The sequence below is a fragment of the Panthera pardus genome, unplaced genomic scaffold, assembly GCF_024362965.1.
Source record: "Panthera pardus isolate Hobbes unplaced genomic scaffold, ASM2436296v1 HiC_scaffold_17, whole genome shotgun sequence".
Taxonomy (NCBI): domain Eukaryota; kingdom Metazoa; phylum Chordata; class Mammalia; order Carnivora; family Felidae; genus Panthera; species Panthera pardus.
In genome coordinates this window covers 15,840,984-15,985,162 of record NW_026526732.1, presented here as the reverse complement: position 1 = coordinate 15,985,162, position 144,179 = coordinate 15,840,984, and the positions used below count along the sequence as shown (strand labels likewise).

The following is a 144,179-nucleotide window of genomic DNA, read 5'->3' as shown; positions in this document are numbered from 1 at the left end:
TAGCTTAGTGTGACTAGACTTTGTCCGACGGGATGAACGCAGACATGACAAACGCAACTCCTGGTGGGGATTCGTAAGGGAAAAGAACAATGCCATACTTCATCCCCTCCGCTCTCCTGCCTGTTGCCACCTTGGCGAACTCCTGGAATCGTGAGGCGGGATCAAGAGCTGAAGTCACTCCCGGCAGACTACAATATGAAGGGAGCCCCGAGCTCTGACTCTGTGGCACAGCCTGGGCTCTAGACCGCCATTCTTTTATGCGAAAGAGAAATGAATGTCTGTTTAATTTAAGCCATTGCTATTTTGGGGTTTTGTCGTTGCAGGCAAATTTAATCTTAGCTCTCAGAAGGGCACAGCCCTCTTACCCCTTCTTTCCCCCCAAACCCTACTGTGCGACTTTCACTTAACCTCTCCCAAGGTGCCTGGAGGAACCCAATGAGATAAACCAGCGAGAGAACCAGAGAAAGCACGTAGAGATTTTAGTTGGCCCGTTGTAATGCAGTATGGTGGGGGGGGGTGGGGGTGCCCGGGAGGGTCTGAGGGGTGAAGAAAAGAAAAGAGAAATATAAACAAGGCTAGTCAACTCACAGACTTTAAATTCCTTGAAAATTCAGAGAAGAGAGAGTCTGTGTGCTGGAGGAAATGATTAAAGAGTGATGAAGGAGGTGAAGTAGGAGGTGGGCCTTAAGGAATGAATTCAATTTAGTCTGTAAATTGGGATTCTCCCTTTTTTTTTTTTGTTTATTTTAATTCCGGTTAGTTAACATACAGGGTTATATTAGTTTCAGGTGTACAATACAATGATTCAACCCTCCATACATCACCTTGTGCTTATCACAAGTGCCCTCCTTAATCCCCATCATCTGTTCACCCCTCCCCCTCCCTCTCCCCCTCCCCTCTGGGAACCATCAGTTTGTTCCCTATAATTAAGAGTCTGTTTCTTGATTTCTCTCTCTCTCTCTCTCTCTTATTTTTTTCCCCTTTGCTCATTTGTTTTGTTCCTTAAATGCCACATATGAATGAAATCATCGAGTATTTGTCTTTCACTGATTAATTTCACTTAGCCTTATACTCCCTAGCTCCATCCATGTCACTGCAAATGGCAAGATTTCATTCCTTTTTATGGCTGAATTATATATATATATATATATATATATATATATATATATATATATATATAACATCACTTCTCTCTCCATTCATCAATCAATGGACATTTGGGCTGCTGCCTAGTTTGGCTGCTGTAAATAATCCCGCTATAAACACACGGGTGCATGTATCCCTTTGAATACATGGGATACATTGAACCCACTGGGAATACAATGGGTTCTTGCATTCTTTGGGTAAATACCCAGTAGTTCGACTGCTGGATCATAAGGTAGTAAAAAGTCAGTCAAGGAACTCACCAAAAAAAAAAAAAAAAAAAAAAAAGGCTATAAAACATAATAACATACATCTAAGACGTGAGAAGGAGAAGGATAAAGAGGGGGTTCAAACTTAAACGGCTGTCAACCTTATATGGACTGCTACATGCAGAAGAGGTTATATACAAAATTATTGGTAACCACATTTCAAAACCATTAATAAATATGCAAAGAATAAAGAGGTAGAAATCCAAATATATCACTAAAGAAAATCAGCGACACCAGAAAGAAAGACAAGAAAGGTTCAGAGAAGATCTTGAGAAACATTCACAAAACAAGTAATAAAATGGCAATAAATACATACCTATCAATAGTTGCTTGGAAGGTAAATGGGACTAAATGCTCCAGTTAAAAAACACAGGATGACAGAATAGATAAAAAGCAAGACCCATCTATATGCTGCCTGTAAGAGACCCATTTTATTTTATTTTTTTAATTTTTTTTAACGTTTTATTTATTTTTGAGACAGAGAGAGACAGAGCATGAACGGGGGAGGGGCAGAGAGAGAGGGAGACACAGAATCGGAAGCAGGTTCCAGGTTCTGAGCCATCAGCCCAGAGCCCGACGCTGGGCTCGAACTCACGGACGGTGAGATCGTGACCTGAGCTGAAGTCGGACACTTAACCGACTGAGCCACCCAGGTGCCCCAAGAGACCCATTTTAGACCTAAAGACACCTGCAGATTGAGAGTGAAAGCATCTATCAAGCAAATGGTTGTCAAAAGAAAGCCAGAGTAGCAATACTTGCAGTCGTGACTCTTTTTTTTTTTTAATGTTTATTTTTAAGAGAGAGAGGGACAGAGTGCAAACAGGGGAGGAGCAGAGAGAAAGGGGGACACAGAATCCCAAGCAGGGATTGAACCCATGAACCGTGAGATCATGACCCGAGCCGAAGTCGGACGCTTAACCAACTGAGTCACCGAGGCGCCCCTAGTCGTGACTCTTTCAGCTACAAGTTATAAAAACTCAATCTAACCCTGCTTTAAAAAAAAAAAAAAAAAAAAAAAAAAAAAAGTGGGCAGGGAGGCATTAGTGGTTGGATCATGTAATTAAGAAGGTAAGGATTAAGCTCGGGGAGGGCTGGACTGAGACCAAATGATGTCATTAGGATGTGGTCTCAGTGCTGTTTTCTGAATTCACTGCATTTCCAGAAGGCAAGTAGTCGCATCTGGCAGCTGTGGATTGACAAGCTGTCAGCCAAGCAGCTCAGATGGAGAATATCTCCTTCCTTAGGGCTGCACAGAAGTCCCGGATCTACCTGACTCCTTGTTGACTCAGCTTCTGCAGACTTCGGGGGGGTGGGGGGCGGGGAAGGGGCGGAGAGCTTATATAGCATGACTCCCTCCCAACTGCATGGATTGAGGTGGCAAGAATGTTGGCTGCTTAAAGCAAAAGCAAGATGCTGTTGGCGGTAGAAAGGAAACGGATGCTGGGAAGAATATGGTTCGGATGTCAGGGCACAGAAGGGGCAAAGCAAAGACACAAAGTCTGGAATGAGTGGGACAGAATAGGCTGGATGCGAGAGAAAATTCGTATCAGCAAGACATGTGCTGGCGGGGGCCCCTTCTTCTTCACTGTATCAGTTTGCTAGGGCTGTCATAATAACGTCGATGGAACAACAGAAATTTATTTTCTCACCGTTCTGGAGGCTAGAAATCCAAGATTAAGGTGCTGGCAACATTGGCTTCCTCTACAGTCTCTCTCCTTAGCCGGCCATGTTCCTGCTGCCTTTTCACATGCCGGCCCTCTAGTTTACATGCATGCCCGGTGTCTTTCCTCCTTCTTCTTCTTCTTTTTTTTTTTTTTTAAGTTTATTTCTTTACTTTGAGAGAGAGAGAGAGTGAGTGTGAGCAGGGGAGGGGCAGAGAGGAAGGGCGAGACAGAGAATCCCGAGCAAGCTCTGCACGGGCAACGCAGAGCCCGATGTGGAGCTCGAACTCAAGAACCGTGGGATCGTGACCCAAAATCTCACGTTTCTCTCAAAAAAGAAAGTAGAAAGAGGGAGAGCGAGCCTCTGTGGTGTTGGTGAGTTGCCTTTGCTCTGACAATACACATAAGGTGGAAAGACCGTCACCATCTGGGGCAGTGGGATGAAAATGGAGGGGGGAAAGCCACCTATGCTTTGATGCAGAAGCCCTTAGAGCCCGAAGCATGAAATAAGATACCTTCAGAATGTATCCAAGGAGGAGGGGCAATGAGAGGAGGAGAAAGAAATGGATCCGGTTTCTTGGTCCCCAGTCAAAACTCGAGACCCTCCCCTGGCCTCATCCTATGGTGCCGATGATCTGATCACATCCTATGGTGCCGAGTTGTCTTATGTAATTGTTTAATTTCTATTTATAGTCTACCCCACTGCCTCCAGAATATAAACTCTAAGACAGAGGGACTTTCTCAGGGTCCTCGCTATGTCTTCAGCACCCAGGACATACTAGGTGCTCAGAACACGTTGTTGAATGAACACAGGAGAAAGCAAAGGATCCCAGAGACTTCTTTAGTAAAATAACGGTAACCATGCCCAAGTAATCAATAACTCTATGGAGAGTTTGGCAATTCAGAATGCTTTATTCCATGAAGATCGTGAATAATAAAACGTCAATCCTAAACATTCGTGCCGCGCCTCCCCGTTCCTCCCACAGAAACCACAATAAAAGCTCCTGCCCCAAGTTTCTCCCTCCCCTGCTGCTCTTAACCAACCCAGGAGCTTCCGCATGTGGATCCCCTGGTGTGGCATGCCCCACCCCCCACCCCCTCCTTGGGAGTTGTAACAAACTATATTTTCATTGGTGATTGTCTCCTGATCTACTGAGCTTAGGACACCTCAAATTTTCTATGAATACACAATATTTTAAAAACAACGTATCAGGAGCACCTGGGTGGCTCAGTCAGTTAAGCATCCAACTTCGCTCGGGTCATGATCTCTCAGTTTGTGAGTTCTAGCCCCGCATCGGGCTCCTCGCTGACACTGCAGAGCCTGCTTGGGACTCTCCCTCTCCCTGTCTGTCTCCCTCTCCCTCTGCCCCTGCCCCGCTCTTTCTCTCAAAATAAATACACTTTAAAAGCAACATACCTGTTCTGATACACTCAGTTGTAAATAACAGAAAAGCCAGTTGAAACAGCTTTATGCCCTAAAGGAGATGTGTTGTGGGGCACCTGGATGGCTCAGTCAAACATCCGACTCTTGACTTCAGCTCAGGTCGTGATCTCACCTGCATTGGGCTCTGTGCTGACAGGTGGAGGCTGTCTCTCCCTCCTGTGCTCTCTGCCCTTCCCCCACTTGCACACACATGCACTTGTGAACTCTCTGTCTCAAAAATAAACATTAAAAAATAATAAAGGAGCTATGTTGTAAGTTAAGCATCAGGACTGTTGGTTCATTGCAGTTTCCCATGATGTCACGGAAGGCTAAGCGTCTTCAGTCTCTCATCTGCCCTCTGCAAAGTCGGCTCGTGCCTCCACTCCCCGGCCCACAGGCTTCCTTGTCTCAAGAGAATGGAGCCGCTTCGTTGTGAAGAGCTCCAGCAAACCCCTTTGCAACATTAAGGCACGTCCCCCTCCCTGGCCAGGAGCGGGACTATGTTGATGAGCTTTGGCCACAGCCACACGTCCTTCCTTGAATCAGGAGGGCAGTCAGCCTGCAGGAAGTGTGGAAGCTGCACCGGGGAGCGCGTGGGTGAGGTGCAGACACCCAAATGCATTCCACGCAGTGAGTGAACAGGAAAAGGAAAGCGCACCGTGGAGTGGTACCATGACGTCCATGCAGTAACATGATAGTGACACGAGTATGAAAAAGAAAGAAGTGACCAAGGCAGTAAGGTCTGTTGGGGTAGGCGGTGACCGAGGAAGAAGGGATAAACGTCGCACAGCGGCTGTAGCATCACGTTTGCAGGTCAAACTCTCGATCGTTGCTGGCTTTTACTAAACTAGAAGAGGACAAGTCACTTCTCATGAGATACGATCCTGCTGTTGAGGTGGCCGTATTAATTAAAAAAAAAAAAAACTCATTACCTTTATGTTTTTCATTTCTGTCTTGCATTGGCCTGTCTCATCTTTTAAGGTTGTAACCTTGATGGGAAAAGAGGTCATATACTTTGATAGCATGGTGGTATTCAAAATGTCAAGAAGCAAAAAAAAGAAAAAAAAAAAAAAAAGCAAGGTACGTTTTAGCCTGAGAATTTTAATGCACGTTTATTGCTTTTCTTAACAGTTTCTCTCATTTCACAGCTACACATAGATACTAGTCCTCCCTGACTCCCATCCCCAGACACACACATTTAGGTCAAGGGAAGACGTGCTATCAAGCAAGAAGCACAATTCTTTATTAAAGTACCAAAGAAGGCTAAAGTAATTAGTGTCTAGTGTGGAAGGAATGAAAAAAAGCACGTAATGTACAAAGGTTGTTTGTGGTCTGCTTCTTGAAAACATGTCTGCTTGATTTGTATCTTTCTGCGGCTGGCTGCAGTGGAGGTTGGCTCCTCTCTGCCACAGACCCATTTCCAATCACCAGGCTTCTGTAGATTTATGCTCTCTTCCTGATATAACAGCAACTCCCAGAAGTGCCCTTTCAGCATAACAGCATGGAGGGATTGCTAGGCATTCTACAAGCATTGATTATATTCATTAGCAAATTTGAGATAATTGTGAGCAAAGAAGGATAATTATAAAATTCACATATCATGCTACTGACTAGCCCAACTACAATGATTTGAATATATGCGTCTTGCCTTGATTTTTGCATTTGTGGAAAGTAATATACGGTATGAAAACAGGACTAGCAAGCAACATATTATTGCTCCTTCCAACAAAAGGAGAATGAGAAAATGGATGTGAAAGCACTTTGTAAATCCTAAAGCACTATACAAATGTGAGCTACTGTTCTTGATTTCATTAGTTGTTAAGCTTTATTGAAAGGAAGAAAGATAAGAAAAGAACTGCAAAGGTGAGCTCATTTTCTTCCTTTGCTGGCATTCTAAATGCATTAGAGTTATCTATTTATTTTCTAGGTATCTGAGCATGTGCAGATGGCAAATCCTACCCTGATGAATGTTTTCACAGTTCAAAAAATGGTTTGCTTTCAACGCAGTTTTTGAAATGGGCAAAAGACTTGAACAGGCATTTCACAAAAGAGGTTATACAAATGACCAGGAAGCACATGAAAATATGTTCATGATTAATCACCAAGAAAATGCAGATTAAACCCCCATTTATTTGTTACTACCTGCCCAACAGATAGGCTAACATTGATGAGAGCTACCAATATGGAGAACCAGCAAGGATGTGGAGCAAGCGCTGCCAGAGGGGGTCTAAAGTGGTACCTTTTGAAAAACTATTGACAATATCTGCTATGGTTGAATTTATGCACCTCTTCTGTGGGAGTAAACACTCCCAGGTATATACCAGGTATACGGTAGGCAGAATAAAGACCATCCCCCTTCCCTAAAGCTGTCCACCTCCTAATTTGGGGAACCTATGACTTTCCTACCTTACATGGTTAAAGGTAAATTTCAGATGTGATTAAAGTTACAGACCTTGAGATGGGGAGAATTATCCTGAATTATCAGTGGGCTCAACCTCATCACATCAATCCTTAAAAACCCAGAACCTTTCCCAATGTGGTCAGAGATAGAAACAACAGTGAAAGGACAGCCAGAGACATGGGACAGGAGGACTGAAAACTGTCTTTGCCAATTTTGAAGATAGAGACAAGATCATAAGCCAAGGAATGCTGAATCAGCAAGAATATGGGCCCTCAGTCCTACAGAAGCAAGAAACTGAACTTGGCTAAAAACCTGAACAGGCAAGGTAGGGCCTTCTGAGAGCCTTTGCGAATTTCTGACCTACAGAGCTGAGAGATAACAAATGTGTGTTAAGTGAGGGCTGTGTGGTAATTTGTTGCAGTGGTGATAAAAAGCGAATACGACATCCAATAGAAATGTGTGTGTGTGTGTGTGTGTGTGTGTGCACCAGAAAACGTATACAGTAATGTTCACGGCAGTATTATCTGTTAAGAGCCCCAGGTGGAAATATCCCATGTGGACATTCACAGGATAGGTAAATAAAGTGGTCTGGGCATACAATGGGACTGTGGGGTGGTGAGAACAAAGGGTGGTGGCAGCCCCAATATGCCATCTGGTGGCATTTCTCACAGCATGGGCGTGGTATGCAGTGTGGTGAACACAGACTGTGTGGTTTCATCTATGTCTATAAGCTCAAAACCAGCCAGAGCTCTGTTCCACTGAGAGCAGTCAGAACAGCGATTGTCTTTGTTGGGAGAAAGAACAGGGAAAAGCTACAAGGGGGGTTCCGTCGGTCCTATATTTTGATCTGGTGTGTCCTTTTCTGCATATATGTTATACTTCAGTTGAAAAATTCACGTAAGAAGTGATTTGTCTGCTTTAATTGTGAAATGTTAAAAAATGCACTCTACAGACCACTTTGCAATGGTCATCCTTTCTTTGTCATTTGCTCTGTGGCTTTCCTCTGGTTTTCATCATGGCTTTAAAGAACATAAATTTATCCTCTGATAGTTCTAGAAGCTAGAAATCCAAAATCAGAGTGTTGTCAGAGTCATGCTTCCTCCAAAGGCTCTAAAAATAAATACTTCCTTGCCTCTTCCAGTTGCTGGTGGTTTCCGGCAACTCCTTGGCTTGTAGATACCTCACTACAGTCTCTGCCTTCAGCTTCACACGGCTGTCTTCTCACAAGGACACAAGTCATGTTGGATTAGGGCCCCACTCTACTTCAGTGTAACCTCTTCTTAATTAATTACATTTGCAATGGCCCTTCTTCCAAATAAGGTCACATTCTGAAGCACTGGGGGTTAGAACCTCAACATGTCTTTTGGGGGTGGGAGGAGCAGGACACAATTCAACCCATGTTATGGACTGAATGTTTGTGTTCCTCCAAAATTCATATGTTGAAAGAAGCCCCAATGTGATGATACAAGAATAGTACATGATTTGGTACTTGACTAAGGGAACAAATAAATACTATATGTAAGTGTTGTCGGCATTCAGCAAATGTTTGGAAAGTGTCTATTGGGTCCCAGGCTTTGTTCTGGGCATTGAAATACAACTCTAAAAAGGGAGACAAAATTCTCTATTCTATTGGGTCTCAGTGAGGAGACAGACAGTAAACAAATAAGTAAAATGTATCTTATGTTTAGACATTAACAAGCACTAAGAAGAAAAAATAAAGCATGGAAGGAAAATATAAAGTGTAGGGAGCTGAGTTAGAATCTGAGATAGTGTGGTTCTGGAAGGTCCCACTGAAGACCCTCTTGCACAAAAACCTGAAGGAAGTGAGCCTTGGGATGGCTATAGGAAGAGGAAGTACAAAGGCCCAAGTCAGAAGAAGCATGTCCAATGTATTCGAGATAGAGTGTGGGGCCAGAGGCTGCAGGATGGGCAAGGTGGGGCCAGGGACATCATCGAGGTTTCAGGGGTAACAAAATCCTGTCACACTGAGGCCACAGGAAAGACTTGGTTGTACTCTGAGTGATATGAGAGCATTAGGATCGTTCAAGTGGAGGACTTCACTCCGTCCAACCGAAGTTTCAGCATGGAGGCTTTGTTGAGAAGAGGACGAAAGGGGCCCAGGGTGGAACCAGAGACCAGTTTGGAATCTACTGCAATCATTCAAGCAAAAGATCATATAGTTTGGACTGGGTTTGCAGCTCTGGGGTGGGGAGGTGTAGTCATGTTCTGACCCTATGCAGAAAGTAGAGTGGACAGTTCTTGTGGTCAGACCAGATTCAGGATGCCAAGAGGGAAAAATGCAACAGCCCAAAGGCTGTTGATCTGAGCAATCGAAAAGACAGAGCGGTCATTAAGAGCGACAGCGACATGGGGACAGTGAAGGCAGCGGGCTTAAGGGAGAATACAAAGTACAGTTGGGGACATATGAAGCCTGAGAAGACAAGCATGAGTCTGGAGTTCAGGGAAGCAGTCCAAACTCAAGAAACCACTTGGGATTCCAGCACATGAAGGACATTGAAAGCCATAAGACTGTTGAAATCTTGTAGGAAGTGAGTGTAGATCTAAAAAAAGAAAATGAATCTGGTTTCCTGAGTTTAAGAAGCCCATGGAACATCCAGGTGGAGACTGAAAATACTAGAAGAGCAATTTAACTTAAAAAAAAAAAAAAAAAAGACATCAGCCAAAAAGCAATAGTTAAAAAATAGAAGTGGCCATTTGGAAAGGCCAATGTTTACCTGATGGTTAAAAAGCTAGGAAATGCAAATTTGGGAGGAGACCGGGAGGAGGGGAGGGGAGGGCTGGGAGGAAGGGGTGTCAAACAGCCAGGGGAGGAAAAAGTTTCAGGCAGGAAAGTAGAATGCCATAGAAAGGCAGGTGGGCAGCAAACGGAACAGGGACCACTGGATTTGCTAATTAGGTTTCTGTTGACTCTAGAAGTCAGATTGCTGTAAATGGAGGAATGAACGTGAACTGAGGAATCAGGGTAATATTACCTGAAAGGAAAATAAACTCTACCTTCTGACTGAATAATTCGCCTGAGGTTGATACATCACGGGGCCGACCTCTTTTCCCCTCCTCCTGTGTGGAGATGTCTGGGCCCTCATTTAGCGCTTCCTCTTGGAAGATCCTGGCCTCCCAGGTCTCTCTGACAGGTGCAGCACCCATGCCAATCTCTGTTCCTGAAAAGCCTTGTCCTTCATAAGTTCAAGTACCACCCACGGCTCAGATCTCAGCTCAAACACTACCTCTTCCCGGAAGCTTTCTCCAGTCTTTCCAGCCTTAAGCTATTTTTTCCTCCTCTGAATTTCTATAATATTTATCCATACATCTCCTAAAGTACACTTTGCCTTAAACCTTTATTTCTTTTATTATATTTACTGATGCTTTTCGACTTTTTGTCTCTACTAGAATAAAAGCCTCAGACAGGATCCATGGCTGATTCACCTTGATATTCCCAAGGATATCATATTTCTTCACATGTACACTAGATATTAATATTTAGTACCTGCTGGCTGTTCAATAAATATTTGTTTAGTAAATTAATAAGGGACCCAACAGGATCATATAAAATAGAGTCCAACAATCTGACACAAGGTGCATATCTTTAGATTAAATGCTCTTTGTGGATGAAAACAGCAATTTCAAAGTCAGCAGAAGCAAAGAGTTAAATGCCAAACATCTAAGCCAATCCAAAATCCAGGAAATAAGGTAAACATCAGTCAAGGGTGGAAGCACTGTCGTAAATCATGTGCTATGGGCCAAATTGCGTCCCCCTAAAACTCCTGTGTTGAAGCCCTAACCCTCAGAATGCAGCTATTGGAGATGCGGCCTTTAAAGAGGTGATTAAGTTAAGATGAGGCCATTATGTTGGGCCCTAATCCAATAAGAATCTGTCCTGAGAAGAGGAGACGAGATACACAGAGGCAACATAGTAAAAGTTGGAAAGTGTGATTTGGGAAGGCCATGTGTTCTTCGTGTAGACAAAGCCAATTGTAGTGAATAGGACTGGGGCCAAGGGCAAGGTCTAGAGATGGCAAGACTCAGGAAGATGTTAAATCGCCCAGTTGTAGTTGTGCCAATGGGCCAGCTGGATTCTTGCTCTGCTACAGCTCCATTGCTTAATAGTTGCTTGGGATCTGGGGCAAATAAATTCCAGTCTTGGCCAAGATTCCTTTAAAATTTCAGTTTTCCTTCCCTGTAACAGAGTCCTAACTCGTTCAATATCGAACAACTATATTCTTACTTGCATATCGCCTTTCAATTGTATTAACAGGTATGCATGATTTCTTAGAGAGTTGTAACTAGCAACATTTTGTGTCATTTTTATTTTGCTTGCTTTTAAAATAGTGTATTAGGGGCGCCTGGGTGGCTCAGTCGGTTGAGCGTCCGGCTTCGTCTCAGGTCATGATCTCGCAGTTTGTGAGTTCGAGCCCCGCGTCCGGCTCTGTGCTGACAGCTCAGAGCCTGGAGCCTGCTTCCGATTCTGTGTCTCCCTCTCTCACTGCCCCTCCCCCGTTCATGCTCTGTCTCTCTCTGTCTCAAAAATAAATAAACGGTAAAAAAAATTTAATTTCTGGGCATGTTTAATTTCACAGAATCTTGGGCTCCTGACTGAGACGTTGATTTCTAGTCCTCCTAGGCACAACCACACCATGGAGAAATGATTTTAAAAGAGGAAGATTTAGGAGAGCTTAATAAGTTTTTCAGGCCAGCTCTCAAGGTTCTCTTAATTTCCTATGTACTGTTAAAGAGCAACACACGTCCTGTGGTTAGAATGTTCTGGTAGTGCACCTGGGACAGGAATGACTGGAGATCACAATAGAATCTGCCGAAGTGTCCAAACAGCAAGCAAACAAAAATGAAAACGGTTAACAGCTGCATAGAATGATCCCAGGGTAGTATCCCTGACCCAAAATAAAATGCTGCCACTGGGGACAAAAATCACAGAAACTTCCAGAGGGTGCTCAGGACGTGTGTTCCAGCCGAAACCCCAGGGCTCTCTGTGGTTTGCTTTTTTCCTTGGCTTGTGGTGCTTGCAGTCGACTGCATTCCTAAGCTCAAGGGCCTTTTCAGAAGTGCACGGGCAAAGCTCTGTCAGCCCCAGGCAGCGGATGGCAGAGAAACACCCTATTACACACTGGTAGTTTGCAATGAAGGCTATCCTAATAAACAAAGAAGCAAAAGTTAGAAATCATGCCTGGTCCAACCTGCCAGAGAGGTGGGGTCATAAATGTAATAAAGAATGATATGCTGGGGCGCCTGGGTGGCTCAGTCAGTTAAGCGTCCGACTTTGGCTCAGGTCATGATCTCACAGTCTGTGGGTTCAAGCCCCATGTCGGGCTCTGTGCTGACGGCTTGGAGCCTGGAACCTGCTCTGGGTTCTGTGTCTCCTTCTCTCTCTGCCCCTCCCCTGCTCGTGCTCTGTCTCTCTCTCTCTCTCAAAAATAGAATAAACATTAAAAAAAAAAAAAGTTAAAAAAAAAAAACAAAGAATGAGATGTCATGGGGTTTCTGGCTCGTTCAGCCCATAGAGCATGAGACTCTCGATCTCAGGGTTGTGGGTTTGAGCCCCACACAGGGTGTAGAAATTACTTAAAAATAAAATCTTACCAAAAAAAAGAATGATATGTCAGGTTCGTTTTATAAACATTGGTTTAGAATTTTGTTCACAGAGCTAATTCTAGAGTTCATTACGGTTTCTTCAATACTTCTGTTTTACACTCTACGGCCCCTGTCTAATCCTCCCTGGGGAGAGGTGTCTTGATCTTTCACGAGATGAAAACACAACAGTCTATAGAGTTCCAGTCAAGATGCCAGAACATTGCCCCCCTCCACACTTTCATTTCCCTAAATGTTTGGGAATTAAAGTCATTAATCTTTTTCTTTCTTTTCGTTCTTTTAATCACAAAGGCCCTACTGGCAATGGTGATTAGCAATTTTAGCCTAAAAAAAAAAAATTTAGCACAGCTGCAAGAAAACAGACAAACAGAACAGCTGGGATAGACCTGATCTATTCTTGCTTTTCATGTAGTTGGCAAAATAAAATTCCCTCTTGGAAAAAATTCCACCACCCCCACTGCCCTCCATTTATGTTGTCTCTTCTCCCATAGCTTTCATGTCGTTTTTCTTTCCTTAATGTTGCTGTCCTTTCATTCAATGGGCATTTCCTTAATTTTTCACTCATTTAACCAATATCCATGCCATGTGCTGGTGAAATATTGTGCTAGATGCTGTAGGGCCATGTAAAGAGACATTGAACTGAAGAACTCACATCAACAAGTCTATTATCCCAGTAGAGGATGTGACTGGTGTATAAATATCACCGAAAGTAAAAGGTGTGAAGGGACAAAATAAATACAAAGTGACGTAGAAACTCTGAAGGAGAAAGATTCCTTCCAACTTGAGGGTTCAGTGAAAGTTCACTGAGGAGGTGTGTGCATAAAGGCCATTCCAGGCAGGGAACAAACAGCAAAAGCATGGAGGCATGGAAATAATTTTTATCTTTATTTATTTTTATTTTTATTTTTATTTTTTATTTATTTTTGGGACAGAGAGAGACAGAGCATGAACGGGGGAGGGGCAGAGAGAGAGGGAGACACAGAATCGGAAACAGGCTCCAGGCTCCGAGCCATCAGCCCAGAGCCTGACGCGGGGCTCGAACTCACGGACCGCGAGATCGTGACCTGGCTGAAGTCGGACGCTTAACCGACTGCGCCACCCAGGCGCCCCTGGAAATAATTTTTAAAGACACAGAGAGACTGAGTGACCCCAGCAGCAGTTCTCAAGGTGTGGTGCCAAGACCATCGGCCACTGCATTACCTGAGAACTTTCTAGACATGCCGGTCGTGGAGCCCCTTCCCAGATCTACTGAACCAAAAACTCTGTGGCGGGACTCAGCAATCTATGGTGTAACAAGCCCTCCAGGAGACTCTAATGCATATTCAAGTTTGGGAGTCACTGGATGAAGGTATGTGGCACAGGGGGTACATGGGCTGGAACATCAGCTTTCAAAGGAAGACTGGAAAAGTGGGACTACATCAAAGTTAAAAACTTGTGCATCTAAGGCCACATTTAACAGAGCAAAAAAGCCATCTACGGCATGGGAGAAGACACAGTTGGCTCTTAAACGGGTAGGAACTGCATAGGCTCACGTACGTGTGAGGTTCCTTTCGATAAATGTATTGGAAAGTTTTTGGAGATTGGGGACAATTTGAAAAAACTCGAAGACAAACCTTGTGAAATACTAAAAAAAAAAAAAATCACAAAAAATTAGAAGTTAGACATGTCATAAATGCATAAAATAATGTGGATTTTATCATTTGCTACCGTAAAGTGTACACGAATCTCTTACAAAAAGTTAAAATTTATCAGGATGTATGCACACAAGCATTTACAGACTGTACATCAGCAGTCGAGAGAAACGAAAACAAGCATAAAGATGCAGTATTAAATCATAACCGCATAGGGGCGCCTGGGTGGCTCAGTCGGTTGAGCGTCCGACTTCGGCTCGGGTCATGATCTCCCAGTCCGTGAGTTCGAGCCCCGCGTCGGGCTCTGTGCTGACTGCTCGGAGCCTGGAGCCTGTTTCAGATTCTGTGTCTCCCTCTCTCTCTGACCCTCCCCTGTTCATGCTCTGTGTCTCTCTGTCTCAAAAATAAATAAACGTTAAAAAAAAAATAAAAAAAAAAAATCATAACCGCATAACATGAACCGTAGTACATCCTAGACTATCGTTTTGTAATAATTTGGTAGCCACCGAGCTGGAGCCTTGCAAGTATCTGCTTAAAATGCAGTGTGATGCTAATCATCTCGCTGAGAGCAGTTTGTCTCTTCAGTGAATTGCATGCCGCAGTAACGAGTGATCCCTCGCGGTTCTCCCTATTAGTAGTTAAGTTTTGAGGGAGTCAAAAGTTATATGCAGGTTTTCAACTGCATGGGGAGAGTGGTGGGCCCAAGCCTAGCGTTGTTCAAAGGACGACTGTACTTGCAAACGTATATCTGATAAGAGGTTAATATCCAGAATATATAAAGGATTCCTAGGGGGCGCCTGGCTGGGTCAGTTGGTAGAGCATGTGACTCTTGATCTCCGGGTCATGAGTTCAAGCCCCATGTTGGGCAAAGAGCTTACTTTAAAAAAAAAAAAAAAAAAAAAAAAAAAAAGGATTCCGACAACTCAACAATAAAAAATCAAATAACCTAATTTTTTTTTTAATTTTTTTTTAACGTTTATTTTTGAGACAGAGAGACAGAGCATGAACGGGGGGCGGGGGGGGGGGCAGAGAGAGAGGGAGACACAGAATCGGAAGCAGGCTCCAGGCTCTGAGCCATCAGCCCAGAGCCCAATGCGGGGCTCGAACTCACCGACCGCGAGATCGTGACCTGAGCTGAAGTCGGACACCCAACCGACTGAGCCACCCAGGCACCCCTCAAATAACCTAATTTTTAAAAAAAATGGGTGAAGGGCTTGAATAGACATTTTTCCAAAGACAGTGTATACAAATAACCAAAAGTATATGAAAAGATGCTCATCATTAGAAATCATCAGAGAAATGCAAATCAAAATCACAATGAAGTATCACCTCACAACTATTCGGATGGCTACTATCCAGGAAAACAAAACAAAACAAAAACAAAAACAAAAAAACAAGTGTCGGCAAGGATGTGGAGAAATTGGAACGCTTTACGCACTGTTGGCGGGATTATAAAATGATAACAGCTGGTATGGTAAATGGTATGGAAGTTTCTCAATAAATTAAAAATAAAAGCACCATAGGCTCCAGCAATCCCACTTCTGGATATATATTCAAAAGAATTAAAAGCAGAATCTCGAAGAGATGTTTGCACACACACGTTCATAGCAGCACTATGCACAATGGCCAAGAAGTACAAGCAGCACAAGTATCCACTGATGGACAAATGGACAAACAGACCGTGGCTCACACATACAGTGAAATGTTATTCAGCCCTCAAAATGTAGGAAATCCCATCACATGCTACAACGTGGATGACCCTTGAGGATATGGTATTAAATGAAAGAAACCAGTCACACAAAAAGACAAATATGTATGATTCCGTTTATGCGGTATGCAAAGTACTCAAATTCATAGAAATAGAAAAGCAGAATAATGGTTTGCAAGGGCTGGGGGAACGGTGGGGAGAGGCGGAAGAGGTTCTTATTTGATGTGCATGGAGTTCCAGATTTGCAACGTGAAAAATTTGTGGTGGGGTGCGCGGGTGGCTCAGTCGGTTAGGTGTCCAACTTTGGCTCGGGACACGATGTCACCATTCATGAGATCGAGCCGCACATCGGGCTCTGTGCTGACAGCTCAGTGCCTGGAGCCTGCTTCGGATTCTGTGTCTCCCTCTCCCTCTGCCCCTCCCCTGCTCACACTCTGTCTGTCTCTCTCTCAAAAAAATAAAAAGTAAAACATTAAAAAAAAAAAGAAAAAGGAAAAAGAAAATTTGTTGAGCTCTGTTTTACAACAATGTGAATATACTTGATATTACTGAACTGCCCACTTAAAAATGGTCAAGATGTTAAATTTTATCTTGTGGGTTTTTTAACTTTATTTTATTTTATTTTATTTTATTTTTGTTTTCTTTTATTTTTAAGTGTTTATTTATTTATTTTGAGAGAGAGAGAGTGAGTGAGAGAGGCAGAGAGAAGGTCAGAGAGGGAGGGAGAGAGAGAATCCCAAGCGGGCTCCATAGTGTCAGCACAGAGCCTGACACAGGGCTCAAGACCAGGAACCGTGAGATCATGACCTGAGCCTAAATCATGGGTCAGATGCTCAACTGACTGAGCCACCCAGGTACCCCTTATGTTGTTGTTGTTTTTTAATCAATTTAAAAATGAAAGGAAGGCTGGGGTAAGTGAGGGCTTGGAATTTTACACTCTTTTCCTTCCTTCAGCCTAGTACGAGTCTATTCCTCCCTTGCCTTTGGTCTGGGGTTTTCCACTAAGGATAGGGCTGCTCACAAATGAAGGAAAAGGTGATGTTTCTTTCGTTCTTGATTACCCTGCATGATCAAATGAGATTACAAATTATGCTATTTCCAATAGATTTTTTAATTTGTTAGGTTAACAGGGGTACTCTTGTATTTTTTTCTTGATAAATTTTACACTTCCACTTTCTTGCTGAAAATAATTTTCTACCATATTGTGTAGTGTTATTTAATAAATGAACGGTCTTGGAAATCAAATTGATCTTTGAATCCTAAGTGAAGAAAAAATAAGGCTGTGTTATCTTGAGAAACTTTAATTCACATTTTTAAGTCTCATTTTCTTAACTAATTGGGAATAATAAGAAAAGCATTTAAATTAATGCATGTAACATAATGCCATAGAGTAGGCATTCAAGGATCCATTGTAAGTGCATTATTTTCATTGTCATTTTGTTGTAGTTTGTTTCCATATTAAGGGAAATAAAACCTGTGTATATACCCCCCTAAAACTTATATTTTTATATATTGTGTACCCATCAACAGAGGTTTCTAATTATTGCTGTTTACAGTTCTCCTTTAAATCAGACAGGAGGGAAAAAAAGTGTTACAAACAAAAAATAAAGTTATACTGTATTTTATACTTACCTGTGTCCTTTAGTTCTCCATGTGGATTCAAGAATTTCTTAAAAGACACCCTTTAGAATTACCCTAGGGAATTGAGGGGCGCCTGGGCGGCTCAGTCAGTTGAGCATCTGACCCGTGATTTAGGCTCAGGTCATGATCTTGCGGTTTGTGGTCTCGAGGCCTGTGTAGGGCTCTGTGCTGACGGCTCAGAGCCTGGAGCCTGCTTCAGATTCTGTGTCTCCTTCTCTCTCTGCCCCTTCCCTGCTCTCTCTCGCTCTCTCTCTCTCTCAAAACTAAATAAACATTAAAAAAAAAAAAAAAAGAATTACCCTAGGGAATTGAAAGGAGACATTAGAACATAGGCCAGTTTTCTCACAATCTTTATGGAGGAAAGAATACTCATTTGCTATCTGGGCTGATACTGTTTTCTCTTGCATTTGGAAACTGGGTGGGGGCTTTGTTCCCCCTGCTCTCTGCTTTCCTCAGGACCTAAAACAAGGCCCCTGGCCTCTTTCTCTGAGCCTCACTATTTTCTCTCTCAGAAAGGATGCAAATGCAGAAAACAGTGCCCCAGACAGTCCTCGTAAAGCACAACTGCAGTGCTAACATCACTTATTCAAATCTGAAAGGATTCATCCTGAAGGAAAAAGGTGAAGGTTTCCCTTAGCTTCGTGCTGGGGGAAGGACCTGGAGAATTGCTCCCTGTGAGATCACTCTCAGTCCCTCTCTTTCCTCCTGTCTCTTCTCCTCCCTCTTGTCCCTAAGATAAGGCAGGGTTGGGCCCCAGTTTGCTGATTTGGTCATCCCATAGTGTGAACCAATTCAAGACCATAGGTCCTGCTGTTATGGTAAGCAAGACTATTTTAGGGTCAAAGATAACTCTGTCTAAACCCAGCCATGCCATTCACTACTTGTCTCCCTGGAAACACCACCAAGCCTCTGTTTACTTTCCCGTAAAATGTGGGTAATAATATTCACCTTGGAAGTTTCTAAAAAGATCTAGAGTGTCTGAGTGGCTCAGTCAGTTAAGCGTACAACTCTTGGTTTCAGCTCAGGTCATGATCTCACGGTTCATGGGATCAAGCTCCACATCGGACTCTGCACTGACTGGGGATCTTGCTTGGGATTCTCTCTCTCTCTGCCTCTCCCCTGCTCATGCATGCTCACTCTCTTTCTCAAAATAAATGTTTTGGTTTTGGTTTTTTTTTTAAAAAGGAAGTTTCAGGGGCGCCTGGGTGGCTCAGTCGGCTGAGCGTCTGACTTCAGCTCAGGTCATGATCTTGCGGTTTGTGAGTTCGAGCCCCGCGTCGGGCTCTGGGCTGACAGCTCGGAGCCTGGAGCCTGCTTCGGATTCTGTGTCTGGCTCTCTCTCTGTCCCTCCCCACCTGTTCATGCTCTGTCTCTCTCTGTCTCAAAAATGAATAAAACATTAAAAAAAGAATTAAAAAAAAAAAAAAGGAAGTTTCAAAAAAAAAATTAAATGAAGTAAGGAATTTATTTGAAGTGCCCAGTATACTCCCATGCATATAGTTGGTGCTTGAGAATAATAATTATGTCTCAACATTATCCAGGAAGGGTGACTTGTATAGCCTTGTTTATAATCCTTTCCTTTATTAAATACACTTTACTCCCTGAAAGTTCTTGTATCTAATTTTTTTAATGTTTACTTATTTTTGAAGGAGAGAGAGACAGAGTGTGAGTGGGGGAGGGGCAGAGAGAGAGGGAGACACAGAATCCCAAGCAGGCTCCAGGCCCCCAGCTGTCAGCACAGAGCCTGACGCGGGGCTCGAACTCACAAACTGCAAGATCCTGACCTGAGCCGAAGTCGGACGCTCAACCGACTGAGCCACCCAGGCGCCCCTGAAAGTTCTTGTATCTAAATAAATTCCAGATTATTTTGGCCCTAGTTGAGGAAAGAAGAAGGAGAAGGAGAAGGAGAAGGAAGGAGAAGGAAGGAGAAGGAGAAGGAGAAGGAGAAGGAGAAGGAGAAGGAGAAGGAGAAGGAGAAGGAGAAGGAGAAGGAGAAGAAGAAAAAGAAAGAGAAGGAGGAGGGGGAGGAAGCAGAGGAGGGGGAAGAAGGGGAGGAAGTGGGGGGGGGAAGGAGGAGGAAAGAAGGAAGAGGAGGAAGACGAGGAAGTGGCTGTGAACTTTTGCTACCATGACACTTCCCAGCCTGTATCAAAGTTACCGTGAATCCAGATTTCTCTGGTCAGCCTGCTCAGCTCAGTCCGTCCACTCCCCCTTTGCGGATCCTTTGTTCTCTTTTGTGCTTCACTTTTGTCCATCTCTTCCTATGTGTATTAATTGGTGTATTTTTTAGGTCAGTGTGCTATTAAGGTCAAGGTCTGTGTCTCTGGGACTCGGATTCAGCTGTCAGCCCTCAGACTCTAGAACAATCCGAGACAGAGTCGAAGCTGCACATGCAGGCAGAGAGGCTGTGAGAGCAACAAAGCCTGGATTTGATGGACAAGTAGGACAGCTGGATGCGACCGAAACGGTCCTTAAACCTGTTTTCCTGAGGTAAAAACAAAAACCAACTCGGGAAGTAGGGTAGGGTCAAGACTGTTCAGGAATAACTATAAACACCAGCCTTGAGCACACATAAAACACGGGTCAGGAAATGCTGGGCCTATTTTATTATTTTTCACAAAAGAGTCCCTCAGTGTCTTTTGCTAATAGATGCTCTGCCCTAAATTCTATTCGTCTGCTCTTCCTTCTTTTGTTTATTTTTCATTATCTCCCTTGCCCGATTTGTTACACACTTCATTGTCATGTTGCTTTTTCTTGCGGGTTCCCTTGGCCTTTTGCTGAACGGTCACTCGTGTCCTCATTACAGATCTTTCAAGGTTGTTTATTTGATATAATGGAAAGAATGAAATTTGAAATCTGACTGGTCAGCCCCTGGGAGATGTACAACCTTGAACAAGGAACAATGGGCTTATTTCACAATTACCTCTCTGCGTTGTTAGAAAGACGAAAAAAAATTTGAGTATATGCAAAATTGGGACATAGTAAGAACTCAAAACAAGTATAGCTATTATCGGTGTTTTAACAGCCTCATGCATTTATGTTTTTTATTGGACATGGTAGGGTTATTTGGCTATAAACTAACATCTAGTGAGTGTGGCTTGTGCTTGGAGTTGGTTTTTCCAGAATAAGGATGAGCTGAACTGAGCCATTCCTATGACTGGACTTGATTTCCCTACGACCAATGGCTGGCATTTCTGAGGATGACGATTTACACTGTGTCTGTGGCAAAAATCAAGGTAAGTCTCTTTCAGTGTTCCTGGGCTCCATTGCCGAGCCATCTGGATACTCTAGGGTCTTACCTGACTTCACATTAGAATCGTCCAGGAGTTCTTTTCTGTTTTGTTTTCATTGGTCACAGCCAGAGACTCTGTGGTTTTAGGTCTGTGGTAAGGCTCAGTTATCTGAGTTTTTTAAAAAGCTTTTTAACCGTTCAGTTGGTTAAACGGTTCAGGTCGTGATCTCACCGTTCGTGGGTTCGAGGTCCGGCTCTGTGCTGACAGCTCAGAGTCTGGAGCCTGCTTTGGATTCTGTATCTCCCTCTCTCTCTCTGCCCCTCCCCCACTTGCACTCTGTCTCCCCCCACCTCAAAAATAAATAATAAACATTAAAAACATTTTTAAAAGCTCTCAGATGATTCTAGTTGCTGAGTCAGCTTTCCCGAGTTAGATAACTCAGCAACGCCTACTCCCACAGAGTGGCTTTTCACGCTGTCCTCCCCTCAGACTTTTCCAGCCTCATTCGTAGCTTTAGATGAACCGGTTATCTAATGCAGACTAGCATCTACTGATGCCAAAGAGCAAAACTGTTTATCCTCCTGGGTAATATTCACATTGTAAGTGGTTCCATCTGGAGGACAGTGTTTTCCATAAAGGAAAGATCTGACATCAAAGTATGTCCTCCTCCAGGAAGCCATCTCTGGCTGGCAGGCTGAGTTCAGGGTCCTTCCTGCAAACTCTGGAAATGCCATGCCTCCACTTCAGTTTGGCATTTCTGGTGATGTTAAAATGACCTGCTTACACACCTGACTCTTCAGAGCCTTCGACTGTGTGTTTCGTCTTTGTGCTTGTGGCATCCGCCCTGAGCGTGGGACACCTGGGTTCCCAGGCACTGGTCCTCTCTTGAGCCTCTGCTAAGTACCAGGTGCCTCACAGACTGTCATCCTTCCGCGAAGGCCTTCCACAGTGAGGTCATGCTCTCCTTCCTGAATTCTCTATTTTGTAGTCCCATTTGTTTTCCAAACCAGAAACCCAGGCTTCATCCCAGACTTCTTTCTGCCTCCAGCTCATATCTAACTAAGCATGCATATCTTGTCCATTTCTCCCTCCTGGAAATTTCCCTACCTGTCTCCTTTGATTCTGGCCTCATGACCCCTGTCTTAGGTTTCCTGAAGTAGATATCCAACTGGTCTCCTCCCTGGTCAGCTCCCTTCCCATTTCTTCTTCTGGCAGCTAAAAAAGCCCTTCAATTGGGGTGCCTGGGTGGCTCAGTCGGTTAGGCGGCCGACTTCGGCTCAGGTCACGATCTCACAGTCCGTGAGTTCAAGCCCCGCATCGGGCTCTGTGCTGACCGCTCAGGGCCTGAAGCCTGTTTCAGATTCTGTGTCTCCCTCTCTCTCTGACCCTCCCCTGTTCATGCTCTGTCTCTCTCTGTCTCAAAAATAAATAAACGTTAAAAAAAAAAAATTTAAAAAGCCCTTCAATAAAATGTCCTTCAATGGGGCGGGCAAGGAAATTGTGGTATGCCCATACGATGACCCGGTAACAAACAGGAAAAAGTACGGATACAAACAATACTTGGAGAAGTCTCACAGCAATTGGGCTCAATAAGAGAAGCCAGCCTCAAAAGCTTACATAACTTATGATTCCATTTATATGACATTCTCAAAAAACCCCACAAACCTGCAGTCAGGAGAACAAACCAGGAGTCGCCACTGGCTTGCGTGGGGGAAAGGTGCGACCACGAAAGGGCAGAGAATGAATTTCTGAGGGGTGTGATAGAACTGTCCTGTATCCTGATAGCTACACAGAACTGTACATGTGTTGAAATTCATGGCACTACACATACCCAAAAAGGTCAATTTGGGAGACAATAATTTAAAAATTAAAAATAAATACAGGGACGCCTGGGTGGCTCAGTTGGTTAAGCATCAGACTTTGGCTCGGGTCATGATCTTTTTATGTTTTATTGTTTTTAATATTTATTTATTTTTGAGACAGAGAGAGAGAGAGCAGGGCAGAGGCAGAGAGAGAGGGAGACACAGAATCTGAAGCAGGCTCCAGGCTCTGAGCTGTCAGCACAGAGCCCGACGCGGGGATTAAACCCACTAACGGTGAGAACATGACCTGAGCTGAGGTCCGGCACTCAACCAACTGAGCCACCCAGGCGATCCTCAGTGTTTTTTTTTTTTTAATTGATTGATTGATTGATTGATTGATTTTAGTAATCTCTACACCTCACTTGGGGCTCGAACTCACAACCCCGAGATCAAGAGTTGCACCCTCTCCCGACTGAGCCAGCTGGCTGCCCCTATACTTCCTGGGGTTTAACACAGGGCCTGGGAGTAAGGCTGTTGCAGTTGGAGGGGTAAATGAATCCACGATGTTCTAACCTCACAAACATGACCAAAAACACCTTGAAAGAGAATACAAAATGGTGTTCTAAATGATCCTGTGGTCAGTCCCTCTATGGGGTTCCAAATACAATGGCTCCCTGTGTGGAATCAGTCTAAACAGGCGGCGGGCTGACTTCCATCACATTCTGAATTCGCAAAGAGGTAGGAAGGCGGCACTGAGATGGACTGTGGCCACCTGCTGTGTTTCCAGCACTGCCCAGGTATGACCTGCGGTCCCTTGCTTCCTACCCCGATCCTGTGGAATAGGTATGAAACCCCTCTTCCAGAGGAGGAGCCCAGCTTGCAGCCTCGCCCAGCCTTCCAGAGGGAGCAAGCTCGGGAGCCAGTGTTGCCACAGTACCAGCAGCTAATGTTGATCTCTTGGGCATTGCCCCATGCGTCTTTTATCTCGTGGAATCCTGTTAACAGTGCTGTGTACATTGGGTTTTATATCCCCACTTCCCACGTGAGAAAACAGAAAACAAAGACCAAGAGGCATGTAGCAATACCTCCAAGGTCACGTGGTGGGAGAGCTGGGTTTGCCGGACCCAAGCTCTTGGCCACGGTGTGACCCTCCTTATCTCTCTGCCCGCAAGGTCTACACCACTGCATACTGACCCCCGGGGCCTGCGGCTCCCCTCTCTCATACTTACAGTTCCTCTCTTTGCCCCCTCCCCGACCAGTCCCAGAGAGACTTTATCCAAACCCGAGAGGGAGGGCCGTGGAAAATCTCACGAAGTCACATCACCCGTTTCATGACGACAACACCCAGCCCCGGTGTTACCGATGAAGAGAGAATTCCTTCTGCAAATCAAAGCACGAACAAAGTTGTTAGAGCTATAATCTACCTGAGGATAAACATTCCTGTCGGTTTCAGAACATTCTGGTTTCGAAATTATACTAATTTAAAGGAAGGATTTATTTATAGTCATTGAAACGACACCGTGAGTCCCGGCGATGGCATGCACTTGAAAGAAGTAAAGCTTTATCCGGTTTGAATTCGAGAGGCTTGCAAAACAAAAACAAAACAAAACTCCCTTACAGCTAACCAGGAGAATCGGTAAGAAAAGGAGTTCGGACTTCCTGAAACAAAACAAAAGCAGCAACAACAAAAAAACCCCACTCTGACCTCTACTTCACCTCCGGTAGGTCTTCCCGTTAATTGCAACGCTTGCAAACTTAGCAAAGCTTCTGCTGGCATGAATTAGCCACATTTCATTACACGTCCGGAGCATACACTAACAGACTGCAGAGCAAAAGGTAGAAATCAGAAATAAAGGGGGAAGGCACGGTCCTTTACTATAGGATGAAGAATCCTTGAACTTCTACTACAGATTGGGCTGGGGAAAACCGGGGCTAAGTATAGCTGCACCGCGGGGGCTCCGTCAGAGAAGCCTTCGGGGCCTGGGCGCAGGAGGTAGTTGCTTTCTGTTTGAAGCTGCTTCCTGGTGGCCGACGCTCCACTGTAATTGAGACTGAGTTCAGGTTTATTTATTTTTTTTTTTTGCCCGTCCCCTGTATCCTGTCGAAGAGATTTTCCCGGCCTGGCGCCCACCCCGCCCTCCTTTCCCAAGGAGCCCAGCTAGTCTTGCAAACTGATCACAGGCTCTCCAGAGACCGGAGCCGACGCTCTGCGCTCTCTGTGCCTCTCTGTATCGTTGGCAAATCAGCTGGCAGGCCACAGGTAGTGTTTCCAGAAGATCAGGTAAGGATGTGCCAGCTCAGCACAGTTGGGAGATACTCATCAGATAAGACACGTCTTGTTCCCATGTGCAGGTTTTTTGTTGTGGTTTTTTTTTTTTTTTCATGTGCAGCTTCATAGCCAACGTCCTTGGTTTCTCATTGGAAGTCGGCTACAAACACAAGCCCTATAAGAATATCGGCATTGGCTTCTTCAAGATTCTATTCTGGATCTTTCTGCTGTTATTGAATTACAAACCCGAAGTGTAGCTTACTCACATTTCCAGTGTTAGCCAAAGTCCTAAGAAAAGCAAGTCGGGGCAGCGCCAAATGAAGAATCTAGAAGAAAACGCTTTTCCAGAACTTGCCTAAGGAGATGTCTTATGAACGTGACTTTTTGTGTGCCGTTCCAGGTTAATATGTCCCTGGGAAAAAAATCCCTCGTTTCGGTTCTTGTTTTAGGTGACTTTCCTTTTGAGGTTACATATGCACCTCTTGAAGAAATTGTTAACAATTTATTTCAGCTTTTACAATCCTTTCTTGGGGCCCCCGGGTGGCTCAGTCGGTTAACTGTCTGACTCTTGATTTCGGCTCAAGTCATGATCTCACAGTTTGCGAGTTTGAGCCCCACCCTGGGCTCTGAGCTGACGGTGTGGAGCCTGCTTGGGATCCTCAGTCTCTCTCTCTCTCTCTCTGCCCCTCCCTTGCTTGCTTTCTCTGTCTCCCAAAATAAATGAACATTAAATCTATATATCCTTTCTTGATCAATTGAACAAAACTTAAAGTCATATTACCTAATTTTACTTTAAAACGTCAGATTCCTAACTCAGTTCTTCCCAAAGCAGAGACCAGGCAGCCCCCCTGGGAGGCCACAGAGTACTCACCATCACCCCCTCCCCCAGGAGTTCATTCTACAGACTGGGTAGCCTGCTCAAGACTCAACTAGCTACAAAGGAGATTGCAAACTCACTCCCAGATCCCAAGGACAGACTGCTGCGTTGCTTCTCAGAAACAAGGGGAGCCAGGACTCAGCCAGTTAAAGAAGAAAGTCCTGTCCCCTCGGTCTCTCTTTCTCTCCAAGGCTGAGCAGTCTCTGTTTCTCCCTGTTGTGTCTACTTCATCCTCCTCTCTATGCAAAGGCAATGATTTCATAGCTGCTGAAAATATCGTGAAAAAAGATCAAATTCCAGCGGTGCGTGCGTGACTCAGTCGGTTGAGCCTCTGAGTCCGTTTCAGCTCAGGTCACGATCTTGCAGTTGGGGAGTTCAACCCCGCATCGGGCTCTCTGCTGACGGTGCAGAGCCTGGCCTGGGATTCTCTCTCTTTCCCTCTCTCTGCCCCGCCCCACATCATTCTCCCTCTCGAAATAAATAAATAAACTTAAAAAAAATCATTAAAAAAAAAAAGGTCAAATTCCAGACACAGATGCATCATTCTAGGCCAGGACTTGGTGCTGTTCCCTGAAGCAAAGGCCAGTTCCCTGTTCCCTGAAGCAAAGGCCAGAGTGTACGGGGAGGAAGAGCTTTGGGGGCAGAATAAAAGGCACATGTGCAGAAGTATGAAGGTGGGAAAGACAAGGGCAGGTTCAAGGGTTGGTATGCTGGGGTCAGAGTTTGGCAAGATGGGGTGGAGAGCGAGGGTGGGGAAGAGAAGGCAAAAGAAGGCCGGGTCACATCTGGGAACGTCTGTGTGCCACATTAGGCATTGAGAGCTCACTCTGCGAGTGAATGGGGGGAGGTGTCAGTGAAGGGGCCCCTGAAGAATCTGGAGTGAGAAAATGACATGCCCAGATTGCATCTTAGGAAGATTACTGGAGAAATTCAGCGCTTCCAAGGACTGGAGGCAGCCAAGGGCTATTGGTCTCCCCCACCCCAAGTTCATTTCAGGTTGTATATTGAATGAAAGCAGCTTCACCAGAGTTCTAGAAGAGGCACAAACACTTAAGAGCAAGCAAGTAGGAAAGCAGTCCTATGACGTGCCCCGTGGGGACCCAGACACCCCTCAGGAAGGAAACAATCCACAAGTTCTGCAGGAGGGCAGGAGGGCAGCCGTTAGCGAGGCAACAACAGATTTCGAGACTTCTAGAATTTTTGACCTAAGGAGCCTCTCTGAAGGTGTTAGACTATAGAGTCACCCAGTTCTCACACCCACTCATCCAGGCAAAGCCGGTGAACAGCCCCTTTTATTGGCTGCCTGTCTCGTTCACCTTGTTTACCGGTTAAAAATTATCTTTAATATCTCTTATTCTGATCAATAAATCTTCTGGGCACATTAAATGAGATATTTGAAGTGCCTTCTGGGGATGACCTTCTGATTAGGGTCTTTGTTTTTTTTTCACTTTAATAAATTACGGCTGTGGCGCCTGGTCGGCTCAGTCTGTTAAGTGTCTGTCTCTTGATTGCGGCTCAGGTCATGATCTCACAATCGTAAGATCGAGCCCTGCTTTCGGCTCTGCCCCGGGCATGGGGCCTGCTTTTGGTTTTGGTTCTCTCTCTCTCTCTCTCAAAAAGAAATTAGTGCAGAATATACAAACACTACATATTAACAGTCCCCACATGGAGAAATGCTACCTAGACACACATTTCGACCATATTAAAACCATTGCAAACCATTAAGAACTTCGCAACGTTGTGCAACCAACAGCACTAGCTATTTTCAGAATTTTTTTCACCTTCCCAAACTGAAACTCTGTCCCCATTAAACTCTAACTCCCCATCCCTTCTTCCCCTAGCCTGTGGCAACCACAATTCGACTTCCTGTCTCAATGAATGTGACTATTTGAGGTACCTCATATAAGTCTGTCTTTTTTTGTCTGGCTTATTTCACCCAGCATAATGTCTTCAAGTTTCCTGTAGCAGGTATTATGAGTTTCATTCTTTTTCAGGACTGAATAATATTATAATCAGGGTCTCTTTAAGGCCAATGAAACACTCCTAGAAAGTAGATTAAAGTTAACTTGCACAAGCATACGCAGGTCCTACTGTGTATATCTGTGCTGAAGATATCAGAATAATTAACCAAGGAAGAATAAGAAGGACCCAAGGCCACCGACTGGGTGGCTCAGTCGGTTGAGTGTCCAACTTCAGCTCAGGTCATGATCTCGAGGTCCGTGAATTCGAGCCCCGCATCCGGCCCTGTGCTGACGGCTCAGAGCCTGGAGCCTGCTTCCGATTCTGTGTCTCCCTCTTTCTCTGTCCTTCCTCTGTTTGAGCTCTGTCTTTCTCTCTCAAAACAGAAAGGAAAGAAGGAAGGAAGGGAGGGAGGGAGGAAGGAAGGCAGGAAGGAAGGAAGGAAGGAAGGAAGGAAGGAAGGAAGGAAGGAAGGATCTAAATGATAAGGGTCTACAGCAGTGAAAAATGGATGGATGGAAGGGGCAGTGGCCGGAGAAAGAGTTAAAGTTGAGGAGCCTCAGAAGAAGAGATTTTCCGAGGGGCGTGGTCCCCAGTGCCAAAGTGTAGATGGGCACAAAGACAGAGGCCGACATGTGCTCTCTACTGGTGGTGACCAGTATGAGCAGATAGCAACTTGCCAGAGTAGGGGTGACAGATGCCAGATGGTAGCATGTTGAGGGATGATGGAGGGCAAGGTGAAGATCGGCGCGCTGTGGAGACTATTCTCCCGACAAACTTGATTGTGAAAGAAAGGCGTCACCGAGGGCACTGAGCTCCGGTTGTTTATTTCTACTTTTATGTATTTATTTCTTTTCCAGTGAGGCATTTTATTTGCACACATGTATTCCATCCCTAGAGAAAGAATCCCAGCATTTTCCCTCCTTGTGTATTTGCGTCTGGCTTCATGGTCCACAATGCCAGCGGAGGTCGCCAGTACAATGACACCAAACTGGCTGGATGGAGGCAGATTATTCTGCTATTCTGGTTATTTCTTATTTTATTTTGTGTTTTTAGTGTTTATTTATTTATTTTTTTAACGTTTTTTATTTATGTTTGAGACAGAGAGAGACAGAGCATGAACGGGGGAGGGGCAGAGAGACAGGGAGACACAGAATCCGAAGCAGGCCCCAGGCTCTGAGCCATCTGCCCAGAGCCTGACGCGGGGCTCGAACTCACGGACCGTAAGATCATGACCTGAGCTGAAGCCGGACGCTTAACCGACTGAGCCACCCAGGTACCCCATAAGAGACTCTTAAATACAGAGAACAAACTGAGGGTTGCTGGAGGGGTGTTGGGTGGGAGGATGGGCTAAATGGGGGATGGGTATTAAGGAGGACACTTCTTGAGAGGAGTACTGGGTGTTATATGTAAGTGATGAATCACTAAATTCTGCTCCTGAAATCATCAGCACACTATATGTTACTTAATTCAGTTTTAAATTAAAAAAAACAAAACAAAACATAAGAGATCTCCTGTTTCATTTTGTTCTGACAATAAAAAGAGAGCGCCACCTTTTATTAAAGTTCATAGTGCCCAAAATGGTCTTATTCTTGAGTCTTCGTTTGGTTAAATTAGAGCTGAAATATGATTGAAATCTCACATTTAAAAGCCAGATACATCGTAAAGCACTTCTTCCAGTGCAAAGATGGGACCCCTGAGGTTCTAAAACTTTGGCTCCTCAAATTATTAGAAGTTTGGAAATTTCCATATGGATATGACAGACCTGCTCATCTCATCTTCAAGCCAACCTATCGTGTCTTTTGCAAATATTGATTTTTGTTACCGCATCTCTCGTGCTGGGTTCCATTCGCACGGAATAGACTTCTGCTGGGGGGCCCCTGGTGACAGCACCCCTCCCACCTTTTACTTTCCTTGGTTGCTGTTCCAAATGGCTCAGGCACCTCCGGGGAAACTCCTCCAGATCCTAAGACACTTCCGCATTAAAATTCAGTATTTCAATTTACATATATTTGCATCTCCACTCTTAGGTCTGAAAATAGGTATTGTTTTAGCTTCGTCTTCTAAATTCCGGAGCCTCTCACACAGCTCCCGAGCGTCAGGAAAAGGCCATTGTACCTACAGCCCCATTTAAATTGGTTTGAATTGAGCACCTCCTGAGTTTTTATTTGCACGTGGAATTATCACAGTTGATCCTGCCTCTTGCCGTCAGGTCCTCTCTGCAGCCACATTTTTGTTGTGAAACCGCCCTGCTGCTCTGCCTGCCACGCAGTGAGCTCATTTCCTCGTCATACATCTGCCTCTGAGAGCTCCATCCAGATCTTGTCAGAAACAAAACAGTGCAGCAGCCTTACAGAGCACAGCGGTCACTAAACTGACATGACAGATACCAAGGCCTCCACTCAGGTCTAAAGACCCCTGGCTGTAAGAATCTACCTACCACCTTCTTTTATAAATTCCTGAACATTCTTGGGCTTGCAAATTCCAAGGTAGTTTCTTTGTCCTTGAAACACGAACACGGGGCCTTTTTAAATACCTTAAAACAACAGACGTTTATTATTTCACACAATTTCTGAAGATCAGGAATCCGGAAATGGCTCAGCTGAGGGGTTCTGGCTCAGGGTCTCTGGTAAGGTTGCCTTCAAAGCTGTCAGCAGGGTTGGCGTCATCCGTAGACTCATCTGGAGCTCAAGAATCCACTTCTCAGCCTACTCTCAGGGTGGGTGGGAGGCTCCAGTTCCTAGCTGGCTCTTGGCAGATGGCTTCAGTCCCTCAATACACACACCTCTGCACCGGTCGGCTTACAAGATGGCGGCCTGCTTTTCTCCGTGTACATCCAAGATGGAAGCCAAGGTCTTTTATGGCCTAATCTCCAGAGTCTATGAGGTGCCAGAAGAGCAAGGAAGCCCTGGGGGAGTGTCCCCTGCAGAACCTGTCCTCTATGCTGGGATTCCCTGGGCTGGGCATGCAGAAGGCTGGTAATATAAGACAGGGGGAGCCAGAAGTGGGTGGGTGGGGTAGGATGGGAAGGATGGGTGGGGATAAGGGACTTCAAATCGGAGCAGCAGTTTCCACAGCAAATGTTTGAACCAGAGCACTATATATATAAAGAGGCAGTGACAGGTGACAGACTGGAGGTGGGCAGCTTTAGGAAAGAAAAACTCAAACGAAGGCCAAGGCCAACATGTTTTACCGGCTCCAAACACTTTCGTGAATCCCACCTGTGGCTTGGGTGGGAGAGAAGAGATTCCCATCTAATTATCTATGCAGTTTTGAGTTTGGGGATGAAGATGATGCCCCGAAAGGAAGTTGCATTTGCAACTTGTGCTCATAGAAATTGTGTCGGTGAAGAGAAAATTATTCAATAATAAATGCAATCATTCTTCCACTCCATTGCTAGTTTCTTCCCACCAAGCCCGTCTCATGGACATCAGAGAAACCCTGGAGCCAGAGACAAACAGTGTATTGGTGCCCTGAGCCATTTCTTTTCAGGAATGGAGAAAGCTCAGTGTCCTTCACAGACTGGCAAAAAATACCTATTTTAAACAGTTCAGATCTCTAAAAAATCTTCTTACCCCTTTTCTCAGCCACCAAAATTAGGCACACTGTTATTTTGAGGAGAGGCCGAGATGGATTTTTCCCTCTGCATATCTCCAAAGTGTCTAGAAACCGTTTTATCTGAATACAATGAAATGTGGAAAATGAAAAGCTCATCGCATGTGGACATTTTTGAGGTTAAGTCTCGTTCTGCCACCACTGTCTATGTCTTACTCGGCTCAAAAATCAGCTTCTTAATCCTTTCATTTTTTTAAGTTGTTATTTATTTGAGTAATTTCCACACCCACTGTGGGGCTTGAACTCAGGCCCCTGAGATCAAGACTCACATGCTCTTCTGACTGAGCCAGCCAGGTGCCCCCTTGTAAGTCAGCTTCTAACACTGGTGGCCAATAGGTGCTAGCTGAGAGGTTTATCATTTTCAAAGCTTTTTTAAAAAATATGATTATAAATGATTAGCAATTTGTTAATCTTGGAGAATGCCTTGCAACATTGACTTGGATGTTGCAAATATTTATAGATAAGCAAATATTTGACATTTGTTATTAAAATGGGCCATGGGGCACCTGGGTGGCTTAGCCGGTTAAGGGTCCAACTTGGGCTCAGGTCATGATCCCACAGCCCCACACTGGGCTTCGTGCTGACATGAGGAAACTGCTTGGAATGCTCTCTCTCCCTCTCCCTCTCCCTCTCTGCCCCTCCCTCATTGCACTTTCTGTCTCTTAAAATAAATAAACATAAATAAATTTTAAAAAGGCCAAAGAGGACATGAATTTTTTTTTTAGTCCAGAAAATATAAACCATGCTCAATTTTGTTGAAGTTAAATTTACTCTGCAAAATTAACGGTTTTAAAAAAACATTTAATGTTTATTTATGTTTTGAGAGAGAGACAGAGCGTGAGCAGGGGAGGGGCAGAGAGAGAAGGAGACAGAGAATCCAAAGCAGTCTCCAGCTTTGAGCTGTCTGCACAGAACCTGACATGGGGCTCAAACTCATGAACTTCGAGATCACGACCTGAGCCAAAGTCGCCAAAGTCGGAAGCTTAACCGACTAAGCCACCCAGGTGTCCCCACTCTGGGAAATTAACATTTTAAAACACCTTAGTGTCCCCTCCCATTCTTTATCTGATTTCTTTTATCTTTCTTTTCTGGTATCTGACGTGATTTTGCTAGCTTCCAATTTGTGTTTTGCTAAACATTAGTGATGAGGGAAGCAGAAAAGGCATCCACCTTTGCAGAAACTCTTCTTAAGTGAAAGATGGTTCCTCTTAGCTGATTTCACTGTGACTGCTCCTCTTGCTACATTTCTTGTTTGATCTGGTTCCTCTGAGGCTCTTGAAAAGCAGGGGAACTTGGAAATGATGTTGGCCAAGATGATTACAGGTGGATCCACTCCTTCTTTACTGGCAAAATGAAACCAAGGAGTTAAAAGGGTGTATTGACACGAAGGGCAGAGTCAGGAAATCTATTGTGTCCCTATTTTACCAAGTCTGATTGTTTCAGAGTTAAAAAGCTTAGAAGCAAAACAAAATACCAACCTCTTAACACTGTTGACATCTGATTTGGTTTAGTTTTCATTTTAAAGGTTATTTCAAGCATGCTGGAAAGTTGAGGAGACTGGAAATTGAATAAAACGGGTATCTAGGATCTTAATTTTAGCCCATCTGAAAATACAGATATCTATATCTATATCTAGATATAGATATAGATATAGATATAGATATAGATATAGATATAGATTTTTTTTTTTAATTAAAACTTCCCCACCCCCACCCCCGCAGTTAAATTCCCATGTAGTTGTAAGAAATAATGCAGAGAGATCCCACATGCCCTTCACCCAGTTTCCCTCATGGTAACATCTTGCAAAACTATGGTACATATCACAGTCAGGATATTGACATTGATACACTCAAGGTACAGAGCATTCTCATCCAAGGATCTGTCTTGTTGTCTTAGCCATACACTCTCCCTCCTCCCCAACCCTTCCTTAACCCTTGACTGCCACTAAACTCTCCTCCCTTTCTATAATTTTGTCATTTTAAATATGTTATATAAGTGGAATCATACAGTATGTAACTTTTGGGGATTGGTGGTTTTCTTTCACTATTCTCTGGAGATTCATCCAGGTTATTGTATATATCAGTAGTTTCTTTTCATTGTTGAGTCAAATGTGTTCAAATCTTTTGGACATTTTCTAATTGGATTGCTTGGAGTTTTTTTTGTTTGTTTTTGTTTTTGTTTTTTTACTGCTGAATTTTGAGAATGTCTTATGTACCTAGATACTAGTCTTTATTGGATCTGTGGCTTGCAAATATTTTTCTCCCAGTCTGTAGCTTGTCTTTTCATTCTTATAACTGGGTCTTATGCAGAGCAGAAGTTTTAAATTTTGATGAACTACAATCTATCCATTTTCCTCTTATGCTGTTAGTATCAAGGCTGAGAACTCTTTGCCTAGCTCTGTACCCTAAGATTGTATCTTATTTTTTATTTTTACTTTTATTTTGAGAGAGAGAGAGCACAAGTGGGGTAGAGGGGCAGAGGGAGAGAGAGAATCCCAATTGGACTCCACGCTCAGCACAGAGCCTGATGTAGGGCTCGATCCCACAACCCTGGGATCATGAACTGATTCAAAATAAGAAGTTGGACACTCAACGAACTTAGCTACCCAGGTGCCCCATCTCTTATTTAAAAATACATACATGTATTTATTTTTATGTTTTATGTTTAAGTCCATGATCCGTTTTGAGTTAATTTTTTTTTAAGGTGTGAGACTTAGGTCAAGGTTAACTTTTTTGCCTATGGATGTCCAAATGTTCCAGCACCATTTATTGAAAAGGCTCTATTCCCTCCATTGAATTACTTTTTTAAATTGTGAAAAATCAGGTGTGCATATTAGTATGGGTTTATTGAAATTGTTATACAATTATTTTACATTTATTTTAAAAGCATTTAGCAAGTCAACTTACAGGAATGCAAAAAAAATGTTAGATCAACATATCTGCCTTTCTTCAATTTATTCTTAGTTAAGATATTTATCAGTTCACACTCTGATTATTTCCATGACTAAAGAAGGCATGTAGGTTTTGGCTGACCAAATATTTTCTATAGTGATTAAATTCTATGCTTTGAAGCAAATATTCAGTATTTCATAACCTAATGGTTTTCTGGCTAGGAATGTGATAAGCAGTATATAATTGCATAGAGATATTTTTATATTTATCTGTAACTCTATCCTGGAATAACCATCTTCTTTGGCATGATTTGAAACAGTACAGTCTTACTATAAGGTATTCCCACTATAAGACAAAATTCATTATGCCATGTGGCCCTATGCTGGACCCCTTCCAGGTGGATTGATTTCCTTGGAAGGTCCAGATTGAATACATGTAATTATAATGATTCCAGATCATAGACTTCCCTTCCCCTAATATCATTAAAAAACTGTGCTAAAAGGAAATAGCTTTTCTCCCATATCCTTGCTTAGCTGACTACTAATGCCCATCAGGAAAGGAAGCTAAGCAGCACCAAGAAAGTCAATTCAATCTAAGAGCTAGAGCAGTGGTTCTAGACCTCAGATGCACATTAGCATCACCTAGGGAGCTTTTTACAACACCAATACCCAAGTTGCACCCTAGACCAATTAAATCAGAATCTCTGAGGTTGGGATGCAGGTATCAGTATTTGTTAAAATTCCTGGGTTATTCCAGTATGCAGCTAAGTTTGAGAACTACTGTTCAATGCTAAGCTCTCTTCTCTTGTCTACTTCTTTTTTGTTGTTTCTAAGTTTATTTATTTTTGAGAGAGCCATGCGAGTGGGGGAGGAGCAGATAGAGGGTGAGAGACAGAGAGAGAGAGGGAATCCCAAGCCAGCTCCACACTGCCAAAGCAGAGCCCTATGCAGGGCTCAAACTCAGGAACCATGAAATCATGACCTGAGCAGAGACCAAGAGTCGGACGCTTAGCTGACTGAGCCACCCAAGCACCTCTCTTGTTTACTTCTTTATGAAACCTATGATTAGTATAATTTATCACTCAATACTGTGAATATAGTATACTGGGTTATCATTGAAACTGATTTAAAAAATTATTTTAAAAATGAGATACATTTAAACAATATATATATACATGTATATGTATATATATGTATATATATACTTATATACATATATAAATTTTCAGCTTTTGTCCTATCAAAGTTGAGATGACATTATAAATATAATTTTCTAAGTTATTTTAGATATCTGATAAATAAATGCAAAAATTAGTATCAATAACAGAGTGAAGTCAATATTGTTTACAATTGTCATAATTTTTGCCAAATTTTTCAATGGTCAAAATTGCTAAAAATGTCATAATTTTTACAATTTTACACACCTTGATCTGGGTTAGGCATAACAGTAGTTAAGATATACTTTTTTAAAAGTCATTTTACACTGCTGTAAAACAACATATAAGGTATGTGACTATACTTTCCAGAATATTTCCCACCTAAATTGACAAATTACTATGGATACCTCTGCTATCATATATAGATTTAGAATTATGGTAAAAAATGCATCATTCCCAACCAAACTAATAACTATTATGTAAAGATAATTGTCTTTTTAAAAAAAATCTTTCCATATTCAGATTAAAATAATGATATGAAGCAGAAAAAGCACATAAAGTGAATACAGACTTATTAAATACAGAATGGAATTGCCTTCAGCTCTGATTCAAACTCAAATGCCAGTTGGTTTATTATTCTCTGGATTTCAATGGGATATGCATGCATATATCATGCACATATGCGTAAATGTTTTCATTACAGAGAAAAAACTTAATGCATATTCATTATGGAATATTTAGGAAAGCCATATAAGCAAAAAAACATTTTTTTAATAAAAATCATCTATAACTATTGTTAAATGCAATATAATTATAGATGCATCTATACAATTATACAATACAATTATAGATGCATCTCAATATAATTACGCTGGGTAAGAAAAACCAGATGAAGAAACGTATATCTATATATAGCTATATAGTAGATGATTCCATTTCTATGAATTTCTATAAAATTCTAGAAAATGCAAACTAATTTATAGTGACAGAAAGCCAATCAGTGACTGCCTGAGAAGGCAGGGTGGGACTACAGCGGCTAAAAACAGAAGTTACAAGGGCACGGGGAAAGATTTTTGGGTCAATGATTGTGCCCATTATCTTCACTATGATGATGATTCCAAGGATGTATACATTAATCAAAACTCATCTAATTGTATACTTTATTTTTTTATTTTTTACTTAAAAATTTTTTTTTGTAATCTTTATTTATTTTTGAGAGACAGAGTACGAGTGGGAGAGGAGCAGAGAGATAGGCAGACACAGAATCCGAAACTGGCTCTAGGCTCTGAGCCATCGGCACAAAGCCTGACACGGGGCTCGAACCCATGAACAGTGAGATCATGACCTGAGCCGAAGTCAGATGCTTAACTAACTGAGCCACCCAGGCACACCTAATTGTATACTTTAAATGTGTGCAGTTCTTTCTACACCAGTTATACCTCTAAAAAACTGTCCAAAATTTCTTTCCTTTTTTTTTTTTTTTAATGTTTATTCATTTTTGAGAGACAGAGAGTTAGCAGGGAAGGGGCAGAGAGAGAGGGAGACACAGAATACCAAGCAGGCTCCAGGCTGTCGGCACAGAGCCCGACATGCGACTTGAACTCACAAACCATGAGATCATGACCTGAGCCGTAGTTGGACGCCCAACCTACTCAGCCACCCAGGAGCCCCTGTCAAAAAATTTTCTAAGTGACTGTTGGCAACTTTCAATCATGGAATCCGTTCTGTATTAGTTTTGCTTGAAATACGAATTTGCAATCACTCTGGATATTCTTTTCACTAACTCATTGTTTTTACTTAGGAAAACATCCTGTAATTTTGCACTCTGAAACAATCAGTGTTACAAATTCTCTCATAGAAAGTAAAATTCAAATAGTTTACTCATAATTTCTTCCAAAGAATTCTGAAGAGCACAACATTCAAAACAACATATCCAAATGATTATTTCATTTTTCAAAGTTTTCATTGACTTAATAGCATAAGCAGCTGCATATTTTGGAATCTGTTTCATGTAATTAATTATGCTCCCAATCAAGTTGTAATGAAGTAACACGTTGGGGTGGGGGGAGGGAAGGAAGGGGAAGTGTATTTAGTTTCATTATTGATTTTCTATCCTTTATTCTGATTTATCACAGCTATCCCTCCTATAGATACTGCATTTATAGGAGTGACAAGAAGTCATTAAAAAAAAGAAAGAAAGAAAGAGGAAAGAAAGAAAGAAAGAAAGAAAGAAAGAAAGAAAGAAAGAAAGAAAGAAAGAAAAAAAGCAGCTGACAGAGTTAAGATGAATCCCCAGGAATACAGAATCTTACCAGGACATCAAATGAGATTTAGATGGAAACTCTGTAAGATGGGATAAAATAGTCAACCTCTTCTGTGTACCTGATTTTAATAATTCTTCAGGTCAACCGTTGGTCTTGTCATTGTTAATCACATGCAAACGACAATTGAAGTATTTTTTGATGTCAAACACAGCAAACATATTGTAGACCTGAGATTAAAAATTCAGGAATTGGGGGGGAGGGGGCGCCTGGGTGACTCAGTCAGTTAAGCATCTGATCTCAGCTCAGGTCTTGATCTCAGGATTGCTAATTCAAGCCCCACGTTTGAGTTCTGCACTGGGCATGAATTAAAAAAAAAAAAAATCTATATATATCTATATATATCTATATATATATCACAAAGGGGCAGTCACCTGGCTGGCTCTGTTGGTCTTGATCTCAGGTCATAAATTCAAGCCCCCGGTTGGGTGTAGAGTATACTTAAAAAAACAATTCACAAAGGGATTCAAGTGAATAGAGGAACATAAAAATCTCTCAGTAATTTACAATGTATATTTCTAATGTCTTTTATCAGTAAGCAATGTTGACTTTTGAAACCCAAGTGTTCAGCTTTGAAAAGCCCCAAGCATTTTGCGTAGTACTTAACTCAATAAAAGTTTGTTGAATTTACTATGTTAAAATATATTTTTAAATATATTGGATACTTACAGGACCTGTGTAGACTTTGTGAAGGGATTTGATGTTATGAGGATTACAGTTACTTGGTCTGCTCTGGGGAGTAGGAACCTTCTGGATACCTTCAGATACCCTCTCCAATGTGTACCCGCGAAATCTTTCTCCATACTGAGCAAACTGTTCGCTATATCATAGTTCCAGTCATGAGTGGGTGGAGAGCAGCACAACTCTGGAAAATTAGGAGTCAAAGCTATCCTGGCTTATTGGTGACTGCATTTCAATTGCATTCATTTGCTTGTCTGGTTATATTTAGACACATTTTGAACAGAGCATGGCAACTATATCAAATTAGTTCTCTGTGAATAATTGCCTCTATTATATAAGCTTCCACGGTGGCTGGAAAATAGAAATGAAAAAAATATATATATATATACATAAAAGAAAGGATTAACTCCTCTCCATCCCAGTGCCCTTTTTGTTATTTTGGCATAATCTCAGATTTGGGTCAAGAGCCAATCTCAAATCTTGGTAAATGAAACTGATATACACAAATCTGGCTTTATAGTTAACCCAAAGCGATAGATTTCTTTAAATTTAGAAGAATAGGGGCACCTGGGTGGCTCAGTCGGTTGAGCATCTGACTTAGGCTCCGGTCATGATCTCACGGTTCATGAGTTTGAGCTCCATGTCGGGCTCTGTGCTGACAGCTCAGAGCCTGGAGCCTGCTTTGAAGTGTGTATCTCCCTCCCTCTCTGGCTCCCTTGCACTCGCACTCTGTCTTTCTCTGTCTCAAAAAAAGGTAAACACTAAAAATTTTTTAATTTAGAAGAATGGCATTTGCCTGTATGTATAATGTATGTCTACATGTGGTTGGCCTTTGAACATCATCTTTATATTGAACTTTTTCCATAGCTTCTGTATGAATATTGGATTATTTGTCATGAATAAAATGAAATTGTTAATTCTTATAGTTTTCTAGTTTATAATTTGCAAATGCAAGAGAGGAGAGTAGGAGTTGGGTTCTTTGATGATTTAGATACCTTGATGTAAGCAATTAAGTCAGAAAAAAACTAGGCTTCTTATTTAGCGAATACAGTGAAGTGATAAGAGGTAGTTTCAAGAGTGAAGAATTTCCATGTTCTTTTTTTTAAATTTTTTTTAAAGTTTATTTATTTATTTTGAGAGAGACAGAGACAGTGTGGGTAGGGGAGGGGCAGAGAGAGAGGGAGAGAGAGCAACAGAGAGAATCCCAAGCAGGCTCCATGGTACCAGCACAGAGCCCAATATGGGGTTCGAACCCACCAACTGTGAGGTCACGACCAGAGCTGAAACCGAGTCAGACGCTTAACCAACTGAGCCACCCAGGTGCCCCAAGAGTTTCTATGTTCTTTAAAAAAATTTTTTTTTAACGTTTCTTTATTTCTGAGAGACAGAGAGACAGAGAATGAGTGGGGGAGGGGCAGAGAGAGAGGGAGACAGAATCCGAAGCAGGCTCCAGACTCTGAGCTGTCAGCACAGAACCCTGCATGGGGCTCGAACCCATGAACCGTGAGATCATGACCTGAGCCGAAGTCGGACGCTTAACCAACTGAGCCACCCAGGCGCCCCAGAGTTTCCATGTTCTAAGCGAAGTTGCCTGAAGGCTTTGTAGCTAGAGAATGAATCTTTGGGGTAGAGTTAAGTGTTGGTTTTAAATTGTTATAATATTTGTAATCATTATTGCTTTTTCAAGGAGTTGTATTAACTCAGGTATAAAATGTTTCACGTTTGTGAATTCATTTAAAACATACTTGAAAATGTTTTGGTGTGTGCACCAGACACCCAGCTATGGCTTTAAATTTTATGGGTAAATCTCGTGTGACCTGTCTTTCTGGAGAAGCGAGCGTGAAGCCTACGAGTTCAGCCTGCTGTACGGGCCACGTCTCTTTGTTTTGGAGAAATCTTGAGCTGTTTTTATGAGAGTATCAGCTCTCACAGGGAAATGACTCTACCGTCAGCTGCCCCATGGGGGAGGATGTGTGGGACACCTGCGTCCTGCTGTTTGGAGGAGAGAGGGCTGCTGGCGACAAATCGGGGTAACTGACAGCCTTGGCCCGAGAAGTGGAAAACTGAGAACAGCGGCCTTCCTCGCTGTCACTGACACGAATCCAAGCAATTCTAAAGGAGTCTCCGAAACCCTAGAAAAGAAAACCTTGGCGACTTGATTTAGAAGCTCCCGTGGGAAGCACAGTAATGGGAGAGCAGTAACTCTGTGCTTGGCACCTACTAGGCACTCGATAAATATGTGTTGAAAAATAAATGAGTGGTGTACCTGACTGGCTCCGTGGGTAGAGCATGTGGTTCTCGATCTCGGGGTTGTAAGTTCGAACCCCAGGTTGGGTGTAGAAATTACTTAAAAACATAAAATCTTAAAAGAAAGAAAGAAAGAAAGAAAGAAAGAAAGAAAGAAAGAAAGAAAGAAAGAAAGAAAGGAATGCGTCAGCTTTGTAATGTTCTGAATGGCATATCTTCTGTTCTGTTGAATGTTCTTTTATTTTTAATTTTTGAATGTTTATTTTTGAGAGAGACATAGACAGAGTGTGAGCAGGGGAGGGGCGGAGAGCGAGGGACACAGAGTCCAAAGCAGGCTCCAGGCTCTGAGCTGTCAGCACGGAGTCTGAGGTGGGGCTTGAACTCATGAGCCAGGAGATCACGACCCGAGCCGAAGTCAGATGCTTAACTGGCTGAGCCACCTAGGTGCCCCTGATTGTTGTTTTTTTTGTTGTTTATTTATTTATTTTTAGGAGAGCGCAAGTGGGGCAGGAGTAGAGAGAGGAGGACAGAGGATCTGAAGAGGGTTCTGAGCTGACAGGCTGACATCAGCGAGCCCATGCGGGGCTTGAGCTCACAAACTGTGAGATCATGACCTGAGCTGAAGTTGGATGCTCAACCAACTGAGCCACCCAGGTACCCCTATTCTACTCAACATTCTAAATAACATATTCAGAAAGTTGGGACATGTCATTGCTAGGAATAATAAATAGCATAACTACTCTTCTTAACAAAAGTCAATGGAGAGTAACTCCCCAGTTCACAAGCAGGGATGGAAAAGTTGGGAAGCCAAAGGTGCTCGTGTGAATTGACAAAAGAGCCTGTTATTCTTAATACCTCCTTATCAGGGAGCTGTTTCAGGCAGATTAGGGAATACTAGAATGTGGGTATTTCTTAAAATAAGATTTTACTTAAAAAAAAAAAATCAGACTATGAGCGTGTTCGTGGCCTGGAAAATAAACATAAAGCAAGCAGTTGCTAAACTGAGCAGACACTGGCCATGTCTTTCTCAGTATGTGGGTTTGTATACTGTTGGCTTGAAATCTTTGGCCTTGCAATCTTTATCTGAAAATTTAAAAGCTGGGAGATGTGAAAAGCTTTGTTAAGAAGTTCCCAAGAACGGAATAAGTATAATCTCACAGAATGGGACATTTTGATAGTGTTTGTACTACTTAGTGATACATTTTTTTACGCGCTGACGTTAGTCCTTCTCAGATAGGCTTTAACAGCATTTTTAGCCCTTAACATCTTAGGTGAGGCCTAAATGCCACTTTTCACAAGTAACCCTGAGAGGAGAGAACACTTTCTACAGAAGGAGAGTGAAGTGTTGTACATAGGTTTGGTGTGGGAAGAGGCCTCGCTCTTGTGTCTGCCTGAAATGCCGAGCACCTGATTTAATTTCTCTGGGGCCACTTTTCCCCCACTCCATTGGTAAGATGAGAAAAATAGCACCTACCTCCTAGAGTCGTTGCAAGCATTAAATATGATTAGATATGCAAAGTGCTTTGAATGGTGCCTGGCACATAGTGAGTACTGCAATGTTTTCTAAGTGGTAAACATTTAAGTTGAAATGGTTGAAATGCTTAAAAATTCTGAAAACCCCACCCTTTTGCAAATATATTGCTTCTTGCGGGATATATTCCAGAGAAAGTGGCCTTTAGGTACTTCTTCAACTAAAGATGAAAAATTGAGAAAAATTTTATGCCGGATAATCGTATGCCATCATACTGCATTCCACAGTTAATTAGGCCCAAAATATTCTACTGCTGAACTAACCGCTTACATCAATTCTCCACTAACTTGTACAAAATCTGGGTATAGGATACTCATCTGGTATCTCGTGTCGACAACCCGAGTGTCTTCATTCCTCCAACTATTTGTGAAAACTAAGGCACTTAGTTGCCAGGTAAAACTGGCCCCATCACCTTCATGCTTATGTGCCAAATAATCCAGCTAAAGATTCGATTTCGTTCAAATATGGCTTGGCTGCCTGCTACCTTCATATAACAAGCATTAGATCCAAGAGTATGACGGATAAGAATGCAAGCCACTTAGGCTGATCTTATTTAAAGCCTCTACCTATGGAGAGCTACCAACGGCAAAGGAACAGATCTACGTCGTCATGTCTCCGCATGGCGCGAGGGACAAGTGGCCTGTACCTCCAGCATCACGCCCTCAAAGAGAGGACAGGCTCATTTCCCGTCACCGTCTCCCTTTCCCGAATTCCCCAGGGAAGGAGGGCAGCCGGCGTTGCTGATGGCATCGCCTGACATCACTGGTTCCGGATGATAGGCGAGCGTGGGGCCGCCTGGCCCACCTCATCCGTGGCCTGACTGCATTAACCTCTCGGTTCCCAGCTCGGGCCACGTGAGGTGTCCTAATATGGTCAGACTCCGGAGAAGGCGAGGAGCGCTTGCCTTTCTCCTGCTCCCGGGGAGGAGGCAGAACTAACGCTGGGAGGATAACGCTGTCTGCAGGAAAGCTACTGGGGACCGGGGTTCGCTTCTGGGCGAATGGAAAGTGGGCTGCAGCAGCAGCAGCAGCAGCAGCAGCTCTGGTTCTCAATCACTTAATAAACCTCAGCAAACCCAATCGCCCCGGGGGGCTTTCTGCCCTCCCCTCCCCTCCTGCAACCGTGGGTCTTCCTCCCGTCCCCACTGAGCAATGGGAAGCGCCCGGGGGTCGGGGTGGGCTGCCCGCCTGGACCTGGGCTCGAGGCTCGGGCTGCGCCTCGGGTCCTACAGCCTGGGGGGAGATGCTGCTGCAAGGCGTGTCTGGGGCTGTGCTCATGTGATGAAGCGAGGGAAAAACAAGGGGGAGGAGGAGGAGGAGGCAAAGAGGTGGCTTTTTTTTTTTTTTTTTTTTTTTTTTTTCTTTTAAGGAGTTTGCCGCGAGCGCGTCTCGTTCATTCGCAGTCTGGGCGCGTTCGGAGGAGGACGGCGGGAGAGGAAGGCGTTCTTGGGACCTCGCGGGCTCACGGCTTCTCGCTCTTCTCCGCGTCGCTGCGATCTGGGGAAGGTGTAACCGGGCAGCCAGGCGCGGGAGAACCGCAGGAGAGCCATGGGTGCCGGGAGCTCCACGGAGCAGCGGAGCCCGGAGCAGCCGGAGGCGGGGAGCGCGACGCCGGCCGAGCCCGAGCCCAGCGCCGGCGGCCTTGCGGCGGAGGAGGCTCCCGGCGCGCAGGGGGATCCGGCCATCGCCGCCGCCGACCCCGCCACCAAGGTACGGGCGCGCCGGACCACCTGCCCGGGGGTGGGGGGTGGGGGGTGGAGGGTGGTCCCTCTGATTTCCGCCTGCGAGAACTTCCCGGCCCGTCCAGCCCATTTGCAAACTCGGGAGCACGCACCCCTCTTTCTAGCTTTCCGGGGTCTCTTGCGCCGGGGGGTGGGACCAGAGCAGCAGCGAGCGCGACGGGCTTGCATCTTTGTCGTGGGTCCCCGGAGGAGGCGACTGCGCCTTCCGCAGTGATAAAATCCGCCCCCCGCCCCTCGCTAACCGAGCCTTTCTCCGCACTCTTCCGGTGGGAGAGACCCAGCCCGAGACGCACGAGCTGCGTGGGGGAGTCCGGGGGGGAGGGGGAAGTGACCTATCGACCGAGGGTCCTGGGCCCCCCGCCCCTCTTTCTCCCGGATGCGGAAAGTCAACTGTTGTCGGGCCGGGACCCGTGTCGCAGCCGGGCGGACCAGCCACCCGTGGGTTCCCCCGCGCCGCGTATGGTCCTTGGCACCAGCTGTGCCTGGAGCGGCCCGGGTTTGGTACCCAGTCTTGCTGCCGCAGCGCTCGCGCAGACACCGCCTTCCTGATGCAGAGAAAGCCTGGGGTGTAGCCCGCTCCGAGCCAAAGAAAACCTGGGTAGACGCTGCACTTCCAGAACGAATGACAGGTTTCGCAGACAAGGCAGCGTCGTCCTTTTCGCCCAGTTCATTGCCCGTTGGACTCAATTGGATAAACAAATACTGGGGGAGAAGTGAGAACTTCTCAAAGGATGCGGTCAGAGGCGTAAGCGAGCATTCATTCCTTGCACTCATGTCTGTGAAGGCAGTGCTGAACCTCCTGGAAATTTTGTATTTTATAGCCTTAAGTCACGAAGGCTGAAATATTTACTCTTGGCGGCTACAGCCGCCAGTACGTTGGCTTGTTGGGGTAGCTGTATTTTGTTTTTATTACATAATCTATTTTCCAGCAAATGCGTTCATTAGCAAGGCGGCACCTAACCTGTCCTGTGATATCTTATGGAAAGACGGTGAATAATCGTATTTAATACTAAAAAAAAAAAAAAAAAAGAAAAAGGACATACCATGTGTTGTATCTGAGGATATAGGATGTGAGGACCTTTAAGAGTTACCAGGAAATGTAGATGTTTACAGTGTGAAAAACAACCTCCCGCCCTGAAATCTAGGTAAATTTCTCTCAACTGTGATGTCATCGTTGTGACCTCTTTAGCTGTCCTAGTCTAGTTCGGGCTGAGAGAGTGCTCTCAATTAGATTACCTCTAGCGTTTAACTTGTAACTACTTGTAAAACCCGTGGTCCCTAGAGCTGTAGGTGGTACCAAGTACCAATTGCCTGGAATATCGAATTTTCTAAGAGGTGCCTAAGCTTTAGGCTTAAGTAAGGTACTATCCTATTGAGATCTGACTCACATTTTAATACTCACCGTACATCACCTTTTGATGCCGACTACTGCCAAAATGGCCTCATGAGCAGTATTTAAGAGTCGCATGATGAAAGTAGTTTTAAGGTGTAGCAATTGGGGACGTTTTTCCCCTCGGTTTTTACTGCTTCAGGTTATCTTAACAGTTCATGCTGAAATAGGATACCTAATCTGTTAAATAAATCTGGTAAACTCGAATTTGTTCATTAAAGAACTATTCCTTTGGCTCTCTTTTTGTCCTTCCGTAATCCTATCCACCCTCTTTCCTAGTCACCACCATCTTGAAGCAGCCAAGCCACCTCCTTTAAAAAAAATTACTTAAATAACATCTAGGATATCATTGAACTCTTTGGCATCCTGCCCAGTTATCAATTTGGAGACAAATCAATACACTTACATGTCTCCTTGGAAAATGGGTCGTTTTTCATTTCAGCTAGCAAAATTTATTACTCAGGTTTTGAAAACCTGTCTTTTCAAAAGGACTCCCTGATTAAGAATGACTCAGCACGTAGCTCTTGCCTCCCCTCTTTGCCCTGTTAAACCCTAGTTGCTGACCTTCGAGTAATCCTATCTGCCATGCCAGGCTTCTTGCAGCAGTGCCCACATTTGTAGGTCTAGTGACTTGACTAAGTGTTCTCCTGGTTGTAAATGCTCCACGGGACAGGGACCGTATGTGTGTTTTTGCTCAAGTGTCCCCCCCCCCCCCCCCCCCAACCTCCCATGTGTGACATGCTGCCTGGTGTGTAGGATGTACTGGCTCCCTGGTTTTGATTGGATGCTCCTTTTTCTACAATTTAACCTTGGACCATCTCATCGTGATCTGCCTCTTGTATCAGTGACTAAACCACACGTTGTTCATAGACCAAGTGACTGTTTTGGCAAAAACTCTTTGGGGTCTTTGGTTTCTATTTCTCTAGAAATAAAGTGACTTGTTCGCATTGCAATTTCAAATTGTCTTTAATTGCAAATGCACAAAATATTGTGAATGCAAGGGGCTCAAGGGAGACCACTTGAGGTTGAATTAGTTATGAATTACATCTTGAGCTTTCTTGATTGGGTGTGTGGACATTTGGGGGTTTAGACTAATACAACCCCCCCTTCCCTCTTAGGATGCTGATCACAAAAGCTATTTACAGATTTTTTTTTTTTTCCCATCTCAGTGATGTTTATATGACATGCATGCTGCCTATTTAGCAGTCCAGTTTACTTTCTCTTTTTTTGTGGTTAATTTTATTTTTTTAATTTTTTTTAACATTTATTTATTTTTGAGACAGAGAGAGACAGAGCATGAACGGGGGAGGGTCAGCGAGAGGGAGACACAGAATCTGAAACAGGCTCCAGGCTCTGAGCTGTCAGCACAGAGCCCGATGCGGGGCTTGAACTCACGGACTGCGCAATCATGACCTGAGCTGAAGTTAGACGTTTAACCGACTGAACCACCCAGGCGCCCCCTTTTGTGGTTAATTTTAGTCATCAGCCATTTACTAAGTACTTCTTAGAAGACATTACACTAATTGAATATCACTCCTATCAGGTCAAATGGAGTGTTAAAACTTGATTACTCAACCCTAACATTTAGGTGCACTGAAGCACAAGTCCTGGGTTTATCTGGTATATTTCAATAAAATGGAATCTTTTCAATCTTTTACAATCTTATATATGTAAATTCTGAGGGGAAATGGCTTGATCAATTATTTATCAGTTTTAATTTTGAGACTTGCCCATTTTGGCCACTGCAGGGGCAGGACTTTCAGACTACCCCAATGCAGTTAGTAAATGAAGCCTCATATTCCTCAATCATCTATTTTTATTTTTTTTTTAAAGATTTTTTTTTTTAATTTTTTTTTTTTTAACTTTTATTTATTTTTGAGACAGAGAGACAGAGCATGAACGGGGGAGGGTCAGAGAGAGGGAGACACAGAATCTGAAACAGGCTCCAGGCTCTGAGCTGTCAGCACAGAGCCCGATGCGGGGCTCGAACTCACGGACCACGAGATCATGACCTGAGCCGAAGTTGGACGCTTAACCGACTGAGCCACGCAGGCGCCCCTTTAAAGATTTTTTTAAAAGTTTGTTTATTTTGAGAGAGAGCAAGCAGGGGAGGAGTAGAGAGAGGGAGAGAGAAATAATTCTAAGCAGTCTCCGCACTGTCAGTGCAGAGCCTGATGCAGGGCTTGAACTCATGAACTGTGAGATCATGATCTGAGCCGGAGAGATCAAGAGTCGCTTAACCGACGGAGCTACCCAGGAGCCCCAATCATCTGTTTTTATTTTTATTATTTTTTTAATAGGGGAGGGCTTTAAGTGTAAGGATCTGTTCACAATTTTTTTTTTTTTTTTAAGTTTATTTTTGAGAGAGAACGCTTGTGCTTGTGTGTGAATGTGGGAGGGGCAGAGAGAGGGAGAGAGAGAATCCCAGGAGGGCTCTGCACTGTCCATGCAAAGCCCAAGAGGGGTTCGGACTCAAAAAAGGTGAGATCATGACCTATGCTGAAGTCGGGCACTTAACTGACTGAGCCACCCAGGTGCCCCAATCATCTGCTTTTTAAAAGTTTGTCTTCGAAAGAGTATTTTTTTATTCAGGTGTTAATGTAGACATGACATTTACTTAAAGTTTCTGGGAAATCTTGAATTTTTTTTTTTTTTTTTTGAGCAGCAGGCAAAAATTTATTAGCGTATAAGATCAGAAAGGAAAAATAGTACGAAAGCTCTCTTTACAGAGAGGGGACGTTCGAAAGTGAATGCCTCTAAATCTTGATTTCTTGAGCCAAGCGAAGTTTGGACAATCATAATTCTCCGGATTATCCTTCTTGTATTTCCTGCTCAAGCAATGACTTCAGAGCTGGAAACGGAGCAGGGGTCAGTTGCAACGGTCAGTTGCAACGGTGAGGCCAGTGTCCCTGGCAGGTGGGGAGATGAGACTCTTCACTCCTTCTGGTTATGGTTCCATTTGGTTACAAGAGCTGTGAATCACCAGAACATGAAGATGTACTCAAGTAGAAGAATCCATTGTCTGATTGGTAGATTTAAGGATGTCTTTGCCCTCCGAGCATGAGAGCACACAGTTGAGTTGGCCAGCTGCATTTCTTAATTCTTCCCAGCCTGAGGTAGGATGCTTTCTCCCACTTGCCTTCTGTTTACAAAATGGGAACTGAGGACGAAAATGACCTTACTGTGATGATGTCACCAGTTTTAAAATAAAAGGGCCAGAATTTAGAATGACTAGGAGAGAATTAGGTGTTAACAGAGTGGTGGTTTGTGAATACAGGCTACCTGTGTGCCTATGGATTTCTCCCAGATTCCAAGAGGTGCTACTTTTGAGTAGAGCACAGGAGATGTGGGTGTAAGGACGATCGCTTAGGATAGGTAGCCTGTGGGGACCGCCATGCCAACCCTTCAATCCCTACCAGCCTTGTAGGCTAGTGGATGTGTGAGATCAGTGGAGATTTCCACTTGAAATAGTTCCTTCCATGATGAACGGGCCTCAGACGGTGCATGCTTTTGAGTCCACTTTGGGTCAGCTAGCCTCTGCCTCAGATCCCTTTAAAGCGAATAAAGATTATTCTCGTTTGGTATTTTATAGGATAATTGATAAAACATACAATGTTATGCTTTATTTATTTTTCAATTTTTTTTAATGCTTTATTTATTTTTGAGAGAGAGAGAGTATGAGCTGGGCAGGGGCAGAGAGAGAGGGAGACGGAATCCACAAAGCAGACTCCAGGCTCTGAGCTGTCAGCACAGAGCCTGACATGGGGCTCGAACCTGTGAACCACGAGATCATGACCTGAGCCGAAGTCAGATACTCCACGAACTGAGCCACCCAGGCACCCGTAAAATGTTTTGCTTTAAAAAGGTATTATGAAGTGCTCGCTTCGGTAGCACATATACTAAAAAGGTATTATGAAATTGTTTCTTTTTCTCCATCAGCTTTAACTCACTGTTCTAGAATACCACTGAAAGGAAGACCAAGCTCAGTGGTGCACATCCTTGGCCTCTGTGATTCTGTATGCGACAGTCTATTCGGGAAGTAAGAAATTCAGATTTATAGCACTGAGAAAAATTTATCAGTGCTTTTATCTCATGAAAAAAACAAAGCTAAAATATCCTTGAACCCAACACTCCATTGTCTTACACCTGAAAAAATTATAATTTAGAATGTTTTATTTTAAAATAATAGGAAATATGAAAAAAGCTGAGTTTGGAAGGGAGAAGCACTATATATTATAAATGTGCAAGCTTATTTAAGAGAAATCTTAAAAATCTATAATATTTATTTGACTTGTCTATTTAGATTTTGGGTTATTTTCTTGCTAATTAGCACTTTTTTAAGAGACCCTAAGGGTAGGGTTTTGTATGGTCAGTGTTTTGTTTCCAACTCTAAAAAGGATTAGGGGAAGATGTTAATAATCTGTAATAATTTCAATTATCCATACATTCATATTACTTATGAATAATTGAGTTATTTAAAACTGACTATAATCTGACATTCTTAAATCATAACATCTTCATAAGATCAAAAGTCCTTGTTTATTCTTATTGAAATGATTTTTATTTAAAATCATTGCATAATAGGATTTATGTTTAATTTTTTTAAGATTTTTTTTTTTTTAAGTCATGTCTACACCCAACGTGGGGCCCGCACTCACAATCCCGAGATCAAGAGTCCCGCGTTCTCCCTGAGCTATCTGGGAGTCCCTAATGTTTATTTTTCTAAAAATGTTAGTGGTTAAGAACTTGGATTTGTAGAGTTTGGTGAAAAGTAAGTCTCTTGTCACCTCCCAGCCACCAAGCATTCACTGTGGATAGTTTGAAACCAAAGTTGATGGTTTCTTGCATGTTCTTTCAGAAACTTTATGCATGTAGAGTATATAAATAAGAACAGGTCCATTATTTTTTAAGTAATCTCTACACAATGTGGGGCTTGAGCGCAAGACCCTGAGATCAAGTCGTCTGTTCTTTTTTTTTTTTTTAACTTTTTAATGTCTTATTTTTCATTAAAAATTTTTTAAATGTTTATTTTTGAGAGAGACAGTGTGAGCAGGGAGGGCCAGAGAGAGAGGGGGACATAGGATCCAAAGCAGTCTCCAGGCTCTGAGCTGTCAGCACAGAGGCTGACATGGGGCTCGAAATCATGGAGTGAGATCGTGACCTGAGCCGAAGTTGGACACTTAACTGACTGAGCCATCCAGGCACCCCTCATGTTTATTTTTGAGAGAGAGAGAGACTGAGCACGAGTAAGGGAGGGATGGGGGTGGGGGTGGGGGGGGCACACAGAATCCGAAGCACGCTCCAGGCTCTGAGCTGTCGGCACAGACCCCGACACAGGGCCTGAACCCACAAACCATGAGATCATGACCTGAACGAAAATCAAGAGTTGGATGCTGAACTCATTGGACTGAGCCACCCAGTTGCCCCTTAACCCCCCACCCCCATTCTTATTTATGGCTACATAAATTTTCCCTTTATGGGTTGAAATGCAGTAAAAGTTTAACCAGTCCCCTGTGTTTACATTGACATTTTCCTAGTCTTTTGCTCTGTTAAATTGACACAGGGAATATCCTAGCTCTGATATCTTTGTATGTGTGCAAATGTGTGTCTAGGATAGATTTCTGGAGGTGGAATTGCTTGCTCAGAGCATTTATATGCATTTAAAATTTAGATAGCCCTTGCTAAATTTACCTTCCAGGGAGACACTCTGTATCCCCACTCTGAAGATCACGAGTTTTTGGATGATTTGCCTCAGTGCAGGGCAGATTTGCTAATATTTGCTACTCTGCACCCAAGTTGGCACTTGAGTTTCCTCGATGTGTTTTTAATTACGTATATCAGCCATATGCTTTTCCTCTCCATGCCACCCGATCATGAACCAGACTGGTTTCCAGAACATTAAAGGCTATGGTTTATTTTACTGTTAATTTTTAAAGACTCCCCCACCCCACCTCAAAGTTATTCAAAATAAGGAAAAGCAAGTTTAAGAGTAAAAAGTGGGGCACCTGGGTGGCTCGGTCAGATGAGCGTCCGACTTCGGCTCCGGTCATGATCTCGCGGTCCGTGAGTTTGAGCCCCGCGTCGGGCTCTGTGCTGACAGCTCAGAGCCCGGAGCCTGCTTTGGATTCTGTGTCTCCCGCTCTCTCTCTCTCTGCCCCTCCCCCCTCAAAAAAACGAATAAACGTTATAAAAAAAAAAAGTAAAAAAGTGGCCGAAGTACTACTTGTGTTTACTCATTTTTTCCCAAATTCGTAAACAGTCTTAATTTTATTTACTTGGACAGTGATCTACTTCTTTAGCAATCATAAGATTTCTCCCCTGGGAACAATCTAAAGTCATCTAGTTGCCAGAAATTTCTTCATACTTCTGATCCATGAAATGTTGGAACCTGGGACTGGGGGGCGGCAGAATTCCACTCCTGGGAAAACAATAGACTGAAGACCCCCGCCCCGGGTTCTGTTCTCATTCCCATCACAAGCTATAGCCTTCCTCTGTTAACTGCAATAAATGTGATTTCCCAGAAAAAAGATAGGTGCTCAAAGCACAGAAACTACAAGGTCTTTCCCAGACCATGTTAGATTTTTCTTAATACACAGATTCATGAGAGTTTAAAAGTTTTTGTCTTCCAGGCAGCTTGTCTGTGATGTTTTTTAAAAAGCAGGGTGGGTGGGGCGCCTGGGTGGCTCAGTCGGTCCGACTTCAGCTCAGGTCGTGATCTCGCCGCTCGTGAGCTCGAGCCCCGCATCAGGCTCCGAGCATGGAGCCTGGTTAATATTCTGTTTCCCTCTCTCTCCTCCCCTCCACTGCTCATGCTCTGTGTCTCTCTCAAAAATAAATAAACATTAAAAAAAAATTTTTTTTTTTTAAAGTAGGGTGGAGTATGGACAGCCTTGTGGTTTCATTCTGCCTAACTTTAATTCCGGTTTTAGTAAATGCCAACTTACTAAATGTCAAAGTGTTTGATTTGTAAATGAGACAAGCTAGAATTTAAGAAGGGGAGGATTATTGCCACTTATTGGCTGATCTTCTGTTTGTTATGTGCAGACATTGTGAACTGGGTTGCACAATTCAGTAACCTGGTAGCTTTCACATCCTAGACACATTGAATCAGAATCCTGGGCAACTGGAAGGTCAGGTAATCAGCACCTTAATGCTCACCAGGTATTCTGATTTGCTTGCTGTGGCAGGCATTGCCTTAAGGAAGGAGGTACAGGCTATAGGGGCCCACAGAGGGCCAGGGAGAAGTGGTCCAGGCCAAGATGACAGCAGAGACTGACCGAGGTTAGAGCCCGTGTGGGTGGGAGGGAGCGTTTCAGATGATGTTGGAAGAGCCGGTATTCCGCCCCTCACATTTTCAGGAGAAAATAAAGGGAAATATTCCTCCTACATAATTCCGTCCTTGATTCTACTGCGTTGAGAAGAAGTGTGCTGCCAGCAGAGGCTTTTCTAAATGGAATGTGCTATGCAGGATAAATACATGTTGAATTCCATGCCATTATCCTTTCTGAGCAAGGAGGAGCCTCTTGTCAATGTTCATTTTCATTTCCACCCGGAGCCTCTTAAACCTCTTGCCTCATTTGTCAATTTTAAAACCTCTGCCGTGCCGGGTAAGTGGAAAGGAGCTGAGGGCTGAGTTTATGGTATTCAGCTGGTGCAGAAATCCTTGAAGAAATCTTAAAACCTAACCAAGTCGTGGATGATCAGAATAGGGTTCTGGCCTTGCTCATCATGTGACTACTCAGTCTTGATTCCATAAACATGTCTTTACTCTCTGTTCTACTCCAGGCACCGTGCCAGGACTGGGGATGGAAAGAAAGAACCCCAAGAGCTCAGGACTAAGAAAGTCACAAGCTTTCCTTTCCACACACTTGCTAGAAATGAATTGTTTTATGTCTGGAGGGAGAGATCCAAATTTATTTGCCATACCGGTTACCTCTTGTTTCCAGGACTACTGATTAAATAGTCACTTCTGTTTAAAACTCGAGTTTCCCCACATATGCACAAATCTGTTGCTTACTGATTTCTTTTTTCTTAAAAGGAATTTCCTGCTGTGTTTATTCGTATTATAGTAACTTAAAAGCATTAAGGGAGTGGCTAAAAATGTAATCAGTTACAATAGCTAGCCTGTGGTTTACATTTTACATCTCAAGTGTTACCTGTAGAGGCCGCTTTTAGACAACAAACTTGAGCAGTGGAACCGATCGAGGCACAAGGGCCCACAGGGACCACCAGGCTGAATACAGACAGGCCCACCAGGCCACCCACCTCAAAATATCCATGGGCTCTAACTGACCAGTGGGGCTACTTACAAGCAGGCACAGTTACCAAAAAAGGGAAAATTCCACACATCCCCAAACCTCCTCACCTTCCTGCTTCAAATACAGCCATCACCCACTGCCTTGTTGCAGACCATCTCGCCTTTGCTCTCCTGCCCGCCGCTCCCCTGCAGTGTATTTAATAAACGTCTGACTTCGGCTCAGGCCACGGTCTCGAGGTTTGTGAGTTCCAGCCCCACGTCGGGCTCTGTGCTGACAGCTCAGAGCCTAGAGCCTGCTTCGGATTCTGTGTTTTCCCTCTCTCTCTGCCCCTCCCCACTCACACTCCCTCTTTCTCACTCTCTCTCAAAAAGAAATAAACATTAAAAAAAAGTTTTTTTTTAAAAACAAACTCCTATCTCCTTTGTTCTGCCTTGGTGAATCCTTTCACCTTCCCGTGCCACTGGCTTCCACCCATTGGTTGCCCCACATTTGGGGGTCCCCATCGACACACCAGGGACACCACATTACCCTGGTCTGCCATGGCAATGGTGATTTTATACGTACGTAAATATAAAAAAGTCAGTGGGAAGCAGACGTTACCTTCTAAGCTTAATTTTTCTTGGTGTGTAATAACTTGCATTAAAAATAGTCAAGTGTAGGGGTGCCTCGGTGGCTCAGTTGGTTGAGCGTCCAACTTTGGCTCAGGTCACGATCTCCCAGTCTGTGAGTTTGAGCCCCATGTCAGGCTCTGTGCTGACAGCTCGGAGCCTGGAGCCTGCTTTGGGTTCTGTGTCTCCCTCTCTGCCCTCCCTCACTCGCACTCTGTCTCTCTTTCACAAAAACAAACATTAAAAAAAGTAGGTGTTCCATAACCATTTACCAGGTGAGAGGAATTGGTCTAGATGCTTTGAGAAACGGAGAGATGAGAACGCTCAGCTTTATCTGAGTACCTCATAGTCTGAGTGAGGGCAGAGGGTCCCTCTAGGAAACACTCCATAAAAACGGTTCAACTAAATTGGATAGAAAATAGAAGAATTGCCATTACTTGGTACATGTCTTCTCAGTGAGTTGTCCAGAGAGCTGCCGTAGAGAGAAGACGTTTTGGAAAGTGTTGCAGGTGCATGAGGCCATGAGTTGGGAGGCCAGAGGGACCAGCAGATAAAGGAGCTGCATGCTTGTAAGGGACAGATGGAAGGAGCAGGCTGCATAGAGCTTGTTGGGAATGCTGCACGGGCAGCGGAGAGCCAGGGAGGGCCGCTCGTGAAGAACGAACCGAAGATGCGGGTGTCACGTGAATGGGTGGATGGGAGGGTGGGGGGCGGGTGGGGAATGAGGCCAGAAAAGGTGTTGCGGGGAGGTGGTGCCAGATAACATTTGCAGGATCTGGTGATGTAGCAGATACTCAGGACCCAGTGGGGATTGGGTGCAGGGCATGGGTTTGCATGCGGGCGGCCCACAGTACCTGAGCGGTCAAAACTTAGCCTGCAGAGTACCTGGGACAGGCAAGAACGTTCCCCTCACGGTGTAGGTTGCAGTTCATTGTCTATCGCTGTAAATGTCCCGTGCCAAGCCACGGTTTATGCTGCAGAGAGGATCTTCGGAAGGGAGAACATCACTTGGTAGTAACACCTTGGGACTTGTGAAAAAGAAGTTTGCAGAAGACTTTATAGGTAATGACAGAGGACTCCCATGAGACCAATACCATTTCTGTAACAGCCATCCCTGTCAGAGCAGAGACCATGGCATCACTGGGTGGTACAGGTGGGAGGCCTAGGGGAAGGCCAAGTATAAGCAACTTAGGGTCGTGGCTGTGGACAAAGTGGAAACAAGAGTGAATATTAATAGGAAACTAGGTAGAACAGATGCCAGTGGATTGAACAGCTATCGGACCCACTGCTGTATACAGCAGGGACTTTTACCCCAGCGCATCGGGTCCGCCTAAAATGACAGCCTCTGATGGTTGACTCACGTTCCTTCCACTTGTAGGCAAGGAATCTAGGTAACGTGGAATGTTTACCTTTACTTTCAAAGAAGACCCTTCTTTGTGATTTTTTCCGTCTCCACTGCCTGCCCTCGGTTTTGTTCAGGGCACGATTTATGGTTCGCCATTTTTCATGTCTGAGCACATGATTTTATACTGAATTGAGCCATTACACACCGTGGGCTTGGTCTGCAGCAAGGATCAATTTTCTATCACTCCCTGATATTGACCGTTTTAATTTAAAACGTGTTTTTTAAAGACATTTTTTAAGACCTTGCACCCCTGATAGATTTCCTGACTCCATAAAATATATATTGTTGTGATGCATAAAATAGGATTATTGATGTCTCTAATGGCTTCTAATCTTTTTTTTTTTTTTTTTTTTTTTTTACATTTTCAGTGCTGGGTGATAATTTTTCACTAAGTTAGCAAACTGTAGAATGCGTCTTAAGAAACTTTGGTTTGAGGGGTGCCTGGGTGGCTCAGTCAGTTGAGTGTCCGACTTCAGCTCAGATCATGATCTCGTGGTTTGGGAGTTCGTGCCCTGCGTCGGGCTCTGTGCTGACATCTCAGCCTGGAGCCTGCTTCCGATTCTGTGTCTCCCTCTCTCTCTCTCTCTCTGCCCCTCCCCTGCTTGTGCTCTGTCTCTCTCTGTCTCTCAAAAAGAAAGAAAGACAGAGAGAAAGAAACAAACTTCGGTTTGAAGTTATCCTTCATTTGGATAACAGTTTTACTCCATACCCATAACAAATTGCAGGCTGTGCAAAGTTCAGCCTTAGATGTGGTCTATCTGCTTTGCATTTAAAGTCGATATACACTGTAGTACATTGGAGGGCCGGGGTGGAGATAGGTTTGTTTGTCAACTATAGGAAATTGCTAAGAATCAGCCAGGCTCTCTATGATGAATTTTTCTTCATTATTTTAGAAATGACATGTTTAATATTCAGACATGAGCATCCCTCTCTTTCTCTCTCTAGTTCTTAACTGAATTCCAGTTAACATAGTGTCGTTAGTTTCAGGTGTGTAATTCAGTGACTCGGCACTTAGACATGAATTTCGGACTCCTGTAGTGTTCATCTAAATATTTAAAGGGAAATTTTTGTTCTTGAGCTCTGTTTTCCATGAAGAAAGTTAGTGAAAACCAGTAGAAAATGTCACCACTAATGTTTACTAAATCAGTCTTGATTATTACCATCTTTTCTCCAATCCTGACAAAAGTCAGTGTGTAAAATTTAGAGAGAAAGTAGTTGACAGGACTGGGGGCAGATCCCCAGTTGATCTGGTTTTGTAGCTGATATTTTTTCTTTGTAAAACTTTCAAGAGTTTCAGTTAACTTTAAATGCAGTACGATGGCAGTTTTAGGTCTCTCAGTTACGATATTGAAAGCTGGTTTGCTTTGATTAAAACGAAGGTCGGTTATTCTTTTCACACTAATTAAAGACATACTAGATCTTTTGAATGCTCAGAAGGTTTTTGTCCTATATGCAGAGTCTGTGGTGACCAAAGAGGACGTACAATGTTATCTAGAGAGGGAGATTTCAAGTCCCTTTTGGAACTGTGCCTGATAAACAGTCCTCCAGGAGAGGAAGGAATGCGAAGAATGCTTAAGTATTCAGGGAACTAGGTCATGGTTTAAAGTATTACATTTGTCAGAGAAAGTTTCTCAAGCCGTCCCTATGATCCTTGGCTCCTTGCTTCGTCGTTACCCAGTGTGCTTTAGTCTTCCGGCAAATTAAGTGGCTGGATTCACTTCTGAGCCTCTAGGAGGGCTGGTCTAGAAGTAGCAGACCACCTTGCAACACCAAAACAAAGGTAAGGCTCTAGGTTAGTGACTGCGAAGCCATAGATGTGATTAAGTGGGTTTTATTTATTTTTTTCCTTAATTGCATGAATCTCAGACTCAAACCTTTTATTTAAAGAGTATGTATGCAAGCGATAATGGGCTATGCATAGGTATATTTACAAAGAAAGGGAAGATCAGAGAGTTCCTTTTAAGTGAACAGGGGTTGGGGGGGGAGGGTCTTTCTTTGCAGTGGGTGTTAAGCACCTCAGGGGACCGGCCCGGTTTCGCGCAACTACATATGGCCACGGTGCCCACTGTTTATTGTGGACTTAAGCTCGTGGAAACCGTACTGTAGCTGAGTGTTGGACAAGGGGCACGGCCGTGACAGGTCCGGAGGCAAGAGGGAGCACGGACTGAGGTACCAGGAAGGGGGGGGACACAGAGGATGCAATGCACGGAGTGTCCCCACAAAATTCATGTGCGGAAACCGTAACGCTCAGTGTGATGGTATTAAGAGACGGGGCCTTGGGGAGGTGATGGGTCATGAAGGTGGAACCATCGTGATGGGGTTAGTTACCTCACAAGAAGAGGCAGGTGGGTGGTTTTCTCGCTCCCTGCCACGTGAGAATAGGTTGAGGAGACAGCCCTCTCAGCGGGACCCAGATTGGCCCCCCACCTTCACCTTGGACTCCCTGCCTCCAGGACTGTGTGAGAAATACACATTTGTTGTCTAAGCCCCGGTCGTTTGTCATAGCAGCCCGAGCCAAGATCGAGGAAATAGAATCTATGGTGAATTGTTGAAGAACGGAGACCCTTCAGAGGGGGCAAGAACATTGAAAAATAGTACAATAATAATAAAAATTGAAAAGGGATGAAATGGGGCCGCCCGCTCTTCCTTAACTGCAGGACTCGGCCGCATCTTTAGTATGTTGGTAATTATTAATTACGCCTCTCCAAAAGGGGACACATAGTAGGCCTCTTTATGCAAACGCAGTTGAAAAAAGCTGGGCAAGAGAAGAGAGCGTAGCTGGAAGAGGGGTTGAGGAGAGCCCAGGGAGGTGCTTGAGGCCCTGCTGCGGAGAACATTGAATTCTGGGTGCGGCGTCTGCATTTATTGTGATGGGTAGTGTGCAGCCAATAATTAGTTGGGATCTACGCCTGCATCTGTTAGCATGTAGACGGGGACCGCAAATTTAATAGTTTTTCCTAGTCTGAGCCTGAGACAATAATTCTAACGTATTAGGGAAATGTGTTCTTTTTTGGTGGGGGGCACAGGAAGGATGGGTTTTTGTTTCATGTAAAAATGATGGTATTTTTTTATATATTTAAAAAAATTCTTTTTAAACATTTATTTTTGAGAGACAGAGCACGAGTGGGGGAGGGGCAGAGAGAGGAGGCGACACAAAATCCGAAAGAGGCTCCAGCGGCTCTGAGCGGTCAGCGCAGAGCCCGAGGCAGGGCTCGAACCCCTCAACCGTGAGATCATGACTTGAGCCAAAGTCGGATGCGCAACTGACTGAGCCACCCAGATGCCCCCTATATATCTGATTTTTAAATGAGCCACATGTGGAGAAATTCCTCCTCTCTGGTTAAACTGGGAAAATAGGGGCTATGTCCCAGCTTTTAAATGTATGTTATTTGGGAAATGCCTCAGATCATCCTGAGATGAAATATTTCATATTTTCCTATCCTTAGTGAGTGATGTCTGGACTTGCTAATGGTGGGGGGTGGGAGGGCCGAGAAAGAAGTAGAAAATTGAGGTAACAGTAAGGATCATTAAAATTTGGGGGGCTGACAAATGTCCATCGACGGATGAATGGATAAACAAGATGTGGTATGTATACATACATATTATATATATTATATGATATATAATATATATAATATGTAATATGTAATATATATCATATGATATATAATATATATTATATATTACATATTATATATCATATGATATATATAAAATATATATATCATATGATATATATATACATATATATATGTATGTGTATAGTGGAGTATTACTCGGCAATCAAAAAATGAAATCTTGCCATTTGCAACTACATGGATGGAACTAGAGGGTATTATGCAAAGCGAAATAAGAGAAAGACAAACATCATATGACTTCACTCGTGAGGAATTTGGGAAACAAAACAGATGAACATGAAGGGAAGCAAAAATAATATAAGAACAGGGAGGGGGACAAAACATAAAAGACTCTTAAATATAGAGAGCAAACAGAGGGTTGCCGGAGGGGTTGTGGGAGGGGGCATGGGCCAAATGGGTAAGAAGCAGTAAGGAATCTACTCCTAAAATCATTGTTGCACTGTATGCTAACTAACTTGGATGTAAATTAAAAAATAAACAAATTTTCAAAAAATTTTTTAAAAATTGGGACTGAGGACAGTTTGGATGAATTTCATTGTTGAGGTAATCCAGATAATTGCATCAGATTGAGATTATTTTCAGTCTGCAGTGAGTCTAATAATAACTGTTTATAGACTCCATTTCTATGGCACTTAATTGCACGTAGAGCTAAATATCCTAACGCAAGCCACGTTATGCCTTCAAACTTTGCCTTAACGATATTTTCTGGAGCCAAAGACAGTTGGACTAGTGTGAAGTTAAATGCTGTAAATTGTGTTCCTCAAACCCTTTCCAGCTCCTGCAGGGGGTACTGGTTGTATTGTAGCTGTATGTGAACCTGAACGGAGATCAGGGGAAGGTCAAAATAGAGCCTTTTTGAATGGGATTGCAAATTCTTCTTCTGGCGAATAAGAGTAAAGAGAAATGTCATCTGCTTGTTGCTTTTTATGGTCATGAAGGAGGAAAAATCCTCGAAGTTTATGATTCCTTTACTATGAGCCAATCAACTGGCTTATATGGGCTTCGGATAAAAAGTTGAGAAAGACACTGATTTATTTTTTCTTGAGTCTGATGAAAGCAAATAAAGCAAATAACTGTATTTGGGATTGTAACTGAGCAAAATTTTTAACATAGCTGCTGCTTTTAAAATCTAAGAGTCAGGGTGCCTGGGTGGTTCAGTCGGTTGGGCATCAGACTCTTGATGGACTCAGACTCAGCTCTGATGGGTCAGACTCAGGTCGTGATCCCCTGGTTCACGAGATCGAGCCCTGCGTGGGGCTCTGTGCTGACAGCACAGAGCCTGCTTGGGATTCTCCCGTGCTCCGTGTGTGTGTCTCTCTCTCTCAGAAATAAACATTAACAAAAATTTAGGGGCACCTGGGTGGCTCAGTCGCTTAAGCGTCTGACTTCCAGCTTGGGTAGTGATGTTGCATTTTGTGGGTTTGAGCCCGTGTCAGGCGCTCTGCTGTCTACGTAGAGCCCACTTCAGATCCCGCACCACCCCCCCCTCCCATTGTCTCTCTCGAAAATAAGCATTAAAAAAAAAATCAAGGGGCGCCTGGGTGGCTTGGTCGGTTAAGCGTCCGACTTCGGCTCAGGCCATGATCTCACGGTCCATGAGTTCGAGCCCCGCGTCGGGCTCTGTGCTGACAGCTCAGAGCCTGGAGCCTGCTTCCGATTCTGTGTCTCCCTCTCTCTCTGACCCTACCCCATTCATGCTCTGTCTCTCTCTGTCTCAAAAATAAATAAACGTTAAAAAAAAAAAAAATTAAAAAAAAAAAATCAAAAAGTCACCATAGGGCTGTTCTTGGGAGATTGTTTCAGGCCACAATAAGCTGGAGCAGGTCAGTCTAGGCATAAGGTACTGATTCTTGCTTCTGAGTAAGTATTGGCTATTATTGGGTTTATTTTTTAAATCAGTGTATACAAAATCTATATTAATCGAATATGCCCACTTACCCTTTTCTTGAGTGTAAGTTTTTTTTTTTTTTTTAATGGTTATTTTTGAGAAACAGAGCTGGATAGGGCATGAGTGAGGGAGGGGCAGAGAGAGAGAGGGGGACACAGAATCCGAAGCAGGCTCCAGGCACCGAGCTGTCAGCACAGAGCCCGACGCGCGGTTTGAACCCACGAACTGCGAGATGGTGACCTGAGCTGAGGTCCGGCGCTCAACCAGCTGAGCCACCCAGGCGCCCCTCTCTCTCTCTTTCTCTCAAATAAATAAACTTTAAAAAAAAAAATGAGCCATCAAAGTGAAAATTGAACTAGGAAGTGGAGCTTCTGTTTCACTAGCTCTTGAGTTTAATACTAGGGTCTCCCTGTGGTTGGCTCAGCTCCCAGTTTTGGGGCTGGTGGGTCCAGGACCACTGCAGTGTGAAGGGATCCTGGCTGTGAGGCCAAGAGAACATGTCTTTTCTTCTTCTCTCTTCTCTCTTCTCCTTCTCCCTTCTCCTCTCCTTCCTCTTCTCCCCCCCTCTCCCTCCTCTTCCTTCTCCTTCGATGTCTTTTATTAACTGAGGGGATACTAGACAGCTCCTAAGGTACCAAATGCACTATTTTTCTAAGTATTTTAGGATACGTTACTCTATCTGTAAGGGGCAAATGATTCATCTTCATTAGCCAACCTCTTATCTCCACTGTCCCGACTCTGCCCACTCCATCATGGCCTGGAAGTAGCTGATGCCGGGCTGTACGAGCAATCTGGGTTCGGAGGTAAGTCGCACAGCCTAAATTAGAAGCAACACTACTTATTTTTCTCTTTAATTTGGCTGTAACTGACAGCCAGGCCCCTGCAATCACCCCCTTTTCCCTTCCTGTTTTGCTCTGCTTGCCTGACATCCCAGTTCCTCATCCTTCCTACTGCGCCCTGATGAATTCCATTCCATTTCAAACACATTTCCTCCCTTAGCACCATCTCCCAGCCGATTTGCCTTCCTTGATCAAGGCATGGTCCTTAGGAGATTCTGTCCTCTCCCAGGGTTTTAATTTTTTTTTTTTTTTTACGTTTTTTTTTAATTTTTGAGACAGAGAGAGACAGAGCATGAACGGGGGAGGGGCAGACAGAGAGGGAGACACAGAATCGGAAGCAGGCTCCAGGCTCTGAGCCATCAGCCCAGAGCCTGACGCGGGGCTCGAACTCATGGTCTGTGAGATCATGAGCTGAGCTGAAGTCAGACGCTTAACCGACCAAGCCACCCAGGTGCCCCTCTCCCAGGGTTTTAACACTAAATTATGTCCACCAAGTTTCAGTCCCATGTATAGGTCTGTGCATTAGACAAGTTTACCTCAGGAGGAGCCTTCCTTCTGTCCCTTTGGCCCCGCTGTGTTCCCATAAAGGGGAACTCTTGGAGAATGGTATCCTTGTCTCCGTCTTCTCTTCCTGTCATTTATCAACGTCCAAGCCGCCGTGAAGTGTTCGTTGGTTCCAGTTCTGGTCCCTTAGATCTTTTCCTTGTTCCCAAATTTTAAATATTCTATGTCATAGGTGCAACATTCATCTAAAAACTAGTCTTGCGACTGGAAGCCCCCACTGCCCAGGCCACTGAATGGGTAGGAGCAACACTGAGTGTCCGTAGGCTGCTTTTCCAGAAAGGCAAACATGAGGAAATGAGGTTTTGGGAAGCAGTTACTAAAAGGTGGGGGTGGGGGGGGTGGGGAAACAGTCTTCCTGGTTCTACCCATTTTTCTATACATATAATTGCTTTATAGATGTAGATGCTTATAAAGTTAGAAGTACCCTGGACCCCTGTAATTGGAGAGGCCCTCTGCTTGCAGGTGTACATAGCCCTCTAGACTTTCTTTGCTTCCAGTTACACACCTATCATTCCCGTATTCTTTATTCCCCAAGTTGCATCTTTTTTTCTTTTTAATGTTTATTTTTGAGAGACAGAGAAAGAGAGAGAGAGCACGAATGGGGGAGGGATAGAGAAGGGGACAGAGGATCTGAAGTGAGCTCCACACTAACAGCATCGGGGGTGATGCAGGGCTCAAACTCATAAACCTTGAGATCCTGCTCTGGGTCAAAGTTGGTTGCTCAACTGACTGAACCACCCAGGCGCCCAGAAACCAGTGGTTTATTAAATGTTTTCCAAGGTAATCATGAATGTAAACATTGCATGTCTAATTGTAAGTACTTTTCCATTGTGGTGCAGTAGTCACATGGCCTCAGAGAAATGGCGACACGACTGAAGTCAGTTTTCCGCCGCCTTGGCCATCATCGATGCGGACTGTGGTATCTTCATCATATTTGTGCGGAAACATCATTGCAGTTTGGGCTCTGCATGTATTTCGTGATTGGGTCGGCTTTTATTTTGGGAATTCTATTTGAAGCAGAAACCTAGGCAGTTGACTTAAAGGTTCAAACATTTGATTTATTGTTATTTTCCTTTTCAACAAATAATGTCCGGTACGAATTCACTGACGTTTAGAAAGTCTGTGTTTTCCTTCTCCTCCCCACCTCTGAAAAGAAAATCTCTAAAGCCTTTCTAACTTTTCTTGCGAACAGCTAGGCTTAGTATGGGAGGGAATCTTAGTGAAGCCAGCGTGTATCAGGACTGTTTCACACATGAAGACTGCCTCAGCCCCCGACAGCTGGAGAGACATTCCACAGTGCCCACCAAGTCTAAGGTGTTGACAACGTTTCTGGGCATTACTTTCCTTATACTTCAGAGTTCAAGCACATTTTCTTTGCCTGCAAACCAGACCGTTTACTGCCCTAAAGTTCTGTGCCTTTAGATTGATTTCTTGTATGTGTAAAGAGGTGTTGATGTGACCTCCAGAATCCTGTCTTCTTTTAAAGTTCAATGTTCTGGGGGCGCCTGGGTGGCTCAGTCGGTTGGGCAGCCGACTTCGGCTCAGGTCATGATCTGGAAGTTCATGGGATCAAGCCCTGCAACAGGTTCTGTGCTGACAGCTCGGAGTCTGCTTGGGGTTCTCTCTCTCCCTCTCTCTCTGTCCTTCTGAGGCTTGCTCATTCTCTCTCTTTTTCAAAATAAATAAACATTAAAAAAAACTGAACAGTACATACATAGGTATATAAAAGGCAATTCTTTTTCCTTACCCCATCCATCCCCTATCAATCTTCCCTCATCATAAAGAACTGCAGTTAACCGTGATTATAATATTCTTCTTGGCCTAGAATGGATTACTCAGTGGATATGTGAAAAAAAAATTGGTGATCACCAGAAGTCAGGTTGGGTTCACTAAAAATAAACCCAGTAATCAAACCTCTGCTTCTTTTTCTTTGTTGTTGTTTTCAGGTTTCTGTACTATAGCATTTTTGAGATAAGACTGATAGCGTTTCTGGATTCTAGCAGAGATGTGACAAAATTGAATAGTTCAGCAACTCTCCTTAAATGTGGTCAAGCGTATGGTTGGATAAACATAGTTGACACATCATCCTAGTAAGCGTCGCCAGCTACAGAACTCCCTCGGCCTGGCCAGAGTTAATGTTTTACCAGCTTGCGTCAGAAGTGAGGGCAGATGTCTCAAATTGGCAAATGACTGAAAAATTAGAAAGTGAGGCTAGATTGTGTCCTTTTTTTCAAACTTTGGCATGGCGACAGTGTTGGGATAAAGAGGAAGGACTGTGTAGCTCTCCCCGCACCAAAGCAGACGGACGTGAACCACACAGTACAGGACAGAGAAAGATACTGAGGCTGTGTAAGGACAGGTGGAGAGAAGTGCATCGAATCGAACGGAAGAAAAATGCCCTGAAATGCACGAGTTCCTGTGCTTTTTGAAAAACCAAATTCTAAAGCAATTGGGCGACGCGCTGGACCATGTCGAGTGTTCACATTTTTTTGTGCCAGCACGCCTAATTTTGGAAGTTTAGCAAAAAAGGAATACAAGAGCAGGAAAACTATATGCCATGCGATGATTATTACCACTGTTTATCGCTGCCTTGTTTAAGGTACGGAAAGATCGGCAAAGTGAATTACGTGTGGCGCATACACTAGATCCTTGTCATTAAAGGGTCGTGAGAGGAATTTGTGGCATCCTGGCCAAATGTGTGGTTTCAGAATGCGGGGGAGTATGCAGAACTGACTTCACAATAGCAATTCTTTCTCTTTAGTATATGTATGCGGCTGAGTGTGAAAAGGTGTGCCTGAAAATGAAGCGTTAGAATGACAAGTGTTTTAGATGATTTCTTTAGTATTTTTCTTTTTTTAAGATCTTTGAGGGGCGCCTGGGTGGCTCATTCGGTTAAACGGCCGACTTCGGCTCAGGTCATGATCTCTCAGTCCGTGGGTTCGAGCCCCATGTCGGGCTCTGTGCTGACAGCACAGAGCCTGGAGCCTGTTTCAGATTCTGTGTCTCCCTCTTTCTGACCCTCCCCTGTTCGTGCTCTGTCTCTCCCTGTCTCAAAAATAAACAAAACGTTAAAAAAAAAAAAAAAAAGATCATTGGAAAACCAGATCAGCATGGGAGGGAATTGTGGATGAAAGAGTATCTAACTTATAAGCTGGAGGGAGGTAAATCACTATTTTTTGTTATCTTTATTCTTTTAAGTTTATCTTGAGAGAGAGGACCAGTGGGGAAGGGGCAGAGAGCGGGGAACAGAAGATCCTACGCGGGCTCTGTGCTGACAGCGGGGCTTGAACCCAGGAACCGTGAGATCATGACCTGAGCCGAGTCACTTAACCGACTGAACCACCCAGAAGTGCCGATAACTGGGGGTTTTAATTGATTTTATGTTGACAATAGTATAAAATGAGGGAGGGTGGCTAATACACAGCATTTCAAGTATACTCTTAATGCTTTTTTAATAAAAATACTATACTGTGGTTTGCACTGGTCTATGTGGAGTAGTGCCCTTAGTAATCAGAGCTACATTTTAAAAACATTTGATTTTAAATTTTTAATGTTTATTTTTGAGAGAGAGAGAGAGAGAGCGAGAGCGAGCGAGCACGAGTGGGGGAGGGGCAGAGAGAGAGGGAGACACAGAATCTGAAGGAGCTCCAGGCTCTAAGCTGTCAGCACAGAGCCTGACATGGGCTCGAACCCACAAACCGTGAGATCATGACCTGATCTGAAGTTGGACGCTTAACCAGCTGAGCCAGCCAGGCACCCCTCTATGTGTAAGTTTTTGAGTGACTACCAGACTTTTCCAAAGCAGCTGTGCCATTTTACTTTCCCACCAGAAGTGGAAAAGGGTTCCATTTTTTCCACATGCTCCCTGGTACTTGGTGTATCTGCCCTTTTGAATATTATAGTCATCTTAGTCGGTGTGAAGTGCTTGTATCTTATTGTGGTTTTGCTTTGCGTTTCCTTGATGACGTCGATCCAGTTTGTTTTTAGTGAACTAAATTTCCAGTGTCTATCTTCATCCATGTAAAGCTAAAAATTAAAGACGCCTTCCGGAAGACTGTGCAGCAAGCACCCTGATGCATCCGTGTGAACGTTGTGGGCTGTGCGCCCCTGGTAATTAAAGCAGTGCTCTTCTGGCTTCTGAAAAACGGTTCTTAACAGCCATGACTATTAAGCTCTTATCTGTTAAGATAAATTCTGCTTGTGGATGGGGGAGTTGCTCAAATAATAAAATGTTCTGGGGCGCCTGGGTGACTCAGTCGGTGAAGTGTCGGGCTTCGGCTCAGGTCGTGATCTCCCAGCTCGTGGGTTTGAGCCCCACGTCGGGCTCTGTGCTGACAGCTCGGAGCCAGGAGCCTGCTTCCGATTCTGTGTCTCCCTCTCTCCCTGCCCCTCCCCTGCTCACACTTTCTCTCTCTCTCTCTCAAAAATAAATAAACATTAAAAAATTAAAAAAAAAAAGTGTTTTGTAGTAGGAAGGCGTAATGGTGAGAATTTCTGTTGGTTAAACATAATTGTACAGAAGCAGTTCAAGACTGACCGGTCATGAACATTTTGCCAGACTTGTTTTTGGTCTCTTACATGTGTCCTTTTGTTTGAACTCTGAGACATCAGAATACTTGGCAAGGGGTTAGCACTGACTCGTAAGAATAAATTCCTCGTTCTTCTTCACCACAGTACCATTATCACACGTGAGAGGCGTAACATTAATTTTATCATCTAATAATAGAGTCCATATTCAAACTTACCGTATTCCTTAAATGGGTTTTATACCTGCGTTGAAAAAAAAAAAAAAAAATCCAGGATCTCCTCAAGGTTCCCAAATTTCATTCAGCTATGTTTCTTTTTAGTCTCTTAAACTAGAATATGTCTCCCATCTTCTTGTTTTTCATGGGATTTATTTTTATGGAGAGCCGGCCAGTTTCATGCATAGTGGGTCTATCCAGTTTGTTTTTCTACGATTGGGGAACATTCCTAGCCAGACTACATCTCCCTGATATTTAGTGCTTACTGTTACATCACATCAGGAGTCTAGAACATTGGGCGGCCCCACTCTAGGCGATGCTAAGTTTGATGATTTGGTTAAGGGCTCGTACCAGATCTCCTCATTAGAGAGATGCTTTTCCTGGGGCTCCTGGGTGGCTCATTCGGGTTGGCGTCCAACTTTCAGTTTCAGCTCAGGTCATGATCTCACGGTTCATGAGTTCAAGCCCTGTGTCAAGCCTGCGGTGCAGAGCCTGCTTGGGATTCTCTCCAGCTCCCTCTCTCTCTGGCCCTCCCCTGCTCTTTCTCTCAAAATAAATAAGCTTAAAAAAAAAAAAAAGAAAAGCAAAGAAGCTTTTCACTGTGGGGTAACATGGCACGTTGATATAGACCGTACTGTGGCCAAACGATGTCTTAGCATCCACTGATGATTCTTGCCTGACTCCCGTTGGAGGTTTGCAAAATGGGGACACTCTTATCCACTATTTTTTCTACATTTCTTCACTTGGCATTCTTCGGTATAAAAGACTTTTTCCCCCCCTTTTTTCCCGTCTTTTCTCCCTTTGTTTTCCCCTTTACATTAAAGATAGTTTTCAACAACGTTACGAGCATGTTTCCAATTTTTATTTCAAACTTGCCTCAAGGAAGGAAATCCCTAGCAGGGCACTTCAAAGACTCCTCTTGGTGGGGACATGTCATAGAACAAGAGAAATGGTGAGATAATTGTTGTTGGATTGGTTAAAAGAATGGGACCAAGGTGGTTATTACCCTTAGTTCTTGAGGATCACCTGGCTGGGAGTGGTGATGGTGGAGGGGGGGTAGGGTAGCAGGGAAGGGGGGTCACTAGAGTAGCACATCTGACTTTAATTAAAACATGTCAGAAAATTTTGGCAGAAATGCTTATTTTTTTCCTGAAGGAAGTTGTGAATTACCTGGTGAGACATAAGGAGTTCTGTATCTGAACAGGTCAGGGTCTTTAAGCATTGTAAATATGGAAACTAGAAATTGTAGAAAGATTAAAAAATAGCAGGAAGAAAAAAGTTCCAACTTAACATAGCCTTTATCTCTTTTGTATGTTCTTAGAGAAAGACTCACAGTTTTAATCATTTTTAACTTCAAAGCATTGAAAAACAGACTCAGGTTCATAGCAACAATGGTATGAAAATGGAGGTAATAGTTCTTTTTTTCCTTTCAAAAATTTTTAATGTTTATTTTTGAAGGAGAGAGACAGAGCATGAGTGGGGGAGGAGCAGAGAGAGAGGGAGACACAGAATCCAAAGCAGGCTCCAGGCTCTGAGCTGTCAGCACAGAGCCCAAAGCGGGGCTCGAACCTGCGAATCGTGAGATCATGACCTGAGCCGAAGTCAGACACTTAACCAACTGAGCCACCCAGGTGCCCCCGTTTTCCTTTTTTAACTGTTTATTTTATTTATTTTGAGAGAGAGAGCGAGGGGAGGGGCAGAGAGAGAGACAGAGAAAGAAAATCCCAAGCAGGCTCCATGCTGTCAACAAAGAGCCCCACATGGGTCTCTATCTCAAAAACCGTGAGATCGTGACCAGAGCGGAAATCAAGAGTTGGCCCTTTTTTACCGACTGAGCCACCCGTGCCCATGGAGGTCATATTTCTAAGTCAGTTCTCCCAGACCTGTTTGAACCCCTTGAAGTCAAGCGATGGTGTTGATTGTGTTACCCTGACTGCCATTTTTACTGCAACAAGCTGTCCTTTTAATAGCTCTTAACCTGCTGTTTCTGGAAGACATTTGGAAAGCCAGAGGTTTGGCAAATGAAAATCTAGAGCTGGACAGTGTCCCTCATGTTAATTTGAGGTTTCCATTGTTAGTTGCATTCAGGGTGTTGAGCCCTCCGAGCGTCCCTTTAAGAGTGCACGTCCATTTTACATTGAGAAAAGGGAACAAAACCATTGAATACATTTTTGAAAAATGAACCCACCCTCCAAGAAAGTGGTGTAAAAAACAGCTTGACTACGATCTTTCCTTAGAAAACACTATCGTAGGAGACATCACATTGCTAAAGTTCACATGTTGCTGTAAAAGACCTTTGAATGAATCATTAACAGGTTTTTTTTTGTCAGAATACTTTACACATTTTATATTGATTTAGTAATTTGAATGTTTAAAAAAATCTCCTACTATCACTGGAAGAAGTAAGATTTTATAGGATTGTTTTCCTGCCATCTGTCTCAACAGGACCACCTACATATCATTTTTTTATCCAACAAGTTGTACATTTATATTTTCCATTATAGTGTGGGATTACAGAAAGGCTGTTTTTATTATTTCTGTTGAATGACTTTATGCAGATTAAGCCATTAGAATACCTCACTGACCTGGAAAAATGTTCTAATTATCTAGACATCTAGACTGGTTTTGTTTAATTGGTTAACATTCATCTTTGCAAGAAGAAAATAGCTAGTAGATAATAAAAATTAGATTGAACGTAATTATTAATGGATGACATCACTAGCCATTTGTCTTGGTCCTACAATTGCTCATTAACACATTGATCAGACTGAAATTTTGTGTACAAACAGAACTCTGGTAGTGTTGAGCCTCCACGGACTGTGAAGTACAATTTGCAGAGAGTTAAACGATAAATTTTGTATTTTTTTTCCTTCTGTGTTCCAGGAGACCTTTTAAATCTTGAAACAAATTTACCTGTAGCAAAGCTAAAACTGTGCAAGCTAATTTTCCTAGCAAGGTGTTCCGGTGGTTGGAATCACTGTTGCAAAGGCTCCTTAGGAGAAGCCAGCAAGGGGTTGGAAATGTAGATTTCTACCTGCAAGTGTCTGCTTCCCGTGTTTGAAAATGATGAAGACATTTGTATAGGTGCTAATGCGCTCCATTGCATGTTTCCGTTTTTGCTTAGGGCTTTAGTGGAACTGAGAGAGAGAAAGGCTAATGAAACGGAGTTAGCTTTAGCTTTGTCAGCAGATCCCCCCCCCCCCCCCCCCCCCCCCCCCGGCAGTTGTTGAAGGGATACGATCAGGCTCACGCCCCAGCTCTGCAGTCACTGCAGCTTGTCTCCCTGGGGACAGAGCCTCACACAAAGGCAAGCCAAGCAGGACTGGGAGTGGCTAGATGAGCACAAGACACCTGGAGATCCAAGATTTGGAGGAACTTATTATTTATTTACCATTTATTTTACCTTCCCCGCCCCCACCCCCAGGAAGTCGTTGATTGTGTTTTATCACAGTCTTGTGCCTTTATGAAAGATTTAGATAGCCCGTTGATTTCCCTGTTCCTTTTTATTGTTGTATCTCTTTAAAAGAAGAATACAAGGGCACCTATCCTTTAAAAGACTTATCCTTTTGGGATTGATGTGGAAGGATTGACTTTGAGGTGGAGTTCTTTGTGAGCCTGAGCTCAGTTTAAGGGATGTAAGACAAATCTTGCTCACGGTCATTTAGTTATTTAACAAGATAACAAACCTAAAAACAAATACAGCAAGTTATACTATCTTGAAGATTCGGAAGAAAATGAATCCGTCCTTTCCTAGGGGTAATTACTTCTGCAGCTGTTTCAAGGTGGGTTGTGTACTCTGGGGCGCCAGATCTCCATCAGACAGATGGAGATGTCGAGCAAATGTCTGAGCACGGTTATTAATCGATGGGGGTGCAATAAATGTTTGTCAGTTATAAATGTTATGTAGACTGGAATGCTTTACTAAGCCATATATATATATATATACATATATATATATGTATATATATATATGTATATACACGTATATATACACATATATACGTATATATATACACACACATATACATATATACGTATATATATGTGTGTGTATATGTGTGTGTGTGTATACACACACACACACACACACGCTTTTACTTAAAAAAAAAAAGAGAGACCTGGATTCTATCTTTTTTTAGGGGTGGAAAGTGCCTATGATAACCACACCCATACAGAGAAGTAACTCATTTTCTGGATCTGCTCCTCTTTAAGAGAATTTTTAAAATGCAAAATGGATGGAATAAGAGATCCAGGCATATTGTTCCTAAAGGTCTAGACATTTATGAGGGGGAGAGCTTTATAGAACTGAAATAATACAGAACTGTTAAATTCCTTTAACTCAAAATTTGATGCTTAATAGAAGCTCAATAGATATTTATTGAATGAGTCTCACACTTAGATCTTAAAATGAGAAGGCATAAAACCGCAAATAGACCATTGCCTCCTATTTTCCCATTTTCTTTGGTATAGTATATTTTAACAGGGCTATAAATCTTACTTCTTTTTTAGCTTTTCCCTTCTGTTCTTTTTGAACAAATATAAGACATTTTAAATGCTAATAAGTGTGTACATAGGAACAGATTTTAGGACTAATGTGTGGATTTTGTAAGAATTTATTCTCCAAGTGTATTGGTTTGCCAGATACTGGTGTATCTTCTAGTAAAAAAAGCATTCATCACTGAACTATATGAGACATGATGAGCCTTCCCTTTTCAGACCCTTAGGGAGTAGCTCATATGCGTGTGTTTCTTGTACTACTGTGGAAAGAGGAATAGTAGATAGAATGTGTTCATCTTCTCATTTGTATTTTATTTAAAATCTACGATAATGAAAATGTATCGTGTCTGATAACTGAAAATTTCATGAATTAACTGCATATTAATTTCTGTGTGAATGTTGGGGTCTATAATGTATGAATGTGGATAGACTCACAGTGAGGGAGAATTCGTGTGCTGTTTATCGTTATCAAAGATGCACCATAAGTCCGGTTGGATTTTGATTTGGGAAAGGTCCATTCTTTAAACACAGATATGCTGGAGATCGCTTTCTCTCTGCAGTAGACAGTGGTGCTTCAGTTATGCGAAGAGAAGGCCTAGTTCATGACTGAGCTTCGGACAATGAGTTTAAAAGTGTTCTTCCAGGGGCGCCTGGGTGGCTCAGTCGGTTAAGCGTCCGACTTCAGCTCAGGCCACGATCTCACGGTCCGTGAGTTCGAGCCCCACGTCGGGCTCTGGGCCGATGGCTCAGAGCCTGGAGCCTGCTTCCGATTCTGTGTCTCCCTCTCTCTCTGCCCCTCCCCCGTTCATGTTCTGTCTCTCTCTGTCTCAAAAATAAATAAATGTTAAAAAAAAATTAAAAAAAAAAAGTGTTCTTCCAGCAAAACCTCCTGCTTATTTTCTAAAATCCTTCAATAAATCTTTAAATTCATACTGTACTCTTTTAGTGGCCTAGAATGCCCACACCCAGAACCTTATTCCAGAACTCTTGGGAAGACACTTGTTATTCTAGTGTTTCAAAAGATTGTATTGCCGGGGCGCCTGGGTGGCTCGGTCGGTTGAGCGCCCGACTTAGGCTCAGGTCAGGATCTCACAGCTTGTAAGTTCACTCCCCGCACCAGGCTCTGCGCTGATAGCTCAGGACCTGGAGCCTGCTTCTTCGGATTCTGTGTCTCTCACTCTGCCCCTCCCACTCTGCCCCTCCCCTGCTCACGCTCAGGGTCTCTCTCTCTCTCAAAAATAGACATTAAAAAAAACTTTTAAAAAAAGGTTGTATTGTCTAGTATTATCTTCTTAAATATTATCTTAAAAAAAAAAAAAAAGTAAAGATACAGGAGACAGGAACAGTGGCCAGGAAGCTGGGATTTTTGTAGGGTGGTTTCTATTCCAAACAAGGTCTGTGACTTTGGGGGAAGTTCTCTCAGAGTTTGGTTCTCAATGGTGTAGGTAGAGGAACTATTCTAAATGATCTTGAAGAGGAATCCTTCAAGCACGACTGTTTCATGATTTTGCTGTATGTAGTTTTTATTTATTTTTGAGAGTGGGGAGGGGCAGAGAGAGAGAGAGAGAGAGAGAGAAAATCCCAAACAGGCTCCCACAGGATGAACAGGGAGCCGGCTGTGGGGCTGGAACTCACAAACTGAGACCGGGACCTGAGCCGTCATCAAGTGTTGGACGATTAACTGAGCAACCCAGGCGCCCCTATGTCTCTTTTTTAAAAAATGTGGTATTGGGGCGCCTGGGTGGCTCAAGTCGGTTAAGCGTCCGACTTCGGCTCAGGTCACGATCTCGTGGTATGTGAGTTCAAGCCCCGCGTCGGGCTCTGTGCTGACTGCTCAGACCCAGGAGCCTGTTTCGGATTCTGTGTCTCCCTCTCTCTCTGCCCCTCCCCCGTTCATGCTCTGTCTCTCTCTGTCTCAAAAATAAATAAACGTTAAAAAAAAAATTTTTTTTTTTAAATAAAAAATGTGATATTATTAGGTACTTTACAAAATACTCAGAACACTGCCCCTCTCAATTTTGGCATATGAATACTATCTTTCATTTACAGAATTCCCTATGTTTCCATGTCACTTAACAAATACATTACAGCTGACTGAACCATTCTTTTTATTTGCCAGTAAACACAATGACAGCTTATTTCCATTCCGCAGGGAGTGACTTTGTTTATGGGCCCTCCCCCTGTTATTTCCGCAAGGTAAGCTTCCAAGGCTTCGTGACAGAGTAGAAAGAACACGCGCTTTGTAGTCAAGACATGTGTTTGAATCCCTGTCTGCCACTTACACAAGATAAGTAGCTTAACGTGAAGTTTTCCTCTACAAATTGGGTAGAAGGCTGCAAAGGGCTTGTGTTTACAAGTTATGCTAATTTCGATGCCACTGGGGACAAGTAAGTGCTCTGACTTTGCTGCCGCATCCCTGATATTGGTAGTTTTCCCTTGACAGGCCAGGGATGGTATCTGAAGTTTGCCTTGGTGTTTGCGTTTCTTTTTTAAGAGAAAAATTTTTTAACATTTATTTTTGAGAGACAGAGAGAGACAGAGCAGGAGCAGGGGAGGGGCAGAGAGAGAGGGAGACACAGAATCCGAAACAGGCTCCAGGCGCTGAGCCGTCAGCGCAGAGCCCGGTGCGGGGCTCGAACTTGTGAACCATGAGATCGTGATCTGAGCCAAAGTCGGACGCTCAACCGACTGAGCCACCCAGGCGCCCCTGGTGTTTGCATTTCTTTAGTTTATTAGAGCAGATGATACATTCCCATGTGTTGATTCATGGATTTAATTTCATGCTATCAATGGTATTTATTGCCCACTTAACCTATTGGGGTCTTATTATATGCTTCAAAACTCATGGTTTATAGTTTCACATTTGCAGGCAGTCTGTCAGCTATATAATTTTTCCAAATTTTGAGTGTGTGTGTGTGTGTGTGTGTGTGTGAGAGAGAGAGAGAGAGAGAGAGAGAGAGAGATAGAGAGAGTTGTTTACAGTGTCTTCTTTTGGGTTACCAGGCAAAGCTCCCAGTCCTGACTTAACCCATTGTGTCCTGATGATCCCACAGAATTTTCAGTCTTGGGTTTTGGTGTGTAAAGCATTCTACGTGAGGTTGGGACCCAGTTTCTTGGGGCTTCTTTTCTCCACATACGTTTTTGTTTATTTAACAAACACTTAAATAGTGTTTACTCTATATTAACCTGAGCAATCCTATCGATGTTATGAGTTATTAGCCCCATTTTACAGATTAGAAAACTGAGGCACGCTCTGAGTGGTGAAGTAGCTTGCCTAAGGTAACACAGCACCAGTAAGCAGAGCCTGGGTTGAAATCCTGGAGATCAGGCTCCAGAGATGGCTCTCTTTACCTCCTATTATGCTAATGGAGTTATTCTAATGAAGCATACCAAGTTTTCCCTTTAGTGCGTGGACTGGTCACATAACTTGGTTTTGGCTCTCACGCAAGCTCACCCCTCACATTTGCAGGGCCCAAGGCAAGAATATAAATGAGGATCCACATACCACATGTCGAAATATTTTAAGTCTCTTAATCAAGCTAATAAACTGTTAAATGTTGTATCCTCGTTCCTGACCATTAAACCTTCATAATGACCAAGAAGGCCAAATCTGAGCATAGAATTCTTTTCATTTTTTTGAAAATTTTATTATTATTTTTAATGTTTATTTATTTTTGAGAGAGACAGAGTGCAAGTGGGGTAGGGGCAGAGTGAGAGGGAGACACAGAATCCGAAGCAGCCTCCAGGCTCCGGACTGTCAGCACAAAGTCTGTCCCATGAGCTGTGAGATCATGACCTGAGCCAAAGTTGGACGCTTAACTGACTGAGCCACCCAGGCTCCCCGCCTTTTTTTTTTTTTTTTTTTTTTCTCTAGTTTATTTACTGAGAGCAGGAGAGAGGGAGAGACAGAGAACGAGTGGGGAAGGACTGAGAGAGGTGGGGGGACAGGATCCGAAGCGGGCTCAGTGCTGACAGCAGTGAGCCCCAGGCAGGACTTAGACCCACAAGCCACAAGCTCGTGACCTGAGCCCAAGTCGGACGCTCAACCGACTGAGCCACCCAGGCGCCCCTGCGCTTAGAATTCTTAGACCTTCCATGTCAGAATGTGGTGATGCGGGGAGCAGCAGCATCCAGCCTGCCCTCTTCTCACTCCTGGCTCATCCTACACCTTGAGGGGCCTTCAGCTCACGCATGTGATTGTCTAGCTCATGGTCCGAGCTATGTCCCTACGCCCCAACCTTCACCGTAACAAATGCCCTTTGGCTGGCTTCTCGGCCCTGTGAGCACCATGATCTTGGGTCCCTGGGGCAGGTGGGACATTGATTTCAGGTAGGTTTCTACTCTTAGTGCCTGTAGGGAGGGGAGAGCCAGAGAAGGGCCAGAATGGGAGTCTCTAAAGTGAGGTGCTCTTTGGCCTGAATCTAACAGTGTTATTGCTCATCTGGATGCTTTGAAGCCATTGCTTCTCTCCTGACGCCTCTCGCGTGTGGACTTGACCGCATCCTTGCTGTCTTCCTCCACTTCTTGTTATTACTCTTGACGTTCAGGTCAGACACACGTGAATTATTTACTTAGAGCATATCGTGTGCAAGGTGCTGGGTGTGTAAGAGAGATGCTGTCCCCACCCTCATGAGGCTCTATCTCAGCTTAGCCCTCGCCAGCTTGCCACAGCACAGCCCGCATTCACGTTGTGTCAAAGTACAGAGGTGATGGCGAAGGATATTGATTTCTTCCCGATTGGCCCAAGACTGATCCTTCTGGAAGGAGGGTAGGAGGAGCAGTGGAACGAGGAGGCTGTTCTCCAAGGAGGCTCCGCTTGTGCTGTAGGATGGTGAGGAGTTAGGGTTTAGGAAGCAAGCGAGACTCACATAGCAGATGCGGAACTAAGGAAATTAACAGGGAGGCCAGCCGTCGGGACACTGCAGGCAGCAGGAAATCAGACGTGCAGTGTTGATGCCTGAGCTAGGGCAGAAATCAAAAAGTGGATGATGCAGACAGCACTGAAAACTCAAAAAATGATGGGACTTGATGGTGTAATATGATAGGGAAAGGATAGGATAAAACCGGCAGAGAGGTTCAGGGTAGGACCTGAGGTCCCTGCGTGGGGAACGACACTTATTTTGGAACAATGCTGGGAGTGTCTGACCACAGCAAACCCCCTCAGGTGGAAGGTTCCTGTTAAGAACGTAACAGATACCGCCTAAGACCTGACTATGAATAAACAGTAGACCATAAAACCTGTGACCCACAAGGGACAGTATGGCCACAGACCACCCCTCCTACATTGGAAACGAGCCAATCAGGAATGGACAACCCAGCACCTAGAGCTATCAAGCCAATGAGGGTTGGACCTGAGAAGGAACCAGCGGGATGGGATGGGAGGGGGAGGGGGAGGGGACGACCAGAACCTTATGTAAAACAAGGACCCGCCTATAGTCCGCGGGCATTTACCTTTGAATGTCCCCTCTGTAAACGGAGCTTTCCTACTTTTCTTACTTTCTAATCTTAAACTCTAATAAACTCATGCCTGCCGTTCATCCTGTGTCCACTCTTCATTCTTCGAATTGGAGACACAACCAATTCCTGGTATTGCGGTAAAAATCTTGCAACAGTATCAGTGTGGGGTTGAATGAGAAGCAGAAAAGCCCAAAACGATCCCCAAGTGTCTAGGTTCTTACACCTAGATGTTATTCCTTTCCTGGAAAGGAGTAGTATCGAGAAAAGATGGCCTAGGGGGTGCCCGAGTGGCCCAGTCAGTTAAGCGTCGGACTTCAGCTCAGGTCATAATCTCTCATGATGTCAGGGTTCATGAGTTCAAGCCTCTCTGCTGTCCGTGCGGAGCCCGCTTCTGATCCTCCGTCCCCGCCTTTCCCTGCCCCTCCCCCGCTCGCTCGCACTCTCTCAAAAATATAAATAAAAAAAAAAATAAATAAAAAACTTAAATAAATTTAAAAAGATGGCCGAACCATTGGGGCCAAATGCTAGGAGAGGGCAACAAAAGCAGGGATTTGTTCTTTGTAATGCTAATAGCTGACCTTGATTGCTTACTACCTGTCGGGTGCTTTCTTAAGCACTTAATACACACAAACTTGTAAATCCTCTTTCTACCGAGGGCAGAAACAGGTACCTAGAGAATCTGGGAGTCCTTTTTTCAGTGTCGGGTCCTGTTGGTTTCATCTCCAAAATACATTATGGGTTGAGCGTTCCTGTCCCCAAACTCTCCTCTCTGGTTCCAGTTCTGATACAGTTGCAGTCTCCCTGCCTCCGTTCTGGGCCTCTTTCATTCTGTTGTCTACTTTGCAGCCAGATTGATGGTTTGGGTGGTTTTTAGTGTGTTTATGGTCGACTGACATCCCATAAAGCATGCGTAAGGTGTGTGGCTTTGGTGGATTCTTACAAAATGAACACCTTTGTAAAGAGCTTCTGTGTCAGTTTGTAGAACATTGCCAGCGCCCAGAATCCTCCTTTGTGGCCCCTTGCGGTGCGGATTGTGTCCCACTTCAAAATTCATATGTTGAAGCCATAACCCCCAATGAAACTATTTGAGGATAAGATAAGGAGGTAATCAAGGCCAAATGAGGTCATAGAGTGGGTCCTGATTGAAAGGATTTATGTCCTTAGAAGAAGAGACACCAGAGAGTGTCCCCACGCATTATCTCTGTGTGCCTTTATCTCCTTCCTTTGCCCTGTGAGCGCACAGTGAGAGGGTGGCCATCTACAAGCTCAGAAGCAGGTTCTCATCAGAAATCAAATTGCCTGGCACCTTGATCTTGGACTTCCCAGTCTCCAGAACTGTGAGAAATAAATTTGTTGTTTAAACCACCCAGTCTGTGGTATTTTCTTACAGCAGCTTAAGCTGACTGATACAGAGGCTTTGGAAAGTGAACTTACAAGGTCAGTAAAGAAAACAAAATGCAAGAAGTATGAGTAGGTGGTGGTCTAGGATGCAGATTCATTCCATGGACTTGTTTTAAGAATAGTGTGAAGAATGTAATAGGAGGCAGCAGAGTGGGGAGTGTATTTGGGGTCAAGTAAGACTAATTCCATCATACAGACTTAACTATTAAAGCAGAATGTTTATTCCCTACTCTCCATAGGCAGTGACTGGACAGGTTTATAAGACATTTGCTAATTTATATTTCAGTCTCAAAGCTTTTTCCCCCATCATTATGTGAACGGATAGCAAATAATATTTTTCTGTCTGGGCAGTGATTCACCTTATTGAATTTGCCATTGAACTATTTTTTCTTTGCCTGGAAGGGGATCATACAAATTAGAGAAAACTGCATTTCATTTTCCGTGTGTCTTTTTCAAACTGCAATCTTCAAGGGGGAGTTTATGGAAAGGAGGGAGAGGATGCTTTTTAGCAGAATAAAATGCACATTTGAGAAGAATGATAAAACAAAGTTCTTTTTTTTTTTTTTTTTTTTTTTTTGTAGTAACGTCTCCAGTAATCTCTTGTTTAGGAAGAAAAAAAAAGTTTTTAAAAAATTTTTTAACGTTTATTCATTTTTGAAAGACAGAAAGAGTGTGAGCAGGGGAGGGGTGGAGAGAGAAGGAGCAGAATCCGAAGCAGGCTCCAGGCTCTGAACTGTCAGCACAGAGCCCAACGTGGGGCTCGAACTCACAAGCTGTGAGACCATGACCTGAGCCGAAGTCTGATGCTTAACCCACGGAACCACCCAGGCGCCCCCATCAGCTGTCTCTATTAGATGCCAGCTGTTTATGAAAGCACTTGTGGACAAGGCAAGCCAGTCTGCTCTGTCTATCCTAGAGTCAGATCATTTGCTGACTGAGATTCCTGAATGTGGTCTGTTGAGAGTGGTAGGGCTCAGAGCTCAGAGTTCTGAGCTTATATTTTCTAGAACAAAACAAACAAGAACCAGAGCTGCCAGTGTTGACCTGACCAAGATGCCACAGTCGTTGGTCTGGCGGAGCCAGCTGAGGCGGGTGCAAATTCATTAAAGAACCATGAGCACACTGTTGAAACTGACTTTTCAAACAGTAGCTGCTAACATTAATTACGTGCTGTTGTAAAGTTGGTAGTTACAACTGAGGATTGAAAATTTTAATTCATGTTTTTGTTGGATTTGGGATACATCTGTCTTGTGTCTCATTGTCCCTACCCCACCCTTCCCTCCCTACCCCGGAATTAAAAACTTCTGGGGGCCCCTGTGTGGCTCAGTCAGTGAAACGTTGGACTCTTGGTTTTGGCTCAGGTCATGATCTCGGGGTTCGTGAGTTCGAGCCCTTCGTCAAGCTCTGTGCTGAGAGTGGGGAGTCTGCTTGGGATTCTTTCTTCTTCCCTTTCTCTCTGCCCCTCCCCTGACCCTGCTTGCTTTCTCTCTCTCGAAATAAATAACGAAGTAAAAACTTCTATATTTGAAGACAGAGTTCCTCCCAAATTAATGCTTCTGTCTCGTAAATCGGGACAAGACTCCTTGAGTATTTATGTGGGGGCCTATTCTCTGTCCCGCTGTCATGCTGATAAAGCTAAAAATTAAGGTATTAATAGCATTACTAGATGTTCTCTATTAGCTAGCAGCTCTAAAAGCTATTTTGACAGGTATAACTTATGATTTATAAATTAGGTTAATGGACTCCTTTTTTACTGGAAAATGCACTTGTGTGAGATCACTTATATTTAAGTAATAATTAAGTACCAGTGGCAAGTGCAAATGCAGATTAAGAGATTCAAGCTAATATCTTCCACCCTGAATGCTTAGAGATGGTTATGCACATTTACGTTTCTCTGTAAATGCACCATGATGCTTAGCCAGACTGAACACTTCGTTTGTGTTTTTTTATGTCCAATACTTTCATTTTATTTTTAATTATTTATTAAAAGATTTATATCCAAATTCGCTAACATATAGTGTAATAATGATTCCAGGAGTAGAATTTAGTGATATTTAGTGATTCGTTACTTACATATAACACCCAGTGCTCATCCCAGCAAGTGTCCTCCTTAATGCCCCTTGCCCAATCAACCCATCCCCCCACCCACAACCCCTCCAACAACCCTCATTTAAGAGTCTCTTCTATTTTGCCCCCCTCCCTGTTTTTATATTATTTTTGCTTCCCTTCCCTTATGTCCATCTGTTTTGTATCTGAAATTCCACATATGAGTGAAGTCACATGATATTTGTCTTTCTCTGACTAATTTCGCTTCATAGTTCCATCCATGTAGTTGCAAATGGCCAGATTTCCTTCTTCTTGATCACCGAGTAATATTCCATTGTGTGTGTGTGTGTGTGTGTGTGTGTGTGTGTGTGTGTGTGTACCACATCTTTATCCATTCATCAGTCAATGGACATCTGGGCTCTTTCCATACTTTGGCTATTGTCGATAGTGCTACTGTAAACATTGGGGTGCCTGGGCCCCTTTGAAATAGCACTTCTAATTAAGGCTTTTTAGAGTGCTTGCTTACATACTAGGTGAATTTTCTGAGCTCTATGTATCAGAAACAGAAGTCTGAGGGAATAAATTTGGTAGCAAAGCCAAGCAAACAGACCCCCCCCCAAAAAAAAAGAGAAGAAAAAAAGCCCCCAAACAGCTTGTAGTTGATGCTGTTTTTACAAGGCTTCGTCAATGACAAAGGTTTTTCACAATGTCTCCTTTTTAGAAACCCCTTCGGGTGGAGTCAGATCCCGAGAAGAAAGTTGGTCTATGTGTGGTGGAACTTATTAAAGAACTTTGTGAAGGGACGCCTGGGTGGTTCAGTGGCTTAAACATCCGACTTGGGCTCAGGTCTTGACCTCACAGCTTGTGAGTTCGAACCCCCTGGCGGGCTCTGTGCTGAGAGCTCAAAGCCTGGAGCCTGCTCTGGATTCTGTGTCTCCCTTTCTCTCTCTCAAAGTATAAGTAAACATTAAAAAATTAAAAAAAAAAAAAAAGAACTTTGAGAATTTTCTCTAAAGTTTATTCAGTCAGAGAGAGAGAGAGAGAGAGATCACGAGAGCGCGAGCGAGCAGGGGAGGGGCCGAGAGAACTTTTTAAAAACCAGGAAAATAAGAATCCAGAGCTGCCATTTTTTACGTCAAGGTGTTGTCTTTCTTAGAATAAGTTTCTTCATGCAGTCCAAACCAGTCTAGATTTATCTAGAGAAAGGAAGCATGATGGCCTTTGAATACAGACACTGTAGGGGGAGGGGCGTCCCAGATGCCACTTCCCTTCTCCACGTTTTATTACTAGGCTGGTGTCCCGATTATTTGGAACAAAAGCCAAGGGATGCGTAACTTTCTGACACGTGTGTTGGGTAACCTGGGACTGTGATTCTTTATTCTTTGAGTAAGAGGATGACTAGTATGTTTGCAGCTTGTGTCAATTTTGTTTTTATTTTGTTTTGTTTTAATATCCTTTTCCTCGTCCAGAAGGCAGGGCCGGGGAAGAGGCATCTGAGCAATATTGTCTGGAAGCTTACTGTTGACAGAAGAAACGTACTGACCAATATAACTCTGCTCTTTTTTTTTCCATTTATTATTATTTGTTTTATTTTTTTAATTTGTATTTAATTTATTTTTTTTAACATATATCCAAGTTAGTTAGCATATAGTGCAACAGGGATTTCAGGAATAGATTCCTTAATGCCCCTCTCCCATTTAGCCCATCCCCCCTCGCTCAACCCCCTCCAGCAACCCTCTGTTTTTTCTCCATATTTAAGAGTTCTTATGTTTTTGTCCCCCTCCCTGTTTTTATAAATTTGTTTTTACATTTATTTATTTTTGAGAGACACAGCACAAGTGGGGGAGGGGCAGAGAAAGAGGGAGACACAGAATCTGAAACAGGCTCCAGGCTCCGAGCTGTCCGCACAGAGCCCGACTCGGGGCTGGAACTCACAAACCGTGAGATCATGACCTGAGCCGAAGTGAGACGCTTAACCAACTGAGTCACACAGGTGCCCCCCCCCCGCCTTTTTATATTATTTTTGCTTTCCTTTCCTTATTATAACTGTTCTTAGAATAGTCACTATTTCTGTATAGAAAAAAAAATATTTTAGTGCCTCTGCATGCTTAGAGGACCTAGTATTATGGTGTTCCTTCTGTTCCTTCTCAGCGAGTTCAGGTTGCTTGATCAGGGCCATTCGGGCGACAGGAACACCGAGGAGGCCAAGGTGCCGTCTTGGCTGAGCGCCCCACGAAGGGGCTGGGTAAGAGATCCTTCCAGCATGACCCTGCTGCACCAGCTGGACGCCATGATGAGCCGAGTTTAGGCCGGCCGGCCGGACATGAAGCAAGGCCTGCTGCCATCTTTTCTTCCACCCCGGCCCTCCCCTAACCTCACCTCCCCCCTGCCCCCACTCTTCTTCATACTGGGGGGTGTGCCCGGTGGAAAACCTCCAGCCAAGCCGACTGATCCCTGGCACGAGGGCCTCCAGCGTTTAGTCAGGATGCCTCACTGCCTTTGTATCAAATGCTGCCTTCCGTTCCTCTTGCCTCCAGAGTGACTCCCAACTTCTCCCGCCTCCCACCCCCCCCCCCCCCCAACTTACCTGCACAGAAACTCCCTCCCTGTGCTTGTAAACTAACCTGCTACAAACTCACCTGCATTCTGATTTGTTTTCCTTTTGAGAGCTGTTTCCCCGTTGTGGCAAACGACCCAACCCGGGGTCCCCGTTCACCAGTGGTCAGTCTCCTGTGGTCAGCATCTGCCTCCGGGGACAGCGGCTGCCTGTGTGAACCCCCTGAGGACCTGTAGAAACTCCTCTAACAGCTGGGTACCATTCCCTGGGGTTCTGATTTCATTGGGCCGGGGTGGGGCCACGGCAGCTTTGCAAAGCGTTAGTCCCATTTTCTAGGCTCTGGATGAGAAATGTGCTCAGAGGACTCACGGCTAAAAAGGAGGCCCAGCTGGGATTCCCTCCCCAACTGTCTCACTGGAAAGCACGCCCTTTTGTTTCCCGTGCCCTCCTCTGCCACTGGGTCTGCAGAAGCTTTGTAGCATTTTTACCAGTTAAGGGCATGGTCCTGCCATCACCTGCCTTTTATGAATGTGTGGGCCTCGGCAGTCTTTGTTTGACTCTGACCTGACTTAACATAAACACTGGCTGTGCTCTGGCCGCAGGACCGCTCACGTCACTTTTATTTTGGTCTGCAGCAGGCCATCTGAATTCCGGGGAGCACAGAGCTGAGCACACACGTCCGAGAAATCCATGTCAGTTTATCATTTTGATTCTGCTCTTAACCAGCTACAAAACCCTAAATGGATTCTCCAAAATGGCGTCTTCAAGTCCATTATCAGAGCTAAATGTTTAATAACTTTATTAAATAATCCATGCCATGGTGTATAGGAAACTCTCTTTAGTTTTTTGTTTGTTTCGTTTTGTTTTGTTTTTAACATGGAAGGGGGCATTTCTGGAAGTCTGGAGGGCTTAGCATAGCTCTCCCGTCCCCCACTCCTCCTTCCTTGCGGAGTGCCTTTCCTAAAAGCCGCAGACTGGAGAGGTTCTGGCAGTGCCCCTGCGTGGCAGGTTTCAGAAAGAAGCAGATGTGAGGCAGACATTTAATCAATCGAAAAGCGGTTTAGAATTCAGCCTGGGAGGCTAGAGATTCGCTTTTCAGCAAACACAGCACGGCACTCTGGAAAACTCTGTGTTGCTTTTCTCGTCTGTAGCACGTTTTTCTCCGCAATTAGGCTAGAAATATTTGGAGTAGAACATTGTGGAATAGCAGTTGTTGGTTCTTTGCTAAATCACATTACCTTAGATGGGCCATCTTTACAAGTTAAGTTCATTCTCCTGAAAACAAGACCAGCAGTCCTGCTTGTTCGTTTCCTTTTTTCACATCACAGGGCCCACAGACTTAGAACTGAAGTAGCAACACAGCGATCAGTACATTCACTCGGTGATCAATAAATTCACTCTCCCTGGATTTTTTTTTTTTTTAATCAGCAGTTATTTTAAGCAATGTGGTTCAAAGGCAGTACAACCACTAAATATGCATACTGATTATGTTATTTAACTTTGATCTCAATTATCCTCCTGATTAAATACTTTTGTTGGGCAAAGCTTGTAGTAAACCTACGGTCTCATTTCCCCTTACTGTAGTCATCCACATGGTGTAGGACCTGTAAGAGGTGGTCATTTGTGCTGCCGTGGGCTGCTTAGAACAAGCAATGAAACCAATTCATCAGGATGGGAGAAGAGCTTAGAAGACACCCTCTCCGACTTTTCCATTTCTGCCTTTCTTTCTTCATGTATACAGGTGATAGCCCTCTACCACCGGACTCTCACTCAATCCCAGATGTCTATTTTAGTTTGCATAGTGGAGTTAATTGTGCCAAGTTCGGGCGCTGCACATTTTTCATAACTTACTCCCTCTCTGAAGTTTCTGATGCTCATGGCTTAGGGATACACTTTTGGTTAGAAGAAATAATCCTAGCGCCTAAAGGTTTTTGAACCTTAAAATCTATAAACTTTACTTCAGGTGATGTTGGTTTCCTCCTTTGTCAAAACTGTTTATCTCTCAGGTTAAGAAACTGTCTAGCCTTTCTAAGACATACAGTGGATTTTAGAACTTTTTGTATTATTGAATTCCTAAGCAAGGATGCGATAATGGTATTTTGCTACCTAATGCAGATCCCTTTGAGAGAGTCTTTTTTTTTTTTTTTATGTTTATTTTTGAGAGGGGAGGAGCAGAGAGAGAGGAGACACAGAATTTGAAGCAGGCTCCAAGCTCCAAGCTGTCAGTGCAGAGCCCAACGCAGGGCTCGAACCCATGAAGTGTGAGATCCTGACCTGAACCAAAGTCAGACGTTTAACTGAGCCACCCAGGCGCCCTTCCCCACCTTTGAGAGGGTCTTAACAAGAGAGTAGTTACTCGAGTATGGTGTGTAAGAATTAGGTGGGAATTGGGCTCCTGATTTCTGCAACTACATTGAACTTGATGGTACATGGATCAAAAGGAAAAGGCATTAGAACAGTCAGATGCTTCAGAGCACCAATCTTTTGCTTTTAAGGTACTCGTCTTCACTGTTCTCTTCACATTAATATTTTGCTTAATTTGCATTTGGGATCTGTAGACAACAGTGAAGTCAATATGGCAGGCAGTTGATTTCCCCCGTATATCTTGCAGGTGCAACAACTCCAAGGGGGAAAAATAACCTGTCTTAGACATTCATCCTATGTCATAACACTAGCAAATGTGCTTTAAGGATCCGTATCCTGAGATGTACAATTTGACAAGATCTGGAGAGCCTCACCCCACTCTGAGGTCCACACTCAACCAACCAATAGATGTTAGCTGCCTACTAGGGTTTAAACATGGACCTTCAGCATTGCTTAGAAGCTTAAGATGAAGGTCATTAACCTGAAAGTGTGGCTTGTTTCCTGTCCTTCACACAACAAAGTTTTCAACTGTTGGGTTGTTTAGTCTGGTCTGTTCCCCCCAAGTGGACACACCGGTCCCGCCACTTTGAATTTCTGTATTAGATGGGTTTTATCAGTGACCCAAAGGTATATAAGTAGGACCGTGTTTCCTGGTTTAGGGAAGTTGGGGGGGGGTGGGGAACAGTTTAAGCTCCCCCCTTTTCTGATTCAATGAGGCTGAGTAGTGGTTCTCAGCCAGGAGTGTTAGGATCACTACCCAGAGGGGACACGTGTTCGGTAGAGGCCGCCAGCAATACCTCCTGTCCTGTGATTCCAGCACACAGGAGGATGCTGGGGCTATCAGCGTGCCAGAATCCTTGACCTAGGACTCACATGTTTCTGTGGTTTTATTGAGCATCTCTGTTCTAATTACGACACAGATCTAAATGCTGTGGGAGCTGCCAAGTAAGCCCTTCACGTACTGGAATCCTGGTGGACCATCTTCACACAGCGAATTGCTGTAATTAATTGGTAGGTGGTACTTTTCATCCCCTCACATCCAGCAGAGATCTTATAAATTCCCTTTGTCTGAAATCAGCACCGTTGATCTCCTACCTCTACCAGATTTAGAGCTCTGTTTTCTTTCACATACTTTCCCAGAGAACCGAAGATCTTTAGTACGTTTTAAAACAACTGTAACTCCTTTTTAAAGGAGGGGAATATCCGACTGAAATGTGTGTTAAAGCATATGGTATTTACTCTGGTGTCTTTACTTAACGCGGGTTGTTAATAATTGCGGGTCTACGAGGTGGGCAGGTCATTTTAGAAAACATTACAGTGGGGCGCCTGGCTGGCTCAGTTGGTAGGGCGAGCGACTCTTGATCTTGGGGTTGTAAGTTCGAGGCCCATGTTGGGTGCAGAGATTATTTAAAAATAAAATCTTAGAAAAACTTGCAATGATTTCCTCCCTAGTGGTTCAGAATGCACACTACAGAGAGTTTTCCCAAGATCATTTGAGCCCAGCATACTTCTGAGATAATGCCTGGTACAATGACATTTGATAACGCCTGGTGTACTGAGTATTGATATTTCAAAAGCCTGATCAGTTGGAGGGACGGTGTGTTTTCTTTCCGTGAGGCTGGCGGGTAGGGAGCCCCACTGACTCTAGCGGATGGTGCCGACATGCCCACCCCCTTTTCTGGGTACTTCAGATTAACTCAGTCATGTTCAGTGTCACCAACCAGTAAGGAGATACTTTTGTTTGTTGGTTTTGTTTTGCTGAATACAGGAGTGGGAAGAAATAGCGCGGAATTAAAAGCAAGCAGAGGTTTTATTTCGAGATCGGGTGTTTCAGGGCATCTTACAACTTTAAGGTATTAAAAAATGTTTTTTAATGTTTATTTATTTTTGAGAGAGAGAGAGAGACAGAGCCCGACGCGGAGGGGCAGAGAGAGAGGGAGACACAGACTCTGAAGCAGGCTCCAGGCTCTGAGCGGTCAACACAGAGCCTGACGCGGGGCTCGAACTCATGAACCTGAGATCATGACCTGAGCGTAGTCGGTGGCTCACCTGACTGAGCCTCCCAGGTGCCCCCCAGGGCATTAGTCTTTTAAGACGTGGAATTGCCGCCTCACCTACAGCAGGGCATTTTTCAGGAGGAAAATCAAAATCATGCAGAGATCTCCTAAGGTCATTTCTCAGATAAGGACGTCTCGTTTTTATCGGTCACTAGAATCACTCTTGCCCCCGAGTATATACTGTTCTCGATTTCATGTGGTATGAAGAGCTTTTGGTGCCGCGTTTATACAATACTCTTAAACATTAGAAGCACTTCTTTTCTCTCTTTAAAGGCTTGCTAGTTTAAGGGCCTCCTTTTTTTTTGTTTTTGTTTTTTGTATCGTTTTGTGAATCGCCATGCATCTTTTCTAGATTCATGGAATACAGAATAATACAACAAACACCCGTACCCATCCATCAGCGTCAGCTGTGACCAACATGTTACCAATCTTAGTTTTGTCAGATTGTGATTTTTACGTTATATTTGCTTCTCTTAAAACAAATACAAGATCTGGTGTCTGCAGACCTGTCATTATAAACCTAATAGCTGAAGACTTTGTCAGACTTTACAGAATTGAACTTTTTGGGAATCTTAAAAAGAAAAACCTTTTTACCACTCTCGTTCTCGTACGTTTTATTTCTGCAACTCGGAGGTGGAGTGTCCTTGGGGTGGAGACAGCCTCTTAAGGCTAACTGGTTGGGAGCATGGCTGTAGGGGAAGGCCTAGAGGGATTCAAGAATCCAATCGAATTAGCTTTCAAAAACTAGGGCTGTAGCTCCTGAAAATTTTTTATAAACATGGATTACTGATGGAGTCATCAGTTTCTATATTTAGCCTTCAGCTTATTTCTAGAAATTTAAATTTTTGTTTAAAATTTTTTTCTAGTTTATTTAAAACTGAACTGTTGGCACAGAGCCCGACGCGGGGCTTGAACTCATGAACCACGAGATCATGGCCTGAGCCGAAGTCAGACGCTTAACTGACTGAATCACCCATGCCACCCCTAAGGTTTATTTTTGAGAGAGAGAGAGAGAGAGAGACACACACACACACACACACACACACACACACACACACACACACACAGGGTGAGCAGGGGAGGGGCAGAGAGAGAAGGGGACACAGAATTCGAAGCAGGCTCCAGGCTCTGAGCTGCCAGCACAGAGCCTGACGCAGGGCTTGAACCTGCCGAAAGTGAGATCATGACCTGAGCCAAATTCAGATGCTTAAGTGAGCCACCCAGGCCCTCCAATTTCTAGAAATTTTAAAATAATTTCTGAAATTCTCTTTGTGCTTGTGTTTACTAAAAGGGAGGGATGAAATGGTTTCACCATATTCAGGTATGTGCTATTTGGACAGTTTGGTTCTAGAGTGAATATAATGTTTGGAGCTATGGCTGTTGACTTGTGTGAAATAAGTCTTCAGCCATAAAGATGGTCAATTTTTTTTTCTTTTTTTTTTTTTAACCTTTATGTAAGCTCTGCCTCCAAATTGAGGCTTGAACTCATGACCTTGAGATCAAGGGTTGCATGCTCTTAACAACTGAGCCAGCCAAATGCCCCAAGATGGTCAACTTTTTAAGCGGCGTTGACAGATGGGCTCATTAATCCCCATGCAGCCATGTATACATGTGGTGGTGGGGAGGGTCCTGTACGGTCTCCTGCTCACAGCAGGATAATTGTGTTTTGCTACCTGAGGGTCAGACCCACCAGGAACAACCCCGGGCAAAAGAGCTTACATGTCTTGAGTCAGCGTTTCCTCTTGACCAAGTTTATTCCAAAGCTCTGGCCTGCTTACTAGAGGGGTGCCCTGCGTCTTGAGCTGTAACCCTGTTTTGTGTGTAAGATCGGGTATCGTGAGATACATTTTCTGTAGACACATGGCTGTGTCTAATTTTGTTGGATCCCCTTGTTTCAAAAAAAATTTTTTTTTTTTTAACGTTTATTTATTTTTGAGACAGAGAGAGACAGAGCATGAACGGGGGAGGGGCAGAGAGAGAGGGAGACACAGAATCGGAAACAGGCTCCAGGCTCTGAGCCATCTGCCCAGAGCCTGACGCGGGGCTCGAACTCATGGACCGCGAGATGGTGACCCGAGCCGAAGTCGGACGCTTAACCGACTGAGCCACCCAGGCGCCCCAGGATCCCCTTGTTTCAAATCGAATGCTGCTTCCTTCGACACCCTCCTCACTGCAAACATGAGGAAAATTTCTTAAAAGTTGGCTCTAGCGTGATAGAAAAATACTGGAGTAGATCACGGGTGGATTTGGGCAAGTGGACTGAGACACAGCGGCTTCCGACAGCTTTTCAATTGAGGAGAGCTTTCCCAAATATTACTTCATTTGAAACTCAAGACGATCTGAAAACCAAGATGGTCTTAGTCCCCATGTATATAATTTGGAGAATGAGCTCAGAGGTCAAGTTCCATAGCTAACAGGAGCCATACTGTGCCGTTTGCTGTTTCCTCCATACTTCCTGTGGTTAAAAAAACAAAACAAAACAAAACAAAACAAAACAAAACAAAAAACAACTCGGGTGTCTCTCCTCTGCTTAGACCTTTATGTCAACTGCCTTGCCCCTCTTTTCCTACCCAGACCATTAGACAGCTAGAAGGCTTACAAGCCTTTATGCTAAATGCTGTGTTGAGTGCAGAGTGTGGACCAATCCAGAAAGAACTCTTGAAACTTTCTTTTTTTAAAAAATGTTTTAATGTTTATTCATTTCTGAGAGAGAGAGAGAGAGAGAGAGACAGGCAGACAGACAGCACAAGGGGCTGGGGTTGGCAGAGATAGAGGGAGACACAGAATTCGAAGCAGGCTCCAGGCTCTGAACTGTCAGCACAGAGCCCAAAGCAGGGATCGAACCCACAAGCCATGAGATGGTGAGATCATGACCTAAGCTGAAGTCTGACGCTTAACTGACTGAGTCACCCGGGTGCCACTTGAAGCGTTCATTTTGTAGGGGGGAAGTGGGCCTGGGACAATAGTTCCCTTTATTTTATATATATATTTTAAGTTAAATTATTTATTTGGAGAGAGAGAGAGAGAGAGAGGGCACAAGTGGGGGAGGAGCAGAGAGAGGGCAAGAAGAGCGCGCAGAGCCGGATGTGGGGCTCGAACTCCCGAACCACGAGATCATGACCTGAGCCAAAATCAAGAGTCGGACGCTTGCCCGACTGAGAGACCCAGGAGCCCCATTAGATCACACTTATGACAGCAAATGGCATAATAAAAGCAGCTGCAGCTTAGGTTAGTAGTGGACTTATTAAGAACGTGTCGGGGATGCCCCAGATACTCTGTGAGGTAGATAGAAATGAATTCTTATCCCATTTTTACAGAGAAAGGGAGGTAGGAGAGGCTAAAACATGTGGCCCAAAGCCACAGATCAGACCCCGCTCTCCTAGCCACCTCCCATTTGCTGGCCTGGAAGGAACCCCACCACGTTTCAGCCTGAGACAATGAGGGGACAATTCTAAAATGCCAAAATGAGGTACTTAATCTTGCCCCAGAGAGTACCAGTACCCAGTTCTCCACTCTGCTTCTGAGCCTGCTTCTGAGCCTGCTGTGTTCTCTACACTTGAGGGAATATGGATTAGTTTGCATGACCAAACGCCTGAAATAGGACTTTACTGTTGCATTTCTGTCTTAAAGCAGTTCTGTTTTCTCATGAAATTCATGTGACTGGTAGAAATTAGAATTACAATGCTTCCCTGTAAAGCAAAATTTTCTTAGCGGCCTCTTGCCCATTCTAAAAATAAACAAACCGAAACAGAATATCCAGCGAAGGAAAAGCTCTCCCACCACCCAGTTGTAAAAATCATCATGTTACTTACATAAAGAACATAACGTAGAAACATAGAACATAGAAAAGTAGAAAAATAAGGGTGCCTGGGTGGCTCAGTTGGTTGAGCGTCCAGCTTCGGCTCAGGTCATCTCACGATAGTCCAGGATGTACTACGGTTCATGTTATGCGGTTATGATTTTTTTTTTTAATTTTTTTTAACGTTTATTTATTTTTGAGACAGAGAGACACAGAGCATGAACAGGGGAGGGTCAGAGAGAGAGGGAGACACAGAATCTGAAACAGGCTCCAGGCTCCGAGCAGTCAGCACAGAGCCCGACGCGGGGCTCGAACCCACAGACTGTGAGATCATGACCCGAGCCGAAGTCGGACGCTCAACCGACTGAGCCACCCAGGCACCCCTGTTTTACAGTATGTTCTTGTATGTATTTGTAATCATTTTATATGTATAACTGTTATGTTTGCTCTTTAAATTGAATATTACAAAATAAAGTACACCCCCATACTATTACATACACTTTGTAGGTAGTATTTTTAATGCCTGCAAGATGCACTATAACCATGCCCTAAATTTTGGATATTTAGAATTATTTCTTAAGTTAATTTTTGTAATCTTTTGCCTTCTGTCCTCATCGTGTTTTTTGCAGTGACCTTAACTGTAGGAATTAGATCCATTTAATTTAATTAAGTAAAGTGTCTCCTCTTCTGTGCCTTACTCTCTGGCCTAACGGTTTATATCATGTTTAGAGTTGGATTTGCATAGCTTTCTACTTAGATTAGTTTGAAATAAAAATGGTTACTTTTTAAAAGAAAAGCAAACCTTTCAAAACCCATAATTCTGTTGGTGTTCTGTAATTGACCTCTAAATTAGAAGGAAACTTTGAGCTTAAACATAACCCAGGCTGGCTGGTATTGTCACGATGCCTTTTTTTTTTTTTTTTAAATAAATGTTTATTCAGTTTTGAGAGAGAGTGTGTGAGCAGGGGAGGGGCAGAGAGAGAGGGGGGCACAGAAGATCTGAAGCAGGTTCTGCACTGACAGCAGCCAGCCTGATGCAGGCCTGGAACCCACGAACTGTGAGATCATGACCTGAGCCGAAGTCGGTCGCTCAGCCAACAGAGCCACCCAGGTGCCCCGACAATGATTTGTATTCTTACAGCCTGTGTCACTTTTGTGAAATGGATTGACTGGGGTTTTTTCCTTCAATCAGAAATTCTGCTCTTAAGAAACTCAGTGCCGAAGCAGAACATGCTCGCGTTAGGCCGTGTGTGCAGCTCAGGTCACCTGGGGTGAGTCCCGGCTTCCCCACATCTTGGCTCAGCCCCTTGGGTGCAGTACCTCTCCCCTTCTGCTGGCCATAAAGTGGGGGTGATGATAAGAGTTTCCTTAAGGTGGACGGTTAAATTAGCAAATGTATATAAACGACATTGGTGATATGGGTCCATAATACATGTACTAATATATCGGGAGCCTCGGGTAGCCTGGTGTAGAGCTGTGATAGTCTTGGCTGTGTCTTCGTCAATATTTTTGGTTAATGGTGTGGCCGAGGAGGTTATTTAAATGGTAATCACATTTGGAGATCATGTGAACAGACGGGTGAAAGGTCCATGGGATCAGTTTGGTCCATTGCTCAGAGGATCTGAAAAGATTTGTGAACCCTGGAAAGCCAGGTTATTAGCATGTGATAGCCTCAGAATCTGGATTTTAAGTTTCAAAGCATTTTCACCTTTGCAATGATAAAGTAAAGAAAAAGGAAGCCATGCCTTCATATAATATATATTAGTTATGCCTCAAACAAAGCAAAACAAAACTGTGTCTCTTCCCCAACACCCTTGCAAAGGGCAGAATAACTAAAATTCCAGAGGCAGCATTTGTTAAAGATTTTGTGTAATGTTATTACAGTTTTTTTTTAATGCTTATACAAACATCCGAGGGAGCCCTCCCGTCCCCATCCTTCTCTTTCTCCCTCCCTATAAGTGGGTTATTTTTGTCTTATTTTTTTTTCTATTAAAAAAAATTTTTTTTTTTAAATGTTTATTTGTGTTGGAGAGACAGAGCATGAGCCGGGGAGGGGCAGAGAGAGAGGGAGACACAGAATCCGAAGCAGGCTCCAGGCTCCGAGCTGTCAGCACAGAGCCTGACGCGGGGCTCGAACTCACAAACTGTGAGATCATGACCTGAGCGAAGTCGGACGCTTAACCAACTGAGCCACCTAGGCGCCCCTATTTTTGTCTTATTTTAAACACATAAAGGAATCAAACATGCTCTATGACTTGCTTTTCCCACTTAAACTGGAGACATCTACCTATGTCGGGGTGTCTAGGTTGACCACGTTCCCTTCGATGCTGTTATGTGGGTTGTGTGTTGTGTATCATTGTCCCTATACCTGCGTAAGGAGGGAAAGCCATGTCTGCTAGGATAATGTGGTGGGTGGGTATGCACATTCCGATTGTTTCTGGCTATTTCCAAATGGCTTCCCAAAGACATTGTTTACGGAATGATAGTCTCATCTCTATTTTCTTCTATTTGACAATTTTATTTTTATTTATTTATTTATTTATTTATTTTTTAAAATGTTTATTTATTTTTGAGGGAGACACAGAGCACGAGCGGGGGAGGGGCAGAGAGAGAGGGAGACACAGAATCCGAAGCAGGCTCCAGGCTCTGAGCCGTCAGCACAGAGCCCGACGCGGGGCTCGAACCCACGAACCGTGAGATCGTGACGTGAGCCGAAGCCGGACGCTCAACCGACTGAGCCGCCCAGGCGCCCCATATTTGACAGTTTTAAAGGTTTCCTTCAAAATGCTCTATATTAGAATGGAGAAAAAGACATGGAAGAGTTTTCCTTACAAGTTTTGCCAGGGATTTAAAATCCCCCCAGATCATCTTTTTTTTCCCCAGATCGTTTGTGCGTGTGTTCCTGTCATACTGACTCGCTTCTGGTTGCTCCTGCTCACATCCACCTAACATTCCGTTTCTGGGGCTTTGCCAGAATTGCACTGGTTGGAAACTCATTTACTGCAAGCAGGGCAGGACTGTGGGGGGCAGTGTCACCTGTGATGGTCAGCTGATCATCCAATGAGAACATAGACAACGAGGGTCACTTCTGTGGTGAAAGATCTCCTCTACCCCCAACATCCCGAGAGCTGTCGAGAGCCCATCTGTTTGGTTCATTGTTTAACTCATTCATTAAAGAGCTTAATTCTCCTGGGGCCCCTGGCTGGCTCCATCAGCGGAGTGTGTGATCCTTGACCTCAGGGTTGTGGGTTTCAGCCCCATGTTGGGCGTAGAGACTGCTTAAAAATAAAACCTTAAAAAAGAGAGAAAAGAGCTTGAGACTCCCACTGCTTACTCTGCAAAGGGGCTCAGAGCAAGTCGCGGGCAGTCCTGTGGAGGAGGAGGAGGAGGAACGAAGTCTGGTAGTTTCTTTCTGCAGTGGCCCGGCTGCCATTTTGGAGATTCCGCAGTTGTTCTTACAGGAACGAGAGGAAAATACTGCTGCTGGAGGCACTGAGATGTTTTTTAAAGCTTGTTCAGTCGTAATGTGGGAATGCTTCACGGGAATAAACTCTGGCTGACCCACTCAAAGGATATAAGCTTGAAAACATTTAGGGTTTTGATTTGCTCAAAAGAGGCGTTTACACTTTTTGAAGCACAGATCCAGTGGGAATAGAGGTTTTCTGGTGCTCACGATGTTCAAATGCAGAGAGCATGTCTTTTTTTTTTTTTTTTTTTTAATTTTTTTTAACGTTTTTTTTTACTTATTTTTGAGACAGAGAGAGACAGAGCATGAACAGGGGAGGGGCAGAGAGAGAGGGAGACACAGAATCGGAAGCAGGCTCCAGGCTCTGAGCCATCAGCCCAGAGCCCGACGCGGGGCTCGAACTCACAGACCGCGAGATCGTGACCTGAGCTGAAGTCGGCCGCTTAACCGACTGAGCCACCCAAGCGCCCCGAGAGCATGTCTTTTAAGTCTAGTGTCTATCTCTGTGTTTGTACAAGTGTAGAAGTAAGTACAGAAGGGTTGGAGAAAGCTGAGTGAGGAAGCTTCAGAATGAAAGAATGGAGTAGAAATTTCTGCTTTTTCTTTTCTGGAAACTTGAGTCCCGACACTGCTTTCCTCCCTGAAGCAGATGACCCGTGACGCTACATCTGGCTCCGACATTCACCTCCCGTGTCACTAAGTTGTGCGACTGCCTCCTTCAGTGTAACTGATAAATCAATGCTTGTCTTCTGTGGGCATTTGAATTACAGACAAAAGAGAATGGCTGAGGACAACTCAGATAGGTGCTAATTAACAACGAAATGCATCCACTATGTATGAAATAATCAGGCATAAAAAAGCATGTATTCTCCCTTTTTAAAAAATGCTTATGAATACATATACACATAAAAAAAGGCAGAAAGGACTTAAATGTTAAGGAACAGTGGGTTAGGTTTCTTACAATTTGAGGTGACCTTAATTTATTGGTAACTCTCAGAAGCACCTGAACCTTTAACAATAGTATCAACTATGTAAATGGTTGGGGTTGGGAAAAAAAGGAAAACAAAAACACTTTTTGTCACAGACAAAAGTGAGTTTTTCCTTCTACAAGATTATGTAAACAGCATCTCTAAGCAAAACACAGAATGGTGGAAATATCCGAATATGGCTAGGAATGAGGTCCCATTTTTGTGTGGAGTGTTGGTGTCTCCTGGGCTGTGAATGTTCACTTGGGGGGTATCACCCGTGGGGGTCAAAGCTTGGGTGGTCCACTCGCTTTGAGACTCAAGCTATGCATGTAACAAAATTGGCTCAAAACTCAGTTTCAATAATATCCTTGTCATATATTGTCTGGTACCAACGTTAATCCATCAAGTGCTTTTTGGAAATAGGGACAGGGTCCTGTGGTCACTGGATGTAACTAATCCATAATCATCACACTTTGGGTACAAGGAGGGCTAGCAAGTAATGCCAGATTTTAAGACTCATCTGATATTATTTAATGTACTTCATTATATGTATGTAACATGTACGAGGAGAGGAAAGTTTGTGCCTGTGTCCTGTAGATGTTTTGCATTTAAAAACACTCAGTTTGGCTCTGGGTAAAGATAGCTTGGGTTTGACAATTCGTAAAGAATTATGAGAACTCTTCCAGGAATTATAAAAATTCTGTAGGACTCTAAACGGTAAAACTTCAAACTGTTGGTTCCTAAACAAGGGGCACAGTTGCCCAACGTTTATTGCATTGAAAAATTGAGGCATTAATACTGCTTTCTTGGGGCGCCTGGGTGGCTCAGTCCGTTGAGCGGCCGACTCTTGGTTTTGGCTCAGGTCATGCACAGTCTTGTGGTTTCGTGAGCTCAAGCCCTGCCTGGGGCCCTGTGCTGGCAGCACTGAGCCTGCTTGGGATTCTCTCTCTCTATTCCTCTCTCTTTCTCTCTCTCTGCCCCTCCCCTACTCATGCTGTCTCTGTCTCTCAAAATAAATAAATAAACTGAAGACAACACACTGCTTTCTCACGTTCCCCATTTAGTTTGCTCATCACGGTGCACATCAAGCATTTTTTAAATTGAAGATCCACTGGATTTCTGCGGAGCTCGCAATAATATACGTTCCCTGCTTTCCTCCTGCCTCTCCTTCACGTCGCTAATCAAATCTGACTTGGACGTGTTCACATAACCAGTGATATTTAGTCCAAATACTCTTACACGCTGACCTTTTTGCTAATGGGCATTGTGGAGACCTCCCTCCCCACCCCCCACCCCCACTTTTGTCTTTAGGTTTCATTTCAGACTCCTATCTTTCATAGTTTGGTAAGAGCAGACTTTAAGTGGAAATGCGATCTGAGCATTCTCATAAGTAGACTCAGCGTGGGCATTTTGAAGCCGACTCCTCCATCTGTGGAGTAAGTATTCAAGTGCAGTGATATTATTTCAGGAGGCAGCCCGTGCCGCCGAAGGGCAGCTTTGCTGGGAGCCGGCAACAGCCAGGTGAAATCAATTTAGCTCGGTTCAGGACTTCCCGATTGACGTGTCTTGAACCTGCTGAACCTGCTGTCCCTTCAAGGCTCCGATCAAAGTCAGTGGTTTGCCCAATGTGCTCTGCTAGCCTGTAAGCAGCACGGACTGATGCCAAGGGGAGTGCTGGGCCCGGAGATTTCTTTGGGGTGGGTGGGTCTGGAGCCTGTGGAATACTCTTAGTGCCATTTTTTTTTTTTTAATTTTTTTCTTAATGTTTTTATTTATTTTTGAGACCGGGAGAGAGAGAGCATGAGCAGGGGAGGGGCAGAGAGAGAGGGAGACACAGAATCCGAAGCAGGCTCCAGGCTCTGAGCCGTCAGCACAGAGCCCGACGCGGGGCTCGAACTCACGAGCCGTGAGATCATGACGTGAGCCGAAGTCGGACGCTCAACCGACTGAGCCACCCAGGCACCCCTCTTAGTGCCATTTTATCGTTACGCACCGCAACAGGTCCTTCAGCAATCTGTAGTGCTGTGGAAAAAACCCTGGAAGTTCTTGGTGGGGAGTGCTGGCCTTCGGGCTGTGGTGCTTCCGTCTGTGCTGTGGGATCTGTGGCCCACCAACCCCCACCCTCTGTGATCCCACTGGGTTCCAGTGTTCCCTGCTGTGAAATGGAAATAACACCACCTGCCTACATTGGTTTTCATATACTGGGAAATGTGTGCAGATTGTAAAGCATTGTTGACATCCTGAGGTTCCTAAATGGTTATTGAGCTATTTTTGTAATAGCCTTAACACTTTTTACCTATATTCTCAGGTTTAAAAAAAAAAAAAAAAAAAAATAATAATAACATAGGGGCGACTGGGTAGCTCAGTCAGTTGAGCATCCGACTTCGGCTCAGGTCATGATCTCCCGGTCCATGACTTCGAGCCCCGTGTCGGGCTCTGTGCTGACAGATCAGTCTGGAGCCTGCTTCGGATTCTTCGTCTCCCTCTCTCCCTCTCTCTCTGCTCATGCTCTGTTCATGCTCTGTCTGTCTCTGTCTCAGAAATAAATAAACATTAAAACAAAATAACGGTATATCATATGTCTACTATTTTTGCAACTGAAAACATCAATTGCATAGGGTATTCTCCGGGTTAGAGGACCGATGTCCATTTTAGTAACATTTTCAAGAAAAAACTGACTTGGAAAAGCATGTGTGACGCATCTCTTCTTTGTTCTCTTGTCTCTGAGTACACTGGTCTTCAAACCATGGGGTTCCTAATTTGCCTCCCTTCTCTGCCTCCCCTGCACCTTTCTTTTCTCATACGCCCATCACGTGGGAACTTCAGTCTCAGCTTTATCCGTACTCCCTTTTCTCCCAACACCCCATAGGTTGGGGCTCCTCTGTTTATTGTGACTTGTCTTTCTCCACCATGACCGTTTCCATAATTGTTTATTTACATGTCTGCCCTTTCTCCTGAGAAGGTCATATTGTCACTTAGGTATATTCTGGTCAAATGTATAACCTGCATCTAAACACAAGGAAAAACGTTGCTTTAAGGAAAACAACATTTTTTTTCTTGAAGTCTGCTTTTGATAGAAGTTTGTAAGCTCAAGGGGGCTGGGACCACACCTGACTTACTTGTTGTATATTCAATAGGACTGGGATGTATGTCAGGGATGGCATTTAGGTGAGTGAATGGATGGAGTGGTGCACACATTTACCCTGATGCAAAGCCGTATCTGCGCCCGGGACCTTTTGTAAGGTAGCGGGATCATGCAGCGTATTAAAAGACTTAAATCTTCATCGTCACTGAAGTTTACATGGTTTTGTTTTCCGTGTAGCTCCTCCAGAAGAATGGTCAGCTGTCTCCTGCCAATGGCTTAGCTGAGGAAGAAGATTTCAGCCCCCAGGAGGGAGCCCTGAATGGCCAGGAAGAAGAAGTCCCTGTCACAGATGGTAAGCTGCCTCTTCGGGCTCTGGGCGGAAGCAGGGACTGGAGGGTGGACGACACCTGCAGCGAATCCGCGGAAAACAAGGAAAACAGGCCTGGGAAGAATATAGAACATCCCGCCTGGGGTTGCCTGATTTCGACAACAAAAGCGATCAATGGGTTCCAAAGGGAAATATTTCTCTATACTTAGGTGTAGGAGTGAAGTCACGTTTCATGTTTCTTAGATATTTTTATCTGGAACTTTTTTTTTTGCCTTCTCTCAACTACTCGTCTGGTGTTCACTGGCGTTCCTGTGAATTCTTGTTGGAAACCCCAGGGTCGTGGTTGCTTTAAGAGTCAGTCTCTCTCACTCTGGAGAGTAGCTTCCTCTCGCACAGATTTTTCTAGTTGTGTATGTTTCAGGATGCACGCTTGTCTTTGCTCAGGCTACGATACATTGCGTGTTTTCTAGCTCTTGAGACTACCAGGTCCCACGGGGGTGGTTACTAGAAAGCGAATCTTTCACCACATTGTCACCTAGTTCGAGTCAGCCCCCGTGAGGTAGCAAGGACCATGGTTTAGGGTCATTAGGGTCAGAATCAAGTACCTTGACCGAGCACCCTTCTCTGTGGAAGGGCCACAGGTTGAAGAAGAAACTTCCTCTGTCTTCTCCTTCCATTCAATCGTAAACAAAGGGATAATTTCACAACCACTCTAGAAGATATATGAAATGATGATTTGGCATGCAGTGAATTGTGTCTTCTATGCAACATAAATAAGACAAATGTAGGGGAAAGCCCCGTGAGAGGAGACTGGCTATGGCCTTGGTTAAATGAGACTCTCCTAACATGTGGAACCTGTTTCTCTTCTTGCTCAATACCCCCATGTAGCTACTTCAAGCAGCGAGCTGCTTTTGAAGTTGGTGGGAATACTGATCTTTATATAACACCACAGGCACAATATAACATTAGAAATATATACAGTCTCACAGAAGGGAGGATTTGCATGACCCGGTGTGAAAGTTTCAAATCATCTCTACCAAAATAATTGGAATGGCCCCAACTCAAATTCCAAAGGCCCGGGCTTTGTCCTTCCCATGGCAACTTTTGAATCGAGTCAAGCCACAGCAGGTTGGGAGCCTTCTATGGCCAAGCCAACTGTGCTCGGTGCTTCAGGGAAGATGAACAAACTGAGAAACGACCCACCACTGGTGGCGGGGTTGGGGGGACGACAAGAAGCGGGTCTATAGAAGGATCAAAGGAAGGTTAAGACAAAGCAGCGTGGTGGTTATCATGTGAGTTTTGCAAGGAGTGAGAGCTGCCCTCAGTTCTGGTGGTGCAATCATTTGAGATCCAAGGGTGGATAAGATCTGGGGACGGAGGCAGGGTAGGGGTTAGGTTTGTTGACAAGGGATGAGAGCCAAAGTGAGTAGAATAATAACAGCCAACACTTCGCAAGCTTTTCCTCTGGGTCCTGGATCTGTGCCTTTTGTGCAGTGTGGTCTTTAATGAGGCGGGTACTATTGTTCTCAAGGTTCAAACCCAGATCAGCAGATTCTCAAGCGTGAACTCTTAACTGCTGTGCCTTCACTGTGCTGAGCATGTCCAAAGCCTTGTCTGTTAGGACAGTGTCTTCTGAGCAAAGCATAGAATGAAAACCCAGCAAGGAAAGTGTACTAGATAACCGGGCTGTGAAAGCAGAGTGCACTTGAGGAATATTTAGTAGCAATGTGGGATCACTGAAATACACCACCAAGGGAGAGCCTGGGTCAGGCAGGCTTCCTATCTGACGCTGGCCGATGGATGTGATCAGCAGAAGACAGAGAAGGATCAAGGACATGCCTTAGCAGAAGATCATTCCATTGTCTCCCTGAGCTGACCTAGGCTTCTGATCATGGCCTTGGGGCTCTAGCAAATATCCAATACCTCCCTGCAAGAAAAGCGGCAATTAATATACCTTGCCCTTCAAAAGGCCTGAAAAGGCCTTGTCACCTACGAAAAGACAGGCAGGGGGCCTAGGGCTGCAAAGGCCACCACCTGAGGCCCTGCTTTTACGATGAACTGTCATTCATTGACTTATTAGGGTCTCCAAAGGAGCTTGGTACCTTGGTTTTTTTTCTTCTCCCTTTTACTTGCCTGGCACTGTAAATACGGACAGTCTTTAGGGCAAATTATTAAAAAATATTTTTTCATGCTTTTCTTTTGGGCAGTGATAGCCTAAGGCTATATTTGATGGTTATTTCCAGAAAATCTCTTCCCCAGCGATGCTTACGATAATGTAAACAAAGGCATGATTTGGTGTGTAACACTTATTTGTAGGATTTGAGGGACCTGGGTTTCCACTCCTGTCCACAACAGTAAGAATAGATCTGACCCGTCTTGTTCCCTTGGAGAATTGACCAACAGTGTTGGTTCTGCCATAAATGGATCAATTAACGGGAGAAAACTGTGAACAAGGGCCATTCCTGCTAGAGGTTTCTTAATGTTTGTTTATTTTTGAGACAGGGAGACAGAGAGACAGAGTGTGAGTGGGGGAGGGACAGAGAGAGACACAGAATCAGAAGCAGGCTCCAGGCTCTGACCTGTCCACACAGAGCTCACCGTGGGGCTCGAACTCAGAAACCGGGAGATCATGACCTGAGCCGAAGTTGGGTGCTTAACAGACTGAGCCACCCAGGTGCCCCCTGCTAGAGGGTTTTTAACTTAAAGTGGCCAAGGGGCATCTGGGTGGTTCAGCCTGTCATGCATCTGATTTCGGCTTACATCATGATGTCGAGGTTCTGGGTTCAAGCCCCGCATTGGGTTCTGTGCTGACAGCTCAGAGCCTGGAGCCTGCTTTAGATTCTGTGTCTCCCCTCTCTCTCTCTCTCTCTGCCCCTTCCCTGCTTGCTCTCTCTCTCTTTCTTTCTCTCTCAGAAATAAAAAAAAAAAAATTAAAGTGGCTGACTATATTTAGACAGAGCCAGAATATTTTCTGACCTTAACTTGCTTGTTTTCTTGCTGAAACCAGGAATAGTGGTAATTCAGAACCAATCTTCTTCCTCGAATGAAAACGGAATCCTGTTTCCTTGTAAACTTTCCATAAATGACACAAAAAAGGAACTTCTTCCTAAATGCTAATCTGTGCAGCAGGGTTAAATATGTATATAGGTATTTCGTAGAGGACTTGAAGATTATGTAATTTCACGGGCCATCTTTTAGAAAGCAGACAATCTGAGTTGAAAACAAATAATTATTAAAATAAAAAAAAAAAAACAATTCACAACAAACTACTTTAGCCTTGGAGATTTACCCCTTCTGAATTCTTTTTGGATGGTTTACCATTTATCAAAACTGCTTCTGTAGAACCGCAACCTTTTCCCAATTAGAAAATTCTGTTGGGGTGCCTGGGTGGCCCAGTCGGTTAAGCATCTGACTCTTGATTTCGGCTCAGGTCGTGTTCTTGTGGTCATGAGATCGAGCCCTGCATCAGGCTGTGTGCTGACAGCACGGGGTATGTTTGGGATTCTCTCTTCCTCTCTGTTTGCCCCTCCCTGGTTCACATGCTCGCTCGCTCTCTCTCTCTCTCTCTCTCTCTCTCTCAAAATAAACTTAAAAAAAAAAAAGAAAAAAAAATTTTATCATGTCATGCTATCCCCAGCATTCACAGTGGTTGCACGAGTGCCATTAGTTCTATGGAAAATCTGCTTCTGTTGAAAAGATTTTTAAAGAGCCCTCTCGGGACGCCTGGGTGGCTCAGTCGGTTAAGCGTCTGACTTCGGCTCAGGTCATGATCTCGTGGTCAGTGAGTTCAAGCCCCGCGTTGGGCTCTGTGCTGACAGCTCAGAGCCTGGAGCCTGTTTCAGATTCTGTGTCTCCCTGTCTCCGACCCTCCCCCGTTCATGCTCTGTCTCTCTCTGTCTCAAAAATAAATAAACGTTAAAAAAAAAATTAAAATAAAATAAAGAGCCCTCTCTGTCCCAAACTGTCATTTTTTTATAGTCTGTGGCTTATGGATTTTCTATGAATTAAATGCCTCAGCAAGAATGATTTTTAAAACATTACAAATTGGTCCAGGTCCAATTTTAGATGTAAAACTTTTGCAAATTAAAACTTTCCGACTCAAAAAAAAAAAAAAAAAAATGTAGCCTTGGTATCTGTTGCACAGATTATTTTTTTTTTCCAGATGGGAAAATTCAATATTACAAAATCAAAAAACTTAAGACCTTCCTTATTTAGATGATATATTTTTATGAAATAAAGTACCTACTCCACTCATTGCCGTGTGCATATTATCGATTGATTGTTTCAGATCTTCATGCATTTGGACTTATCATTTATAAGGCAGTCATTTCTGTTTCCTCTTTGAGATTTGCCTTTCTGCAAAGCAGACACAGCAAACATTATAAAGCACGTGAATGCCATGATTTTTCCGTCTCCACAGGTCACATTTGTTTTTGTGAATAAACAAATCTTTTTTTGCTTTTAAATTTTTGTTCACGTGTGCGTTTATACTGGTCGCGTGCCCTGAATGAGGATGTTTACACCAGCGGCAATGGAGCGGTAGTCGGGGCTCTGCTCCTGACATTTGCCACTCTGGAGCCAGCAGCATTCCGAGCAGCAGCCAGCTTTGTTAAGCTGATCAGAACGGTAAGGAGGGTCATTGCTGTGATCCAGAGGCAATCCTGGGAAACGCCAAGAAAAATGTTAAAACAGGAAAACCCCAAATGTCACTTAAAACAGAAGTCTTTTAGAGAAGGTGTTTCTTACATTCTGCAGGATTCCACTTTGCTACAGCATCTGGATATCGTCTCCCCGATACCATAACAAAAATGGGGTATCCATCGCTCAAGTTATCTAGAAGCTTAATTTGCAACCTTACGGACGATTTCGTTTTCCTAATGGTGCTTAATGTCACTGTCTTAGCTTTTATTAAGTTTGCTGTTTGAAACCTGCCAGATTCTGGTGTTTAGTGCCTTTGGGATTCGGAAAAGCCAAAATGTTACTGACTGCCAAGTGATCACAACCTTCCCCGAGGACCTTGTTACCTTACAGAAAGTCCATTCTGGAATTACCGGTAGTTCTTTGCTCTTTGATCACTTAAGAACTTTATCTGGACAGTGAGTACCTAAGATCCTTTCCAAGTCTCTGTTAGAGGATGACCCCCCCCCCTCCTACCCCCACCATTCTTAACTGTGAAGAAACAGGATTCCATCCCTTTTCTATTTCAATTTATGACATAATTGGGACCTTGTTAGTATTCTCACGAAGTCATGCCTGTTGCCCAAATTACTACCCTCCATTCCTCTTTATTTTTTCCCACATTGGCTTGTCAACATGTCACGTTGACTATGCCTGTCTCTTGCCTCCACTTCTGCTAAAATACAGGAACCACGGGCAGAGATTTCTTGGGGGGGGGGGGAGGTCTAGTCCATATGGTTCAGTGCTGAATCCCCCAAGTCTGAACTGTCTGGGAGCACCTGGGTGGCTCAGATCGTTGAGCATCCGACTTCGGCTCAGGTCATGATCTCACGGTCCCACATCTGCTGCCAGCCTGTCAGTGCAGAGCCCGCTTCAGATCCTCTGTCCCCTCCCCCCGCCCCCCCCCCCCCCCCCCGCCCTTCCCCAGCTTGCGCTCTTCCAAAAATAAATAAATACTTAAACAGTGTCTGATACATAGTAAGTGCTCAACAAATACTTGAACACATGAAGGCATGTTTAAGTTGACATTAACTAATGAGTTAACATTTACTCGAGAGAGAGGAGGATCTATTAGTTTTTTTACCTTTGTGCAACTTAATGGATTTACCCCAGACCTCCTTTCCTTTGGTGCATCGGCACTAACAGAGCTGGATCCTTCCCAGCACACCATGCCGTGTTCTTACAGGTGCTTACTCTAGATTATCCAGGGGTTGATCGTGATGAAATGAGGACTCAGGAATGCTATCCCTCGTGAGTGCTCAGTAGACAAAGAGGAGCATCCCTCCCACCCCTGCTTTGGTTCGAATACAGTGTTATTGCCTGACATTTTCTCAAGCTGTATCCTGTTTTGTAATGTTTTGAAAACTAGAGGGAACACTCATAAAATAAGACTTGAACGTCAGCAAGAGAGTACTGTAGTTTGCAGTTTCTGGGAACCGGTTTTTATTCATGTTTTTTACAGGGATGTTTTTAGAGTTCCTCTCTGAAATTATGCCATTGACAGATAACTACTGCTTTCATCTTTAAAGAAACACAGGGTTTTTTTTGCTTTATGTTTATTTATTTATTTTGAGAGAGAGACGTGTGAGAGAGCTCACGTGTGCACGCGTGAGCTAGGGAGGGGAAGAGAGAGGGGGCAAGACGGAGAATCCCAAGCAGTCTCCAAGGTGCTGGCGGAGAGCCCAATGTGGGGCTTGATCTCACAAACCATGAGATCATGACCTGAGCCTAAATCAAGGGTCGGAAGCTTAAGTGACTGAGCCCCCAGGCGCCCCAGGTTTGTTGTTTTTTTTTTTTTTTCCTAGTAATTAACAGCTAACCCTTATAGGGAAGAATTTCTTCCTATATTCAAGTCTGACAGTGCAATGAACCTTTATTATTCCTTCTAACGTGAAAAATGGTGGTCAGGGTATGGAGTATGAGGAAAGGAGTAGGAAAGGACTTCTGGTCCTTTTTATGCTCGGTTTATTCTAGGCAACAGAAACATGGGGACACTGTTTTTTAGTCACTGTTTTTTTGTGTGTGTCACCTTGAGTTGAATGTATCCCCTTATCTCACTGATCATCAGTTTTCCTATGTAAAATCATCATCCTCAGCCAACTCTGAAATTCTAGGACTGAGTAACATCAGAATTAACCAGTAATATAAACACTGAAAACCAAATGATGGGTTAGCCGCTGAAGACATCCAAGTGACCTTGGGCAGGTGGGAATCTACCTGGTAATTCCATTATGCCCTTTTGTGAAAACACTTTCTTTTTCCTCTAATCTTCTTTTAAAATTTTTTATAATGTTTGTTTACTTTTGAGACAGAGTGAGAGAGAGTGGGTGCATGTGCGCGCGTAAGCAGGGGAGGGGCAGAGGGAAAGGGAGACACAGAATCCAAAGCAGGCACCAGGCTCTGAGCTGTCAGCACAGAGCCTGACGCGGGGCTCAGACCCAAGGACCCAGAGCTCATGACCAGAGCCGAAGTCCGGCGCTTAACTGACTCAGCCACCCTGGCGCCCCCTTTTTGTCCAAACTTAAAAGGCATCTTCTAGATTTGGGGCACATGGCTGGGTCAGTCGGTGGAGTATATCACTCTTGATCTCGGGGTTTTAGGTTTGAGCCCCACATCGCCTGTAGGGATTACTTAAAAGTAAAAAAAAGTCTACTTCTATATTTGAAATTTTAATTTAATGAACAAGTTCAAGAGGGGAAAATCAAGATGTCTCAACAGATAATCATTTAGGTACAAAACAAAGATACGTAGCTTCACAAATGTGGCCACACTGGTGATGTCTTTCCCCCTGTATGGAAGATTGAAATTATATAATAGGATTGGTTATGGCCCCACTGGGTGACAGTGATAAATTCCATATCTACTTGTCCTGAAGACGGGCATTCAACCTTAAGTTGCAGTAACCTTAAGACTTACCTATAAATAGCTGTAGGTTTGAGGCTGGTTGAGTCCACTAAGCAGGGTCAACGTTGTGGTTCACTTGAGGAAACACACAGGGGAGACGGTCTATAGGCTGGTCTGCGTTAGTTGCCAAGATTCAGATCCTTTCCCTTGGAGGGGACTGAAGTGGCCGAAGGTTAATGGTTCTTTAATTGTGACTAAGCCCATTTGGAAACAATACATTATTTTAGCCATTTCATTTATTGAACGACAATCTTTTAGATGCTTTCTCAAAGACTGACTCATTTTTAAAACGGTTCCAATTTAGGGAGGAGCGTGGAGGAAGAAGGACTCTTGATTTGGGGGCCGTGAGTTCAAGCTGCATGTTGGATAGAGAGATGATAAATAAACTTCAAAAAACTAAAACGATCCCATTTTCACCTAACATAGCAACCCCCAGATGGATGGTTCCAGCAATGGTATATTCTCGAGCACAAGGTCCCTATGTTATATAAAGAAGGATGCTTTGGTAACTTCCAGAAGATACAGTCTCTGAGTTTAAATTCTGTCCAGTGGGTCTTATTCCTGAATACCACACTTTGTATTTTTACCAACTGCTTCTGCCCTTGAAGTGTCAGTATAGTGTGATAGTAACAATGTATGCCGTTCTTTTTGGTGAAGAGCAACATATAGGAGGTTTAGTTAATCGAATGAACTGCTTTCACCTGTCTTAACATGGACACCAGAGTTTAGAGACAGACAAGCACAAGGCGGTTATCCTGCTGTATCAGTTTCCGAGGGCCGCCCCAACAAAATAGTACAGAACAGGTGGCTTAAACAGAAATTTATTTTCTCACAACTCTCGAGGCTGTGAAGTCCCAAGTTCAAGGTGTCAGCAGGTTCAGTTTCCCCGAGGCCTCTCCTTGGCTCTCCTTGTGGCTGTGTTCAGTCTTTCCCCTATGTATGCACAGCCCTGGCTTCGGTGTGTCCTCATGCTTTTTATAAGGATGCCGTCAGGTTGGATTTGGCCCATGACAGGGATCTCTCTCTAAATTAATCACCTCCCTAAATACAGGCCGCATTCTGCTATGCTGGGGGTTTCAGGCTTTAACTGTGCAGAGGGCACAGTTCAGCCCCCGAACACCTGCCTGCATGATCTGCAAAATCTGGTTTAGTGGCCTTGGTGAAAGGGAACTTGGAGGTGGTCTAGACCAGGCTTCTGCCCCGCCCCCCCATACAGGCGGCTCTTCTGCTTAAACCTGCTCTTCTCTGTTCCCAGGACTGCCTTCTGGAACTACATAGAACGGACTCACCTCCTTTTTCCACATGGGAGCCCTCTAAGTATTTGAAAACATTTATCCTGTCTTTCCTTTAATCTTTTCTTCTCTAGGCAAAACATTTCCAGAGAAAATAAGCCGTCTCACGTTTAAAGAAAAATGCCAGTGCTTATATATTTCGAGTATGCATGTGCTTGATGGAAACTTGCCAAGCACAACTGGGTTTCAATTTAAATATTCCTGCTTTTTGGGGCGCCTGGGTGGCTCAGTTAAGCGTCCGACTTCGACTTAGGTCACGATCTCGCGGTCCGTGAGTTCGAGCCCCGCGTCGGGCTCTGGGCTGATGGCTCGGAGCCTGGAGCCTGCTTCGGATTCTGTGTCTCCCTGTCTCTCTGCCCCTCCCCCGTTCATGCTCGGTCTCTCCTTGTCTCAAAAATAAATAAACGTTAAAAAATTAAAAATAAATAAATAAAAATAAATATTCCTGCTTTTGAAGAAGAGTTTATTTCTCAGCTTCTTTCTTTCTTTATTTTTTTAATGTTTTTATTTATTTTTGAGACAGAGAGACAGAGCATGAGCAGGGGAGGGGCAGAGAGAGAGGGAGACACAGAATCCGAAGCAGGCTCCAGGCTCCGGGCAGCACAGAGCCCGACACGGGGCTCGAACTCACAGACCGTGAGATCATGACGTGAGCCGAAGTCGGACACTCCACCGACTGAGCCACCCAGGTGCCCCTCAGCCTCTTGAAAACGTGAGAACTTGGTTTGCTTTATACCAAGAATGATGTACTGAAAGAATTGCTTGGAGTGGAGACAAGTACATTGATGGAGAAGCAAATGAAGGAGGCTCCTTACCAAGGATGTTGCTAAATGAACTAAAGCCAAATAGAGGGAAGAAAATGTCAGTATACTTTGATGTATTTCTAATGTTGGAATTAAAGTCACTCTTTGGCCTTCACTCATCGTGATCATAAGCACACAGCCTTGCATGACTTGATGCAGTAGCTGAAGATGACAGTAAGATGACCTCCACTTAGTTCCAAATCATTGCCTGTCACAAATGAATGAAAGATGCTTTAAGTTTGTACATTGGTGGCTTCCTGCAGAGCCACCAGCTAGTGGCCTCATTGTCTAAGCTCAGGGAATGAACTTTTTACAGAAGAGAAGCATTTTTCTCATGTGTGTCCAGTGTGAGCCTTAAACATCCACCCAGTCGTGTTAATTTCCATTCATGCACTCGAACATGCTAGGATTCTGTCAGTGTTGTCTTGATACGTGTATCACTGTTGGAATCTGCTTCTTAATCCCTCGGATGGCTCATGGTTTCTTAAAGTCTTCTGGAAATCTTGCAACAGTGGATCTCCATGTGAATCCATTTATCCAACAAGCTGGGTTCTTAGGAGTTCTTTCAGTCGAGAAACCCATGCCCTTCGCTTCTGGGAAATTATTTCATCCATTCCTCTCTTTTTCTTTGTTGTCTTTTTGGAATTACTCTTATTCAGATTTTAGACCTTCGAGAATGGTCCTAATCAAAACCTTTTTTTCCTATTATTTATCTCTTTGTATTTGGCTCTGTTTTCTGGGAAAATGTCTTAAGACTAGATTTAACTTTGTTATTTTTGTTTTTAATTTCTAAGAACTGATTTTTTTCCTAAACAATTCATTTTTGAAGTATCCTGTTTTTTCTTGGCTGCAATATCTCTCTGAGGATTTCTTTGAAAGTTTATTTCTCTGCATAGCCTCAGTCTCTTCCAAATTGCTTTTTTTTTGGTCTTTTTATAATAGGTGTTTTTGTTACATGTCTGATTCAGGGGCTGTTTTGTCATATTTAAAAATTGTTTAGGACTTGTGTTACTGGGACAACGTGGCCATCCCCGAAAGGTGATCTGGTTGATCTTAACATCGCTTTTCTTGGGCTGGTCAAATTGCCCCAAGAAGACTCTTGTTTTCTGGAGTGTTCAGTCTCCTCTTTGGAGCCTAGTAGGGGAGAGTCTGGGAGCGGTGTGCATAAACTCCACTTGCTTTTCAGGACAGTGGGCTTTGGTGTGCCTTTGAGTGTCTGTTCCCCCACCTCCCAGACTCAGGTGCACTCCAGTCACCTCTGGGGTAGATAAGTGAAGAGCGTCTGGCTATGCAGAATGTGGGAGGGGAGACCTAGGGTCTTTCTGTTTTAAATAAAAAATGACACGCATAACAAAATTTGCCAACCTTACCACTTTTAAGCACCCAGATCGGTGGCATTCAGTACCTTCCCGTGTACGGCCATCACCACTATCCATCTCCAAAACCGTTTTCATCTTGCAAAACTGAACTTCTGTACATTAAAAACTACTTCCGGGGTGCCTGAGTGGCTCAGTCGGTTGATCCACAGACTTCGGCTGAGGTCAGGATCGGGCTCTCAGCCCAGAGCCTGCTTTGAATTCTCCGTCTCCCTCGCTCTCTGCCCCTCCTACCCTCTCAAAACTAAATAAATGTTAAAAAAAAAATTTTTTTTAACCCCCTACAACTTCCTATTTCCCTCGCCCCCTGGCTCCTGAGCCGAAGCCGGACGCTCAACCAGCTGAGCCACCCAGGCGCCCCAGTCTGAGGCTTTTAAAGGCGATTTCTATAGCATAAGTTGAATTACTTTTTCCACTGATAGTTTAGGATGCAGGTATATTGAGGGGGTCAAACCAGTTACCACGTCAAATTTCTTACGTTTTCTGTCTTTTCCTGACCTTGAAGTTTATGCATTAAATCTTGGTGATCCAGGAGTATGTTTCTTGGAGGGAGTAGAAGTTAAACCTGCTGTCATCCAGAATTTACTCTTTATCTGAGCGGTAAATTTTACATTGACTTAAAAAAAAAAAAGCACATGCTTTTAACTGTCACACTCTAGATTTGTAAAAAAAGTCATCTTTGCAATTGTAATTCATGTGACTACATGATTAAATATATTTCTCCTGCAAATGTCAATTTTTGCTTTGCATTTATTTTTGAAGCCGGTCTAAATATACTAGTAAGTTGACCTTTTAGATGAAAACAAATCATTGAAAGCACTTTTTCATAATGTGCTTCATAAAGCACAACTTTCATAATGAAAGTTGGTGGGAAAAGTAATAGATTGAAACATTAACTCAAATATATTAACAAATTAAGAGACGATGGAAAAGACAGGTGTACCAACTAAATCCATCAATGGGAATTTAATTCTTTGCCACATTGAGGCCACCAGGAACTCATCTGTAGTCCAACCAAGTTAGATTTATTTAAGTGCTAAACCAAGGGAGGATTCCTGCATGGAAGTCTTTGTAATGGGGAAGTGGAAGGGCCTTGTTATAGGATCTGGGCTAATGCTAGATAATTCTAGGAGAGTGGAAAGGGTCAACTCTAAACTGGACCCTGAAGTAGTGAGGGCAGTTCTGTGATTGGGTGTCTTGTAATTTCTGTCCAGAAGGCTAGGAGATTAAAGCAGGATAGGATTGTCACTGGAAAAGTCGCAGAAAGAGGGGAACATTCAGTATTTTGTAGTTTCAGAGCTGTGCTGCAGCCACATAGCACTTGAACATTTTGCTAATCCTATTTGAGTTGTGCTTTGTGAGTGAAATACATACTGGGTTTCAAAGACTTAGTACAAAAAAAAAAAAAAAAAAAGGAATGTAAACTATCTCATTAGTAATTTGAGTACAGGTTGCCGTAATATTATGTTGATACTAGGTTAACCTCATTTTTTCAGATTCATTTTGATGCGGCTATTAGAAAATCGGAAGTTGTATATGTTGCTTGCTTGGGGATTCACACCATGATTCAGGAGGACAGATGCGGAATGCTAGTGGGCTCTGGGGGTGGGGGGGGGTAAATAACTATTATTGTTCCGAGTCTGCCTTCAGCTTGTCCCCCCTGGCCACCCCGCCCCCCCCTCCCCCCCAACCCCTTGATTCCTTTTGGTTAAGACTCCAGGCAAATTAAGATCCTCTCTGGAAAAGCGAGAGGAAAAGGTGCTCAGAATGATTACTTCTAGCACAAGATAATACTTCTCTTATTACCATGCATTTCTGAAAAACTGATGAAAAAGTAGCACTCTTGCCTTTCCAGAAATATTTTTCAAAGAATTCTTTAAAATGTGGCTTATCTGTATTAAAGACTATTTCTCAACCTTCTTTTCATTATCACCCCAGAAAGGAATGTTTTTAGATATTTTCCTAGTGCACCCCCTAAAATTTGAATAGCATAGATGAATTGTATATCGGTTTAGGTTATCTATCTATCTATCTATCTATCTATCTATCTATCTATGCCTCATATACACGTAGCCTCCTCCTCATGAACCAGTTTTCTTTCCATTGAAAGCAATATCACCCCTGTTGAGATGCATGGTTTAAAGTGATAAATATTAATAAATGTTAATAGCTAACATTTATTCTGCTTCTAAAATATACTCAATAGTGCTGGTGTTAACCTCAGAATAACATTACTTTGGGTGACATATTTATTCCCCCAATCAGTTGAAGCCCAGAGACTTAAATACTTTGCCGAAGACAGAGATATTCAGGCTTCAGATGAATCGAAGATTTGAACACAAGGCATTCAGGAAATAATTGATTCCTGTTCATGTATCCGACCAGATCTGGTAGTAAGGCACGTTTTTCTTACTTCATAATTTTTAAAAGAGCACACGGAAAATTTAATGTGCTTTTAGCTCGCTAATTTATATGTTCCAGTGGTTGGAGAGTTGAAGATCAGGATCATTTGGACCACTGTGCTTTTTTTAATAGAATATCAGAAGTACTCCTGGATTCAAGATCTGGGAGTGCTGGACCACCCTACCCTGTCCAACCCAGAGTCAGGCATCTAATATGCTCGCATTCTGACCATAAAAGCAACAAAGCTGTGGAAGATTTATAAAATGTAGGAAAATACTGAGATAGAGATTGCCCATAATTCCACTGTGGTTGGCTTTTATTGTTTTTCTTTCTGGGTTTTCTTCCTCAGCCTCAGGTACATATGCATTTTATTTTATCTTATTTCTTCTCTTTCTTTTCTTTTAATTCTTTTTGGTACATACGAATTTTAAAAAGCAAAATTGCGGGGCATCTGGATGGCTCTCTCCGTTAAGCATCTGACTCTCAATGTCTGCTCAGGTCATGATCTCAGGGTCAGGAGATTGAGCCCCAAGTGGGCTTAGGAGTCTCTCTCCCCCTCCCCCTCTGCCTTGTTCCCGCTCACGTCCGTGCTCTTTCTCTCAAAAATACATACGTAATAAAAAGCAAAATTGAGATTATATTCAATATATAGTTTATACCCTGCTTTTATCCTGAATAAAGGTGTGAACTTATATATTGATGTAGCCATTTTCCTTGTCATCAACTACTTCAAATATGTTGTTTTTGCCAAATATTCCACCGAAGGGATGAGATACACCATTTTCCTACTGGTAGGACACATCGGCTCTTTAAATATTGTACATCCCAAGCAGTCAACATTCTCAAACATAAATCTGTATCTCTCATTTGGTGTCTACAACATTCCCCTTGAGGAACTCTTCAGATTATTTGTTGAGGACTTTGAGTCAGAATAGCCATGTCTATATAAACATGTCCAATTCAGCTGGACCATAAGACTCAATTAGCTGGTATTTGTCTGGGTATATAGCATGGGGACAGAGCCCAGGAGAACCTACCCATCCTGCATGTGACTTGCTAATGTCATTGAGACCGTGTCTGTGTTCCTCTCTTTCTGCAATTTTGAGCTCATCCTTAGATGACCTCGAAGCCTTTTAGAGTTACAGTGGTGAACAACGCTCCCTTTGATTTCACCTGCCCTCTTCCAGCCATAGGAAAAAAGAAGCGACTTCTGGGTTGTTGGTTGATTCTCCTCCAAGTTACGGCCATCTTGGAAAGGCAGTGAAAGGGGGTGGGGAGACCTGGGTTTGGTGTCTATCTCCCCATTTCCCCGCGTTTCATATTTGGGTTTAATACTCAAGCCCTCTTGGAGGCAGTGAAGGAACGTGGTATCGGTGCTTGTTCTGGTGTATGCGCCCCTGTCCCCTCCCTCTCAGGAAAGAGAGGTGTCCTTATGGTGTCCTTCTACTGGCTGTTTGTCTGCTGGGCCTGCCCTCCCTCCCCCACTGCCCCCCAGACCGAGGCCTCTCGAGTTCCTGACCTGTGTCCCGGCTCTGTGTGATGTGCTCCTGTGCCGACCACTATTTCCACCTTTAATCCTCTCCGGCTTTGGCTTCTGATGCCGCTGTCTCCTTGATTGCCCCTAATCTCTGTCCCTACTCCATCCTTTTTCAGATTCCTCTTCCTCAGGGTTCCAGACCTTTCTTATTTTTCATTCCATTTTTTCATCCAGACGATCTCATAGTTTTCCTCGTCATCAGTTGCCTTCCCATCGCCTCATGGGCGTCTTTCAGTTAGTACATGATGTGACTAATGATGCCTTGCTCCTTATGGGCATCACTGTTTCCAGACTGTCTTCCTCCTTGGCATTGCTGCCCTGTTACCTATTTAAAATCACAGTTCAAATTGTGTCACCAGCTCTGCTCCAAAGCCTCCTCCTTGGAGCCTTCCAAACTAATAAAAAATTCTTAAAAAAAAAACAAACCAAAAACTTCAATCAGATATAATTCATATACCATGCAATTGGCCCATTTAGATTTCAGTGGGTTTTAGTAATATCCACAGATTGTACCACCAGCACCACCATGCATTTCAGAACATTTCCATCCTCTCCTAAAGAACCCCCAAACCTGTTAGCAGTCAGTCCCTCTCTCCCCACCTCCCTGGTTCTAGGCACCCATTAGTCCACTTTCTGTCAATTTGCCTATTCTGGATATTTCACATAAATGGAATTAGAGGCACCAGGTTGGCTCAGTCGGTTGTTGAGCGTCTGACTCTTGATCTTGCCTCAGGTCGTGATCCCAGGATTGTGGGATCGAGCCCCACGTCGGGCTCTGCACCGAGCACGGAGCCTGCTTGGGATTCTCCCTCTGCCTCTCTCCCCAGCTTGCATGCAACCCCCCCCCCCCCCCCCCCCGCCCCGCCAAGTAAAATAAATTAAGTAAATAAAAGTGAATTTATGTCAGTATGTGCTCTTTGGTGACTAGTTTCTTTCACTTAGCAATTTTTTCATTCTTTATCGGTGTAATAGCATGTATACTTAATTCCTTTCTTACTGCTGAATAACATGCTATTGTATGATACACCTAATTTAGTTTTCCATGCCTCAGTTGATGGATATTTAGGTTGCTTCTCGTTTGGGCTACTGTGAATAATGCTGTCATCAGTGTTCCTGTGCAAGTTTTTGTGTGGATGTAGTTTCTCTTGGGTATGTACCTAGGAGTAGAGTTGCTGGGTCACAATGGTAAATCTATGTTTAACATTGTGAACAATTGCTAGACTGTTTTCCAAAGCAGCTACACCATGTTACATTTCCGCTAGCAATGTAGGAAGGTTCTGATTTCTCCACACCTTGTTATTGTCTATCTTTTTGATTACAGCCCGCCTAGGGGGTGCAAATTGGATCTCGTGGTTTTGTTTGGCATTTTCCTAATGGCTGATGATGTTGAGTGTCTTTTCAGGCGCTCCCTGTGTATACATTTGTGTATGTACTTTAGAGAAATGTCTACGTAGATCCTTTTGCCCGTTTTTTTTTTTTTTTTTTTAATTGGGTTATTTGTTACAAAGCTATTAAGTTGTCATTCAAATTCAAAAGCCTCAGATATGTACTTCTTGTTCTCATTTCAGTTACCATCTCTGCCCCTTCCCTTGCATCGTTCTCGCCATGTGCTCTGAACTTGAAGCTATAAGGAACTCATCATTTACCAACTGTTATGTCCTTCTTGCCTTTGCTCGCGGCACTCCCTCTGCGTGGACTGTCTTCCTTTGCGCCCCCCTGGGAGGACTGGGAGGGCTGACCCCTTCACACATCCTGTGCTGGCAGAGGCTAGCTCGGATAGTTTCTGAAGTGAGCTACATTAGAGTGTGCCCACTTTGGCCTCCGGATGTGTCTGCCACCAGATGACCTCCCCAGGGCCAAGGATAATCTCTAATTGTATCCCTGGGTGCACAGCATAATTAACACAGAGCCAGAATGTGGCAAAGATTTGTTGAACAAACCATGCAGATTTGGGAAAACAGCTTTTCTGTCCTCTACCTATTTGTGATATGGTAAGTATCTTCCAGAACATAATTTGTGCTTTGGGTGATGGTCTCTTCCCCTATAATTTTGCTTTAATAAAAACAGGGAATGGAAGTGATGACAAAGGAAAAAGTTTGCTGCATTGTATACTGACCCTAGTTCTGATCTTTACTTCTGCTTTCATCCTGATTGATGACTTTTCTTTGTAAATGCAGACGCAGAGAGGCTTAGCCAGCAGCTGCCACACACGCCCTGTCCTTGGTTCCTCTTAGAGGTGGAGATCAAAGGAGAACTATCTGCTGAGAGTCAACAACTTGCCACCTTTCTTGCTCTGCTCTCTGCCTTGTGTTTTTTTTTTTTTTTTAACGTTTATTTATTTTTGAGACAGAGAGAAACAGAGCATGAACGGGGGAGGGGCAGAGAGAGAGGGAGACACAGAATCCGAAGCAGGCTCCAGGCTCCGAGCCATCAGCCCAGAGCCCGACGCGGGGCTCGAACTCACGGACTGCGAGATTGTGACCTGAGTCGAAGTCCGACGCTTAACCAACTGAGCCACCCAGGCGCCCCTGCCTTGTGGTTTTAACTACTTCTATAAGAATAGCAGATTAGACGTGTTAGTCTCTTTACCAGTGTCTTAAAAAGAAAAAGCTTAACAAAATTACACAGCAGTACATTTATCTTTTTTTTTAAATTTTTATTTATTTTTGAGAGGGGGGAAGGGCAGAGCTGGGGGTGGGTGGTAAACAGAGGATCTGAAGCGGGCTTTGCACTGACAGCAGCAAGCCTGATGTGGGGCTTGAACTCATGAACTGTGAGATACTTCTTGAACTGAAGTCAGACACACTCAACGGACTGAGCCCTGCCCCCCCCCCCCCCCCCCCCCCCCCCCCCCGTCGCCCCTCCATTTATCTTTGCAAGTGTTGTTTGGGGCCTTAAATTTGTAACTAGTGAAGTTTCCTCCAGTCCAGCTTGTGGAGCTTCTGGTGCCCGTCCTTCTGTTAGAAGTTAGACTTCCAGGAAGGAAAGGAGCTGGTAGCACAGTTAAGCAAGGTCAGAATCAACAAGACATACCCATAAGTGGGACATGTGTATTTCAGAGGTGGCAGATGATGGCCATGTGCTGTCCCCAACAGTTAGTGCTGAGTAGTGAGGTATTACTGAGACCATAGGTCCCCGAGGTAGTTGGGGCTCCTGGGACAGTTGAAGAAGTGGTGTGGGCTCCATGGGGGCGGGAGGGACGGGGGACACACTGTTGGGACTGATACACATGCTTAGGAAGGCTGTAGACCAGTCATTTAATGTAACAGACCACCAGTGCAGCCTCCAGAGTCTCTCTTGTCCATGATCTGTTACAGCCAGGACTCCCCAGGGCTGGGGCTGCAGGTGTAGGTGGGGAGAGGGGAGAAATACAGAGCTGCTGTGACCCGACCCCTTAACTGTGCACTCCAGAGGGACCGGACCGTTCTACCGGCAGTATTTCACGCACACCAGACTCTCAATATAATTGAAGCTATTTGTGAAGCCGAGTTGAGTCCTCTAGAGAAGATGAAAGGTTAGAAAGTGGCTTGCTTTGGGAATCAGATCCCAGCCGTTAGGACAAGGAGCTCATCACTCCCTGTTCCCACGGGCCCTTAACGGCCAGGCTGGGTGTTTGCTGGGATAGAAGAGAGAAGCCCGGTCAGTGGAGAGGCTGAAACTGATTTTGGTTAACAGGGCTTGATTGCTGGGAACGTTGCCGCCTTAACGCTGCTCAGTTTAGGCCTGACCCTGGTGTGTTGCGCCTCCTGGTGGCCAGAAGAAGCAACTAAGTTCCAGCCAGCGTCTCTGTGCTCAGCTTTTTCTCGACCCTTCTCCCCCACCCTTCTCTTTACTCTGCCCACTCTGGTCCACCCCAGGCCTCTCTCTGCCCCCCCCACCCAGTAATGAACAAGATCTGAGCTTCTCCGTCTGAAGGGAAGAGCAATAGTAAACTGTTCTTATGTTTGCCCAGGGGAAGAGCCTGTGGTAAAGGGGGCCAGGCAGGCAAGGCATGTGGTGATAAATAGTACAAGGGGGAAAAGGAGACGGCACAGCCAGGGAGCCTACACGGACCTACCCTAAACAGAAAATTGGCATAGAAAAGAGGGTCAGAATTGTAAGACTTGTTTATCACTTATCTTGTGTTTTTATGTAGCACATTCTAAAGTTTCAGGGGAAAAAAATGTTAAGAATTCAGGGCTGCCTGAAATTTTCAGAATTTTTAATGTAGGTTCTGACCGATTTCCATGCAGCATTGCTTGTATATTAGAGATAGGACAGTGTCTATATTTTGGAAGATGGCATAGTTTGATCTAAAAATTTAGTTAACTTATATCATAAATAAAATAAAATACAGACCTATTGCTCAAGTATTTGGGCTTTTTAAAAGTTGCCTCGAGGGGCGTGCCTGGGCGGCTCAGTTGGTTGAGCGTCCAACTTCAGCTCAGGTCACGATCTCACAGTTGGTGGGTTCAAGTCCCCCGCCCCCACCCCCACCCCGTCGGGCTCTGCGCTGTCAGCTCGGAGCCTGGAGCCTGCTTCCGATTCTGTGTCTCCCTCTTTCTCTGCCCCTCCCCTGCTCACACTCTGTCTCTGTCTCTCAAAAGTAAATAAAAAATTTTTTTTTTTTTAAAAGTTTCCTCGATCCAGTGTTGGGGACACAGAGTTTGCCTTGTAACCGCCCATCTCAAAGACCAAGAAATGGAACAACCGAGATCAGTGGCCATCCCCAGATCAGCGCACCTTGTGTGTGTCAAACATGGTGAAAATATGAAATATTCTAGGTGCTAAAAAGCAAACAGTGCTTTGCACCTCATCAGCCTTCACACAAACGAGGATACAGGACGTGCTGTAAAAACTGGCCGTAGGACGTAGTGTCTGTGCGGTTATTTGCTCTAAGTAAGGCTAAAAGCTGAGACACAGAAGTCGTAAATCAGCGCCAGGAATGAAATAACGGTTCTGATAAAATGTTGCTGACTCTGGGTTATGCATCCCAGCAACTTTTAAACCCTCCCCGGGTTGCTTTGCAGAGCCTCGCTGACCATTAACGGAGACCAGCGCGGGGAAGGGCTCCTCGCCTTTAAAGTGAAGCACGTGACGCTCGCGCTGTGCCGAGTCCCAGCGCGCGGGGGGGCGGGGCCGGGTCCCAGCCCCCCGCTGGGTGGGCGGCCGGGGGTGGGGCCTCCTATAATTAGCGGGCGCAATGCGCCCTCGGCGCCTTTCTGCCGCAGCTCCGAAGGCACCTTTCGCTGTCCCGGATCCTCTGAGGGTGGCTTGGCGGTTACTCCTTTCTGATCGCAGCGAGGCCGCACGGGGTTGGCAAGACCGCGTGGCGCGTCAGCGCACCGCCAGAGGCCGGCCAGGACCCGCTGTTCTCACCTGCGGGTGTGCTAGTAACTATGCTGGGCATCATCACCATCACAGGTAAGGCGGGAGCCGGGCCGTTGCGTTCTGCCCCCGTAGCAGGTGGAATAAGTGCGCCCTTCGCCTCTCACCTGCGTTTGGGTGGAGAGTTTCGAGGTCCGTGGCTGAACACACGGATGGGAAGGTCGGCAGACAGACACGAATGCCAATCAGAAGAGCATTCGCTCTCTGGCTCAGCAAGAACCCGACACACCCGGCGTTTTCCTTTCGCCTCGGCGGGAGTCTTCCTGTAGGTACTTAGGGGAGACTCTCAGTGTAGTTTTTCAGGGGCGGGAGAACAGCACCAGCTGAAGAGAGAGACGTGGTAGATGGGGGCGAATTGGAAAAATCGGTGTGAAAGCCTCTTGTAGCCATAAAATCTCTTGAAGCCATAAAAAAGTAAATTCCTGGTTTTGAGATAATCACGATGTTTGGCCTTTTGACCTGATTATTACAAACTTTCAGTGAAGGTGCACTTGGCGATTGATGGGGTGGGGGCGGGTCTAAGATGTTAGCTGTGGTTTAAATGATGGTTTTAACGAACACATAGTACAAGATTGATGGGCTAGCAGGTAGCAGCATTTAGGCACTAATAGTAAGAATGTATGTTTTTAAAGCGTCCTTTCTAGAAATCTAGTTGTGGGCATGAATTCTAATATTTAATTCCCACCCCTAGCAAATGAGTTTTATATAGTTTTATATATATATATGTGTGTGTGTGTGTGTGTGTGTGTGTGTGTCAGACTTGGAGAAGGTACTGACAACTTTTCTAAATTGTATTTATTTGATCATTAATCCAATTGTACTGTAGCCTGACTTCTTTGGAACCTGCCTGTTTTCTCCTTCTCTCTCCCTTTACCACTCATCAGGAAGAAAAAAACTCCCATTTGCTAATTTAGATTTCTAAGATCAGCTCGTTGCTATTTGAGACCACTCACCAAATCTACGTATTTTCTTAAAAGGGCAGTATAGAATTTCTAGACTTACATTTTTCTCAGTATAATTGCTTCTGCAAAGCCTGGTTCTTCTGTGGAATTTTAAATGAATGTGAAAGTGTAGCAAAACTAAAAATAGCTCTCACTTCCTAGAGATTAGCTTGTTTACTTGGAGATTTCCTCAGAATTCCTTCCTCAAGTTAATACTGTAAGCCTTTCTACCATTTCTATAGCATGAAGGTTTACGAGATACCTAAGATCTATCATCGAATAGACTATACAAAATAAAATAAATTGAAAACAAAATTTTTAATTTTTTCTAGCTCGTGACTTTACTGTGAATGAAACCTAGAAATCCCAAACCCTGAGAGAGGCTGCCTGGGAGGGTGGTTTGTAGGGTGTCACAGCTGGGGGGTGGGGTTCTGTGATTAGAACTTTCTTTTGGGTGCTTTTTGCGTGTAGCACAATCTTTAGTATATTCCCTATCTGGTTTGTCACATGGCGAGTTTCTTACGGGAAAGGAAGGTGTTTCTTTTTCGAAGTAATTCATAGGTAACAAACTTGGGGTACATGTAGGGCTTCTAAAAACTGGTTCAGATAATCCCCATAGATAGACAAATGAACAGAAATAGTTGGAAGCACCGTCACCTTTTTAAAGGCAGCTTCAAGCAATTGGATCGATTACTTTCTGAGCTTAAATTCTATTATCATGTTGGTATGGAGGATGTGGCAAAATTTCGTGCCAGGAGGTGTACAGAAATTCTTACCTCCAAAAATCAAACAGCAAATAAACGTTTTGTGGTGGATGAAGTAGAAATAACAGGGAGTTTGAGCTGTCATTTTTTTTTCCTTTAAAAGTTAACCTGATAAGGAAGATTTATAGTGACTAGTCTTTAGTTGGTCAGAATCTTGAAAAGCAATGAAGGCTTTTAAAACTGGCCTTAAGTGTTAATTAAATATCAGATTACTCATCTAAATAATGTGAAAGAGAGTTCTAGTCCTCTGCAGTACTATGTTATGCACGGAGCATTTAAATTTCACAATGACCAGGAAGGGATTGGACTGATAATATTTTTGTGCTTAGGAATGAGTTTCCTTTTCTGGAAGCAGGGAAAAGCTGTCCCTTAAGGGCTGTTATTCTCCCCCACTGCCCATACACAGACGAGGGAGATGAAGGCAGCAGAACTTGAATTGTAAAATGATTGCATATTCACATTACATACTTTGTCTTTCTTGATATCTTACCCTCATCACCACATGAGCAACCCCTCGCTTAAAAACTAGAAAATAGGGGGTGTCTAGCCAGCTCAGAGGGGCACTCAACTCTTGATCTCAGGGTTGTGAGTTCGAGCCCCATGTTGCGTGTAGAGATTACTTAAATAATTTTTTTTAACTTAAAAAAAAAATTAGCAAACATGTGATCAGATACAATGATGATGGCAGTGTCTTCTCCCCACCAACCTATTAATGGTGTGCCAGGAAAAGAAGCGTTTTTTGAAGTTCAAAAGGTACTTGGAAAATATCTTCCCTATTTGTTCTAACTCATGCACATTACTGAGACTAACCATAGATTATCATGAGGAATTAGGACAGCATTGCTCTTTATCTCTAAAGTAAACTGGGAAAGGAAGAATCCCAACATTCATGCAAGTTCTGGATGATTTAAAATGCCTTTCTCGGGGCGCCTGGATGGCTTGGTCGGTTAAGCATCCGGCTTCGGTTCAGGTCATGATCTCACGGTCCGTGAGTTCGAGCCCCGCGTCGGGCTCTGTGCTGACAGCTCAGAGCCTGGAGCCTGTTTCAGATTCTGTGTCTCCCTCTCTCACTGCTCCTCCCCTGTTCATGCTCTGTCTCTCTCTGTCTCAAAAATAAATAAACGTTAAAAAAAAAAAAAGTAAAATAAAATAAAATAAAATGCCTTTCTCTATGCAAATCATACTACAAGAATAACAAGAGAAGCCTCCACGTGGCTGCTTGTGTCTCCCATGGAGGCTTTTTGGTATACACCAGAAGCACCTGCGACTTGCCAACTGCCCGATCTGTGTGGCAGTTATCCTTATGCCCCGCGAGAATCCTGCACAAAGTGGTTGTTTAACCCTCTTTTTAAGATGAAAACTAAGCTTTTCTTGGTGTTCCGTAGCTATGAAAAAGCACAGCTGTAGAGTACCTTGTAAAGAGCCTCTTTCTCACTGTGTAAGGGATGTTAATACTGGTTCAGTGTTACCCCTATTTTCACCTGCCCAGATGTATAAGGAACCATTGAACATCACTACTGGGGCCAAGGCCAATGGTGACTCACCTGTACGCCTCCGATATGGGGTTTTGCCTCTCTGAGTTTTAATCCCAGTTAAACATCTCCCCTTTGAGGGTTTGTGGTTAATGAGCATTAGAACAAGGGGAGTGGGTGTGTAGGATATAAGGGAAGGATTTAGAATGTAGAGAATTTCTGGAAAAACTCCAGGACAATGTTGCAGATCGTAGGAGAGAGTTAACCAGATCCAGATGTCAGCAGCCAGCAGGCCCGATGTGCCTGGGGAACAGAGCCCACTGGTTCAGTTAATGTTGTAGCTTTTGCAATATTGCACTTTTTCTCTGAGCAAAAAATCACAATAGTTGTGCCATGGAAATTTGAGAGCTACGTTTGGATAAAAGCATTGAAAATTTGCAGTAGGTGAGACTTCCGTTTCCTTTAAAATTCTAAACTAAAAGGAACAAGTTATACTTTTATGTCCTAATCTCTTAAGTATTTGGAAGAGTGAGAAAAGACTCTGCAGGTTTTGGGTCCTGGAACTGTTGATTGCATATGTGGACATTGGAGTGGGGTGTCTGTGAGGAACACAGCATCCACGATAGCACTGCGACTTTTTGGGGATCATGTCCCTTTTGAAACTCGGGAAGTTGGGGGATTATTACTTTCACAAGGAAAATGTATATTGGCCCATGCACAATATAGATCTCTTGTGACCGATTTCGTAAAATTGGGATCGACTAACTGGACATTTATCTGGAGATTAAACATTGTTTAGTAGAAAGTGACACCTAAAAAGCTATAATCATTGTCTACCAAAATGGGTTTCTATACGCGAAATGCTTTCAAGTTTTCGCTTTCTTGCTTGCTTTCTTTCTTTCTTTCTTTCTTTCCTTCCTTTTCTTTCTTTCTCTCTCTCTCTCTCTCTTTCTTTCTTTCTTAACTTTTTAAAGTTTATTTTGAGAGAGAGCAAGTGCGAGTGGAGGAGGTTCAGAGAGAGAGTGAGGGAGAGAGAGAATCAGAATCAGCCTCCATGCGCTGTCAGCGTGGAGCCTGGTGTGGGGCCTGATCTCACGACCTGCGAATCATGACTTGAGCATAAATCCAGAGTCCATCACATAACTGACTGTGCCTCCCAGGCACCCCCAAGTTTTCGTTCCTTGAGACATCATTAAAGATACTTTTCATATATTCTCAATTTGTTTGACTTCATTAATATTCCCCGGTCCATAGACTTTTTGTTTTTGTTTAACTTTGAGAGGGCTTACTATGACAAAGTTTTACAAAATATTAAGAAATACATAGGAGATTATTATTGAAGCTCTGTTACAAGTTTTCCTATGTTGTAGTAAAGAGAATAATGGCTTGTGCTTTTAAAAATGAAACTATAGTTATGGGTGTTCGCTCCAGAAAATAAGTACTACTGGGTGTCAAATTTCTTCTCCATTTCACTGTCTGCGCTTTTTAAGGATATCACTTCATTTATCTTGAGAAACATAAGACAAACAAGCTTGCCCAAAGTCTCTGCTGGTAGGACAGCTTCCAGAAACTGTACTGGCAGTTTCTTTTGTGTCCAGCATTTACATACTGTGTCGGTTCACCCTAAGGGTTTTCCTTCTAGGGCATATTCAGAAAATTAAGTGCATGAAAACACCTTGTACATCCTTTTTTTTTTTTAAGTTTATTTATTTTGAGAAAGAGGGGAGGGGCAGAGAGAGAGAGAGAGAGAGAGAGAGAATCCCAAGCAGTCTCCACATCATCAGTGCAGAGCCTGACTTGTGTCTCAGACCCATGAAACTGAGTTTGTGACCTGAGCCGAAATCAAGAGTCAGACGCGTGACCACCTGAACCACCCAGGCGCCCGATGTACATCATTTTTATTTTTTAAATTTTTTTAGAATTGATTTATTTTGAGAGAGAAAGAGCACACAGGGGAGAGGCGGAGAGAGAGAGTCCCAAGCAGCTTCCACGCTGTCAGCACAGAGCCCGGGGCAGGGCTGGATCTCACAAATCGTGAGATCGTGATCTGAGCCAAAATTAGTATCAAGAGTCAGACATTTATTTAACCGATTGAGCCACCCAGGTGCGCCCCCATCATTTTTCAACATCATCTTCTCTGGGGTACCTGGGCTGGCTCTGTCAGAGGATCGTGTAGTCTTGATTCTGTGTTCCTAAGTTCGAGCCCCACGTTGGTTGTAGGGATCACTAAAATAAATTTAAAAAACAAGTCATCTTGGGGCGCCTGAGCGGCTCAGTCAGGTGAGTGATCTCACGGCTTGTGAGTTCGAGGCCCGCACCAGGCTCTGTGCTAACAGCTCGGAGCCTGGAGCTTGCTTTGGATTCTGTCTCCCTCCCTCTCTGCCCCTCCCCCGCTCACACTCTGTGCCTCTCCCCTTCAAAAATAAACATTGAAAAAAGTTTTTAAAAGCATCCTTTGCATTTCCAATGTAATGTTTTCAACAGATGCACCCTCTCACACAGGCACATGATTAGGGCCTCCTTCCAGACAAAGGGAATAGAAATGCATGGTTTCTGCGGTAATGTCTGTTTGAGAAACAAGACTTCTGTGACGCTGTTCCCACTGATGGTCGACGTGGGAAAACACGTCAACACAAGCCGTGTACCCGGCAGAGTGGTGTGAAACGTGGTTCTCATGAGCGTGTGGACCATGGCGAGCCCTGTAGTCGGTCCTCGTCCTTGTGAGTGGCTGTGGGGCGAGGGGGGAACCCGCATGTGCCAGCTCTCCCTCCTGGAGGCTTTTCCAGTGGACACATTAACCGGCCTCCTGTCCAAGCCTGTGTGCGGTCTTTGATGCCAGGTAAGAATGCGGGGGTTCTAGCCCAGTCCCCGCGGCAGTGGATAAGCGAACACGGTGTTTGGGCTTTTTGGGGGCATTTGAGAAACTAGCTGGATTAACAGCAGTATGTTCAAAGTGGGTAATTGGGGCAGTTCAAAATCCCCCATGAGTGATACGATACCGACATGTGACATCAGAAAGGCCTACTCTAAAACTAGTTTCTGGGGAAGGACTTTTTTGGGCACCAGGAACGTGTATCCCCCCAATCAGTGATGCTTCGATGAGCGGGGCTTTTTGATTTTCCTCTTCCTATCCAATCCGACAAATCTAGAGCAGATGATCCTATACGGAGCTGATGTGTTGAAAATTATAGTAGAGGAGGTTTTGAGGTCATTTAAAAGTAAATTTATTAATGGAACGTTTCTGAGTGTGGTTTTGAATGGATTCTACTGTGCCGAGCCTGGGTTCGGCGCACACACTGGCCGGTCTTTCCTAGGTTATTATTCCTGGCCTTCTGTCTCTCACCAGCTGCCTTCATTCCCAGCAGCCAAACCTGCTGGTCTGTGGTCCTCTCCTCCAGGCCAGCAGCCTTGCTCCTCAAGCTGTGATCTTTAACTCTTTCAGAACCGGCATGCAGACAGCACCTAAAAATAACCTGTGAAAAGGTTTCTGCTAACCCCAGGCTAGAACAAGGATGGGAATGAGGATGGTCGTGTGTGGAGAGCTCCCCCTTCAGGCGGCACCTGGGAAACGCGCGGTGATTTCATTTTACTGCGTACAGCCTGGCTGGGAAAGCGGGGGAAGGAGTTCAACACAGAAAGAAAGGCTGTGGCCGCGTTCGACTTGCCCTAGGTCCAAAATGGGGTTAAAGGATCTGGATCCTCACATGGTGCAAATAAAAGGAGAGGGAGGGAGCCAGCCCAAGGTGTTTGTGGCCCGTCTTCCCCCTCGGTATCTGTGATGGGAGTCAAAGAGGTAATGTAGGTATAACATGGCATTCAACTATACAGAATTTGAAAAGGCACCTAAGCCTTATGTATGGTAGGTTTTTGAATCTTCTGGTCTAGGAAATTTGCAAGCTTTCCAATTTGGGAGAGCCGAAAGCTGTTCAATGCTGCCCTCTTCTGTTCAAACCTGGTCAGGGGTTTGGACAGTGATTTATACAGGTGAATATTTGTTGCAGAGTGTGGTGGTGAAAAATTGGGACCGACGAATTGTCTAGCAATAGGGGGAGGCAAAAAGAAATTATGCAGCCATTATATCATAGTTTTGAAGACTATTAAATAACTTACCCAGAAAAAGCTATGACAGTTACTTAATAGTGATCATCTCTGGACATTGTCTTTACGAAGGTCATTTTCCAATTTTTCAAATTTCAAAATCTCCTGAAATTTATAGATCATTTTTGGAATTGGTAAAAAAAAAAAAAAAAAAAAAAGATTATGCTTAAGTAGTTCTGTTTGACGACAATGAGGGAAAAAACCCATTAGAATTTTTGTTTTATTATATTATAGATAGCTGACTGATACTTCCTCCTAAGAAGCCTTAGCAGGAAGTCCTGAAGGTGACCTATGTTTCAGGTGAGGACATTCAGAACAAAAACTTCAGGAAATTTGCCCAAGGGCCCAGGACTAGATGTGGTGCACCTGGTATTTAAACACAGTCTGTCTCCAGAACTTCTGTTCTTTTCTCTTCCCCTCTCCCTGAATTGTGTCTCTTTTAGGGGGGTTTGGGAGAGAGTAGTTTTCCTATTAATAATCTCCTTGATTCTTTTATAACTGTAAATTTTGTACCTTTTACTCACCTTTTTCTATTTAGCCCATCCTTGATTTTTTTTTTTTTTGAACAATGACTTCAAACTTAACAGAAAGTTGCAAAAATAAAAAAACAAGTACAGGAAACACCTAATTACCCTTAATCTAGATTCATATATTGTTAGCATTTTACCTCATTTGCCTCTTTATTTAGTTTTTTGCTCTCTGTGTTAAGAAAACAAAACCAAAAACCAGCATGCAAGTTCCTGTTATGTCTTACATAGGCAGGAGATGAAAAATTTTCTGAGCCTCTTGCAGATAAGTTATAGTCATCATTTCCTCTTAAATACTTATGTTACATATTTCCTAAGGATAGAGATATTTCCTTTTTTTAAAAAATATTCTTTACATTTATTTATTTATTTTTGAGAGACAGAGACAGAGCATAAGCACGGGATGGGCAGAGAGAGAGGGAGACACAGAATCCAAAGCAGGCTCCAGGCTTTGAGCTGTCAGCACAGAGCCCGACGCGGGGCTTGAACTCACGAACCGCGAGATCATGACCTGCGCTGAAGTTGGACGCTCAACCGACTGAGCCACCCAGGGGCCCTGAGATACTCCCTTTTATATCCAGAGAATGGTTATTAGTATCATATATTTACATTATTACAGTAGTATATAATGTACCATACTTATTCAAATTCTGTCAGTTAATTTAACAGTGTCCTTTTTAGCGTTTCTCACCTTGCATTGTATTCGGTCTTAAGCATCATATTCTTTAGCTTCTTTTAATCTGGAACATTTCTACAGCTTTTCTCCTTTAAGACATTGACGTGTTTGAATGTATAGCTCTCCTCTCCCCATTTCCACCACCCTCCTTAGCGTGTTTTTTTCCTCCTATTTTACCTGTAGGTTACTTATTTATTTTTAATTTTTTCAAGCTTATTTATTTGAGAGAGAAGGAGCTAGCAGGGGGCGGATAGAGAATCCCAAGCAGACTCCACACTGTCAGCACAGGGCCCCATGTGAGGCTCAAACCACGAACGGTAAGATCGTGACCTGAGCAGAAACCAAGAGTTGGACACTCAACCGACTGAGCCACCCAGGCGCCCCTTGAAAGAGAGAGGGAGAGTGTGTACCTGTGAGAGTGGGGGAGGAGCAGAGAGGGAGAGAATCCCAAACCAGCTCCTCACTGTTGGTGCAAAGCCAGATGCGGGGCTCGAACTCAGGCACCATGAGATCATGACCTGAGCTGAAATCAGGGGAGTCCGATGCTTAACTAAGTCACCTAGGTGCCCCGGTTAATGTTAAGTTCTTGCCCAGTTTCTCCACTGTGTAGGGCTTCCCCACCCTTTTAATTATTAAACATGTAAATATCCCGCATACTCTGACACCCATTGATTCTTGCCTTATCCAGTTTTTATCATAATGGTTGCAAAATAAGGGTCAAGTGATCTTTAGAATCACTATCCGTGAGTGGGTGGGTAGGATATATGTGGTTTTTTTTTTAAATTTTAATTTTTAATTAATTTTTTGTGCAATAATGATTTCAGTGGTAGAATCCAGTGATGCATCACATGCATGTAACACGCAGTGCTCATCCCAACAAGTGTCCCCCTTAATGCTTCTTGCCCAGTCAGTCCATCCGCCGACCCAAAACCCCTCCAGCAACCCTCAGTTTGTTCTCTGTATTTATGAGTCTCTTATGGTTTGTCCCCCTCTCTATTTTTGCTCCCCTTCTCTTACGTTCATCTGTTTTGTATCTTAAATTCCACATACGAGTGAAGTCATAGGGTATTTGTCTTTCTCTGACTTCTTTCGCTTAGCATCATACCCTCTAGTTCCATCCACGTAGTTGCAAATGGCAAGATTTCATTCTCTTTGATTGCTGAGTAATGTTCCATTGTACATATATATCACATCTTATCAGTTGATGGACATTTGGGCTCTTTGCATACTTTGGCTGTTGTCGATAGCACTGCTGTTTGTTTCTTTTTTTAAATTTTTTTATTTTTTAAAAATGTTTATTTTTGAGAGAGTGACAGAGTGTGAGTGGGGGAGGAGCAGAGAGAGAGGGAGACACAGACTCTGAAGCAGGCTCCAGGCTCTGAGCTGTCAGCACAGAGCCCGACGTGGGGCTCAAACTCACGAGCCATGAGATCATGACCTGAGTCCAAGTCGGACGCTTAACCGACTGAGCCACTCAAGCGCCCCTCTTTCTTTTTTTTAATAGCATGACTATAACCATGAAAAACTGCTTTTTACACTGCAATAGATAGAATTTAAATTGCTGTCTACATCAGACATAATAGCAGTTTTCCCATCCAAGTGTGGGAGTTGAGATGTCTAAATACTTTTTCTTGTCGTAAGTTACATTGACAAATTATAAAATCTTATCATGATTTATGGAAAGTAAGAATTTTAGCACTTTGAAAGTGTATGAAATTAATTTTTCCTTTAAAAAGACAAACTTTTTTTTGTTCCTTTAAAAAAAAATTTTTTTTTAATGTTTATTTATTTTTGAGACAGAGAGAGAGAGTATGAACGGGGGAGGGTCAGAGAGAGGGAGACAGAATCTGAAACAGGCTCCGGGCTCTGAGCTGTCAGCACAGAGCCTGACACGGGGCTCGAACTCACAGACCACGAGACCATGACCTGAGCCGAAGTCGAACGTTTAACCGACTGAGCCACCCAGGCGCCTTTTGTTCCTTTTTAATGCATTGACTCTCTAAGTGTTTCTCTCCAGCCTTTGGTCCCCCAGAGATGCCACACCCCCATTATATGACACTGGCCAAGTCCTATGACCGTTAAAAAAAAAATAGACTGTGTTTTTTTTAGAGCAATTTTAGGTTCATAGCAAAAACGAGTAGAAAGTAGAGAGTTCCTATATGCTCCCTGCCCCCCTCACATGTGCTATCCAATCCCTCTTCCACTAACAAATCCCGCACCAGAGTGGTGCATTTGTTACAGTTGATGAAACTACATTGACATGTCATTATCCCCCAAAGTCTCTAGTTTATATTAGGGCTCACTCTGGGGTTTTGAACAGATGATGTGATGATCCTATGTATCCACCCGTATTGCCTCATGGTATATAGTTGACCCATGAACAACACGGGTTAGGGCTCCCCAGTTGAAAACCCATATACAAGTTTTCACTCCCCCCTCAAAACCTAATTACTATGAGCCTGCTGTTCACTGGAAGTGTTACTGATAATGTAAACAGTCGATTAACATATATTTTGCATGTTACATGTTTGATATACTCTATTCTTATAATACAGTAAGCTAGAAAAAGAAAATGCTATTAAGAAAATCATAAGCAAGGACGGTGCCTGGGTGACTCTTGATTTCGGCTCAGGTCATGATCTCGGTGTGTGGGTTCCACCCCTGCCTCGGGCTCTGCGCTGACAGCATGGAGCCTGCTTGAGATTCTTTCTCTCCCTCTCTCTCTGCCCCTCCCCCCCTCAAAAATAAATATGTTTAAAAAAAAAGAACGATAAGAGAAAATACATTTGCAGTATTGTGCTGTACGTATTGAAAAAAATCCACGTATAAGTGGGACTGCACGATTCAAACCATGTTGTCGAGGGATAGCTCGTTTCACTGCTGTAAAAATCTTCTGTGCCCTGTCGATTCATCCTTACTTCGCTTCCAACCTTTGGCAACACTGACCTCTTTATTGTCCCTGTAGTTTTGCCTTTCCCAGAGTGTCATATGGTTGGAATCATCCAATACATACCCTTTAAAGATTGGCTTCTTTCATTCAGTGATACACATTTAAGGTTCCTCCATATTTTTCCGTGGCTCTGCTGGCTCATTTCTTTTTAGCACTGAATAATATTACATTGTCTGGATGCACCATAGTTTATTCATCCATTCACATAATGAACATCTTGGTTGCTTCCAAGTGTATGCAATTACGAATAAAGCTATAAACATAACTATAAACATCCATATGCAGGTTTTTGTGTGGACGTGTTTTCAGCTCATTTGGGTGAAGTACCAGGGGACACGGGACATGGTAAGAATATGTGCAGTTTTGTGGGAAACTGCCAAACTGCCCTCCAGAGTGTTTGTACCATTTTGCATTTCCCACATAACCATTTTTGAAGTCCATTTACTCCCCAGTTGGAGGGACAGGGTGAACTCTTCCTTCAAACCCTAAGCCTTTGTGACTCTAAATGAGAGCTTTGCGATGGGAACCTGCGTGACGTCCCCGGTTCTTGTTCTAACACTCAAGACATTAAAAGTTTTTGAAATTGAACAAACCCATGCACAAGATCCCGCTATCCTTTGAGCCATCGCCCTGTATTGCGATTTTGGAGGCCACCTGCCTTCTGGCTCAGATAAGGAGGCGGGTCAGGGATCCAGCAGTATTTAGGTTTAGCGGTTTGGCAGTCATTTAGCCACGAGAGTTTTGGTACTCGAATGTGTGTGAGTTTGAAGAGATCACATCGAGGTGAAGCACAGGGCCCCCAGGGACCCTTCTTTGAAGGCCCGTGAAACCAAAGCCCTCTGCCACTGGGCCACGAGGAGACTGTGCCCTCTGTGACGCACGTGGTGGCCCCCAGGGGGCGCCCTCGGCACCGGCACCGGCACCGGTGTCCGTCCCGCGATGGGGCAGCCGGGGGAAGAAGCCTGGGCCTTCTCGGGCCCTGTGGCGCTGCCCCTGCCTGCCGGTGCACACGATGCCCTGGTGGAGTAACCTTTGCTGTGAGTAGCGCGCCCCCTGGTGGCTGTCGGCCCGGGGACGCGGCGGGTGGGTCGGCTTTGAGAGCCACCCGCTGGACCTTTCGTGAGTGCCGGCCACCCCTCGGCGTGGGGGCTTCCAGCCTGCCTCCTTTCCCTTGCTCTGACCAAGCCCTCGGCATGGAGGCACGCGGGGAGGTGTTAGGAAGGGACCCGGCGGCCCCGGTACAGCCGACGCCCTGGGGTTCGGATGACCCAGCGGCCCGGCTCGAATACGAAGCCCGCCCTGCCGCTCCTGGGTCGTGTCGCGTTCGCTGCGGGCCGGAGCGGCGGTGGAGCATGTGCCCAAAGCCTGTGCTCCCAGAGCAGTGATCCCACCCGGACCCAGGCCGCACGCCGCTTCCTGCCAGGAAAGGACACAGCCCGAGGACTCAGGCTTGAGAGGGGCATCGGGCTTGGCCCAAGGTGGTGGCCGGCCGGGGTCACCTGGGAAGGTCTTTGCACAGGAGGATAAAGAGAACATGATACAGGTCTCAAAAAATCACTAGCATTTACCAACGGCCAGAAACAGCTTGGAGGAGAGCGAATGGGGGATGTGGCACAGGACAGACGGGCTTTGCTTGTTCGGCCGCACCGTGGGGAATGTGTAGCAGCCGACTGCGTAACAGGAAAGGAGGCTGAAAGATGGAATCCAGGTTCCAGTGCGTTTCCCAGCCATCGCCCGTGGTTTGGGGCAGAACAGGCACCTGTAACGTGGAAGGTGTGGTCGGAGTTGGCTTTTTTGTTGGTCGTGGCTGCAACTAATTGACCCTTGGTTGCCAGGCTGGGTGGCGTAGAAGATTGTGTCGGAAGTCCTGCAGCCATTAGGGGTGGGTTGCAGCGTCACTTTGTGATCAAAGAGGTATTTTAGGAAGCAGAGCCTCCCTGGAAGGTCTGCCCCGGTTCAGGAGGGCGCGGAAGGGAAGTAGAAGCTGGAATGGGGGCTGAGTTCTGCTGTGTGGCTCTTAACCCAGAGCACAAAGGCCCCTCCTGGGCCAGCAGTGGCCCAGTCTGGAAGGCTGTTGCGACAGCCATTAGCTCCTGGGATTCCTTAGGTCAAAAGACAGGGCAGACCAGTTAGGATTTAAACATCTCTTGTGATCCTTAAAAAAATGTGTTCAGCCCCGTCTATCACTCTGTCTAAAGAGAACAACTCCGTATTGCCAGGCTGCGCCGGGACGGTCAATAGCTGTTTTGTTCTGCCGGTTGACAGCTGTTGATCTTTGTCTCTCTGGCTTTGACCGTACACATTCCAGTCATCCCAGAATTTAAGAAAAAGTGTTTCAAATCGAAACAGATTTGGAGGCATGGAGGGGAATTAGGAAGATGGTAGAGACACCACCTGTTTTCTCCCACCACGTTAGCAACACGTCTCCGCGTTTTCTAATAAATTTTGGAAAGGTTGGGCGAGGAGTGTTCTTTTTCTCTTCCTACGTTGCGGGCAGGAAACTTTTAATGTGTATTCGTGGACATTATTAGTAAAATTGTACGAGAACGGACTTTATTGTTGGGGTTTAACTTTTGTTCTCCAGCGTATTTTCAGCGGTGGTAGACACCTTTTTTTTTTTTTTTTTTTTAAAAAGGTCACATCTCGTGTGGCGTTAAAAGGGTGTGTGGAAGGTTTTTCTCGTGCGTGTCCTTGCATCATTGGGGAAATTTGTAGAAAGTAGCTCGTGTCATGGAAGTGGACTTAATTCAAAGAAACCTTTAACCTTTACCGCGAGCAGGTTTATCATAGGAACACGTGGAAATTTACAGCATTTTTGTGTTTGAACAGATTATATACATGGTGCCAAAAAATAATGGGAAGAGCATTCCCGGAGGACTTCTAGAGGAGGTCTGTCTCCTGACTCGAAACAAGTGTCCGGGGATACTCTAGGAAGTCCAATGACATACATCTAGCCAGTCTCAATTTTTCTTCCTGTTGGAATGTTTGCCACAGTGTGGGTGCTGATTATTTCTTTATTCTTTATAAAGCTTCAAGTTGCTCAGAAATGTGTATTTCGTAGTGATTTTTTTTTTTTTAAAGGGAAATCAGGAAGTGTACTTCAGATGAAAATAATGAGACCCTTGGTTTTTCTTCAGACCTCCTTCTCTAAAATATTGAGTTCTCTGTTGTTGTTTTTTTTTTGAATTTGTTATTTATTTAATGCTACCTCAGACGCTGATGTCAGGTAGAATCAATGCGAATTGGCTTTTGATTACAGAAAAAGGTAGAGACGACGATGTCACGGTCAAAGGCCCTGTCCACACGGTGCCATGTGCTTAGTATGAGAATGCTTCCTTAGTTTCTCTTCCTTATGGTCTGCAGAATAAAATAAAACCCACCCAGTACTGCGATAGAGACTTGTAGACACAGACTGTAATAGTTCACATCAAGGACAAAACTATTCTCGTGGGAAAGAAAGATCCTATAAGCTGGGTGAAGTTACGGATTTGGGGAAGCATGTTGTTTTTGTCTTTCCAAATATATCTGTATTTCACATATTTATGGATATGTTCTATGTGTTGGTATGCATACTGTTTATAATTACTGAGCTTCATCTTCTGCTGTGGGCATTAAGTGTATTATTACAATTAAGACCTTTTCTGTGTTCACTTTAATTGACTTCTTTGTTAGAGAAAGCAGTACATATTCTAGAGGGAAAATTGATACAAGCAAAACTAAAATATATCACATTTCCATCCCCCAGAGATCATATGTGAGGTAGATGTGTATGTGTGGGGGGTGGGGGTTAAATGTGATCATACTGTATATGCCATGTGGTGACCTTCAACTCTTTCGTTTTGGTGAAAATCCCATCTCCTCTAATCCCAAATCATACTCACATTTTCCCAAGTAAAGCCAAAATGTCCTTTTGTTAGTTTGCCCTAACTAATATCCAATCTAGGACCATGCCCAGCTTGACTTACTGTTATGCTTTTTAAATTTATTAATTTAGCTCAGTACCCCTCCCTTTTATTACATCACACTGACTTGTTTTTTAAACATGAGTTTTTAAATTTAAAAACTGCGGACAAATACACACACCCATATACTCTTGACCTAATCCACCAGTTACTGATATTTTAGCACCTTCTCTCCCCTGCCCCCCACCCCAGCCCTCAGTGTCTCTCCTTAAACTGTTTGAAAGTTACTTGCGGACAATCTATGTGCGTTTTTGTTTCATTTTTGTCCCTTGTGACATTGATGTATCAGACCAAGCTAGTTGTCTTATAGAATATCCTTCATTGATTTATCTGATTGTTGCCTTACAGATTCCATTCAACATTTTTAGTAGGAATACTGTAGGTGATTTATTGGCCTTCTCAGTGCCTCACATCAGAAAGCATGCTGACAGTTTTGTTCTGTTATTAGGGATGTTAAGTTTAAGGCAGTACCTGCCAGATCTCTCCACCGTAAAGGAAGTTTTTCCCTTTTGATCTGTGTGTTAATACTCTAAAACTGTAGGTTTCCTGACAGCCTTTCGCCCAAAGGTTTCTAGCGTTTCTGGATCTTTGAATGAGTTATTACAAAGGTGTGGGTAAAGAGCGGTTTCCTTCATCTAATGACAAACAGCCAACTAGGCTTTTCCAGATAAAATAACCACTTCAGCTATAGTGAATCTGACAGTTTCCTTGCTTTGTTTTCTTTTCTATGAAAACTTTTCCCCTGCCCCTGTCTGTTTGTTTGTTTCTTTTTGAATGGCCGATTTTCATGGTGATATGACAAGCTCCAAATTTATCAGCCACACCCACCTTCAAAAGAGGAAAATTTCCCGTAACCACACTTGCCATGAAACGGGGCTGCATTTTACTTTCTATTTCACATAACGAGAAATGATTTTTACTTTTCGAAGCAACTGGAAACGTCCAGTGCAACTGGCCCTACAGGTGAACCGAACTACAACATGGCTTTCTTCTCCCCAAATAACTACAAAAGAAAATCCACTTACGTGTATCGTATTTGATGAAAGACGTAAGTCCATCTTTAAATACCACATCGCTCCACATCTTGAAGGCTGAAGAGCTGTTTGTCCTGGTCTAGGAAGAGCCTATGTAACTGGCTATAAAAGAAACATCTTTGTTAACTCTTGTCCTTAATAAATAATATGTGAATCCCGATGCAGTAGAATTTTGAATTCTAAAGAGAATGACTATAGATCAAAGTGGAAGGTATATCTAGATTTAGTGATTGGTCTTTCTCATAAGGAAATACTGCCTGTTCCCTAGTTACTTTTTTAGTATCACTCTTGATTCGTGGACTCTTGTTTTGTGACCCATCATTGTCATTGTTGTTTGTCATGCTTCAGCTTTTGGGTACCACCTTTTAAAAAAAACTTTTTTGAGTATAGTTGATACACAATGTTACATTAGTTTCAAGTGTAGACATAACGATTCTACACGCTTCTGGGTGGTGCTGCGGAGCACCTCCTTTCTGTTCCTCACTTTGCCTGACCCGGCCTGGAATTTCCCTGTGGAGCCCTGGTCCGTTTTTTGGGACTTGTTACAGAGACCAGCTAGTTATCACATAGAATGTCCCTCCTTAGATTTGTCTGGATTCTTACTTTTTGTTATTCTTTAGCTTATTTCTCCTAAACGGGGTGGATTCTAGATCACGGGCGTGATGATTGATTGTGTTTTGCATTGCAACAGAGCCTGTGCCGTCTGCCTGACCCACTCTTAGTGATGCTGCAGCTACTTCTGCTTAATATGCTGGTACTTGAGTGTGTTCACTTTTCCTTCATGGGGACCAGAAGGAGCAGAGTAGTATCTTTAAACCTGAATTCTTTTTTTTTTTTTTTAATTTTTTTTAACGTCTATTTTTTGTTGAGAGACAGCATGAGCACGGGAGGGGCCGAGAGAAGGGGAGACACAGAATCTGAAGCAGGCTCCGGGCTCTAAGCTGTCAGCACAGAGCCCGATGCGGGGCTCGAACCCACGAACTGTGAGATCATGACCTGAGCGGAAGTCGGACGCTTCACCGACTGAGCCACCCAGGCGCCCCTCTTTAAACCTGAATTCTTAAAGGTCCTTTGAAAGAAGTAGCGTTTGCCTAATGTACTGAGATTCGCAAATACTGAGAAGACTTTAACTCTGTCCTGGAACTGCCTGACATTAAAGAACGTATTAATGGGTTAGGTTTTTTAAAATATGTAGGGTTTTGTTGAGCTGTAATAATTTTCTCCCTTCTCCCCCACTGCTCTCCTTTTTCTGTTAATAGTTGGACAGAGAGAGTCAGAAGATGTGAGCGAAAGAGACTCAGATAAAGAGATGGCTGCTGGTTCAGCAGTTGTGGGCGACATCACAAAGGATGGGCAGGAGGAAGTGCCTGAAATAATCGAACAGATTCCTTCTTCAGAAAGCAATTTGGAAGAGCTAATACAACCTACTGAGTCCCAGTCAAATGATGTTGGATTTAAGAAGGTGTTTAAGTTTGTCGGCTTTAAATTCACTGTAAAAAAGGATAAGACCGAGAAGGCTGACACGGTCCAACTGCTCACTGTCAAAAAAGACGAAGGGGAAGGAGCAGGGGCGCCGGACGGGGCTGGCGACCACCAGGAGCCCAGCCAGGAGACCGGGGAAGCAACAGCCAAAGAAAGGGAGCTAAAACAATCCACAGAGAAACCCGAAGAAGCCCTCAAACACGAGCAGAGCACCACGGAAATTTCGCTTCAACCTGAGTCCGGCCAAGCAGCAGAGGAAGGCAGAGATGGAGAAGAAAAACAAAAGGAGCCCACCAAATCTCTAGACTCCCCGACGAGTCCCCTGGCCAGCGAGACAGCGTCACCCTTCAAAAAATTCTTCACTCAAGGTTGGGCCGGCTGGAGAAAGAAGACCAGTTTCAGGAAGCCTAAGGAGGATGAGCTGGAAGCTTCAGAGAAGAAAAAGGACCAAGAGCCAGAAAAAGGAGACACACAAGAACAGGCAGAGACCTCTGAGAAAGCGGCTCCTCCTGAACAGCCACAGCCACAGGAGGCCACCGAGAGCGCCGGCGAGGCCCGACTGTCGGCGGAATATGAAAAAGTGGAGCTGCCCTCCGACGACCAAGGGCAGGAGGCTCCTGGAGAGAAACCCGCCCCTCTAGCGACGGAAATATTCGACGACAAGGTGGAGATCGTCGCAGAAGTCCACGTCAGCACGGCCGAGAAGAAAACCGAGGCGCAGGAAGCCGAGGCGGAGGAAGCCGAGGCGGAGGAAGCGGAAGCCGCGGAGCCCCCGCCCCCTGAGACAGCTGTGGAAACCCCGGCTGAACTTGAGAAAGCCAGGCCCGCGGCGGAGCCGGCGAAGGCCACGGAAGCGTGCGCCCCCGGCGGTGACCACAGCCGCCCCGCCGACCTGAGCCCCGAGGAGAAAGCGCCCCCCGCCCACCCCGAGGGCCTCGCGAGCGAGGCGGATGTGCTGTCCTCGCAGGAGAGAACGAGGGCGCAGGGAAGCCCTTTAAAGAAACTCTTCACCAGCACCGGCTTGAAAAAGCTTTCCGGGAAGAAGCAGAAAGGGAAGCGAGGGGGAGGAGACGAGGAGTCCGGGGAGCATCAGGCCGCCCCGGAGTCCCCGGACAGTACCGACGAACAGAAGGGCGAGAGCTCCGCTTCGTCGCCCGAGGAACCGGAGGAGATCACGTGTCTGGAGAGAGGCGTCGCGGACGCACAGCAAGAGGGGGACGCCGAGGAAGGCGCTGTCTCGGACGGGGAGAAGAAGCGAGAAGGGGTCACTCCCTGGGCGTCTTTCAAAAAGATGGTGACGCCCAAGAAGCGTGTCCGAAGGCTTTCGGAGAGCGATAAGGAGGACGAATTGGAGAAAGTAAAGAGCGCCACCCTGTCTTCCACGGAGAGCGCAGCCTCCGAGACGCAAGAGGAAGCAAAAGGCAACGGAGAGGAGCCAAAGCCCGAAGAACCAAAGCGCAGAGTGGATACTTCAGTCTCCTGGGAAGCTTTAATTTGTGTGGGATCGTCCAAGAAAAGGGCAAGGAAGGCATCATCTTCTGACGACGAAGCGGGACCAAAACCAGCGGGAGGAGAGGGCCAGAAGCCAGATGATGCAGGAAAAGACAAAGAAACGGGACCAGATGCTGCCCTCGCTAGTTCCCAGGAACACGATCAAGGGCCAGGAAGCTCCTCACCGGAGCAAGCTGGGAGCCCCTCTGAGGGGGAGGGAGTTTCCACGTGGGAGTCATTTAAAAGATTAGTTACTCCAAGGAAAAAATCCAAGTCAAAACTGGAAGAGAAGAGCGAAGACTCCGTAACTGGGTCTGGCTTAGAACATTCAGCTTCAGATGTCGAACCCGGGAAAGAAGAGTCTTGGGTTTCGATTAAGAAATTTATTCCCGGGCGGAGGAAGAAAAGGTCAGATGGGAAACCGGAACAAGCCACCGTTGAAGACACGGGGCCAACAGAGGTCAACGAAGATGATTCTGATGTCCCAGCTGTGGTACCTCTGTCCGAGTACGATGCAGTAGAAAGGGAGAAAACCGAAGCACAGCAAGCCCAGAAGGGCGAGGAGAAGCCTGAGCCAAAGGTAGCTGTTTCTGTGTCAGAGGAGCTCGGTACGACTCTGGTTCATGCTGTGGCTGTGACTGTTGTTGACGGGGCAAGGGCTCTTAGCAGTGTTGAAGAAAGGTCACCCTCTTGGATATCTGCCTCAGTGACAGAACCTCTTGAACAAACAGAAGATGAAGCCAGACCCCTAACTGAGGAGGCATTTGAAGGGGAGGTCCTTGCAGACGAAACCCCCGTCGTTGCCAAAACTCTGCCAGAGGGTCAAGACGCCATTGACGACACAGTCGTCAGCGAGGTGGAGTTGACTTCCGAAGCCATGACCGCTGCAGAAACTACGGAGGCATTTTGTGCGGAAGAAGCAGCAGAAGCATCTGGTGCTGAAGAGACCACCGACATGGTCTCGGCTGTTTCTCAGTTAACTGACTCTCCGGTCACCACAGAGGAAGCGACGCCAGTTCAGGAGGTGGAAGGCGGCGTGCCAGACATAGAAGACCAAGAGAGGCGAACTCAAGAGGTCCTGCAGGCAGTCGCAGAAAAAGTTAGGGAGGAATCACAGTTGCCCGACACCAGAGGGCCAGAAGACACGATGCAGACAGTGCAGGAAGTAGGGGCCGAAATTCCAGAGAAGGTAGACGCGGAAGAGGAAGGTTCTCAAGAGCCGGATCTGAAGAAAGAGACGGACGTCGTGACGGAAGTACACGTAGAAGAAACTGAGACTGAGACCTTGACACAGGAGGAGGTGATTGTACAGGCCGCCCCCGAAAGCTTGGAACAAGTTCCTCAAGTCGCAGACAGTGTAGAGCCTAGTGAGCTTAGAACCACTTGTCCAGCTGAAACCTTGGTTGGGGTAAAATCAGAATTTATTCTAGAACAGGCTGTTGCTCCCGACTCAGCTGAAACCCTTACCGACAGCGAGACCAACGGAAGCACCCCAGTAGCAGATGCTGAGGCTCTAAATGTAACACAGCAAGAGAAGATGACAGACAGCCACGAAGATCCCGAGGTCGCCTCTGGGGCACAGTCCCAGATCACGGAAGCAGAGGCCGTTCCTGCACCAGAACAGATGCCTCCAGCACCTTCTAGTTTTCAACCCCAGGAAGAAGATACAGGACATTCAAAAATGGAAGAGGTTCTGGAACGTACGGATGAAGAGGTATCAGTGGAAACTGTACCCGTGCTTTCAAAGACTGAAGTGATGGAAGAGGAAGGCCAGTCTACTGACCGGGAAACCAAAGACACACCGCTTGTTGAAGGCCCCGAGGTGTCTACAGACACTGAAACAACAGTCCGTGAGAAAGAGACCGTGGAAGTTGCCCTTGAAGATGAAGTCGCCGAAGAACCCGAATTTCAGAAGAATGATGATACTGAACTCCAGAGCCACACGCCATCTCCTCCAACCCACGCGGAGGAAGAGACGGTAGTTGAAGTAGAAAGGGAGAAAACGGAAGCAAAGCCAACCCGAGCGAGTGAAGAGGAACTTGAGCAAAAACCAGCCGTGACAGTATCTGAAGAGCTTAGTAAGCAGCTGGTGCAGACGATTAGTGTGGCCGTCATCGACGGGGAAAAGGAGGTTACCAGTTTGGAAGAAAGTTCTCCTGGGCTGGCTCAAGAGGACGCGGTATACACAGAAACTCCAGCTCAAAGCTCTGAGCCGTCATTACCTCTAACGGCTGCAGCAGTGGAGGAGAAGGTCTTGGGAGAAACCGTCAAGATTTTAGAAACACCTGAAACCCTGGAAACTGCAGATGCACATTTAATACCAGAAGAAAAATCCTCTGCAAGAGATGAGGACTTCACTGCTCAGCCAGGGGAAGACGAGGTGCCCACAGGGACGGAGTCTCAGCCGGAATCAGAACCGGAGGCCGTATCGGCCACGCCTGAAGGAGGCGTCAGTGGTGACCTGGAAGCAGACAAGACCACACCGCAGAAACGGGCCTCAGATGAAGAGGACGAGCCGGCTGGTTGCCAGGAAGCCCAAGTAAGTGAAACTAGCAAGGAAGATTTAAAGGCTGAAAACGAGATTTTGAAACTTGAGACCGAGAGCAGTAAACTGGTACAAAATGTGATCCAGACCGTTGTTGACCGGTTAGTAAGTACTGAAGAAACAGCCACTGATTTGCAGACACAGGCTCAACCTATACAAGCTGACACCCAGGAAGCTAGACCGCAAATTGAGGAGAAAGAAAGGGAACTTCAGGCCTCTGCACAGGATGAAACACACACCGTTGCAGCCGAAGAAGAATCCACGCTAACCACCGTGGAACAAACCCACTCTGACGTTTCCAAAGCTGTGAGCGAAGCTTCCGAAGAGATTCCAGCCGTGGAGGTCGAAAGTTCCGGTGTAACCGACCAGCAGCTCGAAGAGGCAGTTCTCCCGTCGGAGGAAAAGAAAGAAACAACCGGAACAAAGTCTATTCCAGAAGATGGTGATCGCGCCGAGTTAGGCGAAAGGATAGAGAAGTCACTGTCTAAATCCCAGGAAGATGAAAAGGATGATGCTGTTGATGACCCTGAGAGCCACCACTCAGCCCTGGAAGATTCTGAGGCCTCGAGAGGCTTAACCAAAGAGTCCCTGGACACAGATGGACCAGCGCTGAAAGAGGAGGAAGGTGGCCAGGAAGTAGAATTTCAGGAAGGAAAAGCCCACGGTGAGTCAGAAGAAGAGATCGAAACCCAGACACCGGGAGAGACGCAGAAACGAGAGGAAGGACCAGCAAAATCAGAACCCACGGGATCCTAAAACATCATGTAAGCGAGCTTCCTTTCCTTCCAAAACACTTTTTCCTCTTTCATGCCACTCGATGGCAAATCTGCTATAAAGGAAGCAGGAGTTTAAATAATTACGACTTTATGCAGAACCTTCAGTTGGGGAAAAAGCAGTCAAGTAGATCAGGAGACCTAGCTTCCCTTCCTTTTCCCCCCCTCACTGACAACCCGTTCAGTCTTACTGGTGTCATGAAAACAGTGACTTGGTTTTACCCCCATGTGACTGCTTTCCGAGAAAATAAACGGGGCACGTGTGCGCGCACAAGTGTGCGTTTGCGTGTTTGGCTCAAAGGCCTAAGAAATACGTTGCGCTCACAGCACCATAACTTACCAGTTCATTGAATTTTTCTTCAAAACGAGAAGCCCAAAGTAAGTTTTTATCCTACGGCTTGAAACTGTAGTTTGTAGCTCTCTGGAAGAAAACAAAACAAAACACTTTTGGCCACCGGTAGTAGTAGCCAAGCATTTAAATGATGCGCCTGAATGCTGGAGCCACAGCCGCCAGTTCTTTGGTGACCCAGCCTGCCCTGCCGTGGGCCCCCAACCCACTCGCTCTCTCAGGGGCTGGACTCCGGCGAGTGGGGCTTCCGCGGCTCGGGGAATGAACGGGGGAGGAGAGGAGACTTGACTCACTTTTGATTCTTCCTTCCTCCCACAGTTCTGCCCCGTGTGTTTGCAAGAGCAGAATGTGAAGACAGGCAGTAGGAGGAGATGAACGCTGCTGACAAAGACTCACGACCGGTATTTCAGACTCCGAACCGAAGAACAGGCCCATCGACTGACTTCCTCTCTGGAGCGCCCTGACAACCCTGAGGCAGCAATCGGGGGCTACAGCCATTTACCGTGTCCTCTGCAGGGCCACCCCTCTCCCCCGCCGCCGATACCATGTAATGTTTCTGATTTAAGGTCCCAAACTCTCCACCCGGAACTGGAGTTGGCCGCACCTAGTTCTGCTTCTCAAACTGGAGTATCATCCCTTATGTATTTATATGTATGTTTTAAGTAACCCTCCTGTATCTATTGTATATTTTTTTCCTTAACGATTAAGGAAATGTACAATACGGTGCATTCCTTTTGTATCACGCAGGATGTGGTGGAAGCTCTAAGCCTCAGCTGTAACCTGTGACAACAGCTTCCTAGAAACAACATTCCTGATCGGAAGCTACGGTTCGTACTTCAAAACCCACTGAGGGTCGGGTCCGTGTTTCAGGCCGCTCTGAAATCGCTCACTTTCCTGTTCTGCACAGTGTGCTAAAAATAAAAAGCTTTTTTGGGGGGAAACACAGAAGGTTCCATTGTTACTGTGAAATTTTTCTTTCTAGCCCAGTGGGGGTTGGAAGGGAGTTTTTTTCAGTAGCGGGTTAACTTTAAGCCTTTTCTCTGAATTGCTGTGGCCGTTTGGACAGATGAGTGCGCTTGAATCCCGAGGCAAAGTAGTGAAATGTTTTTCATCTTATCAAAAAATAATCGACTATTTTAAGTTTTTTATTCTACTCTTATACGCTGGACCACATGCACACACAGCATGAAGTAAGTCAGGTTCTTTACAGATGGTATTTTGCTAGGTACTGGATTGTGTCTGTGCCATATCTGTGCCCACTCTTTTAAGGACAACGTTGCATTAAGTTCCTTTGGATAAACTGTGATTTGACAACTGATTTAAATAAAATATTTGCTTCACTTAGATTTGCTGGTTTTATTAGCTACCAGGGAGCCTGGGGCATGTTTGCAGAGTTCTAAAAGCAGATGAGGTAGAAGTTTCCAGTGTGGTTACTACGTCTTCCTGGTTTGTCACCACATTATACTGGTTTGAGGTAACGTTCAGAGGAACTCATAGCAAAGAGGCATCTGCTAAAACACACCGGGAGTTTCTTCTGATGGACAGTATTGATCCAATGCTACCATCTGGTGGTGTCTTTC

General features: G+C 44.3%; 1 protein-coding gene across 3 annotated transcripts; it reads left to right on the top strand.

The window, feature by feature from the left end:
* Positions 1–43,467: 43,467 nt before the first annotated feature.
* On the top strand, positions 43,468–143,943 carry AKAP12 (A-kinase anchoring protein 12). Of its 3 annotated transcripts, XM_053904381.1 has the most exons (4): positions 43,468–43,787; positions 99,086–99,200; positions 137,219–142,241; positions 142,918–143,943. In XM_053904381.1, exons 1-3 carry the CDS (start codon positions 43,626–43,628, stop codon positions 142,231–142,233), a joined length of 5,292 nt encoding a protein of 1,763 aa, XP_053760356.1. In that variant the 5' UTR covers positions 43,468–43,625; the 3' UTR covers positions 142,234–142,241; positions 142,918–143,943. The 3 variants fall into 3 exon arrangements, with proteins under 3 accessions (XP_053760356.1, XP_019287289.2, XP_019287291.2); XM_019431744.2 differs by lacking the exons at positions 43,468–43,787; positions 99,086–99,200 and adding an exon at positions 119,359–119,571; XM_019431746.2 differs by lacking the exons at positions 43,468–43,787; positions 99,086–99,200 and adding an exon at positions 131,781–132,000.
* The last annotated feature ends 236 nt before the right edge of the window (positions 143,944–144,179 follow it).

What these genes read in the sequence shown, in the direction of transcription:
- AKAP12 (XM_053904381.1), top strand. Translation starts at nt 43,626, where the DNA reads ATGGGTGCCGGGAGCTCCACGGAGCAGCGGAGCCCGGAGCAGCCGGAG. An exon ending in CCGCCGACCCCGCCACCAAG is followed by an intron (nt 43,788 to 99,085) that starts GTACGGGCGCGC and finishes TTTTCCGTGTAG; the next exon opens with CTCCTCCAGAAGAATGGTCA. An exon ending in AGAAGTCCCTGTCACAGATG is followed by an intron (nt 99,201 to 137,218) that starts GTAAGCTGCCTC and finishes TTCTGTTAATAG; the next exon opens with TTGGACAGAGAGAGTCAGAA.